General features: G+C 40.2%; 1 protein-coding gene and 2 pseudogenes across 1 annotated transcript; 1 reads left to right on the top strand and 2 right to left on the bottom strand.

Annotated features, from left to right (window-relative positions):
- The first annotated feature begins 8,841 nt into the window (after positions 1-8,841).
- On the top strand, positions 8,842-9,492 carry LOC114284181 (uncharacterized). The gene has a single exon (XM_082885675.1). The coding sequence runs from the start codon at positions 8,842-8,844 to the stop codon at positions 9,490-9,492; it is 651 nt and encodes a 216-aa protein (XP_082741801.1).
- A 30,908-nt stretch (positions 9,493-40,400) lies between these two features.
- On the bottom strand, positions 40,401-43,893 carry LOC145798186 (xanthohumol 4-O-methyltransferase pseudogene; annotated as a pseudogene).
- Positions 43,894-44,381: 488 nt separating this feature from the next.
- Positions 44,382-99,257, bottom strand: LOC114263742 (xanthohumol 4-O-methyltransferase-like; annotated as a pseudogene).
- Between the last annotated feature and the right edge of the window lie 28,430 nt (positions 99,258-127,687).

Here is a 127,687-nt window from a genome sequence, read left to right as displayed (position 1 = left end):
AGGTTCAAACAGCCTAAAACAAAGGTTCAAACAACCCAGCATAGCAGTAGGCCAAAAGGTTCAAGTGGAAGATATTCAAATTAGTAATGATGAAGTGAAAGATATTCAAATGAATACAACGGCTATAAACGGCTATAAATTCAAATGAATACAACAGCTATAAACGGCTATAAATTTAAATGAATACAACGACTATAAACGGCTACAAGTTTCATTATATATACCAAAGCCTCTAATGTAAACAAGTTACAAAAAAAAAAAAACCAGAAAATATTCTTTGATCTAAAATCACTCTTATCTATTCTTCGAAAAAATTTCTGAGTTCAATTTTTGTTTACATCGTCTCTCAGAAATTATACATTAAGTCGCATAGCTTTAACCCCATCTTTCCTGTGTGAGGTTTACAAAAAAATCAGAGCTTCATTTTTATATCTATCTTTGAGAGATAATTTTTGTAGCTTTCTGTGAAACCAAAAACACCTTCTTTTTAACCTTGTAAGAGTGTAGTACACTCAGTGTTCTTGACTTAGAAAGTTTGTGTAAAATCTGTGGAGGATTGCTCCATCTGTGAAAAGGTTGCTAGCACCCTGTGAAGCTAGAGTATAGTGGAAAATCTCAAGTGAAGCTTGATGAGTGGACGTAGGCCGAGTTGAAGCCAAACTACTATAAATTTGTTTACCTCTCTCTCCCTTATCTCTTTAATTTATTTAAATTGCCATAGCTATATTTCATATTTTTATTGTGCTAAAATCATTAATTGACATAGTTGTTAGAACACTTGTTTTAATTATTTTTATTTCATTAACTATATTTATCTATTGTACTGGTCATAATTTTTATTAGGTATTATTATTTTATTTGTAAAAACTTAATTCACCCTCCCTCTTAGGTTGTCTTTTACGTAACACATGACTTTCTCACTAAAATTTAATTTGCTAAAATCATATATATATATATATATATAGTATGATTTTGTTGAGCAAAACTAGAAATATAGATATACAAAAAGAGAGAGAGAGAGAGAGAGAGAGAGAGAGAGAGAGAGAGAGACGCCGATCTAGAAATTGAACTTCGTCGGTAGTATAAAACGCTAACCTTAGAGAGAAACATGATCAGTGAGAGAGAGCGTGGGGAGTGCAAAACTTGAACTTGAACTTGAACTTTGTCATCGTCTTCTTATCGTTGAACAGCTTAACTTGTTGTTGAACAGCACAGCCTACTCGTCATCTTTGATCAGATGAAAGAAATACTAAGGAGAGAGAGAGAGAGAAAGAGAGAGAGAGAGAGAGAGGGAGGGAGAGAGAGAGAGATATTTGAGGAGAGAACAGAACCTCAAATCTCTTTATAGTCGATGGTTGAACAGATCTGAGATGTCGGCAGTTTGACAATGAGGAAGAGGGAAAAGAGAATAGAGAGAGGGACAGAGAAAAGAAAAGTGAGGAGAGAGAGAGAGAGAGGATGAGAGGGTTTGATCTCTCCAAACGTCAGTACTTGAGCGACAGAGCTCTTCTATCTACACCGATTCAATGGGAAGAGCGTGAGACAAAAAATGATGTGAGCGAGCGAAAGCGAAGAGGCTGTGATGTGAGGTTAGGGTTTGGTTTTGGTTTTGGTTTGGAAACAATATATACGGGTATTTTAGTCGTTTCGCACAGCCTTGTCCTTATGGACATGATAAATTAGCACCAGACCTTTGGGCAAAGAAAATACTAGATTGGATTTTTTGCTCGAGTGTCATTTTGTTTATTATGTAATTTTTTGTAAATGTTATGTATTTTTGTGGAACATATTATACAATTTTTTGATAGAATGTAAGGTCCCGATGTGGGACATCGGGAATGGATGGGGAGTTCCTGAGCTATAAAAGTAAAAACATGGACCCTTATATAACATTGATGCCTTTTCCCAAGTGGTGAAATCCCTCGCAGAACTCCCTAATTAAGCGTGCTTAGGTTGGAGTAGTTCTGGGATGAGTGACCCACTGGGAAAAACAAATCCGTGCGAGTGTGGCCTAAAGCAGACAATATCGATGACATATGAAGGGTCGAGGCGTTACAAATGGTTTCAAAACCGACTCTCCGAAGTACCGAGTGTGGGCCCTTGGCTTCTCTCTGTGCATGTGGACAGGCATGTGAGCTGGCAAGCTACTACACGGGGATGTGCAACCCTAAGGGAGGTGGATTATAAGGTCCTAGTGTCCCACATCAGGGATAGAGGGAAGTTCCTGGGCTATAAAAGTAAAAACCTAGACCCTTATATAGCATCGAGGCCTTTTCCCGAGTAGTGAAATCCCTAGCAGAACTCCCTAATTAAGCGTGCTTAGGCTGGAGTAGTTCTGGGATGGGTGATCCACTGAGAAGAACAAATCCGTGTGGGTATGGCCCAAAGTTGACAATATTAATGACATGTGAAGGGTTGGGGTGTTACATAGAATTACCAGAATTTATGGTTCAAAAGTGGAGTTACACATTTTGATATTACGTATTTTGTGATTAAAAAATGTTCGAATAAAAAAAATATGTAACTTCAACTTACTTTTTGAATCATAAATTGTTTTAACTAATTCAAAAATTATATAACATCCAATACATATAAAAAATACTAAATTGGGTCAAAACGACATAGTTTCTAAATTGTCTTTATAAAAAATAGTAAAAATTACATGACATTTTTGAATTGTCTACATAAAAAGTAGTCAAAAGAATGTAATTTAATTATTCATTCTTGTTCTAACAGTAACCTACAATTAAAAAAGTAAAAGGACACTCGGTCTAATTGTCTAAATTTTAATTTGAGTAATGTTAGAGATCTCAAAAATTCTACCAAAAGTTCTATCAAATGTCTCACATGGGTATGAGAGCCACACAATGTGGCTCCTATGTGGGTCCCACACCCATATGTGACATTTGGTAAAATTTTTGGTTAAATTTTTGGGGTCTCTAATATTTTTGTTTTAATTTTGTTTGCCCAAATATCCAGGCTCTAAACACTTTATTCGAAAAGATAAGCAAAATGACCAAAATGTCCTTCCTTATATATATAGTCCCAAACTCTCTCTCTCTCTCTCTCTCTCTCTCTCCTCCGCCGGTCCCAAACTCTCTCTCACTCAGATCTCTGGCTCCCTCAACGTCACTCATCGTCGTCTCCCTCCTCTGTCGATCTCCTCACTGTCGATTTCTTCACCGCCGATCTACCTTCTTCACCGATCATCTCATCTTTGCCACTGCAACCACCATCGGCGGTGACAACCAAACCCCTTATTTCCCAACTGAGGGCAGCGATGGCGCACCACTAGAGTCCTTAAATCTGGTTTGTCATCGGTTGGTAGAAGTGGAGGTGAATGATCGAGATTCTGATCAGGATAGATAGAGGTGAGGTTTGAAATCCATAGGAGATTACAGATCAATCAAGAGTAGAAGTAGAGAGCTTTAATGGGGACAAAATAGCCTCTTCCTCTCTCTTTCTCTCTCTCTCTCTCTCTCTCTCTCACAGATCTAGAAGTAGAGAGCTCCGGTAATCCCTTTCTCTCTGAGTACATAGAGTGGTTGCGGAATGATTTGTTCTCTCTATATATATATATATATATGTATATATATCATCATATATGAGCTTTTTGTTGTTGTTGTTGTTGTTGATGATGATGATGATGATGATGAATCTATGGTGTGATGATGATAAATCTTTCTTCTTGTTGTTGTTCAGATCTATTCAAAATGGTTTAGATCTGTTCAAATATGTTCAAAAATGGCTCAAATCTGTTAAAAAAATAGTTCAAACCTGTTCAAATTTGTTCAAAATGGCTCATATCTAAATTTTAAATAGAATGGCATTTCACATAGATAGATTTTGAACAAATATAATTAAAATTTCAATAGATAAAATTTTGACAGATAGAATTCAGGAAAAAATGAACAGATAATAAAATTGAGATAGATAGATTTAAACAGATAAATGAAACAATTGAACAAATGTTAAAATTTAGACATATATTTGAATAGATAAGGGGAAAATTGAATAAATAGTTAAAAAAATTTAAATAGATAAATATAAAATTTGAATAGATATAACATAATTCAAACAGATAGATATAAAAATTTGAACAGATAGTCAACCGAAGTTAACAGATTAAAAAAAATCAACAGATAAATTAAGAGCTAAAATTAGAAACAAAATGTCTTCCAAAACTAGTAAAAAGATTTCTTACCAAACTATTTAATAAATTATGGACTTTTTACTAACAAAAAAAAAAAAAAATCTATTGAATCTAATATCCTATACCATTCTTACTTTAAACTTTTTCAACAATAAACCCAAAATAAAATGGGTTATAAATTGAATAATTTTATAATTTTATCTTTATTAATTTAAAAATTATTTAAAATTTTTATTTTGTAATTCAAATTTATTCTATACATAAATCTTACATCACATAAATTCAATCACAACTATCCAATCATTTTTCAGAAGAAATTTTAAAACTTAGAAAGTGTGTACCTAAAATTATTCTTATAAATTAGAATCAATAACCCTACAAATTTAAAAACAAATTATTAAAATTTGAATTGCGACAATCACATTTATGATTGATATGACTCATAATATATGAAATTTGTATTTGGTTCAAAAATTTGAGAAAGAATTTAAAAATAAAATAAAATAAAATAAGAGAAATGTGACTAAATATCTTTCACTTAATTTCATACATTTCTTTTTTCAAATTCTTCTCACAATTGATGAACCGAATACTTGGTTCATTTGGAAAGTGGGTTCACTTTTTGATTTTTTTGGCTATTTTAGCCTGGGGCTAAAAAGTCTCGTTTGGAAATGAGTTTTTGGTTTTTTTGACTTTTTGTGAAAGAAAGAGTGTAATGATTATAAATTAAATGTAATGTTTTGTTTTATTAGGCTAAAAAGCCTATTTTATTTATTTTTTTTGATTATTTTAGACAAACGAAGAAGAAGAAGAAGAAGAAGAAGAAGAAGAAAGGGATGCCCAAATGGACTTCCCAAACAAAGGCTAAATAGGCCCACATGCATCCATGGTACAAATGGCCGAGCATGTGATGAACGACGGGCCTGATTGGAATTTTCAATTTTATCTCCAAAGCATTGTTAATTCTGCCTCCATTAAAGATAATTATTGGGTGCCTCAAAAAAAAAAAAAAAAAAAAACAGAAAGAAAATTATTGGGATAATAATCAATAATGCAGAGAATGAGTATAATTACATGATCAATAGATTGCATCATTAAATTTGTGAGTAATGAAGTGAACTTCACTGAGTCACTTCAATAGTTTGTTTTTTTTTTTTTTTTTGGTGAATTACACTAACCGTTCCAATAGTTTGGGACCCGTGTCAATTAGGTTTTTGATTTTTCAATTATAACATATTTGACTTTGAATTTTGAATCTTATTTTAAATAAAGACAATTGAAGATATCATTACTTAATTTCAAGGGTAAAATCGTCAATTTAATAAAATATAAACTAATTTGACAAAAATAAATGTCAAAAAAATATTTTTAAATTTTAAAAAATTATTTCTACCAACCAAAGATAAAATTATATAAACTTGATATATCTTTTAGACATTTATTTATTTATTTATTTTACCAAATTAATTTTTATTATGTGTTTGGATTATGATCATTTAATGGGTGGGTGTTAGGATTTTAATGTGTAATCTATATATTTAATATATAATTTTTTTTTAGTTTTGAATTTTTTGATTTAATGGATTGGTTTAATAATGATATCAAAGTTGTAGGCATATTTGATTTTTGAAAAGATAGAAACTAATTTAAAGAAAATAAAAAAAACCATCCATTACATGATCATCATCTAAATACATAATAAAAATTAATTTGGTAAAAAAAAAATATATGTCTAAAAAATTTATCAATTTTACATAATTTTATCTTTAGTAGGTAAAAATAATTTTTAAAAATTCAAAAATATTTTTTTGACATTTATTTTTGTCAAGTTAGTTTATATTTCATCAAATTGACAATTTTTCCCTTAAAATTACGCAATGGTATCTGCAATTGTCCTTATTTGGAAGAAGATTTAAAATTTAGGGTCAAATGTGTAACAATTGAAAAGTCAGAGATTAAAGTGACACTAGTCCCAAATTATAGGGACCATTAGCATAATTTGCCTTTTTTTTTTTAAGAAAAAAAAATCGTGGACCATCATACCTTCTGCAGGTCCTGATTCTAGGATAATCTATTGACATTCAAATTTATTTCAAGTCAAAGGAAAAGATCCCCCATCAAGGTAATAATGGGTTCCAAACCCACTCCACAACAAGGGTTATAGAACTTTACGACAAGAGTACAGTATATTGTCTAAAAACTTATACACTCCTAAGTGACAAACCCAAACAACTTGCGTGTAAAAAGTCCAAAAAATCGTTGGACGACCACCCTCGGTGGTGAGTCACTTCTCAGCAGTTACTGGTCATACTTTACCTAAGTACAATATTAGTATTAAATTTCAATTATACTACAAATTCAAAAAAATTATTTAGAAATTATCTAAAGATGTCAATATGTCATTCAGATTCAATCTATATATGAATTTTACAACACATGCTTTTAATTTCCACTACGCATTATCATTCTTGACACAAATCTGGGACTCTTTGGGCCCCTAGATTTTCTGATAAAATTTGACAAAAACTCTCCTATGAAAGTCTCAAACCTCGGCTTCTTTAGTTCTTGTAAGTTGTATGCAACATTGGTACCTGACTTCCATTTAGCAACAAAACATGCACTACATACAGCAATAGATGGAACAATACTGCTTATCATGCTAACTTATAAGTATGCAATAAGGTCTCGTTTGGCATGTAACAGTTTTAGCGTAAAAGTTAAAAAATTATTAAAAATATTAAAAAGCCTATAACCTATACTAAAAAGTCAAAGATTCTATTTTCTCTCTATTTTTTGCACATCTTTTCGTAAAAAACCAAAAAATTATTCTAAACATACTAATTTTTTTTCATCTATATTTTAGCTAAAAAGTAAAAAAATTACTAAAATAGTTTGTTTCCAAACGAGGCCTAAGACCTATGTGCAATATTTTGAGGTGAATTGTAGGAGTTTCAAATTGTTCTTCCCTTATTTCTTCATTATGTAATATTCTCTTTGATACGGTTCGGTATCAATTCCCACAGCTATCCTATCTTTCAATTGATCTTAGAAATTTTCATTTAAAGAATAAACAGCAAAAACTAAAGCAGCAAAAACAAAGATAATTATATACTCAAGTATAAATCCCCAAATGGTAAGGCATCACTGACTTTCACAAGGATGAACTACATTAAGCACATAGTTTAAACATTACAAAATTCTTAAAAGAAAAAAAAGCAAAAAAAAAGAAAAAAAAAAAGAAACAGTATTACAAAAGCTTTAGAACAAGAAGCAGCTTACAAAAGGCACATATGTTCTAACATGTAAAACATGCTCAAACAGTGGACATGCTTTCACAGAATTCATAAATATACCCAAAAGCATATGCACAAGAAACGTGCTTGTAACTAGGACATTCATAAAAGCCAGTTTGGTAATCATATGTTTGTTTAGACGAACTGGATGAGGGGGGATTGTAATTTATCGGACTGTTAATCTTGGAATACATTATTTATGGACTATTTGGTTAGATTAGATTTATATTATATGTTTGTTTAGTCATGGGATTAGATGTCTGGATTGGACTATTTTTAGTGAATCCAATGTTTGGATAGACGGACTGGATAAGGGTAAATGTTTAAAAGATTATTTTACCATTGTAATTTATAATTTATATTTTTTTTATTTAATATATAATTTTAAATTTGTAATCTATAATTTATAATTTAACACCACTAAAAATTTTTAATTTATAAGGCCATAATTTTTAATTAAATTAAATTTATAATTTATATTTTTTATTTAATATATAATTTTAAATTAACAACACTAAATTTTTTTATTTAATATATAAATTTAATTTTTTAACAACACTAAAAAAATTTAATTTATAAGGCTATAATTTTTAATTTATTATTTTTAATTAAATTAAATTTATAATTTATATTTTTTATTTAATACAGAATTTCAAATTAACAACACTAAAAAAAGATATTAAATACAAGATTGTCAAAAATGTAATTTCATAAGGTAATCCCATGGAATGAGTGATCTCATGATTTCTATCTGCCCCCATGGGATACAATAATCCAACAAATATGAAACTAATAGTCCAGAGTAAAAATTGACTACCAAACAACAAATTATTAGTCCATCTGGACTAATAGTCCAATCCCATGCGCCAATCCTTCAAAACAAACACCACCAAAGCACCTTCACTGTCTTGCACTTCAGATTGTAGGAAAAATTTTGCCAGGAATAGATAACACCAACGTAAAATCTTTTTCATTTTCTCCCTTCACACCATATTGTTAAAATTAATGCCATATTTACATTAGATACATTGGATACATTGCATGCATTGGATACATTGAGTTTATACATTCTTTGTATTCATGTATTTTATATTTATTAAGTACATTGTCTAGATTATATTCAAGTACCTAGTTAATTGCAAGGTTGTTTAGGTTCATGGATCTTATTCATTAAACTTATGTATAACCTTTTCTATATAAAAGGATGTAAGCCTTTGAGCAAAGGATATGAATAATAAGAGAGAAAAATTCAATACAAAATAATAGTTCATTCTACAGAGAGTTTTATCAAAAGCTAACAGAAGTGGTATCAAAGCTTTGGTTGGGTCAAGAACAAGCTGGGCGTAGAGATCAGATACGGGAAAACAAGCCCCGAACAAGAACAAACTGACGTCCATGGCGAATCCCAACAACCAAAATGTATCTACTCCTATCTTTAATGGTGAAAATTTTGATTTTTGGTATATGAAAATGAGAACTATTTTTGTCTATATGGATCTTTGGGATCTTGTTGAAAATGGGTTCGAGGAATCTGAAGATGAAGGAGCTTTGACAAATCCCCAAAAGAACCAATTAAAAGAGCAAAGGAAGAAGGATTCAAAGGCTCTCTCTTTGATTCAACAAGGAGTTTCAGAAGCAATCTTTCCAAGAATTATGAATGCAACAAAAGCAAAGAAGGCATGGGATATTCTTCAGAAAGAGTATAGAGGCAACTTGAAGGTAAGAACCATCAAACTTCAATCATTGAAAAGAGATTTTGAAAATTTAAAGATGAATGACATGGAATTGTTGAAGGATTATTTTTCTAGAGTTATGGAACTTGTAAACCAAATGAAAATTTATGGGGATAATATTACTAATCAAAGAGTTGTTGAATTTTTTTTGATAAGTTTGCCGGAGAAATACAATCCTATTGTTGCTGTCATTGAAGAAACTAAAGATTTTGCTGATTTGAGTATTGAAGATTTGATGGGTTCAATTAAAACATTTAAGCAAATGTTGAGTAGGCAATCTGAAAAGTCAATTGAAAGTGCCTTTCAAGCTTAATGTTAGTACCTCTAATTCCCAAGGAAGAAGAAGAAGAAGAGGAAGAGGAAGAAATGCAACTGGAAGAGAAAGAAATGCAAGAGGAAGATAAAGGTCTAATTTTCAAAGAAAGGAAAATGAAGAGTCCACTCAACAAAAGTGTGGAATTTGCAACCGAAGCAATCATGTTGATAAAGATTGTTGGTTTCGAGAAAGCCAAAATGTTACAATTGCAACAAATTTGGGCATGTCAAGAAGGATTGCCAAGTCAAGAGCACTCAACAAGCTAATTTTTCCGAGGAGCAAGAAAATGAAGGGCACATGTTCTATGCTTGTCACAAGGCATCAAATCAAAACAAGGATGTATGGTTTCTCGATAGCGGATGTAGCAATCACATGACAGGAGATGAGAGCATTTTTGTGAAAATGGATGCTTCCTCCAGTTCTCAAGTAAAAATGGGAAATGGTACCTTAGTCCAAACAAAAGGAAAATGTACTATTGTTATAGAAACCAAGATGGGTACAAGATTCATTTCCGATGTTCTCCTAGTTCCAGACTTGGAGCAAAATTTTCTAAGTGTTGGACAACTAATGGAGCATGGATATCTTGTTCACTTTGAAGACGATTTTTGCAAAATTTTTGACAAAGGGGGGAAAAGCCAAGTTGTAGCAAAAATCAAGATGGAGAAGAATAGAAGTTTTCCTCTCATTTTTCGGTATAGCAAAAATGCGACTTTGAAGATGGATGTGATTGATAATTCATGGCTTTGGCATAGAAGATTTGGGCACTTGAATTTTCAAAGCCTGAAGCATCTACAACAAAAGAATATGGTTTTTGGGTTGCCAACCATTCATGAAGTGCAACATATTTGTGAAGGTTGTGCACTTGGAAAGCATCACCGGGAGTCATTTCCAAAGGAGAAAGCATGGAGAGCTAAAGCACCATTGGAGCTTGTCCATACCGATGTGTGCGGACCCATGGATACACCAACTCATGGAGGTAACAAGTACTTCATTATATTTGTTGATGATTTTTCTAGAATGACTTGGGTGTATTTCATGAGACAAAAGAGTGAAGTTTTCTCTATCTTCAAGAAATTTCAAAATTTTGTTGAAAGACAAAGTGGTTGTTTGATGAAAGTATTGAGAAGTGACAGAGGCGGACAATACAACTCAAATGAGTTTATGAAATTTTGTGAAGATATTGGAATGGAAAGGCAATTGACTGTTGGGTACACTCCACAACAAAATGGTGTGGCAGAAAGGAAGAATCGAACCATAGAGGAGATGTCCAAGCGTATGCTACAGGAGAAGGGGCTACCCAAACTTTTTGGGGTGAGGCCGTGTATATAGCAGTTTACTTGATGAATAGTGTAACACGTCCGCGAGGGACCCCGCTACAGTTCGGACTCGATTTGTGTCACGGTTCTTAATCTTGAACCAAAGAGTCCAAATCTGGCAAATCATTTTGAGAAACAGATTTTTTGAAAAGAAGTGCCAAACATGGACTGCTTTTCCAGATACAGAGTCGCCACCTAAATATTTTTATGGGGGAATTTAGGAAACCCTGACTCGGCGCCAAAGGCCACGTGTCCATCATCACCAAAGTTGCCTCGGCTTGGGAACTTGGGTACGATCGGGGAAGGTCAGCTCTGAGCACCCCCTCTCGCCCGATCCGAAGATCGGCCTCTACTAACCGTGATATCCGTTTTTGAAAACGTTATGTGTTCTTATTCTGGTTATTATCCTAGAATTACTATGTTGTGCGCACAGCAAACAAGTATAGACCAAATCGCCTAAATTGGAACAAAACATTTCATGCTTGTTTTGAAAATGGTTTGCTACTGGCAAGTAGGCTAAAATGTAGGTTTTGCCACCCTCGAGTGGGCTTTTAGAAAAGATGGTTTTGCCACTATCTAGTGGGCTTAAAACTCACAGTTTTAATGAATTATCCCAATTTAAGCAATTCGACCTTCATCCACAGGCATTCAAATAGTTTATCACGTAAGCATCTAGCCACATGGTAAGCATGCTGTCATGATAGCATTCACACGCATGCGGTATGCTAAAGCATAAAAGCTCACTTAGTACTCCAAGCCAAAACAGAAACCAGTTAGTAATCACATGCATGATCCTAGTTCATATTTGAAATGGCTAATGCAACACATGCAAAGATGCAATCTAAACAGATTCAGCTATCCTAAACATGACATGTGAAGTGCTGCAACTAACAAATACTCAACTTGGAATTGAAATACGAGTGCAGTTAGCATGATGTACCGAGCCTGGTGCATGCAAGACAAATGTATGAATGCACGCATGCATAGCATAAGGTATGCTAATTTAAATATGCCCTAGTCTACCATCATAAGCAGGTAAATAAAAGGGAAGAAAGACGTGGGGTTGGAAGACATGCACACACACACCCACACTTATTACAAATTTGCCCTTGCTCGGAGGGACCGAAAGAATAATACAGTCCGAATAACAAATCAACTATCCTAGCTAATTAATTATTACAGACCCTTAATTAATTAACAAAATAAATGCAGACAGAAGGTGGCCGCAGCCGTCGCCTTGGGATGCGCGAATGATGCATGCTTGACCCATATCGCCCGGAAACTCGCTGCCATAGCACTGTTGCCTCTGTTTTTCACTACCCTGCTCCTCTGAGGACTGCCAAAGTCTAAGGACATGCTCTCTGGATGTTGGGGAATACCACCGGCTGGAAGGGATGGCCACCGGCCATGGGAAATGGTCACCGGCCGCTGATGAAGTTATCGGCCATTGATGGATTGCCGGTCGGCACTGTATTTAACCGACCGGCCAAAGCTTCCTGCAGAACCTGCAATTGGCAGCAGCAGAGGGCAAACAGTGTATGGCATAGAATTTTTAGGCAAATGTATGCATGGACACGCTCCCTATCATGTAATGGACTCAAGGGAGCATGGTCCTCGACCCTTGGGCCACCAATCACGCATTTCGATGCATGATGGCCAAAGAGTCAAGTATGCATTTCAATGTCAAATGCAATGCACACAAAACATACAAGGGACCCAACCTCAATCATGGTTGGTCAAGAGGCGAGGCAATGCACAACAATGCTCATGCGACCTAAGCATGCAAGCAAACATACAAACATGCAATACAACTACATGGCACACACAATGCTAACAACATAACATGCACAACGCATTGAAACATGGCATACACAATGCAAGAATGGGCTTACACCAACATGAGAGAGCCTCAACCACACCCACATAGGAGGCCATCAGATGAAGACAAGACAACTCGAAATGCGTGCACGCGTGCATGCAAACCGAGGACCGACCCTCAGGCACCAAAATGCCACTCTAATGAGACATGGCAAAGACATGGAATATGATATGCAAACATGCAAAAATCAGTAGCAAAATGAGGGGTAAAACAGCCCCGAAACGAGGCGAAATGACACCCGATGCATGGAATTTCTCCTGAAATGCAAAACTAGGTACATGAAATGGCTTACAGCTATACAAAGCATGCATAATTGGTACGTGGAATGAAAAGAAAGAAGTAAGGCAGCCCCAAACTAAGCATTTTTACAGTTCAAAGCAAGGCCAAACAGTAAGCACAAGTGGGACTAAATTATCATACAAAAATGGCTCCGCAAGGGAGGCAATGAAGCAAGTGGTAGATGCAAAGCCCAAACGGAAAAAGACTCTTCTACAAAACTGAAGAGGGACCAAAAATATGACTACTTACAGTTTATGGAAACCCCCAAAACAATATACAGGCATGCTCAAAATGCCATTCAAGGTAGGGCCCAAAAGAGGTCAAAACACAAAGTATACAAAACATTCATCAAACAGCAAAAGACCCTTAATGAAACATGACAAGGGAATCAAAATATGGCCACTTTCAGTTCGGCCCAAGGTCCAAAAATAGAAGACAAATAGGCTAAAAAAACATGCAAAATGAGGCAAAAACATGGATTTCAAAGCAAGTAGCACATGGGGTATCTAAACGGTGATGAGCCCTTCTTAAATGTTGAAGAAGGGCTAAAAATAAGCCTATCTACAGTTTACATCATGCTCCAAAACAGATCACACATAGGCCAAAAATAACATGCAAGATTAGGGCCTAAAGGAGAGATAAAGAAGGAAGTGCAAGATGGGGACCTCAAATGACAAAATTCCCTTAATGAATCATGAAATAGAGCTTAAATAAAGGGTACTTTCAGTTTTGGTTGGATCTCAAAACAGTAAGCAAAATAGCTAGAAAAATGTTGCAAAATTAAGCTCAAAAAGGGAGAATTGATGTTTACCCTTGAAGACCAACCCTTGGTTGCTTCTTGGCTTGATAAGTGATGCCTCCTAGCTTCTGGAAAGCTCCCCAAGCTGCTGGAAATGGAAGTGGTAGTGTAGTGCTAGGTGGTGTAGTGTAAATAGGCCAAGAACAAGGGTCTTTGAACACTCTAACACACCCAAATGTAGAGAGAGAGGGAGATATAGAGAGAGAGGGTGATATATATGTTATATGTATGTATTAGGTCTAATTTTGCTGAACCAAAACAATGGAGGAGGATGGCTTTCTTTTATAGAGCAAGGAAATGGCATAAAGCTTCTCAAAGAAGCTATACAAAAGGGTCAAAGGGACCAAGCTTCTAAGAGAAGCTAATGCAAAGGTGCAAGCTTCTTGAGGACGCCAAGACAAGGGGTCAAAGCTTCCTCAAGAAGCTTTGAGCAAAGGGCGCAAAAAAAGAGGGTCAAAAGGGGTGCAAAGGGTGCAAAACAGCCACATACGTGCATGGGGAGCAGAGTCTGTGCATTCCAGCTGGCATAGCTGGCATCCATTCAATCTGTAGAATACTCCGGAAGGTCATCGGCTAGAAAACTTGGTCGGTCAGCCATCTTTTCTGGCCGGTCGGCAATCTATTTGGCCGGTCGGCCATCTATTTGGTCGGTCGGCCATTTGTTTTGGCCGGTCGGCAGGAAAAATCTGCTCTGCAGGTCCAACTTCAAACGGGCATAACGTCTTCATATGAACTCCTTTTCAGGTCATTCTTGTGTCAAAATTGAATCCCCGGAAGTAAGCTTTCCAATGGAATCAGCCTTGCATCAAAATTCCAACTGTAAAAAACGTTATGCTTGTTTTAGTGAAGGCTGCTCAGTTTCGGTCTAACCGGGATGATGCCCAACTTCAACCAATCATATCTCCGCCCTCCGGTCTCGGATTTAAGAGATTCTTGAATAAAAAATGAAGCCCCAGAAGTCTTCTTTCCAATGGTGGTGGCCTCATAGCTTAACTCAAAGTGTATAGACAAATAAGTTTGATTTAGCGAGGACTGCTCGTTCCTCTCTTAGCAATTCTTGCCTATCTTCTTCTCCAACTTGGCTTCTCCCCTCTTCTCCTCTTTTCTTCAACTTCAAACCCCTAAGCAAGGTGTTTTGAAAATTTTTTCAAATATTTCATCTCTCTTTCATTCATTTCCACTTTGTCCTTGCTCGGTTTATCGAAAAATGCATTTTTTGACAAAATGTGAGCCTCAGAATATCGTAGAAACTTTATTTCAAAAATGTTTTGAAAGAGGGGGTTTTAAGGTCTAAAAACCATTCAAAATAGCTTTGGTCCAAAATGGGGTGTGAAGTTGGGATTTGACCCTCTCATTGCCGAAGGAATTGAACCTTTTCCCTGCACACCTTTCATCATCGAGCAAACCATCAGTAGCGCCCAAGTCTTAAGGGCGGTCAAAAATGGGGTGTCTACAGTTGCCCCTCTTTGACAGAAATCGAAAGTCATAACAATGACGGGAGTGAATGTCAAAGCCCAGAGACGACCCATTTTTGACAAGGCCGAAGACTTGGACAAACAAACAAAATACAAATGAATGAATGGTTGTGCTCGCAGGCTGCCTACGTATCCCTTTGCAAGGAATCAAACCAGCGTAGTTCAGGGGCAGGATGCAAATGATATGAAAGAAGACTTTGATAATTGGACTTATACGCTACGCGAAGCCGGTTTGTATCCAAACAATGCAATGCACTAACAAGTACAAGTGAGGTGCGCAAGATAGCGCGATAGAATGCATGCAAAATGCAAGTAAGGTGCACAGAACAGTGCGACGCAATGCACTGACAAATGCTACAAGCATTTTCTATGCAAGATGAGAGAGAGCATGTAATGAAATGCACAAGATAGTGCGATGCACAAGAGAGCGCGAGTGTAAACTGCACAAGATAGTGCGATGCACAAAATAGCGCAAATGAAACAAAGTGATGCACAAAACAGTGCGATGCGCAAGAAAGTGCGAAAGTAAATTGCATGAAACAGTGCGATGCATAAGAAAGCGCGAGTGATTTGAAATGCACAAGACAGTGCGAGTGATTTGAAATGCACAAGAAAGTACGATTGAGGTGCGTAAAATAGCGCGAATGTAAACTGTACAAAACAGTGCGATGCGCAAAATAGCATGAATGTAAGCTGCACAAAACATTGTAATGCGCAAAATAGCGCGAATGATAAACTGCACAAAACAGTGCAATGCGCAAAATAGCGTGAATGATAAACTGCACAAAACAGTGCGATTAAGGTGCGCAAAATAGCGCGAATGATAAACTGCACAAAACAGTGCGATGCGCAAAATAGCACGAATGATTTAAAATGCACAAAATAGTGCGATACGCTAAACAGCGTGATTGATTTGAAATACACAAGAAAGTGCGATACGCTAAACAGCGCGATTGACTTTGAAATGCACAAGACGGTGCGATACGTTAAACAGCGCGATTGAAATGCACTAAACAGTGCGATACGCTAAACAGCGTGATTGAAATGCAATGCACAAAATAGTGCGATACGCTAAACAGCGCGATTGAAATGCACTAAACAGTGTGATACGCTAAACAGTGCGAGTGATTTGAAATGCACTAGACAGTGTGATACGCTAAACAGCACGATTGAAATGCAATGCACAAAATAGTGCGATACACTAAACAGCGCGATTGAAATGCACTAAACAGTGCGATACGCTAAACAGCGCGAGTGATTTGAAATGCACTAGACAGTGCGATACGCTAAACAGCGCGATTGAAATGCAATGCACAAAATAGTGCGAATGAGATACAACCACAAGATGCACAAGACAGTGCTAGTGAGATACAAAGTGTAAGTGCACAAGACAGTGCGAGCGAATGCATGTTCTATGCAAATGAGGTGCATTTTCTATGCAAGTATGGAAGAGTGCATTTTCTATGCAAAAGATACGAGCATTTTCTATGCAAGAAACAGGAGCATATTCTATGCAATATTGAAAGCAAATTCTATGCAGAATCGAAAGCAAGCATATTCTATGCATGAATCATAACGATGCGCGTCACGCATGTCACAGAAGTGTATATGAAAGTGCACATTCTATGCAATGGAAGGGCATCAAACATGTACTCTGGTGCCTTCGATTTACCTTTCGGAGGACTTTGTAACACACTCAGCTCAAAAAGGGCACACCCTGTTTATGTTGGCAAGAGATAACATCTGCTGCTGCTTTAATTGCCATTCTGACTTGAAGCAAGCTTACACTTGGGATCGAGATACACTCATACTCCAGAGAAATGGCGAGGTCTGGGAAGGTGCACCTGAAATGCAGTCTCGGATCTTGCCAAAGCTGGAACACCCTGAGATGCTCCAAATTTTCCTTTTTTTCTTTTGCTCTGCAGTCTGGAACCTACATAGCTTCAGATAGGTCCTTGTTCTACTGTTCACACTTATCGGGGGTGGACCCTGCAGTTTTATGAAAGAACAAATACTGTTTTGCACAAATGTGGAGAATGGCATAGCATTCTGAGCACAAGATTATTTTTTGGAAATTGAGAAATGAGTTCATAACCGGGTATTGAGCCGACGACTGGCCACAACCAAAACGACTCGACAAGGGAAAAACAAAGGTAAACAACCTAAACACATTGAGTAACACTCGAAGCGACTCAAAACAAGAATCGAGACAGACAAAATAAAACACAAGACTCAAATGTGCACATGGAGCCTGTTTCCCTGGGTATTGTTTCCCACCCTTTCTCACTTGTGATTCTCACATCGCTCGGCCCTCAGGCTCTGTTTTTTTGAAAAAATCCCTTTTCTCACTTTTTCTCTCAGCGCACATCTCTCTATTCTTTAATCTCTCATTTTTCATCCCTCCCCAGGGTGGTTGACGAATAAACAGGAAGTTGCGGGTTCTTGCCCCAAGCATTCTGCTAGATTCTCTTCTTCTGCTCACAACAGTGAACTTTCTCCCACAGAGGGGTTGCGATGCGGCTGTATGTGCAGTAGATCTGCAATTGACATTGGTTGACGATGCTCTTACTGGGGAGTTTGGATGTGATTAGATCTGTCCAAACAAAGGAGTGGAATATCTTAATCCGTTCCCGTTCGTGCTTCGCACTTGGCTTGATACCTCGTTGCGTGGAGGATGTGAGAGCCTTCTGCCCTTTTGCGGTCAGCTTCAGTGGTGCCTTTTTCTGGCAGGTAGAGTGCCCTTTCTGGCAGATGCATTGACAACGAGAGAAAGACAGGAAGCCTGACTCAACTGTGCCCTTAGTTCATTATTTTGACCATTTTTTGTTTTTGCTTTCTACTGAAACAATTTTGACCAATATGAGAGTCAGATTAACATACTTGTTCAATTTTTGATTTGAAAATCATGCAAGTTAGGTTATGAGCACTAAAAATTTTCCCTTTTTGGGTCCAAGAAATGGTCCAGTTTTGGAAAAGATGGAATAATTTTCGAGAGATCAGTCAACCTCAATAAAAATTCTCAAAAATTATTTTTGCAAACGGCCAATGCTCAACAAGCACGGAACCTACTCTTGAGATGCGTAACTTCAGATCCGAAGGAAAATTGCCCCTTGCTTGGAAAGAGCTGCATGGCAACGGAAAGTTGCCCCTTGTTTGAATGGCACCGCGGCACACTGTATGGCAATGGGAAGTTGCCCCTTGTTTGGATGGCATCACAGCGCATTGCAATCAGTCCTCAGAGTAACGATGACAACCGAACTCTCGGATACAGAGAAGGCAAAGATGATCAAAACCATTACATGGACACAGTTGATTTTGAAGTGTTTTACGACTGGACTTCGGAATGAAGTTGCATACGTATCCCAAAGATGAGAATCAAGCCTTACGTAGTTCGGGGTTAAGGTACACTTGGGTATTTAACCTCTCCTTTTGCGCTCTAACTTTTGCCAACGCCGCCCTTCCGGGTTTTCAACCTTGCGAGCTCTGTTCTTCTTTTCTTTTCAATTCTTTTCATTTTTTTTTCTTTTCTTTTCTTTCTTTTTATTTCTTTTTTGTTCTTCTTTTCTTCATTTCTTTTTTTGTTCTTTTCCTTTTTTTTCTTGCTCTAACTTTTGCCTGGGTCGCCCTTCTAGGTTTTCGGCCCAGCGAGCCTCTCAAAGGGTAAAAGTGTAACAAGTCCATGCCAAATGGTTTTAGGGTTTTGAAGCCATCCGTATCCAGGAGAGTGGCTGTTGTATTGATTTACTGAAGGATCCATCTTCGGCTCTTCGAGCATATCTGACATTTTTGCCCCTAGTTTGAGGAGGGGCTTCTGATCTAGCTTTACAAGCTTCCTTTGATATGATCTTCTTGATCTGACTTTGGTGCCTCTTGTTCGAGGGCTGCTTCAAAATGGCCACACAGGCCTCACGTTGTGGTTGACCGTCGAACATTCTGAACTCAGGTTCAAGGTTTGAAAGTGAGGGGTCGAATCTCGAGGCTGAGAGCGATCCTAAGCTGCACAATCTCAAGAGCGATCCCACACAAGTCTTCGCAGGACCGCGCAAAATATTTTTTGAAATTTTTTTAAGAAAGCGACAAATCGCTCGCGCCGAAGACAGTGTAGAACCAATCTGGATCAAGCCAGGGTCCTTCTCAGTACTCACATTAACAAGCATGATCTCAATCATTAAGGGCTTAGCACGCCTCTCTTTTTCTCAATTGATCAAGTTTTGCAAAACCTGAGGAATTCTTTCCTCTTCGTTTTTATCACAATGTTTCGAAAAAAGTTTTGAAAAACTTAGGTCATTACAATGACTTCAAGGCACAGAAAAGACACAGCTTCTAGTCAAATACTGCCATCTTATTTAGAATTTCTGGCATAACTGGCACATGGAAAAAGCAAACACAAGAGTGCGAAAATCATTGCTGTTTCATTCAGATCTGTTGGTGTAACTGGCTCCTCGGCCGAAACAGACTCCAAAGAAAGCAAAAAAAGACAAACACAAAACAAGCAAGTGATGTCCGAGGTAATACCCCCGAAATCACCCGACTCTAACAAAACAGGACTGACTCGACACAACAAGGCAGACCCGACTGACTCAGTATGAAAAGACTGACTCAATACAAAACAACAAAACTGACCCAATACCCAAGTCAGAAAGTACCAAAACTAGTGTTCGCACATCGCTCAGAATTGTGCGTGCCAAACGCCACATCTGAAGTAAACTGAACGCCGCCCGCAGGTGGTTCATCCCCCGATCGCACCGCATTATCCCCCAGGTTCACTGATCCAATGATGATAGACTTTGTTGAGTTGGTGCGATGATGACCTTATTGTCAATCAGATCTTGTATTTCGTGGCGAAGACGGAAACAACCATCAGTGACATGGCCGACTTGCTGATGAAAGGCACAGTACTTGGTCGGATCATGGGAGTGAGGAAGTCTATCTGGCAGTGGTCGCGGCTCCAAGGGTTTCAAATCCCCCTCTCTAATCAAGATCCTAAAGGCCGCTGATAGAGACATGTATAGTGGTGCGAACACCCTCTGGCCTCGAGGTGGGTATTTTGAGGTTTGTGGAGTTTTGCTGGATGCACCAGCAAAGGGATTGGCAGGCGTTGACTGGGTTTGCTGATCGTTTTCGAGCACAGGATTAGGGCTGAAAGGAACATTCCTCGTACAAAGGCCCTTCTCCTGGCTTGCCCCTTGATTCAGACTGCTCTCATTCTGAGTGGCGAAAGTGTCATCCACAGTTTTTGTAACAACTGCGAGGACTTGCTCTTTGTTCAGTCCCTCAGCTTTCAAAGCCTCAATATCCCATCGAAGGTGTTCATGCGGACCAATGCCTGCCCCTACCTTATTCTTACCACTTGCCTCCATTTTGCCAAGGGATTGGCCTTCTTCAAATGCAACCCGTCCCGAAGTTGGGGAGCCTTTAGATATGAACTCCCTGGTACGTGATGTGGTTGATGATGGGGCCAAAACCCCAAAGGCCAGATCTGCCACAGTTCTCTGAAGGTCTTCAATCATTTTCATCAGCTCAGAAGTAGTGGGTTCGTGGGTTTGAGATGATTGGGGTTCAGATGCACCCATCATGCATAAGTCCAGGCTCTCTGGGATAAACACATTAGGCCTGGGTAGATGGACTGGGGTGATGTACATGCTGGGGTCGTAAGGGACGGCCAGTGTGTGGATCAGATTGAGATGTGGGTGATGTAATTGGTCATTAGGGTCTGAAGGTGGAGCTATCGTCTGGTTGTCGATGAGATTTTGGACCTCATGACGAAGGCGGTAGCAACGGTCGGTGCCATGACTGTGCTGCTGATGGTACATACAGTACTTGGAGGGATTATGTCTGGCTGGAAGTGGGTTAGGCAGAGGTTGAGGATCGAGGGGTTTGAGATGCCTTCTTTCCATCAAGGCTTTTAGTGTGCTAGTCAAGCTCATATAGAGGGGAGTGAAAGTTCTGCCCTGAGCTCGGGCTGGGCCGGCTGTTTGTAGGCTTGGTTTGGCAAAAGGGTTGGCTGAGGCGACTACATTGATCTCAGTGGGTTTGGGAATGATGCTACTACCAGCATTGGTACTCCCTGCAAAAACCTTCCTCGTCGGTTCACTTGTTCTGGGAATGATCCCACTGTTGAACGCATTCTCGATCTGAACCCCCAGATCATGCAAACCTTTGAAAGTGAATAGCGGAGCGACTATCAACTTTTGCAACATATCATGCTCGAGGTTTCGCACCATCATCTGTACTTGATCCCTCTTAGAAGGGCGGCGATCTATCATCTGTGCTGCCTTTGCTCTCCACCTCGCAACAAATTCCACAAAAGGCTCTGTTGGGTTCTGGCGGGTTGCTTCAAGCTCGTGCATGGTCATTTCAACTTGAGTATTGTAGGAATACTGATCAACAAAGGCCTCAGCCAATTGTTCCCAGTCTTGCTTCACTTTATCTTCCAACTTAGCGTACCAAGTGGCTGCTACACCCGACAGGGTTCTTCCATACAAAGAGAGTTTCTGTGGCTTAGTCAGTCCCATCGGCTTTAAGACATCCCAAAAAAGTCGGATATGTACCATTGGATCTCCAGACCCGTCGAAACGGTCAATATATGGCATTTTGAATTTGTCTGGGAGCCGAACGGCAGCCTCGGCGTGCCCATCCTCAATGTCGGGAATGGAGTTAAGGCCCTGTGCCTTTTTGAATTGCTTCTCGAGGTCCGCAATCTTCACTGCAGTCGGATTGAGCTCATTAACATCAAGGGGATAAAGTCTCTCATTAGGCTGTACCAGGGGTCTGAGCACATGAGCTTGAGTCAACCTTTCTCGAGGATTCGGACACTGCAAATCTTCAACTGGCGGAAGTGGGTCAAAGGTTGGCTGGGGTCCCAAAGCTGGATGTGAGGCAGATGCCCCAGATGGACGCTGTATTTCAATACTGGTCTCAGCCTGCATGGCAGTTCCCTGATTTAATGCTGCTATCACGGCCACAAATTCTTCCGAACCCTGTGCCATCATGGTCTGCTGAGTCTGAACAAAGGTGATGTGGCTGGCGACTGACGGATCAGATGAACCGGCGAGCCCTGACTGGCCTTTCTTTGCCTTGCCTCAGTGAAAGAACACTGGTTACCCTTGAATTGAATTTCTGACCTAACAAAGTCTATCAACACTAGTCCAATGTACCCCGGGGATATCGGAGCCTTCTGAAGCTATAGTTCCAGGACTACCTAGCAAAAGAGAAAACAGACAGCATCTCAGCACAATTTTACTGGAACGGATTTGAGCATACTAGGATGACTGTACTCAATACTGATCACTGTTTCCCAAATATCTGCCTGTAAACTGACACCCTCGGGTAAAACTGATTCCCCAAATACTGATGCTGATGCCCACAGGCCTGATACCCAGACTTGCAAACTAGTATATACGTTCCTGTAGAGATACACTCTAAAAGCACATAGCAAGTAAGAGAGAGCCAAAACACCCCTATGTTGGGGTAGGGTTTCCTGTCCTATTTTGTTAGGAACTAGGGTTTCACTACACACACAGCGGTTCCAAACAACTTAGCATCGGGTAAACAACCTGTCCTAGTTTGGGATGGTCACTATGGATTCCGAATATGCACTAGGTTGAATGGTCAAAAGGGGTGCCCCGGTAAAACCGGGGTTTGTGTTCCCATACTGTCAGAGCCCATAACCGGTCAGCCTTATGGTCATGCCTTGACAAGACAAGCCTCCGGCAAACCGTTCAGGAATGGCAGATGGCAAACACGGTGTCCTAGGCGCACCAATGAACATGCAATGCGAAGAAACACATAAGTGAAATCAAAACAGGATATCACGAGTTCGAGTCAAGCTCGCTAAAATCCCCAGCAGAGTCGCCAGAAACTGTAACACGTCGGCGAGGGACCCCGCTACAGTTCGGACTCGATTTGTGTCACGGTTCTTAATCTTGAACCAAAGAGTCCAAATCTGGAAAATCGTTTTGAGAAACATATTTTTTGAAAAGAAGTGCCAAACATGGACTGCTTTGCCAGATACAGAGTCGCCACCTAAATATTTTTATGGGGGAATTTAGGAAACCCTGACTCGGCGCCAAAGCCCACGTGTCCGTCATCACCAAAGTTGCCTCGGCTCGGGAACTTGGGTACGATCGGGGAAGGTCAGCTATGAGCACCCCCTCTCGCCCGATCCGAAGATCGGCCTCTACTAACCGTGATATCCGTTTTTGAAAACGTTATGTGTTCTTATTCTGGTTATTATCCTAGAATTACTATGTTGTGCGCACAGCAAACAAGTATAGACCAAATCGCCTAAATTGGAACAAAACATTTCATGCTTGTTTTGAAAATGGTTTGCTACTGGCAATTAGGCTAAAATGTAGGTTTTGCCACCCTCGAGTGGGCTTTTAGAAAAGATGGTTTTGCCACTATCTAGTGGGCTTAAAACTCACAGTTTTAATGAATTATCCCAATTTAAGCAATTCGACCTTCATCCACAGGCATTCAAACAGTTTATCACGTAAGCATCTAGCCACATGGTAAGCATGCTGTCATGATAGCATTCACACGCATGCGGTATGCTAAAGCATAAAAGCTCACTTAGTACTCCAAGCCAAAACAGAAACCAGTTAGTAATCACATGCATGATCCTAGTTCATATTTGAAATGGCTAATGCAACACATGCAAAGATGCAATCTAAACAGATTCGGCTATCCTAAACATGACATGTGAAGTGCTGCAACTAACAAATACTCAACTTGGAATTGAAATACGAGTGCAGTTAGCATGATGTACCGAGCCTGGTGCATGCAAGACAAATGTATGAATGCACGCATGCATAGCATAAGGTATGCTAATTTAAATATGCCCTAGTCTACCATCATAAGCAGGTAAATAAAAGGGAAGAAAGACGTGGGGTTGGAAGACATGCACACACGCACCCACACTTATTACAAATTTGCCCTTGCTCGGAGGGACAGAAAGAATAATACAGTCCGAATAACAAATCAACTATCCTAGCTAATTAATTATTACAGACCCTTAATTAATTAACAAAATAAATGCAGACAGAAGGTGGCCGCAGCCGTCGCCTTGGGATGCGCGAATGATGCATGCTTGACCCATATCGCCCGGAAACTCGCTGCCATAGCACTGTTGCCTCTGTTTTTCACTACCCTGCTCCTCTGAGGACTGCCAAAGTCTAAGGACATGCTCTCTGGATGTTGGGGAATACCACCGGCTGGAAGGGATGGCCACCGGCCATGTGAAATGGTCACCGGCCGCTGATGAAGTTATCGGCCATTGATGGATTGCCGGTCGGCACTGTATTTAACCGACCGGCCAAAGCTTCCTGCAAAACCTGCAATTGGCAGCAGCAGAGGGCAAACAGTGTATGGCATAGAATTTTTAGGCAAATGTATGCATGGACACGCTCCCTATCATGTAATGGACTCAAGGGAGCATGGTCCTCGACCCTTGGGCCACCAATCACGCATTTCGATGCATGATGGCCAAAGAGTCAAGTATGCATTTCAATGTCAAATGCAATGCACACAAAACATACAAGGGACCCAACCTCAATCATGGTTGGTCAAGAGGCGAGGCAATGCACAACAATGCTCATGCGACCTAAGCATGCAAGCAAACATACAAACATGTAATACAACTACATGGCACACACAATGCTAACAACATAACATGCACAACGCATTGAAACATGGCATACACAATGCAAGAATGGGCTTACACCAACATGAGAGAGCCTCAACCACACCCACATAGGAGGCCATCAGATGAAGACAAGACAACTCGAAATGCGTGCACGCGTGCATGCAAACCGAGGACCGACCCTCAGGCACCAAAATGCCACTCTAATGAGACATGGCAAAGACATGGAATATGATATGCAAACATGCAAAAATCAGTAGCAAAATGAGGGGTAAAACAGCCCCGAAACGAGGCGAAATGACACCCGATGCATGGAATTTCTCCTGAAATGCAAAACTAGGTACATGAAATGGCTTACAGCTATACAAAGCATGCATAATTGGTACGTGGAATGAAAAGAAAGAAGTAAGGCAGCCCCAAACTAAGCATTTTTACAGTTCAAAGCAAGGCCAAACAGTAAGCACAAGTGGGACTAAATTATCATACAAAAATGGCTCCGCAAGGGAGGCAATGAAGCAAGTGGTAGATGCAAAGCCCAAACGGAAAAAGACTCTTCTACAACACTGAAGAGGGACCAAAAATATGACTACTTACAGTTTATGGAAACCCCCAAAACAATATACAGGCATGCTCAAAATGCCATTCAAGGTAGGGCCCAAAAGAGGTCAAAACACAAAGTATACAAAACATTCATCAAACAGACAAAGACCCTTAATGAAACATGACAAGGGAATCAAAATATGGCCACTTTCAGTTCGGCCCAAGGTCCAAAAATAGAAGAAAAATAGGCTAAAAAAACATGCAAAATGAGGCAAAAACATGGATTTCAAAGCAAGTAGCACATGGGGTATCTAAACGGTGATGAGCCCTTCTTAAATGTTGAAGAAGGGCTAAAAATAAGCCTATCTACAGTTTACATCATGCTCCAAAACAGATCACACATAGGCCAAAAATAACATGCAAGATTAGGGCCTAAAGGAGAGATAAAGAAGGAAGTGCAAGATGGGGACCTCAAATGACAAAATTCCCTTAATGAATCATGAAATAGAGCTTAAATAAAGGGTACTTTCAGTTTTGGTTGGAGCTCAAAACAGTAAGCAAAATAGCTAGAAAAATGTTGCAAAATTAAGCTCAAAAAGGGAGAATTGATGTTTACCCTTGAAGACCAACCCTTGGTTGCTTCTTGGCTTGAGAAGTGATGCCTCCTAGCTTCTGGAAAGCTCCCCAAGCTGCTGGAAATGGAAGTGGTAGTGTAGTGCTAGGTGGTGTAGTGTAAATAGGCCAAGAACAAGGGTCTTTGAACACTCTAACACACCCAAATGTAGAGAGAGAGGGAGATATAGAGAGAGAGGGTGATATATATGTTATATGTATGTATTAGGTCTAATTTTGCTGAACCAAAACAATGGAGGAGGATGGCTTTCTTTTATAGAGCAAGGAAATGGCATAAAGCTTCTCAAAGAAGCTATACAAAAGGGTCAAAGGGACCAAGCTTCTAAGAGAAGCTAATGCAAAGGTGCAAGCTTCTTGAGGACGCCAAGACAAGGGGTCAAAGCTTCCTCAAGAAGCTTTGAGCAAAGGGCGCAAAAAAAGAGGGTCAAAAGGGGTGCAAAGGGTGCAAAACAGCCACATACGTGCATGGGGAGCAGAGTCTGTGCATTCCAGCTGGCATAGCTGGCATCCATTCAATCTGTAGAATACTCCGGAAGGTCATCGGCTAGAAAACTTGGTCGGTCAGCCATCTTTTCTGGCCGGTCGGCAATCTATTTGGCCGGTCGGCCATCTATTTGGTCGGTCGGCCATTTGTTTTGGCCGGTCGGCAGGAAAAATCTGCTCTGCAGGTCCAACTTCAAACGGGCATAACGTCTTCATATGAACTCCTTTTCAGGTCATTCTTGTGTCAAAATTGAATCCCCGGAAGTAAGCTTTCCAATGGAATCAGCCTTGCATCAAAATTCCAACTGTAAAAAACGTTATGCTTGTTTTAGTGAAGGCTGCTCAGTTTCGGTCTAACCGGGATGATGCCCAACTTCAACCAATCATATCTCCGCCCTCCGGTCTCGGATTTAAGAGATTCTTGAATAAAAAATGAAGCCCCGGAAGTCTTCTTTCCAACGGTGGTGGCCTCATAGCTTAACGCAAAGTGTATAGACAAATAAGCTTGATTTAGCGAGGACTGCTCGTCCATCTCTTAGCAATTCTTGCCTATCTTCTTCTCCAACTTGGCTTCTCCCCTCTTCTCCTCTTTTCTTCAACTTCAAACCCCTAAGCAAGGTGTTTTGAAAGATTTTTCAAAGATTTCATCTCTCTTTCATTTATTTCCACTTTGTCCTTGCTCGGTTTATCGAAAAATGCATTTTTTGACAAAATGTGAGCCTCAGAACATCGTAGAAACTTTATTTCAAAAATGTTTTGAAAGAGGGGGTTTTAAGGTCTAAAAACAATTCAAAATAGCTTTGGTCCAAAATGGGGTGTGAAGTTGGGATTTGACCCTCTCATTGCCGAAGGAATTGAACCTTTTCCCTGCACACCTTTCATCATCGAGCAAACCATCAGTAGCGCCCAAGTCTTAAGTGCAGTCAAAAATGGGGTGTCTACAAATAGATGTCCTACAAAAGCTTTTAAGGACAAAACTCCATTTGAAGCTTGGAGTGGAAGGAAACCATCGATGAATCACCTGAAAGTGTTTGGTTGCATTTGTTATGCTCATGTTCCAAAAGAAGTAAGGCATAAGCTTGATGAAAATAGTACGAAATGCATCTTTGTGGGTTATAGCTCGAAATCCAAAGGCTATAAACTCTTCAGTTTGGATCAAAAGATGGTGATTATTTGTAGAGATGTGCTCTTCGATGAGAAGGTGTCTTTTGATTGGAAGGAAAAGAAAGTTCAAGATCAAAGCATTGCTTTCAATGAAGAATCGGAAAGTCCACAAGTTGAAGATGTTGTAAATCTTGAATCTCCACAAAGAGTGTCACTAATTGCTAGTTCTTCAAGTTCAAGTTCAAGTTCTTCATCTCCAAGTTCAACTCCAAGAAATATAAGGAGTCTTAGTGATGTGTATGCAAGATGCAATTTATGCATTGTTGAACCTGAAAATTTTGAAGAGGCAATTGGAGATGATGCATGGAAGAAATCTATGGAAGATGAAATTCATGTGATTGAGAAGAACAAGACTTGGGAGCTAGTGGAGAAACCGAAAGAAAAAGAAATAATTGGTGTGAGGTGGATTTTCAAAACAAAGTTCAATCCTGATGGCTCTATTCAAAAGAACAAAGCAAGACTTGTGGCAAAAGGGTATTCACAACAACCTAGAATTGATTTCCAAGGAACTTTTGCTCCTGTGGCTCGACTTGATACAATTAGAGCTATCATTGCTTTGCGGCTCAAAAGGGTTGGTTCTTGCACCAAGTTGATGTAAAATCAGAATTTTTGAATGGAAAATTAGAAGAATAGGTGTATGTTGATCAACCTCAAGGCTTTGTTTCCAAAGGCAAAGAAGATAAAGTGTACAAGTTGAAGAAGGTTTTATATGGCCTAAAGCAAGCACCCCAGGCATGGTATAGTGAAATTGATGCTTACTTTAATGAAAATGGTTTTCAAAGAAGCAAAAGTGAGCCAACTTTCAACATCAAGAGGCAAGGTACAACCGGTATTCTCATTGTTTCACTTTATGTTGATGATTTGGTTTTTACTGGTACTGATGAAAAATTGATTGAAGATTTTAAAAGGGAGATGATGAACAAATATGGAATGAGTGATTTAGGGATATTGCATTATTTTTTGGCCATTGAAATCTACCAAAACAATGGTGGTGTTTTTATTTTCCAAAAGAAGTATGCTCAAACACTTCTTGAGAAATTCAAAATGAAGAATTGCAAAGCAGTTGCTACTTCCTTGATTGTGAATGAATAGTTGTCAAAGGAAGATGGAAGCAAATAAGCTGAAGCATCTTTTTATAGAAGTTTGGTTGGAAGTTTGTTGTACTTAACTGCTACAAGACTGGACATCATGTGTGCTACAAGTTTATTGTCTCGGTTCATGCACAGTCCAAGCCAAATTCATTTTGGGGTTGCAAAAAGAGTGTTGAGATACATTCAAGGTACACTTGATTATGGAATTTTTATGAGAAATTTGTTGATGCAAAGTTACTTGGATTTTGTGATAGTGATTGGGCCGGATGTGTTGATGATATGAGAAGCACTTCTGGGTATGCATTTTCTCTTGGATTGGGCGTAATTTCATGGTCATCCAAGAAACAACAAACTGTGGCACAATCATCTGCTGAAGCCGAATATATTTTAGCATCATGGGCAACTACACAAGCAATTTGGTTAAGAAGAATTTTGGATGATTTTGGTAAGAAGCAAGGTGAAGCTACTCCAATTATGTGTGATAACAAGTCTGCTATTGCTATGGCAAAGAATCCCGTCTACCATTCTCGTACCAAACACATTGCTATCAAACAACATTTCATTAGAGAAGCTGTGGAAGATAATGAGATTCAAATCAAGTATTGCAAGACTGAAGATCAAGTTGTGGACATCTTCACTGAAGCTCCACCAAGGGACAAGTTTGAATTTTTTAGAGAAATGTTGGGTGTCACACAATATGGCATTAAGGGAGAGTGTTAAAATTAATGCCATATTTACATTAGATACATTGGATACATTGCATGCATTGGATACATTGAGTTCATACATTCTTTGTATTCATGTATTTTTATATTTATGTATTTTATATTTATTAAGTACATTGTCTAGATTATATTCATGTACCTAGTTAATTGCAAGGTTGTTTAGGTTCATGGATTTTATTCATTGAACTTATGTATAACCTTCTCTATATAAAAGGATGTAAGCTATAGGCAAAGGATATGAATAATAAGAGAGAAAAATTCAATACAAAATAATAGTTCATTCTAGAGAGAGTTTTATCAAAAGCTAACACATATAGCATAGCAATTTTCCTAATGACGGGTGGTTTACACATGTCTGCTTCTCTCTATCTCAAGAAAAAGAGATATTATGGGTCTAAGATTGACCTAGTACTTCTCAATCCAATAACAGTAGTCCCTCTCCATCTCAAAAATTCTGAATCCCATATCACAGCACTGACAAGTCTGAACAAGAAGTAAATATATAGCCACAACATTCTCCAAAATACAAAATGCTCTCCTCGGAGAGAATTTTAGGGTTTCAAGGCATTGGAGTTCCTATTAGCTTCTTAGCGTCAACATCAAATCGAATGTAAATGTTATCATAAAAAGGCATGACTAGCCATTTATAATGATTTCTTTATAGAAAATCTTTTAAGACAACTTAACCAAGACATAGGAATACCTTCCTCCCATAATGGTTTCTTTATGATGACAGAAGAATGCAATCCAGCTAATGAATGTAGCATAACTTTATGATTGGACTAGAATTTAATACCACCCGATGCAGTTATTTTAATTGGTTTCTAGCTAAAAATAAGATAACTCAATGTATATTATGTACTGTAACTTATTGTACAATTTGTTTAGAAAAATTGAATATGACAGATAAAGTAACACTAGAAAATAAAGAGGAGATGTGAGAAGATTATAGTCTAGAAAATAGAGAATTACAACTACGAATTAGAGAATTAGATATACAAGTCAAAGAACTTAAACTACAAATACATGAGACCGAAAAATAGAACTAACCTTGACATAGAAATTTTAACATTAGAAAATAAACAACTTAAACAATAGTTAGAACAATTTCAAAATAAATGCCCCTTAAAAGATAACTTGTTGAGGAACATATGCACTCTTTAGAATTAGTTGACCTAGTTGATTCTCAACCCTTTAGTCAATATTCCCAATCACAGTCTGACAAAGCATATTTACCATATAATTACCCTGTCATAGCCAAACCAAATTTAGTTGAGATATCTTGTGTAATCAAATTCGCAGAAAGAACTCTTAGTGTAAATGTCATGATAGATATAGGAGCTAGTAAATCATATATCGAACAACACATAGTTCCACCCGGATGGAGTTCACCTTTAGTTACCCAGCTTTAGTCAGCATAGCCGATGGTATTAGACAAACATATACTCATTGCATTAATAGAGCACAAACTAGTTTTCATCATATAGGATCTCAAACTCAACATATCAAATGGTTCACTTTACCCCAGTTTTGGATTGGCGATGCTCGGCAAAATCATCCTTTCATCTTAGGACTTAAGACTTAATTTTATACTCAGTCTACAAAGTGGCATGTTCATTAGCCATAATAGCATTAGTTTCTTCGAACGAACTGTGCACATACCCACATCTTATGCCCTTAGCACAATCACCAATGCATGTGAAGCTTGGTGGTACAATAGTATGATTCAGTTCCTGCTAGTCTTTTATTTCCTATTAGAAATATTTTTCATGAGTGTCACGACCCAAACCAGCCCCTATAGGTTTAGTATCGTAACCGGCTAGTAATCCTGGGATTACCAAAGGCCTTTGAACAGATTAAACAAAATATAGGGGCTAGCGAAAGAAAATACAAACATATAATTTCCATAGAGTTGTATAGACATACATGGGACTAAAAATTTAAAAACTTACATATATATAAGTGACGTCATATTCACGTCACCCGTACAGATACAGTCAAAGGGACTTATACATTCATACTCGACGTGTCATGACCCGAACCCGCCCCTATGGGTTAAGGACATAACCGGCTAGTAATCAAGGGATTACCTACGGCCTCAAACCAAACAAGGCATATCTCATCAGAGTAAAGGGGCCAAACAAAAGTAAATTTAAAACTTTTGTCCATAGAGCTGTGCTTACATGGCACATCATAACAGTCCATATATATGCCTATTAATAACTCACATCAAAGGGATAATAACACAAAGTTCTGTACATATAGGGTCATTCAAGTCTAAGTCAGTAAAACCCAAAGTTTATATACAAAAGTAATCCAATGTTTTCGCCGATATAACAAAACTATATCAAAAAAACAAATGGGGCGAAGACAAGTCTCGTGCGTGAGACGTTCGGGCTGACTGTTCAAAACCTTGACTGTTTCTCACATATTTCACCGAGGCTGGGTTTGGACATCCTTTGGCTCAGCTACATACACATGAATGAGTGTGAGCGAAAGTCCAATGAATAATATCAAATAAAGAAGGTACACAAATGAGATTCACATATATCAAACGGCCTTGGGCCCATTTAGTGTTCTATTTTGTGCATTATTTAGCACATTAGGCGATTCAAGCCCAAACATATCGAACAGCCTCTGGCCCACTACGTCTTTAACAGACAGCCTCAAGCCCAAATCATTGATGTCCAATGGCCTTTGGCCCAATCGTTCATGTCAAACGACCTTTGGCCCAATCATTCATATCAAACGGTGTCCAATGGCCTTTGGCCCAATCATTCATGTCAAATGGTGTCCGACGGCCTTTGGCCCAATCACTCATGTCAAACGCTATCCGAGGGCTAATCATTCATGTCAAACGGCCTTTGGCCTAATCATTCATGTCAAACGGCCTTTGGCCCAATCGATTGTATCCAACGGCCTTTGGCCCAACCATACGGCATAACAAATATTTGTCCACAATTCGATTTAACAAACTTATAAGACTAATATGGAAATAAGCATTTTGACAAGTAAGATACTTCAAATATCTTTACGAAGATATTACTCACAGTGTTCTACCGGTGGATTTGCCCTGGAGCTCGACCCTACGCATTACATAACACATATGGGTCATAATTGATTCAATCTATTCTTAATTCATTCATCCCTCTTAGGTTTCTTTCTTATTCTTTTAATTCATTCATAATGCTCAATGCATGCCTAAGAGTACTTAGAAGTGAAAGAGAACGGAAAATGAAACACATAACACCTTTACAAATTTTCTGAAACAGGGGTCCCCGCTCGAGCGTGGGTTCTGCAGCTCAAGTGGACCCTGATGGTCTGCAAAAATACTGGTTACCTCATTTCTACGCTCGAGCGTGAATTCGGACTCTCGAGCTGAATGTCACACTACATGGCTCCCCGCTCGAGCGGGGGTATTTTCTACGCTCAAGCGTGAATTCGGACGCTCGAGCTGAATGTCACACTACATGGCTCCCCGCTTGAGCGTGAATACCCCCGCTCGAGTGGACACCAAAGTCTGCAAAAGTTCTGGGAACTAACATTTCACGCTCGAGCGGCGTTTTCCCCGCTCGAGCGGACATGCCAATTTCTAGAAATTCCAGCAAACTGCTTGAAGCTCAAACTTGCATTCAAACCCATGTATCTTGCATATTATAACTCAAACTTCATATATACATTTACTAACATGATACAACACCAAATTCATCACATTATGAAGCTCAATTTCATGAATTAATTACATGCATGCTCCAAATTACACCAAACTTATTTCCAACATAACAATTTCATGTATTCAAAACTCATACTCTTGTGAATTGTATATGCATGTGAGATATAGCTCCTATTATGAATTTATATGATGTAAAGATGACCAAAAGCATGAACTTCAATCAAAATTCAACATGGATCATGTATTTCAAGCTTAAACATACAAATTCATGGCAATTTCTTACATGCATGTGTACATTGACTTCCAATTCATCAAAACCAACTCAATTTCATCATAATCAATTCCATTCATGTTCTTGATCACCATTCAACTTTGAATTCACAAAGTTACAAACTAAAATCCATGAATTTACTCACCTAGGAGCTTCAAACACCCAAATTCTAGCTAAATCCTTGAGTTTAGCTTCCAATTCTCAAGCCCTTAGTTCAATCTTCAATTTGAGCTCCCCCTCTCTCTCTAGAGAGCAAAATCTGATTTGAGCTCAAAACAAATGAATGAGAGTGTAAATTGGCCCTTTATAAAAGCTCCCTTAATCACATTTCATTAATACTAATTTAATTGAGCATTATATCATCAATTTAATCTATTTAATCTGATCCGAATCAATTTTCAACTAAATTTCACCATAGGCTCTAAAAATTACACTAATCACAATGGCGTAATCAATTTTGGCTTCTGTGGCCGATAAGGCCTTTAATTTAAATTCTAGAGCAGCTAAATCAAACAGATTTTCCTACGGTGGACAGATAGAACTTCAAAACCACATATATTTATATAAATGGCACTCAAAATCATATCAAACACATAATCACAATCATGATTAAGATTAATTAGCATAATATGGACCAGAGTTATCACACGACGACACCGCCACCGTTGGAGGTTTAGTGGCCACCATAAGCTCGGTGGAAGGGCTATGGAGGAGAAGAAAAAAAGTGAATAATTGTGGAAAGGAAGTAGGAAGAAAGAAGCATGAAGATAGAAGAGAAAAGTTTTTTGTTTGGCCAACTTTTGAAGCTTTGATGGCATGCAAAACGAGGTGGAACAAGGCGTATGAATGATGAAATCAAAACTAGGTCATGAGGTGAATCTAACAAAAGAAAAATACGAAATAGAGTTACGATGAAGGAGATACAAGTGCTTGAACATGCGAGTTTGAATATGAAAATTTTGTCCAAAGGGAGAAAAATATTATTTTTTGCCAACTTCGGGAGCTCAGATAGCATGCAAAAAAAGGTGGAACAAGGCTTATGAGGGTGGAACAAAACCTAGGCCATGAAGAGAATCAACGATGCAAAAATGAGGCGAAATGGAATTACGACGAAGGAGATACAAGTGCTTGAACATGCGTGTTTGAATCTCAAAATTTTGTTCAAAGAGAGAAAATTTTTATTTTTGGCCAACTTTCAAAGTTTTGACGACACTCAAAAAGAGGTGCAACAAGGCGTATGAGGGGTGGAATGAAAATTAGGCCATAAGGTGAATCCAATGACGCAAAAATGACGCGAAATAGAGTTACGACAAAGGAGATACAAATGTTTGAATATGTGTATTTGAATCTGAGAATTTTGCCTAGATTTCATTAGTTCAATCAAATGGATATGAATGGAGGGTTCACATTGAAACACAGAAGAAACTATAGGGTTTAATTTGTCAAAATTAAAACCCTGAGGTTTAAATTAAAAAACACGCGAAATCTTGACATTATTTTTTATAATTTGCCTTTTTTTTTTTTAATTATTCCACTAATTTGTAATTTCTCCTTAATAATTTGAGTGGTTAATACAACAAGTGTCCAGATAGCAAGAGGTTGCTACAATCGTGATTCCACTTCCTCCATGACTCACCACCCCATTTAAATGAAGAGTGAAAAACTATATTTAAGTACTACGTAATTTTATTAAATAAAGGACAAAATTACAAATTTAAAAAATAAGGTTCATATTTGGGAATTATCTATTTAATTAATTTTTTGACTTTTATAAAACAAATATACATAAAAAAAAAGAGAATAATATAATAATTTTTTAACTTTTTAACTAAAAATCAAAATCTCCAAACCGGCCTTAACATACTTAGGTTACGTTTGTCAAGACAAGTTAGGGAAAATGAGTATTTTAGATATTTAATTTTATAATAAGTACATATAAAATATCTAAAATACTAATTTTCAGTGAGTTTAAGACTAAAGTCTAAATTTTCGTTAATTTTACTTAGCAAAAATATGTAAATAGTTTATATTGAAAATAAATCAAAAAATTAAGGCACCTAGGCAGCAAGTAAGCCACATCACCATCTTTCCTTATATTTCCTTTTTCAAATACATGTTAAAATAACCTCAAATAAGAAAAAGAAAAAAAGAAAGCCTAAAAATGAAGAAATGAAGCATCACATGGTTCACAGACTGTCAACACAAGTGGTTAAATGATAATTTTGCCTCCTAAAACATGCCACGTCAGTAAGGACTTTGTTATTTGAGAAAAGGAGATTTTATTAGGATAGGGGCCATTTAGTCATTTTTTATTCAAACATCATTTCAAACACATTTTTCAATCAGCGCTACTACATAGCTTGAAATCCTTTCGGCTCGAATGGCTCGATTGCCCAAAACGGCGTCGTTTTGGGCATTTTTTTTCCTTCTCTTTTTCTTTCTCTTTTCACGATGAAGATGAAGATGAAGAAGAAGAAGAGGAAAGAGAAAAAGGGAAACTGGGGAACCTAGAGGATTTCGAGCCAAAAGGATCATCATTATCAACAACAACATCATCAGCAACAACCAACAATCGCAACACATCATCATCATCATCATCAACAACACATCATCATCATCATCTTCCTGTATTTGTGTTCATGCTTTGTTTTTTTTCTTTTCTTCTTCCATAACTCAGAACAGAGAGAGAGAGAGAGAGAGAGAGTGAGAGAGAGAGAGATACACACAGAGAGACATAGAGGTACATAGATCTATACAGATCTGTGTACACACACACAGATTTATTTGTGTATATACACAGAGGATGGCAGTGCCAGTGATGGCGCCGGTGATGGGTGCTCTCTCTCTTCCTCCTTCCTCTTCTCTTTTCCTCTCTTTTCTCTTTCTCATCTTCTCTTTTCTCTCTCTTCCTTCATCTGTTTCAGCCCTTTGTTTCAGCGATATAAAAGGGGGAGGGGAAAAAAATGCCCAAAACGACGTCATTTTGGGCAGTTAAGCCATTCGGGCCAAAAGGTTTTCAAGCTACGAAGGATTATTCTTTTTCAATACAGTAATCAACCAAACAATCCAACTCATCTTCTCAAACACAAAAACTAAAATAGCCAAATAGTCAAAAAGTCCAAAAAATAAGAGAAATTTAGCCAAAACCTATCTATTGAACCCTTATTTGGTGAAAATGACTGCCTAATTTATTTTGCTTCTTAATATGTTACTGTTATTATTTATATCAATTTCAATGGTCATAATTTTTTTTTTATTTTTTAGAATTTCATAGTCAACATAGATCTTATTTGATAGATCTTGATGATAGAATTTTAAAAATAGTAATTTTATTAAAAATTGACATCTATATCAAAAGTTATATTATTTTAAAGTTTAATATTTTGATAATAATGGTATGTGTTGGACTTTTTAAGGAAATTTTTTTTGTACATATTCTTAATGCATTAAAGTTTTATTATGAGGGGGTTTTGACCAAATCTCCCAAAAAATAATTCCTTCCCAAACACAACCTTAAAACTTTTACATAATGAATTGATTTAATTTAGCAATTTTTTTGGTGATTCGGACTCTGCTTTTGCAAAAAACAAAATACTTGTTTCTACTGTTGCACAAAGTTATGTTTGATTATTTTGATAGATCTTCGGGATGGTTCTCGATGAGTAGACTTCCAGAATATTCATTAAAATGTCTTTCAGCATGGATTTTATTTAGCAACATATATTTTAATGTTTAAATTTATAATATATATATATATTTTTTTGATCGGCAAAGAAAATCTTTATTGATGAAAGTATACAAGAAGGATACAGGACATCAATAAAGAGGAACTTGGAGCTGGCTGAAGCTCCAAGCTCCAAAATCAGCAACACACAAAAATGAACAGAAAAGACTCAAGCAGCCTACGAAACAACAAAATTGCAGTGAACATAAACACCAAAACTGAGCAAAACTCCTACAACAACTTCAGAAGAGGGGAAGATATCCTGTGCAAAAATAGAACCTCCAACAATTTGCTGATATGAGCTAGAGCACATAGATTGGACCACTGCTGATAAATCTGGACAGCAAGGAGATAAGATCTGGACCCCCAATATTGAACCACTGTTGATTCTATGCCAACAGATAGAGTAATGAAGCGGCACAACAACCTCCCTTACAACCAACTGACTACAACACAGCCAAGCAACTCTCCAATCTGCAGATAATCAGATATACTTCAGATTGTAGATCAGTCTTTAGACCAAGCAGAGTGCACGACATATAAACTTTAATGTTGCACCGATGCCAAGCTGGGTAGAAGTTACACAGACTACACCTCTGGCCTTAGTTCAGAATTCCACCCTACAGAACATCCTTCATAACCAAACCAGCTGAAAGTCTCATACAATCCAGCCACAATAACAGGCCAGAAGAGCAACCTACATGCATTCCAGAAGGTCACAGAAGCATACCTGGCAGACAGCCTACCACAAAGCAGGAGCCAAACACACACTGACATACCATTCACATAACACCCACAGACCCGCCCAAACACCTTCTAATTTGCCTCAAATTATAGATGAAGTCCTGCACTGAAAAGCAGAAATCTGGAAAGAAAGGTTTTACCCAAAAAGCAATCCGATGCTTGACTAACTCACAAAGATCTTCCAGATTTGGGGTGGTTGCTCTAAACACACACTCATTTCTGCACTTCCAAGTGGACCACATTACAACCATTGGAATTACTCCCCAAATCTTCCTTTCTAACTTCCTCAACTTCCCTCCTGCCCACCACCAGAGAAGGCTCTCCACCGAGCCAGGTATAACAGCTTGGAGATCCCACCATCTCAGCATTTCTGCCCAGATCTTCCACACAAAGGGGCACCAAATTAATACATGGTCCACTGATTCACTTCCACTGCCACAGAACACACACGTTGTAGAGGCACCCTGATCAAGCACACCCAGCCGCTGTAAAAACTCCATGGTCTTCACTCTCCTCTTCCATGCAAACCAACAAAAAACCTACACCTTGGGAGGGATGACCTTTAGCCATATCAGTTTTGTAATGCTCAAGGCATCACCTGCAGAAGCCACAGTAGACTTATACAGATCTGCTACAGTTAGGACTCCAGAAGAAGAAGCTAACCAGACCGACTGGTCAGGACAATCAGGACACAGGTCAGGAGCTTCAAGTAGTATATTTAGGAGCCTAGCCAGATCAAAGGAGGAGAGGACATGGAAACTACCACCTATGAAGGAGCTGATTCTGGAGTGGTGTGAAGATATTGTCGATGGAGAATCAGGGCAGGTTCTGGAACAGGAAAGATGTGTTTGGTTGAGTTGCTATGGTATCCCTCTTCATCTATGGAATAGTTCTAATGTAAGGAGGTTAGGAGAGGTATGGGGGCAGGTGTCATGCTTCGAAGGTGATATGTGCCAACCCTCTTCCTTTGTATGTGCCAAGGTGAAGGTGTCCACTAGAAGTATGGAACCTATAAATTCTGTTGTAAATTTGGAATGTAGAGGTGCGGTGTTTCCAGTGAGAGTTTGTGAAGAACAGGTGGTAATAGTGCAAACACTTAATCCTTCCTGCAGATGTAATGAGATTAAAGATGCACCTGAGATTGGAAGTTCAAACACATTGAAGGATCATAGTGTGGGTTGGAATTGCAGGGAAGGTGGAGGTAATGATGCTGACCAGGATGTAGAGGATGTTTCAGAGGCTGACCTGGAGGTCGGCCATGGTGTACCTCAGGAAATTAGGCCAGCTGGCTGTAGCAAGAGCGTGGAGGTGGATAGGGCGGTTGGTCAGAGGAGTGTAGGGGAAGCTATAGTTGTTTGACATGATGGGGAGAAGGTAATGTCGGCTGCGAACTGCAACAAAATGATGATGGAGGTGCGAAACCAGAGGATCGGCTTCACTGAGGAGACAGTTGTTAATCAGAGTGAGGAAATTCAAATGGGTAGGTCAGGATTTGTTCGAAGTCTAGGTGGATCGAGCCTAGAAGGGCCAGGTGTGAATATTGAGGTGTGCTTGGGCCAGATCAGTAAACTAGAGCAGGTGGGTGGGCCTTATAATTCCCAAGTTGGGCTGAGCCAGCAGGACCTAATTGCAAGGAACAAGCCTAAGGAGTTATAATATATATCTTACATATTTTCATACACATAATACATTTTACATATAATGCGATGGAAGCCCTTGTGTCACCGCCAACGTCAGCTAAAGATCCATTGCAATCAAAACCCATGTTTATCACAATCTTTGATCATGATCTTTATGTTTATGCTCTTGAGTTGGGTCCAAAAGACCATGTCTAGGATATAATTCCTAGTTATTATTAAGAAAAATAAGAGTAACAGCCTCATCTGGAAGTAGATTATTTTAGTAATATTTTAGTTTTTTAGCTAAAATATGAGTTAAAAAAATTAGTATGTTTGAAATTATGACTTTTTAATTTTACGAAAAAATGTGCAAAAAATACACAGAAAATGAAATTTTTAACTTTCTAGTATATATTGTTGACTTTTTAGTTTTCTTAATGACTTTTTGACTTTTAGGCTAAAATATTGAGTTGCCAAACCAGCCCTTAAGAGACCCATTTTAGTTACCTTGAATGAACTATTTGGCATATATATATATATATATATATATATTCTTACATGTAAATCATACAAATGGAAGTAGTTGTTTTCTCAACCACCATTAGACCAAGCAATGGAAGCTTGCTAAAACATATTAGAAGAGATAATAAGAAATAGTTTGGGCTGGAACACTTATTATTTAGGGACAATAATACTAGGGACACTAACAAAGATACCAGTAAATATAGCATGTCGGCTCTACAGCTTGTGTGAGGTCCATTTAATATTCTGCCTAATCTGTATGTTTGTTGGTACATTTGTTATTGTTCCTAACTCATTATTGAATTTGAAACACATTAGTTGCCAGTTATTGTGGATATGCCTCGATAATTGACTGTAAAGCTGGAATTTTGATGATGTTGTAGTGCATGAATCCTCCTTTATTTAGTATCTTTTTCCATTCAAGCTCAGTCCTCTCATCCCTACCTCCAAACAACGTAAGCATCACTAGGTCCATTCCCATGCCTATGTTGTCAAATAGGCCATTGCCACCAGGCTGCAAAACCGTATCAACTATAATAATCTTTCTAGTTTTCTCTGGTATTGCTTTTCTGCAGTTTCTTAATATCTTGACACAATTTTCATCACTCCAGTCATGTAAGATCAACTACATTCAAACAATTTTCTCATGCCAACTCATTTGTCATACATATATAACAATAGTTCATGAAATAAACCTAATAGTTACGCTTAGAATTGCAAACAAATCTAGTTAAGCAGGATTATATGTAACCTAGGTTTGTTTATTAATGAAACTCAAATTCGGCTAGAATATATGATTGAACATGCTTAAATAGGGGTGTAAATTTGGTCCGGCTCGGAATTGAGAGGTGATTTTGACTGGACTTCCAGGAATTTTGAGGTGACTGTTTCTTGTTTCCTGACGGAGGTTGAAATTCTTTATCCAGTCCATCATTATTTGAAGAGCCCAAGTTAAGGAAAGCTTTTGACTGAGCTACCTGTTATGTTTTTTGGGTTGTTGAAGAAGTGACGTCATTTGTCTGAACTGCATTACCTCCCCTAACTAGACCAACCACTTGACTTTGAGATTGTTTCTCAAGCTCCCAAATTATGTTTTCTGCCAGCCCCCCATTCCTTTCCATCAGTGTGGTCATCATTCTTACTCGACTTCTCTTTTTATTTCTTTTTGTTACTTCAGTTCTCTTTCATTTTTACGTTTTTTTTTATTAGAGAAGGGGGCTTTGTTAGCAGGCATTGCTGATCTTCGTCAATGCTACCAATTAGATCATGCCACTCAACAGCTTGCTAAAGAAACTATTCACTGCTTTTAGCCGAATAATTTGAATAAGCCGCTATTCCTACTCTTGGGCTTGAAATAATTTAAATGTCGGGCCTTGCGGGCTCTTGCCAAAATTTGGGTAGGCTGGCCTGGCCCAGCCAACGGGCCAGAAAATTAGGCCTAAGCCTAGGGCTATTTGGGTCTTGGGCAAGCCAGGCTTAGGCAAGGTTTGAACATTTGTTTGCCAAAATTTTATTTTTTCCACAAAAAATGACATTGGCCTCGGGCTAGGTTTTGAGTGGGACTTGAGTGAGCCAATGGGCCGGGCCACGGTTCAGGCCCACGAGCTTCAAAATGATAGCCTAGGCCCAGGTCTAGGATCCTGGGCTGGGCTTGGGCCTGGGCCTAACAGGGCCGGATCCACCCCGAGCCACGAGAGGCTTTCGGGCAGCCCACGAGCCACGGACCACTTTTACACTCCAACTTAAACTTGACTTTTTAAATATTAAACTCAAACACAGCTCAAACCTCCAATGAAAATAAAAAAATAGCATTATTGTATACATTATAACCCCTTTTCTGTAGGCTTGAAAAGACGAATTTCGGAGGTAGATACTTAGAGCGCTAGCTTCATACGATACATTTTCTATTTATGTCTGTTTTGTTGGGGATGAAGTGAAGAGTGAAAATCTATATTTAACTGTTACAGATTTTCATTAAATGAAAGGCTTAATTATAGATATGGGATATACTCAAGAATTTGCTGGTGCTTCAATTTTTTACTTTTTACATAAAACATTCATGTGTGTCAAGCTCATTGTTAATCGAATGAGCTGAAATTTAAATTCGAATTCATAATTCACGGCAATATATAAAGGTTTTAAGAATTAAATATTTATCCTAAAAAATATAAAAATTTGTTGCAAAAAATATTTAGAAAATCAATTCTTGTCATTGTTAAGGTCGTCATTAAAAGGTCGTTCCAAACAATTAAACAAAGAAAACTTTTAGCAACATAAATTTAAAAATGTCACTATTAAATACACTTTTAGGACAAAAACAACTTGGTGCCAAAATAATTTACATTTTGAGCTAAACTTTGATCCCAAAAGGATAGTAATTGATTATTAAATGTCCAATTTTATCGCTAAAAAACCAATAATGTCATTTTAACAACTAAAATATTTCGTTATTCAAAAAGTGATTTTATTCCTAAATTTTTTTTATCTCTATAACCTCATTTGGTGCCAAAATAACAAAAAAACTCAGTGACATAATGTTCCTATATAAGATTTTTTGAACCAATAAGTCATATTTAGTAAAATTGATAATATTATTAGTTTTTTTTTTTATAATTATTAAAACTAAGAACATTATTAATTTTGCATAATAATGTTTCAGATAATTATTTCACTAACTGATGAAAAAAAGAGAGAGCATGAGATCAAATGTTTTTACCCTTCTACTTATTGGTTTGATTCAACTATCGAATAAAATCGAGAACATTATTAGTTTTTTCATTTTTAAAGTTTTTTTTTTTGTTCCAATTTTGCATATTAATGTTCCATCATTATACTCCGTTATAGACACAAAATTTTCAGTTTTGTACACACACAAAAAAAATAGTTTGTTCAATTTTTTCAGAAAAAAAAACCATGATTTTTTCATTGCGCGCGCGCGCGAGCACACACACACACATTTTTAATTTTTTCAATTTGAAAGTTGATGCTTTAAAGTTTTGAAAATGAAAATAAATGTCAAATCATCATATTCCTTTCCTTTATAGATAATCATAAATGATGAGCAATCCTTGTTTGAAAGGCAATTCCGACTCTTAAAAATTGAATGTGACTTGAAGGTTCAAAAATCTTAGTTAGTACTTAATGGAGCATAAGTTCATAAATTAGAATTTGCGTGTAAATGTCCCTTACATTTATAATCCTATATTTCACATTGTGTTATTTTGGTCTTTACACTTTTATTTGACTTAATTTTGACCTTTGTTTTAAATTTTAGGTCAATTTAATACAATTGATAATATCATTAGTGATTTTTAAGTAAATTTATAATTTTACGCTTAAAATTTTGATACATGACACTTATGCTCATATTTTCTATAAAAAATACTAACGTTGTGTTTGGTTAGGAGATTTGAAAAGGGATTTAAAAAAGAAAAGAGAAAAATTAGGTGAAATGTCAATAAAAAATATTTACATTTCACTTAGTTTCACATAACTTTTCATTTTTCTTTCCAAATCTCTTTCCAAATCCCTCGACCAAACACAACGTAAGAGTTGTAATCAATTGGATTAAATTAACACAAAGTCACAATTCAAAGTCAAAATTGAACCAATTCAAATTACATGATTTAAAATAACACAAAGACAAAAATACAAAACTACCGTTGTAATTTGTCTAATTTATAATATATATATATATATATATGTATATATCTTACATATCTATTCATACGTATAGCACATTTTACATATTTAGATGCAATGGAAGCCCATGTGCCACCGCCAATGTCAACTAAAGATCCATTGCAATCAAAATTCATGTTTATCAGAGTCTTAGATTGTGATCTTTATGTTTTTGCTCTTGAATTGGTTCCAAAAGATTCAGTCTAGGATACATTTCCTAATTATTATTTAAAGAAACATAAGAGTAATCTAAATGCAAATAATTTTGCATTTAAGGGACCCTTTTTAGTTACCTCGAATGAACTATTTGGCATAGTGTATATATATATATTCTTACGTGTAAACCATACAAATGGAAGTACTTCTTCCCTCAACCCTTATTAGATTAATGATGGAAGCTTGCTAAAACATATTAGAAGAGATAATAGGATTTAGTTTGGGTTGGAACACTTATTATCTAGGGACAATAATACGAAGAATACTAACAAAGATGCCAGTAAATATAACATGTCGGTTCCACTGCTTGTGTGAGGTCCACTTAATATTTTGCCTAATATGTATGTTTGTTGGCACATTTGTTATTGTTCCTAACTCACTATTGTATTTGAAGCACATCAGTTGCTAGTTACGGTGGATATGCCTTGATAATTGACTGTAAAGCTGGAATTTGGATGATGTTGTAGCGCACAAATCCTCCTTCATTTAGTATCTTTTTCCATTCAAGCTCAGTCCTCTCCTTTCCACCTCTAACCAATGTGAGCATCATTAGGTCCATTGCCATGCCTGTGTTGTCAAATAGGTCATCACCACCAGGTTGCAAAATCGTATCAACTATAACAATCTTTCCAGTTTTCTCTGGTATTGCTTTTCTGCAGTTTCTCAATATTTGGACACAATCTTCATCACTCCAGTTGTGTAGGATCCACTACATTCAAACAATTTTCTCATGCCAACTCATTTGTCATACATATATAATAATAGTTCGTGAAATAAACCTAATAGTTATGCTTAGAATTGCAAACAAATGCAATTAAGTAGGATTATATATAAGCTTGGTTTGTTTATTAATCAAACTCGAATTCAATTAGAACATATGATTGAACATGCTCAAACTTGACTCTTTAAATGTTAAACTCAAACACAGATAAAACCTCCAATGAAAATAAAAAAAATTGCATTATTATATACATTATAACCCCTCTTCTGTAGACTCGACATGATGAATGTTGGAGATACTTAGAGCGCTAGCTCCATACGATACTTTTTCCATTTATGTTTGTTTTGTTGGGGATGAAATGAAGAGTGAAAATCTATATATATTTAACTGTTGCAGATTTTCATTAAATGAAAGGCTTAATTACAGACATGGAAAATACTCAACAACTTGCTGGTGCTTCAATTTTTTGCCTTTTGCATAAAACATTCAACTGTGTCAAGATCATTATTAATCGAATGAGCTGAAATTTAAATTCGAATTCATAATTCACGGCAATATATAAAGGTTTTAAGAATAAAATATTTGTCCTCAAAAGTATAAAAATTTGTTGCAAAAAATATTTAGGAATCAATTTTTGTCACAACCTAAACCTTCCCTTGAATTGCTCTCTTGCATCAATACACAACCTAAACTGTAACAACCCTCATACTGTTTACTGGTTAATGACTGAATGATTACCGTTAATCATTGATTACTGCGAAATGGAACTGATAACTGACTGAAATTGAAACTGAATTGACTGAGTATATGTTAGTTAATTGCATTCTATCTGTTTAATTGTCTGATTATCTGTTCACGTTTATATGTTTAAACTGCTAATTGAAGGCCTTACCGACGGCCGAATCCGAAACCAATTAGTGTTCTGTGACCCTCGTAATTTAGGTGATTTTATGGTATATTCATCTGAAAATTGATTAGGTATGATTAAATTAGATTAAATTAAGCTAATAAAAGTGTTGGACTTATTTACCGTTTTGCCACATGAGTGGCCCACTCAATACACTACTTGAGTCATCTTTGGTTCTCATTACACTCACATAACACATTTTCATCAGTCCTTGTGTTGCCTCTAACCGACCTAGAAGAGAGTTAGAGAGAGAGAGAATTGTTCTTGTTGTTTTAGCTTGAGAATCTTGAAGAATTGAAGGAGTTTTTGTACATTTGAGCTTCCCTATCCTAAATACAAGACTAAAGGTAGCTCCATTGTCTTCTTGTCCATGTTTTGAGTTGATTCTTGCATGGTTCATGTTAATTTGTAGAGCTAAGTCCTGATTTGGTTCATTAATGGTGGATTGAAGCTCAATCTTTGCATGCATGTTAGTATTGTTGGATTTTGAGTTGAGTTCATGGCAAAATGTTACATGCATGTTCATGTCTTGAGTGTAGTCCATGATTTCATCATGTTTTGAAAAGAATTGGCTCTTTAGAGCATCAAATCGAAGCTTTGAAATGGTTTGAATTCATGCATGTTTGCATGTTCATCGTGTGCTTGGAAAAAAAATGGTTTAAATTGAGTTTGAATTAAACGCCCTTGGGCTTTGATTTCTTAAAATTGAGCTTTGAAACATGATATTCTATGTGTTTATAAATGTTTTCCAGAAAATGGGCCCAAGAGGATTGGTTTTGATGCTTTTGAGCTTGGTTTTGAACCTGGAGCTCGAATCTGAGATTTCCAGATTTCAGTAGTCCGCTCGAGCGGGGGAAGTGCCGCTCGAGCGGGAAAATCGAGCTTCCAGCATCTTGCACTGTTTTACAGTCCGCTCGAGCGGAGGATTGGGCGCTCGAGCGGAGTCATGTCCCAAGCTCGAGCGGGCATCGAGAGGGGATTTCACCCATCCAGTACTTTTACAGTACGCTCGAGCGGGAAAGTTTACGCTCGAGCGTGTACCTTTGTTTGCCTGTACGCTCGAGCGGGGAAACCTGCGCTCGAGCGGGACTCTGTTTCTATGAAAATCCTGAAAATGTTTTCTAAGTGTATTTTTGCATCCTCATCCCATCCTAGGCATTCTTAGGCCTAGTTTAAGACATTTAGATGAGGATATCGTTGTAGAACACACCAAGGCAAATTAGGGATTAAGTTATGATATTTCCCAACTGTGTAGCTTAGTGTGTTCAACCTGTGAAACGTGTAGGGTTGGCAACTGGGGAGACACGCTCTAGCATACTGTGCCCCAGAACTCTGTGAGTAACAATTGTGTAAAGATATGTTCAACTGATATCTTTTGAATACTGAACTGAACTGTTTACTGAACTGGTATTATTTACTGAATGAATGTATGTCCTTTATTTCTGGACTGTACTGTGGCATCCTTAGTACTTACTGTTTACTGTTACTGTTACTGCGACAGAATTCTCTGTCGGTTCCCTCGTGGAACCACTACTGTTTACTGACTGATGGCCATCATTACTGTTCGGTCTTTCAAGACCTACTGTTACTGTTATGCTAATGGATGTACCACATATGACTGTTTACTGTACTGAACAACTGAAGTACTGATTGAATTGAACTGTTTTCATTACCGTAAGGACATTCATTCTAAACCTCTTTACGCATTATGTTATTCACTGGGCTTTAGCTCACTGCTCATATATATATGTAGGTGTACAGGCACCAGATCGGAGCTAGGAGCGTCAGGGTTACTCCAGTTTTGTCAAGCCAGCCTTTGCGCCTCACTGCGAGGTTCCGAGTTGCCATGCTATGGCTTGGGGGTGTTTTGGTTGTTTCCCCCACCTGTCTTCTGTACTGTTTTACTGTTCTGTATAGACCGAGTGTTACTGTACTGTTATACAGGGATTAGGTCCCTGTACTGTGTGACTGTAAATTTTGTATAGACCGTACTGTTTTGTACAGACGGAATGTTTTCTGTACTGTTATGTAGGGTTGAGTCCCTAGTTTGAATGGATGTGAATATTGTTCATACTGTTCTGTGCCATTTATGTATGAATGCATGGAAAATCTTTTGCATGCAGACTGTCACAGCTCATTGGACATTGTTTAATTACTGTATTGGCTTCCGCCAGGCCCTGTACTCTGTTTTACTGTATTTCTGTTAAGTAGGCCTTCGGTAATCTCGGATTACTGGCCGGTTACGGTGCTAAACCCATAGGGCCGGGTTTGGGTCGTGACATAAACCTTCCCTTGAATTACTCTCTTGAATCAATTTGTCAATTTTTGTTGCAAAAAATTACTCTCTTGCATCAATACACAACCTAAACCTTCCCTTGAAGCATCACAATATACAGAATAACTCAAACCTCTCTCCGGAATAATCAATACTAGAGCAGTGGTGAGTCTAACCTTGAGCTCTTGGAACGACTTTTCACAAGTTTCACTCCATACAAACTTGACTTCTTTTCTCGTCAACTTAGTCAAAGGTGAAGCAAGTCGAGAGATATCCTTTACAAACCGACGGTAATACCCGGCCAACCCCGAGAAACTACGAATCTCGAAAGCATTCTTAGGTTGTGCCCAATCTTGCACAGCCTCTATCTTGGATGAATCTATAGTCACCCCTTCCCTTGACACTACATGCCCTAGGAATTTAACCTCTTCCAGCCAAAAGTAACATTTCCTAAACTTAGCATACAGCTTATGGGCTCTAAGTAACTCAAGTACTACTCGTAAATGTTCCTCGTGTTCCTCCTCAGAAGGTGAATAAATCAAAATGTCATCCACAAAGACAACCACAAAATGATCTAAGAACTCACGAAAAATCCAATTCATTAGATCCATAAACACTGCAGGTGCATTGGTTAGCCCAAAAGACATCACAAGAAACTCGTAATGGCCATACCGTGTACGGAATGCCGTCTTCGAGATATCCTCCTCCCTTACCCTCAATTGATGATAACCCGATCTCAGGTCTAAGAGAAACAACAAGACCCTTTCAACTGATCAAATAGATCATCTATACGAGGCATTGGGTACTTATTTTTAACAGTCACCCGGTTCAACTTCTTGTAATCAATACAAAGCCGTAATGCTCCATCTTTCTTTTTAGCAAAAAGAGCCGGCGCTCCCCAAGGTGAAGTACTACGGCAATTAAAACCCTCATCTAACAATTCCTAGAGTTGAATCTTCAACTCACTCAATTCAGCAGGTGCAAATCTATATGGAGCCATAGAAACTAGTGAGGTGCCAGGCACTAAATCAATAGAGAACTCTATTTCTCGGTGAGATGGTAAACTAATAAAATCCTCGGGAAAGACATCTGGGTATTCACAAACTACTCTCGGCAACTCAACCTGAATCTCATCACACTCACTATTCAAAAAGCTAGCAAGAAAACAATTAAGTTCACTCCGCCCACGCAGATCATACACTGGTGATAAGACTTTATCCACCCGATTCCCCAAGAAATAAAAGCAATCACCGCTCGAGGTACATACAATAACTTTCTGGTAGTAGCAATCTATGTAATGCCCCGTATTTTGTCACATGGATAACATTACCAATATTCATTAATTAAGTCCATTTACAAATAATATTTCATCCTTGGATGAAATGATGAATAATTAAATATACGTATTCCTTCTCGTTATACGACAATGACATTTACATACAAATAAAAGTAATGTCCTAAGGCTTACAATAAAAGAGGGGATACTACTCTTTACAAAAAAATAACACTCAGCCAAACAACAAATAAAGTAGTACAATCCATCACTATATTATACTTATGAAATGGTAAAACCCATTGTTTGATCTTCAAATCTGAAAAGTATTCCCTGTACACATGTATAGGCAGGGGGTGAGCAAGCTCATCGAACAATCTCATATTAAAACATTAAAAGATATACGGGTACAAAAATACTCCTACATATATGTGAAATCATATCATGTCAAAACCAAATGATTCTATTACATAAACTCTTAAATCCAATTTATTTAATTAAACACAATTAGTTAACTTAAATAAATAATCATGCCTCAAATGTAACATGACATCCTTTTCAATTCTTTCAATTACCCATTTGTCAATTGAATCAAATAATTAAACAATTTACAATGACATCTAACAAAGCATTAAATACATTTTATATAGTCTTAGGAGATGAATGCATATGCCATGTCATGCTAAAATATTTTCTCATCTTTTAAAAATCTTATGCACAATGCTAATTTGAAAACACATTAATCCAACAATTTTAATAAAATTCCAAGGTGGTAAATACGACTCAGGTAATCCATAGGCTGGTGTCTGCAAGTAGACTATACAAGTACTACCAATTCATTTCCAGTTCATATATGCTACTCAATTCATGAGTTAAATTCATTATCTTTCAACAACCAAAATGAGACTACAACTTAATGATTTTCCAATTATGCAAAACTCACATGAACACTTCAAAGCTGCCATTCTACGGATATTTCGTCCGAAGGAATCAACATCCATTTATATATAAAATTTCGGGTCTTTCACCTAGGACACTTCGGTCAACTTGCTTTAAATGGAGTCCATCTCCTTTCTCCTTCCAAACAAATATACATATGCAATGTATTTATAAACATAATCACATATGGAGTACATCCCCTTTCTCCTCCCAATAAACATACATAGACAATGTATCTATAACATGGTCATATTCAATAACACCAACAATAGATTAGCATTAAATCGCCTAATCTTCATGTAATTTCTACAACAATCATAGCTATCCCCCACCGATAACCCAATGCAATTATTTCTAAAGAGATATTCAATATCAAAATAAATCGTTTATTCAAAACTTTCATAAGTGAGATAATACATATCCAAAATCACCATTTATAATCACAACCTTCCAATTTCACGTTTTCAATGTTAATCTCAATTTAGTCATTTCAAGACAAATTTATAACATATTATATATCAAAATTCCAAAGTTCCATCGTTTCTTATCCTTCCGAGAAATCCCTCATTTAAATGCAACATGGTAAATTTTCACCGATAGCCAAAATAGTTATCTTTAATATATTAATTAAAAGATAACAACATGGACATACAATCCAACATATAACCATAACCTGGAATCTCCCATGATTCCTAACATTTAGAAACAAATCATATTTCAGATTTTATCAAATATGAACAACTACACTAGTTTTCATATTACAATCACATCTGGTAATCTCTCAAGGTCTATTTCTAACCATGTCGGTTTTATTCCAATAGATACATTAAGCAAAATAATACCGTTAATGCCCAAGAAAACATCATTTTATTTCCAAACTCATTCTTCAAGCATTATTCAGCTATGACATCCTATCTTGATCAAAAGCCCCATAAGTTAAACAAAATTCCTTTATTTTCTTTAAAAATGTTCTTTTGGTCACAAACTGGTAAAAATTTCAAAACCGATCGAATCGAAATCCGTTTTTGTTCAAATTTAAAACATAGCTCTTTCATAACCTTACAAACATATTCCAAGTTTACACTTTTGTAATTTGGGTATCAACTCTTTATTTTTCTCAAAATTTCTCTTTTAAGCAAATAAATCACAAATTTCTCAAAAATTCTAATTAAATTATATACAACTCTAAGCTCTATATAATCAAGTAAAAGTACATAAAGAAGTGTACGAAAAATCCCTACTTAACAATTTACACAATATTCCTCACTATTAATTTATTTTTCTCAAAAATAAATTCCAAAACTCAAGGATGAGATAAATATTTAAACATTAATTTCTCAAAATAAATTATCTAGCCATAATATGATGTAGATACAGTCCATACAACTATTAAATTCTATTTTCGAATTCCTTTTTACAAAATTAACAACACAAAGTGATTTTTTCAAAATCAATCTCAAAATACCAACATTCTTAACATTTCAACAACATAATTTTTCTTCCAAAAATTACCAAACAAAAATCTAAAAATATATCTATATGCAATACCTCTTATAATGTTATATTTTTTCAAAATAACCCTAACATAGTTTTAATCTAAAAATATGAAGAAAGTCCTTACCTCAAATAATGAAGAAGAACATATCTAGAAGGCATATCTTGCCTGATCATGAATCCGAGATTATCATTGCGAAGATTACGACGAGCTCTCCAACTTTCATTAACAAAACTTTTGCAAAATCTCACTCTAAAGACTCCCACTCAAAGCTCAAAGGTTGAGCAACAATGGAGGAATAGGGAAAAAGAGAGAGAACGATAGAGAGGGCAAAGAGAGTTAAACTCTCTGCTCAATGCAATAGAAAACCAATGCAATATAATTGAAAAGAAGAATAAATGATGGCAAGAAGACAAAAGGGGGGGCCACCCACATGGGTGTGTTTCCCAAAGCTTGATTTTTCCCAAAAAAATATAATTTTTATAATAATACCTCAAAATTTTATAATATAAATTATAAAATGATATAATTTTTCTCACCACAAAATATAATATTTTTATCACTACGGAATATACACAATTTCATTATTTATAAAATATATAATTTTTCGCCATATAGTACACACTATAAAATCAACTATCAAATATTATTATAATCCTATATAATAAGTAATAACAACTCCTAAAGTGGTTACTACCAATCACCTAATAAAAAAAAGCCCAATCAGTTAAATATAAGTCATTAAACAAACTCAAATTAAATTAAATCTAAATCATGAGTCTCACCCATAAGTCAAACATGGTCCAATTATATACCAAAATAGTCCCAACAAATTTATCTCAAATCTTGGTCCGAACACCCAAAACTCAATTTCAAATTCTGCTATAAATTAAATTAAACACCAATCATTCCTTGAATTTTTATAAAATAAATACTCATCATTTAATTCTGAAATTGTTATCCAACATGCTAGACTCATATGGGAACAACATACTAAAATATCATAATTTTCTGAGATCAGTTACTATTTTTAAAAAAATACAAAACCAAACTGTTTTCGCACAGAGTTTTACACAGCACTCCAAATCTGAAAATTTGCTCAATTAAATTATGCACTGACTATTAAAAAAAAATTGGGTTATTACAATCTATAACAGCCCGGTATGATGATAACCAATCCATACCGAACAAGACATTAAAACTCGACATATCTAGCAACACAAAAGCAAATGGAAGTCGACGCCCGACAACTTCTATTTCACAATCACGACAACCCCGATCTAAATCAACCGTACCCCCAACAGGTGACTCCACTCTGAGTGGAGGCACTAACTGTGCCACTTCTAACCCCAATGCAGAAATAAATGTAGCAGATATAAATGAATGAGATGCACCTGTGTCTAGCAATACATTAGCCAAAGTATTGCACACAACAAAAATATCTCTCACAACTGAGGGTTCTAGCAATTGCTCTGGCACGGTAACAACATACATGCGCCCCTGTGGCCTCTGATTAACTTGCTCTCCTCTTGGAGCATAGGCCTAATGTACTGATTGAGCTGAAGCGGCTTCCTGATTAGCTCGCGAAGCTTGAGCTAAATGAACCTGCTGGTGGCTCTAAGTCTGCCTCGACCCTGATACGCCAGATGTGCCTCCCAACTGTGGGCAAGTTCTCTTCATGTGCCCTTGCTGACCACACTGGTAACAATTAAACCCTTGTCCCCTATTCTGGGACTAAGACTGACTCTGCGATCAGTTAGGTGGTGGTGGTGGCAACATCAACTGCCCTTCTCCTTTCTGTGGGCACGAAAAGGCTTTGTGACCCAGTTGGCCACACTTGAAACACGTGAAGCCACCCGATGTACTTCTTCCCGAACCCAAACTAGGCAAAGGAAAAGTGGATTTAGACTGCTGTGGTTGGGGCTGAGATGAAACGGTACCCCTGCTCTTCTTATTCTGCCTATAGTCTCCTTGAGACTCTTGGACCCTAGACTTTGAACTCCGAAGCCTCTCCTCCTCGGCTTGCATGGAAACCTCTATGTATGCCGCCGACTGTAGACGTCCCCAAACGCCCCAAGAGGAAGAGTCCCGTTCCGTTCGTATTAGGGCTCACTATAGCTCAAGACTCTCAAATTGTCACGGTTCTAAATCTGAACCAAAGAGTCCAAATCCGGCAAATCGTTTTGAGAAAACAGATTTTTGAAAGAAGTGCCAAACATGGACTGCTTTGCCAGATACAGAGTCGCCACCTAAATGTTTTATTTTGGGAAAATTTAGGAAACCCTGACTCGTTTGCCTAAGGCCACGTGTCCGTCATCACCAGAGTTGCCTCGGCTCGGGAACTTGGGGGTACGATTGGGGACGGTCACTTCGTGAGCACCCTCGCTCGCCCGATCAATGATCGGCCTCTACTAACCATGATATCAAGTTGTGAAAACATTATGTGCTCTTATTCCGGTTTATTAGCCTAGATTTACTATGTGATCCGCACAACATACAAGTATAGACTGGGTCGCGTGAATTGGAATAAAACATTTCATGTTTATTTATTTGAAAATGGTTTGATGGTGCTACCCACAAGTAGGCTAAGACGTAGATTTGCCACCCTCGGGTGGGCTTAGAAAACAAGATTTTGCCACTATCTAGTGGGCTTAAAACTCACAATCAATGCATTTATTCCAATTCAAATAATCCAACCTTCACCCACAGGCATTCAGGCAGATATATCACATAAGCAATTAGCCTCATGGTAAGCATGCTATCATGGCAGTCACTCACACACATGCAAGGATGCTAAAGCATAAACACTTACCGAGTACTCCAAGCCAAAACAGAAGCTAATTAGAAATCCATGCATGATCCTAATTATACAAAAATGCCTAATGCAACACATGCAAAAGTGCAACTATAGCAGGCTCGGCTATTCTAGACATGGCATATGAAATGCTACAGCTAACATGTATTCAACTTGAAATTGAAAATACAATGCAGTTAGTATGATGCGTCGAGCCCGGTGCATGCAAGACAGATGAAATGAATGCAAACATGCTATCATACTGTATGCTAATTGAAACATGTCCTAATCTAACCATTATAAGCGGGTAAATAAAAGGGAGAAAGACGTGGGGTTGGAAGACATACATCACACACACGCACATTTATTACAACATTGCCCTCGCGCAGAGGGTCCGAATAAATAATATACAGTCCCAAATGAATAATTACAGTCCAAATATGTACAAAACCCTAATTAATTAACAAATTAAATTAGGAAAGCAATAAATTGGCATGCAAGCCAGGGACTGCCTCAAATCTGCTCCGAATGATGAATGATGCATGCTCCGGTTGCCTTTGTCGGAAAATCTCTTGTGATGCCTCGGTTTGCCTCTGTTTGCAATTGTTCTTGGAATGCGTGCCAAGCTCCGGAAGGTTGCCAATTTTTGATTTGCTGCAACAGAGAGCAACAAAGGAGCATGGCAAAGTATTTTCACATATGTATGCATGACTACTCTCGGGGAGTGTAGTCTTCGATCCTCGTGCCACCAATCACGCATATCGATGCGTGATGGCCGAGGAGTCGATTTGCACGATTCAATATGAAATGAATGCACACATAAACACAACAAGACTGAGACTCCATCATGGATAATCCGGAGTGTCGGTGACTGGAAATTGAGACACGTTCCGTCACTCGAAGTACGAAACGTCCCTCGTTTCCCGTGCTCAGGCTAACTCCTATCCCAAACACAATGCAATATGCATGACATGCATGAATGCAACTAATATACAACCTAGCATGCACAATACTATGAGATGGCATACACAATGCACGATGTAACAAGGCATACACAATGCTCTAACATACAACCTAGCATACGCAATGCTATGAATCGAAATAGCATACGCAATGCATGATGGACTTACATCAACATGAGTGGACCTCATCCACACTCACATCAGTAGCCATGAGATGAAAATGAGACACTCGAAATGCGTGCACACATGCACGCAAACCGAGGACCAAGCCTAAGGCATCAAACGCCACTCTACCCAAAGCATGGCAAGGCATGGAACATGATATGAAAACTTGTGAATTTCAGCCCTGAAATATGATACAAAACAGCCCCAAAACATGGAAACATGGCACCCGATGCATGGAATGAACCCCGAAATTCGAAACTAGGCACATGGAATGACTTACAGCTATACAAAGCATGCATTATTTGATCATGAAGCATGAATACAGATGCAAGACAGTCCCAAAAAATGCATATTTCCAGTTTATAACAAGCCTAAAAAATGAACACAAATAGGGCTAATCTGTCATGCAAAAATGGCCCTAAAGGAGAGATTAAACACAAGGGACAGCAGTTGACCCCAAATGGCAAAGAGCCCTTCAACAAAGTTGAATAGGGGCTCAAAAAAAGGTACTTTACAGTTTACATCAAGCCACGAAAATAATCACAAATAAGGCCAAACTATCATGCAAGAAAAGGCCTAAAAGAGGGGTAAAGAGACAAGTGGTAGCTGCTGTTCTCAAACAGAGGAGAGCCCTTCAAAAAAGTTGAAGAGGGGCTCAAAAAAAGATATTTCTCAGTTTATGGAAAAGTCCAAAACAGCTCACAAATAAGCCTAAAATACTATGCAAAAATTGGCCTAAAAGAGAGATAAAGAGGCAAGTGATAGTAGGAGACCTCAAACAGCAAGAGGTCCTTGATCAAACATGAAAAGAAGCTCAAAATATGACTATTTACAGTTTGGGTCGGAGCCCAAAAATTCTAGCAAGTATGGTTTAGATACAAGGAAAAATAAGGCAAAAAAAGAGGAGAAGAAGACTTACCCTTGAAGACCAATGAACCAGCAGCTCTTGGACCAAATTTCTGAGCCTTTAACCTCGCCAAAACAGTCCTGAAGTGCTGGAATGAAGGATGGAGGCCTTGTGCTATGAGGTGTAGGGTAAATGGTGTAGGACTTAAGAGCTTTTGATGCTTAGGGTAGAGAGAGAGAGATTGAATGCAAGAGCTCAAAACCAATTTTTGTAACCCTCAAACAAGGAGCTGAGGGGCTGGTTTTATAGAGGAGAGGAGAGGAGAAAAGGGAGGAAAATGAAATTCAAATTTCCCCCCCAAAAGACCCCCCATCGGATACAGGATCTGGGGGAAAACAGAGGGTGCAGCTGTAAGAAACCAGGTGGGAGGGTCATGGCTGGCCAGGTTCAGAAGGTTTAGGGGGCCGGCCGGCCGACCAAGGGTCAAAAGGGTCAAGGACAATTGCTGGTTGGCCACCTCAAAAAGGTGGCCTCCCATGTGTGCACAACACAACTATGTAGTCAAAACTCAGAAAAAGTGAACCAGGAGAGAGAAAAGACCATTTTTAGGGGGGTTCAAAAGGGTCAGGCACAATTACTGGTCGGTGGCCTCCCAGGTGTGTACAACACAAATATGGGGTTTAGGGGTTCTAGAAAGTGGCCCCGGGGTGGTCAATATTGGCTTTTTAATGAGGAAAACGGGCGACGGAGAGTGATGAAGAAATAAAGTTGGCTTTTTGGAACAATTGGTGGCCTCCCACCCTCCTACAAGCTTCCTAACTATGAAAATAAGGTCTCCACCAAAAATGAACCAAAACGGATGCAAAACGGAGGTTCGGGGGACCGAAACGCGCGGCCCGGGGCCCCGAAAATGGGCTGTTAAGCACCGAAGGTGGCATTTGACCACAAAGTTGGTCTCTCAGGCCACAGTGTCCCCCAAAAGGGAGTAAATAAGGTGTATACCAAAAATCGGAGCAAACGGAGGTGGTTAGGTGGTCTCGAAACGAGGCACATGGTCGTCGGCTCCAAAAAATCGGAAACCGGGCTCCAAACGGGAAAAATGGCCTACGACCACGAAACGTAGCCTACGGCCACTGAGAGATGGTCTACGAGACCTCTCCCTCCCTTTGGGAAGAGAAAACAGAGAAAACAAAGCCTGGTTCGCAAACCGAGGCAAGGCACGAAGGAGTCCGGAAGTCCGGAGGCAAGGCTTGCAGCCGGGACTCTGAAACTTCTAAATGAGCGCAATATGCAATATCATCGAGCGTTCAATCAGTGACGTCTGAGTCTTAAGGTCGGTCAAAAATGGGGTGTCTATAGTTGCCCCTCTTTGACAGAACTCGGAAGTCATAAGTGACGGGAGTGAATGTCAAAGCCTAGAGACGACCCATTTTTGACAAGGCCGAAGACTTAGACAAACAGGCAAGACAAACAGATATGTGCCCGCAGGTACGGGCAAAATGCAACCGACAATGCAAGAAGCCGAAGGTATCTCAATGATCATGCAAATGCAGCAAGCTGTAATGAAGCACATATTCACAACTGATGCAACAATTTAAAGCAAGAATGCAAAGCAATAACCACATTTCATGCAGTTAAGAATACGGAGAATTATTCGATTCTCGCCACGTTTCACATGGAGAAGATACAATACCTGCGTGATTTGTCTGGTTGCACCAGCTTCGAATGAACCGTACATGCAATATCGTGCCTCATGCTGCTGGGGATCTCTCGCTTCTTCTTGATTGAGCCACAGGTACTACTTTTCTCCCTGACTATGGTCGCGGCTTTCCCTATTCTCCAACAGGGTGACAGACTAGGTTGGTTCAGTATCCAGAATTGAGGCGCATACACATGCTATCTCGATCTATGGGGCTGCCATACAGATTTCAAGCCGAGGATATACCTCTGGGTATTTAAACTAGACTTTAGTCTCGGAAATCCCGAACCTTTGCGTTCTACGCAAGAGCCATTCGAACTCTAGTTTCCACCGTCTCAGTTGATCTCCTAAGAACTCACTGCTAACACAGGCAGGTGGCTATACCAGATCACTAGAAGTCGTTCGGGCACGACAAACACCAAAGGAATTGCACCTTTAGAGGATTTAAGGTCTCCTAGACCCGGGAGTGCACAAGATAGTGTGAATAAAGATGCAGGATTTAAGGTCTCCTTAGACCGGAGGATTTAAGGTCTCCTAGACCAGACAGTAAAATAGATGCGATGTAATAGATGTGATGCAATAGATGCAAAAGGTGAACACACGCCAACCACGCTGGACTCGTGAGTGGAGGAAGAACAAAGAAAATCAATCAAGAGCGCGTTCCATGCAACTTAAAATAAATTCCAAACACCCTGAAATCGTGTGAGGAAGGGGAGGCTCTAAAAAAACAACTCGCCCAGTGCATCTACAACGCAACCTAGGATAAATTCCATATACGCTGAAATCATGTGAGGAACGGAGCACTCTAACCATGCTGAAAACGTGAGAAGAGGTCCGAAAACAATTACTTAAGTGCACACACAACGTAACCAGAGATAAGATCCAAACACGCTGAAATCGTATGAGGAACGGGACACTCAAACCACGCTGAAATCGTGAGAGGAGGTCCAAAAACAACCCGCCCAGCGTGTCTACAACGCAACCTGGGATAAATTTCAAACACGCTGAAATCGTGTGAGGAAGAGAATACTCTAACCATGCTGAAAACGTGAGAAGAGGTCCGAAAACAACCGCTTAAGTGCGCGCACAATGCAACCTGAGATAAAATCCAAACACGCTGAAATCGCATAAGGAACGGGACACTCAAACCACGCTGAAATCGTGAGAGGAGGTCCAAACAACAACCGCCCAAGTACGCGCACAACGCAACCTGAGATAAATTCCAAACACGCTGAAATCGCATAAGGAACGGGACACTCAAACCAAGGTGAAATTGTGAGAGGAGGTCCAAAGACAACCGCTCAAGTGCGCGCACAACGCAACCTGAGATAAAATCCAAACACGCTGAAATCGTATGAGGAGGCCTGAAAACAACAGCCCAGGTGCGTACACAATGCAACCTGAGATAAAATCCAAACACGTTAAAATTGCGTAAGGAACGAGACACTCAAACCACGCTGAAATTGTGAGAGGAGGTCCAAACAACAACCGCCCAAGTGCGCGCACAACGCAACCTGAGATAAATTCCAAACACGCTGAAATCGCATAATGAACGGGACACTCAAACCTCGCTGAAATCGTGAGAGAAGGTCCAAAGACAACCCGCCCAGCGCGTCTACAACGCAACCTGGGATAAATTTCAAACAAGCTAAAACCGTGTGAGGAAAAGAATACTCTAACCACACTGAAACCATGAGAAGAGGTAAACAACTCGGGAGCGTGTTCCACGCAACCTAAGTTGAGTCCCGGGGGACAACGATCCTAAACGCTGCTCAGCGTAAAAGGATAAACAATAAGAGATAACACAAGATACAAATAAATGCAATAAGTGTGATGATACGATACATGTTGCAAGCAATGCGGAGCGTGATGTTTAAGGAATGCAATAAACAAGCAAAGCGGCACTTTAGAAAGCACCTCATGGAGTGAGTGGCGGTAAACCGCTTTACTCAGAGAGAGCACTTCTGATCGCCATTCTGGCTTGAAACAGTGAAATAGTTAACACAGTATCCTGTTCACTTTGAACACACAGCTTGTATCTGCATACTGTTTATTCTGAACACATAGCTCATAACACAATATTCTACTTATTTTGGAACATACGGCTCACGCACGACACCGCTGATTCTGAACACACGGTCCGTTCTGAACACAGTATTTTGTTTATTCGGCACACAGCTCATACAAGACACTGCTCATTCTGAACATACAGGATGCAATGACGAAACTTGCCGAAGTTGAAACAATCTCGGATGCCCGACATTTTCCCTCTTTTCTTTTGCTTTGTAGCCCAGAACTTTCATAGCTTCAGATGGGTCCTGGTTTTACTGTTTTCACATGACCTAGGTTGAATCCCGCGGCTTTATGAAAGAACCAATCCTGATTTGCACAAATGTGGAGAACGACACGGCACTTTGAGCACAAAACGATTTTTGAAATTGAAATGAGAAAAGGGTTCTCAACCGGGTATTGGGCCTACAATTGACCACAGCCAAAACGACTCAACAATGGAAAACAAAGGTAGAACAACCTAAACACATCTATTGACACTTAAACGACTCAAAACAAGAATCGAGACAAACAAAACACACAAACACAACACTCAACTGTGTTACAAAGACAAGAGACCTCTTGGTGCACGAGGAGCCAGTTTCTCCGGGTATTATTTCCCACTCTTTTCTCATTTGTGATTCTCACATCACTCGGCCCTCAGGCTCTATTTTTCTGAAAAACCCCATTCCTCACTTTTTCTCTCAGTGCACACCTCTCTATTCTTCAATCTCTCATTTTTTTATCCCTCCCCTAGGTGGTTGATGGATAAATAGAAAGTTGCAGGCTCTTGCCCAACATAATCAGTTCGCGGCTATTTCCTCCAGTGACATCTGTCGATGTGCCGAATGAGGGAATGGAGTACCTTGATCCATTCCAATCTTGTGCTTCGCACTTGGCTTGATATCTCGCTGCTTGGAGGATGAGAGAGCTTTCAGCCCTTTTGTTGCCGCCCTCAATTGTGCCTTTTCTGGCAGGTAGAGTGCCCTTCTTGGCAAGTATGGCGCCTTTTCTGGCATGTATGTTGACAATGGGGAAAAGACAGAACACCTGACTCAACTGTGCCCCTAGTTCATCATTTTGACCATTTTTTTGTTTTTAGCTTTCTACTAAAACAATTTTAACCAAAATGAGAGTTAGATTAACACGCTTGTTCGATTTTCTGATTCAAAATCATGCAAGTTAGGTTATGAGCACTGAAAATTTTCCTTTTTTTTTTTTGTTTTTTTTGGGTCCAAGAAAAGGGTCCAGTTTTGGAAAAATGGAATAGTTTTCGAGAGAAGATCAGTCAACCTTAGTAAAAATTCTCAAAAACTATTCTTTTCAAACGACCACTGCTCAACAAGCATAGAACCTACTCTCGAGATGTACAACCTCAGATCCAAAGGAAAATTGCCCCTTGCTTGAGGGGAGTTGCATGGCAACGGACAGTCGCCCCTTGTTTGAATGGCACCGCAGCGCATTGAATCGCAACGGAAAGTTGTCCCTTGTTTGAACGGCACCACAGCGCATTGAATGGAAATGGAAAGTTGCCCCATGTCTGAACGGCACCACAGCGCATTGAATGGCAACGGAAAGTTGCCCCTTGTCTGAACGGCACCACAGCGCATTGAATGGCAATGGAAAGTTGCCCCATGTCTGAACGGCACCACAGCGCATTGAATGGCAACGGAAAGTTGCCCCTTGTCTGAATGGCACCACAGCGCATTGAATGGCAACGGAAAGTGGCCCCTTGTCTGAATGGCCCCGCAGCGCATTGTAGTCAGTCCTCAGAGTGACGAACACAACCAAATTCTCAGATACAGAGAAAGCAAAGATGATCAAAACCATTACATGGGCACAATCAATTTGAAGTGTTTTACGGCTGGACTTTAGAATGAAGTTGCCTACATATCCCAAACATGGGAATCAAGCCTTACGTAGTTCGGGTTAAGGTACACTCGGGTATTTAACCTCTCCTTTTGTGCTCTAACTTTTGCCAAGGCCGCCCTTCCGGGTTTTCAACCTTGCGAGCTATGTTCTTATTTTCTTTTTAATTCTTTTCATTTCTTTTCTACTTTGTTCATTCTTTTTCAGAATTTTTCATTTCTTTTTCTTCATTTCTTTTTTTGTTCTTTGCATTTTTGTTCTTCTTTTTTTTTTGTTCTTTTTCTTGCTCTAACTTTTGCATGGGTCGCCCTTCCGGGTTTTTGACCCAGCGAGCCTCTCAAGGGTAAAAGTGTAGCTTGGTCCATGTCAAATGGTTCTGAGATCTCGAATCCGTCTGAATCCAAGAGAGTGGCTGCTGTTCGCTGACGATGGAGGAGTCCATCCCATGGAGGCTGAATTTGCCCCTAGTGTTGTAGATCGGAGCTCAGTTTTTCTTTAGCAATACTTTCTTCTCTCTTCCCCTCTGGGATTTGGCATTCTTGCCGATCTTTGTTAGCTTGAGAAACATCCCAATTTTTTTGACTCTTCAAGCACATCTGACAGTTTTGCCCCTATTTTGAGGGCTTTTGATCTAGCTTCGCAAGCTTCCTTTGAAAACACTTGATCTTCTTGATCTGACTTTTCTTGCCCCTAGTTCAAGGGCTCTTCGAATCTGGCCACGCAGGCCTCACATTATGGTTGACCTTTGAACTTTCTAAGTCCGAGTTCGAGGTTTGAAAGCAAGGGGTCGAGTCTCGAGACTGAGAGCGATCCTAGGCTGCACAATCTCAAGAGCGATTCCACACAGGTCTTCGCAGGACCACGCAAAACATTTTTTTGAAATCTTTTAAGAAAGCGACTAGTCGCTTGCGTTGAAGACAATGTAGAACTAATCTGGATCAAGCCAGGATCCTTCCCAGTACTCACACTAACAAGCATGATTTCATTCATTAAGGGCTTAGCATGCCTCTCTTTCTCTCAACTGATCAAATTTTTGCAAAACCCGAGGAATTCCTTCCTCTTCGTTTTGACCACAGTGTTAAAAAAAAAAAGTTTTGAAAAAAACTTAGGTCGATGCAATAATTTCAAGGCACAAGAGAGCAGGTGGAATGCACTGCCGTTTTATTCAAATCCCGGCACAACTAGCACACGGCAGAAGCAAACACAAGAGTGTGAAAATCACTGCTATTTCAATCAGAATCTGTTGGCACAACTGGCTCCAAGGCAGAAACAGGCTCAAAAGAAAACGAAAAGACAAACACAAAACAAGCAAGTGATGTCCGAGGTAACACCCCCGAAATCACTCGACTCCAACAAAACAGGACTGACTCGATACACCAAGACAGACCCAAAACAAAAAGACTGACTCTATACAAAACAACAAGACTGACTCAATACCCAAGTTAGAAAGCACAAAAACTGGTGTTTGCATATTGCTTAGAACAGTGCGTGCCATTCCCACGTCTAGAGTTAATCGAGCGCCACCCGCAGCTGGTTCATCCCCTGATCACATCACATTATCCCCCAAGTTCACCGATCCAGTGCCGATAGACTTTGCTGAGCTCGGCGGGAGGATGACCCCATTGTCAAACAAATCCTGTACTTCGTGGCGAAGACGAAAGCAGTTGTCGGTAGTATGGCCAGTTTGCTGATGGTACGCGCAGTACTGGGTAGCATCATGTGTAGCCGGAAGAGGGTTCGGGAGAGGCCGAGGCTCAAGGGGTTTGAGATGGCCTTGTCCACTAAGGATTTGGAGAGCTTTGGACAAAGGCATATAGAGGGCATGGAAGACCCTCCGACCTCGAGGTTGGTACTTCAAGGTTTGTGGATTTTTGCTGGGCGCACCAGCAGAGGGATTAGCAGGTGCTGGCCTGGTTTGCTGATCTCTTCCGAGTGCAGGATTATAGCTGAAAGGAACGTTTCTGGTACAACAACCCTTCTTCCGGCTTGCCCCTTGATTCAAATTGCCCCCAACTTGAGTGGCGAAAATGTCGCCCACAGTTTTTGCAACAACTGCGAGCACTTGCTCTTTATTTAGTCCCTCGGCTTTCAAAGCCTCAACAGCCAACAGAAGATGTTCATGGGGATCCATGTCCGCCCCTACCTTGTTCTTTCTACTCGCCTCCACTTTGCCAAGGGATTGGCATTCCTCAAATACAGCCCGTTCCAAGACTGGGAAGCCTTTTGACATGAACTCCCTGGTATGTGATGTGGTTGATGACGGAGCCGATGTCCCGGAGGCCAAATCTGTCACAGTTCTCTGAAGATCTTCGATCATTCTCTTCAGCTCAGAAGTAGTGGGCTCATGGGTTTGAGATGATTGGGGTCCAGGTGCATCCATCATGCATAAGTCCATGCTTTCTGGAATGAACACCTCAGGCTTGGGTAGATGGGCTGGGGTGATGTATATGCTGGGGTCGAAGGTGGATGGCAGTGTATGAATGAGGTTGAGATGGGGAGGTGACGAATCAGTACTAACCTGAGGTCCTTTTGGTAGAGCTAGGGTCTCTTCCTCAATAAGATCCTGAATCTTATGACGGAGGCGGATGCAACGGTTCGTATCATGACCGTGTTGTTGATGATAAGCACAGTATTTAGCTGGGTCATATCTTGGTGGAAGAGGATTTGGAAAGGGGTTGGGGTTTTAGGAGTTCTAGGTGCCCTTCTTCTTGTAGCTTTTTCAAAGCTTGGGAGAGACTCATGTAAAGAGGATGGAATTTTCGGGCTTGGGGCCGAGTTGAAGTGGTTGGTTTTTGGTCATTGAGGGAAGTGGTGATAGTGTCTACTTCTGAGCATTTCGTAGCTGTGCTACCATCAGTAGTAGCATTAGAACTGCGAGCAACATTCCTCTTCGAAGGCTCATTATCTTCTGCAAAGATCCCTTGTCGGATGGCATCCTCGATTTGAACCCCCATTTCATGAAGGGCTGGAAAGGTAAACAGAGGTAGAACAACCATCTTTTGCAGCAACTTGCCATGCAGATTCCGAACAATCATCTTGATCTGATCTTTGTCGGAAGGCCTTGTAGTCATCATTGAGGCCTTTGCTCTCCATCTTGTCACGAACTCTGAGAAACCCTCCTTTGGCTCTTGGCGGGTGACTTCGAGATCACGAGTCGTGACCTCGATCTGTGTGTTGTAGGAGTACTGAGCAATAAAGGCCTCAGCCAGCCCTTCCCAGTTCTGTTTCACAGAGTTCTCCAATTTTGCATACCAGATTGCGGCTATCCCATATAGGGTTCGGCCGAATAGTGACAATTTCTGGGCTGTGGTCAAACCCATTGGCCTCAAGATATCAGAAAATAGTTGGAGGTGCACCATTGGGTCTTCAGAGCCATCAAATCGATCGATATGCGGCATTTTAAACCGCTCTGGCAAGGTCACCACTAAGTCGGTATAACCATCCTCTATATCAGGAATAGAGCGGGCCCCCTGAGACTTTTTGAACAATTTCTCAAGCTTGCTCACTTTCAATGCTGTGGGGTCCGTCTCAAACTTAAAGGGGGAGTCTGGCAGGTTAGTGGGTGTTTTAGACTGCTGGGGTAGCACCGGGGGCGGAGCTGGCCTGCCTGGAATGTCCGTATCATCCTGGACATGGGTTGCCTCCCCGAGTATGGGAACTCTTGGTGGGGGAGGAGCCTGGTGTGAAGTAGATACTCCAGTTTGCTGCTCTAACCTGGCAATTGTCTCTGCCTGTTGGGCTATGACCACGGCCTGTTGCTTGGTGAATTTCGCTTGACGGACAACATCTTGCTGCATGGCTTTCATACTATCCTAGAGTTGGCGCACCATCTCTCCAGACCCGACATATTGTCCTGATCTAACTGAGCAACTGGTATACCTGTGTCTGCAGTAGGCTCAGAAATCTCAACCTGGCTGTTCAAAGACCACTGAGCTGGTAGCTGCTGTACTAGTGGTCTGTGCCTGACCGACCTTTTCACTCTTCCTCTGGTAAAGGAACACTAATTGCCTTTGAACTGAATCTCTGACCCGACAAAGTCTATTAATCACAAGTTTGGTGTACCCGGGGGATATTGGAGCCCTCTGAAGCTATGGTTCCCAGACTACCTAGTAAAAGAGAAAACATGCAGCATCTCAGCCCGATTTCACGATAACCCACATGAGCAGAGCTGAATGATTGTGCCTCCTACAGAATTCTGCCCAAAATGCTGCTCGTAAACTGATACCCTCGGGTGAACTGAATCCCAAAGTACTGAACTGGTGCCCGTAGGCCTGATGCCCAAACTACTAAACTGGTGCCCGCAGGCCTGATGTCCAAACTTGTAGACTGATACATGCATTCCTATAGAGACGCACTCTAAAAGCACATAGCAGACAAGTGAGAGCCAAAACACCCCTATGTTGGGGTAGGGTTTCCCTGTCCTATTTTGTCAAGAGCTAGGGTTTCACTACGCACGCAGCGGTTTCAAACAACCTAAATCGGGTAAGCAACCTGTCCTAGCATGGAATGGTCACTATGGATTCCGAATATGCGCTAGGTCGAATGGTCAAAAAGGGTGCCCCAGTAAAACCGGGGTTTGTGTTCCCATATTGGCAGAGCCCATAACCGGTCAGCCTTACGGTCATGCCTTGACAAGACAAGCCTCCGGCAAACCATTTAGGAATAGCAGATGGCAAACACGGTGTCCTAGGCGCACCAATGCACATGCAATGCAAAGAAACACACAAGTGTAGTCAAAACAAGATATCATGAGTTCGAGTCAAGTTCTCTAAATCCCCAGCAGAGTCACCAGAAACTGTAGACGTCCCCGAATGCCCCGGAAGGAAGAGTCCTATTCCGTTCGTATTTGGGCTCACTACAGCTCAGGACTCTCAAATTGTCACGGTTCTAAATCTGAACCAAAGAGTCCAAATCCGGCAAATCGTTTTGAGAAAATAGATTTTTGAAAGAAGTGCCAAACATGGACTGCTTTGCCAGATACAGAGTCGCCACCTAAATTTTTTATTTTGGGGAAATTTAGGAAACCCTGACTCATTTGCCTATGGCCACGTGTCCGTCATCACCAAAGTTGTCTCGGCTCGGGAACTTGGGTACGATTGGGGAAGGTCACTTCGTGAGCACCACCGCTCGCCCGATCAAAGATCGGCCTCTACTAACCATGATATCAAGTTTTGAAAACATTATGTGCTCTTATTCCGATTTATTAGCCTAGATTTACTATGTGATGCGCACAACATACAAGTATAGACTGGGTCGCCTGGATTGGAATAAAACATTTCATGTTTGTTTATTTGACAATGGTTTGATGGTGCTACCCACAAGTAGGCTAAGACGTGGATTTGCCACCCTCGGATGGGCTTAGAAAACATGATTTTGCCACTATCTAATGGGCTTAAAACTCACAGTCAATGTATTTATTCCAATTCAAATAATCCAACCTTCACCCACAGGCATTCAGGCAGATATATCACATAAGCAATTAGCCTCATGGTAAGCATGCTATCATGGCAGTCACTCACACACATGCAAGGATGCTAAAGCATAAACACTTACCGAGTACTCCAAGCCAAAACAAAAGCTAATTAGAAATCCATGCATGATCCTAATTATAAAGAAATGCCTAATGCAACACATGCAAAAGTGCAACTATAGCAGACTCTGCTATTCTAGATATGGCATATGAAATGCTACCGCTAACATGTATTCAACTTGAAATTGAAAATACAATGCAGTTAGTATGATGCGTCGAGCCCGGTGCATGCAAGACAGATGTAATGAATGCAAACATGCTATCATACTGTATGCTAATTGAAACATATCTAACCATCATAAGGGGGTAAATAAAAGGGAGAAAGACGCGGGGTTGGAAGACATACATCACACACACGCACACTTATTACAACATTGCCCTCGCGCAGAGGGTCCGATTAAATAATATACAGTCCCAAATGAATAATTACAGTCCAAATATGTACAAAACCCTAATTAATTAACAAATTAAATTAGGAAAGCAATAAATTGGCATGCAAGCCAGGGACTGCCTCAAATCTGCTACGGATGATGAATGATGCATGCTCCGGTTGCCTTTGTTGGAAAATCCCTTGTGATGCCCCGGTTTGCCTCTGTTTGCAATTGTTCTTGGAATGCGTGCCAAGCTCCGGAAGGCTGCCGATTTCTGATTTGCTACAACAGAGAGCAACAAAGGGGCATGGCAAAGTATTTTCACATATGTATGCATGACTATTCTCGGGGAGTGTAGTCCTCGATCCTCGTGCCACCAATCATGCATATCGATGCATGATGGCCAAGGAGTCGATTTGCACGACTCAATATGAAATGAATGCACACATAAACACAACAAGACTGAGACTTCATCATGGATAATCCAGAGTGTCGGTGACTGGGAATTGAGACACGTTCCGTCACTCGAAGTACGAAACGTCCCTCGTTTCCCATGCTTGGGCTAACTCCTATCCCAAACACAATGCAATATGCATGACATGCATGAATGCAACTAATATACAACCTAGCATGCACAATGCTATGAGATGGCATACATAATGCACGATGTAACAAGGCATACACAATGCTCTAACATACAACCTAGCATACACAATGCTATGAATCGAAATAGCATACGCAATGCATGATGGACTTACATCAACATGAGTGGACCTCAGCCACACTCACATCAGTAGCCATGAGATGAAAATGAGACACTCGAAATGCGTGCACACATGCACGCAAATCGAGGACCAAGCCTAAGGCATCAAATGCCACTCTACCCAAAGCATGGCAAGGCATGGAACATGATATGCAAACATGCGAATTTCAGTGCTGAAATATGATACAAAACAGTCCCGAAACATGGAAACATGGCACCCAATGCATGAAATGAACCCCGAAATTCGAAACTAGGCACATGGAATGACTTACAGCTATACAAAGCATGCATTATTTGATCATGAAGCATGAAGACAGATGCAAGAAAGTCCCAAAACATGCATATTTCCAGTTTATAACAAGCCTCAAAAATGAACACAAATAGGGCTAATCTATCATGCAAAAATGGCCCTAAAGAAGAGATTAAACACAAGGGACAGAAGCTGACCCCAAATGGAAAAGAGCCCTTCAACAAAGTTTAAGAGGGGCTCAAAACAAGGCACTTTATAGTTTACATCAAGCCACGAAAATAATCACAAATAAGGCCAAACTATCATGCAAGAAAAGGCCTAAAAGAGGGGTAAAGAGACAAGTGGTATCTTCTGTACTCAAACAGATGAGAGACCTTCAACAAAGTTGAAGAGGGGCTCAAGAAAAGATATTTCTCAGTTTATGGAAAAGTCCAAAACAGCTCACAAATAAGCCTAAAATACTATGCAAAAATTGGCCTAAAAGAGAGATAAAGATGCAAGTGATAGTAGGAGACCTCAAACAGCAAGAGGTCCTTGATCAAACATGAAAATAAGCTCAAAATATGACTCTTTACAGTTTGGGTCGGAGCCCAAAAATGCTATCAAGTACGGCTTAGATACAAGGCAAAATAAGGCAAGAAAAGAGGAGGAGAAGACTTACCCTTGAAGACCAATGAACCAGCAGCTCTTGGACCAAATTTCTGAGCCTTTAACCTCTCCAAAACAATCCTGAAGTGCTGGAATGAAGGATGGAGGCCTTGTGCTATGAGGTGTAGGGTAAATGGTGTAGGACTTAAGAGGTTTTGATGCTTGGGGTAGAGAGAGAGAGAGAGATTGAATGTAAGAGCTCAAAACCAATTTTTGTAACCCTCAAACAAGGAGCTGAGGGGCTGGTTTTATAGAGGAGAGGAGAGGAGAAAAGGGAGGAAAATGAAATTCACAAGTGTAGGTTGTGCAACTACTGAAAACAGAGCTACAGACTCAACAGACTCATTCAAATGTAAGTCAAACTCATTAAGAGTACCCAATATTTCCCATTCTCGGATGGCGATAGAAGCTACACTGCTAACTGGCTTTCTACTCAAAGCATCGGCCACAACATTTGCCTTCTCGGGATGGTAATGTGACTCAAAATCATAATCCTCTGTGAATTCTATCCATCTCCTCTGCCTCAAATTCAAGTCTTTCTGTGTAAACAGATACTTCAGACTCTTATGACCAGAGAACACCTTAAATTTCTCGCCATACAGATAGTGCCTCCCAATCTTCAAGGCAAATATCACTGCTGCTAACTCTAGGTCATGGGTAGGATAATTCTTCTCATGTGTTTTCAACTGCCGTGAGCCATAGGCTACCACCTTTCTCTCTTGCATCAATACACAACCTAAACCTTCCCTTGAAGCATCACAATATACAGAATAACTCAAACCCCTCTCCGGAATAATCACTACTAGAGCAGTGGTGAGTCTAACCCTGAGCTCTTGGAACGACTTTTCACAAGTCTCACTCCACACAAACTTGACTTCTTTTCTCGTCAACTTAGTCAAAGGTGAAGCAAGTCTAGAGAAATCCTTTATAAATCGGCGGTAATACCCAGCCAACCCGGAGAAACTACGAATCTCGAAAGCATTCTTAGGTTGTGCCCAATCTTGCACTGCCTCTATCTTGGATGAATCTATAGTCACCCCTTCCCTTGACACTACATGCCCTAGGAATTTAACCTCTTCTAGCCAAAAGTAACATTTCCCAAACTTAGCATACAGTTTATGGGCTTTAAGCAACTCAAGCACTACTCGTAAATGTTCCTCGTGTTCCTGCTCAGAAGGTGAATAAATCAAAATGTCGTCCACAAGACAACCACAAAACGATCTAAGAACTCATGAAAAATCCAACTCATTAGATCCATAAACACTGCAGGTGCATTGGTTAGCCCAAAAGGCATCACAAGAAACTCGTAACGGCCATACCGCGTACGGAATGCCGTCTTCGGGATATCCTCCTCCCTTACCCTCAACTGATGATAACCCAATCTCAGGTCTATCGTAGAGAAACAACAAGACCGTTTCAACTGATCAAACAGATAATCTATATGAGGCATTGGGTACTTATTTTTAACAGTAACCCAGTTCAACTTCCTGTAATCAATACAAAGCTGTAATGCTCCATCTTTCTTTTTAGTAAAAAGAGTCGGCGCTCCCCATGGTGAAGTACTACGGCGAATAAAACTCTTATCTAACAATTCCTAGAGTTGAATCTTCAACTCACCCAATTCAGCAGGTGAAAATTTATATGGAGCCATAGAAACCGGTGTCGTGCCTGGCACTAAATCAATAGAGAACTCGATTTCTCGATGAGACGGTAAACTAACAAGATCCTCGAGAAAGACATCTGGGTATTCACAAACTACTCTCGGTAACTCAACCCGAATCTCTTCACACTCACTACTTAGAAAGCTAGCAAGAAGACAACTATGTTCACTCCGCCCACACGGATCATACACCGGTGATAAGACTTTATCAACCCGGTTCCCCAAGAAATAAAAGCAATCACTGCTCGAGGTACATACAATAACTTTCTGGTGGTAGCAATCTATAATAGCCCGGTATGACGATAACCAATCCATACCCAATTAGACATCAAAACTCGACATATCTAGCAACACAAAAGCAAACGGAAGTCGACGCCCGACAACTTCTATTTCACAATCACGACAACCCCGGTCTAAATCAACTGTACCCCCAACAGGTGACTCCACTCTGAGTGGAGGCACTTACTAATCTGGCTCTAATCCCAATGCAGAAATAAATGTAGCAGATATAAAGGAATGAGACGCATCCGTGTCTATTAATACATTAGCCAAAGTATTGCACACAACAAAAATACCTCTCATAACTGAGGGTCCTGTCAATTGCTCCGGCACGGTAACAGCATACACGCGCCCCTGTGGCCCCTGATTAACTTGCTCTCCTCTCGGAGCATAGGCCTGATGTACTGACTGAGACGAAGCGGCTCCCTGATTAGCTCGTGAAGCCTGAGCTAAATGAACCTGCTGGTGGCTCTGAGTCTGCCTCGACCCTGATGCGCTAGATGCGCCTCCCAACTGTGGGCAAGTCTTCTTCATGTGCCCTGGCTGACCACACTGGTAACAATTAAACCCTTGTCCCCTATTCTGGGATTGAGACTGACTCTGCGATCGGTTAGGTGGTGGTGGTGGCAACATCAACTACCCTTTTCCCTTCTGTGGGCACGAAAAGGCTTTGTGACCTGGCTGGCCACACTTGAAACACGTGAAGCCACCCGATGTACTTCTTCCCGACCCCAAACTAGGCAATGGAAAAGTGGATTTAGATTGCTGTGGTTGGGGCTAGGATGAAAAGGTACCCCTGCTCTTCTTATTCTGCGTATAGTCTCTTTGAGACTCTTGGCCCCAGGACCTCTAACTTCGAAGCCTCTCCTCCTCAGTTTGCACGGAAACCTCTACGTATGGCGCCGACTCTACAAGACAGTCACAGTTTCGAATCATGTTCCCAACAATCTTAAAGAAAATTTTGGTTTTCAACTTTTTCTCGAATTCAATGCAACGGTGCTCTTCCGTTGCCACCAACTCTGGTGCAAACCTAGATAGACTAGAGAAGACTGCCTCGTACTCGGCCACGGTTATATCGAGTTGTTTGAGGTCCTTGAACTCTTGCCTCAATCTCTCCCTAGCACCGGGAGGTAAATACTTCTCTTGGAAAGCAACTACAAAGGCTTCCCATGTTGGTTCCACTCTACTCTCGGCATACTTCCACCACTAACCCGCATCCTCTTTAAGATAGTAACTCGCTAGTGTCACTCCCAACTCGCTATCATCAATGTGAAGCATCTCAAATGTCTTCACAGTTTGTTCGAGCCATTCATCCGCTTTCTTAGGCTCGAGGTCACCATGGAACTCATCTGGTTTAGCCCGCAAAAACTCCCTAGTAAGGAAACTTGCTCTTGCCTCTAAGTTGTTCTTTGGGGGGTCTTGGTTCTCCGCCCTTAACAAGTTCATAGCCCATGCTGTTTCTCTAGCTAGGGCCCCAATTGGGGTTTGACCCACTGTTGACCGCCCTGAACTCACTCCGCGAGCCCCCACTTTCGGAGAGGGCGCGAACTGTAGTTCTAGCTACTATAGTTCAGACTCCTGTCATGGTTCTAAATCTAATCTCACAAAGTGCAATGTAAGACTGATAAATCACCAAAGAGTCCAAATCTGGCAAATTGTTTTGGAAAATCGATTTTAATCAAAAAGCGCCAAACATGGACTGCTTTGCCAGATTTCAGAGTTGCCACCTAAATATTTTATTTTGGGAAATTTAGGAAACTCTGACTCGTGTCTAAGGCTACGTGTCCGTCATCACCAAAGTTGCCTCGGCTCGAGAACTTGGGTACGAGGGCGAAGGTCATGAAATGAGCACCCCTGCTCGCCCGATCAAAGATCGGCCTCTACTAACATGATATGTTGTTTTTGAAAATACATGTGTTCTTATCCCAATTATTAGCTAACATTACTACGTGATGCGCACAACACACAAGTATAGACTCAATCGCAAGAATTGGAACAAAACATCTCGTGTTTGTTTTTGAAAATGGTTTGGAAGTGCTACTCGCAAGTAGGCTAAAGCGCGGATTTGCCACCCTCAAGTGGGCTTAGAAAACAACATGATTTTGCCACTCCACAAAGTGGGCTTAAAATGCACATTTTGATGAATTCTTCCAATTCAAGCAATGAAGCCTTCATCTATAGGCATTCATGTAGTTAAACACTTAAGCAGTTAACCTCATAGCAAGGATGCTATCATGGCAGTCACTTACACACATGTAAGGATGCTAAAGTATAAACACTTACAGTGTACTCTGAACCAAAACAGAAGCTAGTTAGAAATCATGCGTGATCCTAACTATGTTAAGATGCGTAATGCAACACATGCAAAAATGCAACTAAGTAGGCTCAACTATCTAAGATGGCATGTGGATGCAACACTCGATAACATGCTGTTAAACACGTATTCAAGGAAGTGTATTGAAATACAATGCAATTTGAATGATGCGCCGAGCCCGGTGCATGCAAGTCAAATGAATGATGCAAACATGCAAAGTATAAGGTATGCTAATTGAAATATGCCCTAAACTAACCATCAAAAGCGGATAAGTAAAAGGGAGAAAGACGTGGGGTTTGGAAGACGTGCACACACGCACGCACCCTTATTACAATATTTTCCCTCTCGATGGAGGGCCCGAATAAGAAGAAAGCTAACTAGCTACGCTAATTAAGCTAACTATTACAAATCAACTAATTAACTAACTTAGTTAATTAATTATTACAAGCCGAATTGAATCAACTAACTATTCTAATTTAATTAAGTACAAACCAAATTAATTAATTAAACACTTAAGTAATTAATTACAAAATAATTAAGCTAATGAACTAGTTTAGCTAAGCAATTTAAACAAATGGCCTCGGGAAGCGAGGGGGATATGTATGCTCGGTCGGCTTCGCTCGAAAATCCACTACCATGCCTCATGTTGCCTCTATTTGCACTCTTTTGGTCTTCTGAAAATTGTGCCAACTTCCAGGTTGCTTTTGACCCATCTCAGGAACATGCTGAGGAATGATCGGCCAGAGATGGTGGCCATCGGCCAGAGTTAATGGCCATCGGCCACTTCTAATAGCCAATCGGCAGCCTTGGTGGTCGGTCAGCAGCTTTGATAGCCGGTCGGCCACTACTTCCTGCAATTTCTCCTTTTGCTGCAACAGAGCACAAACAGAGGCATGGCAGTATATTTGCAAGAAAATGTGTGTGCAACCACACTCCTTATCATGTCTCAAGCTCAAAGGAGTGTAGTGCTCGGCTCTCAAGCCACCACTCACACATCCCGATCCATGATGCCCAAAAAGTCAAGCTTGCACAATGTTGATGAATGCACAAATAACACATAGGACTCGAGAGGCCTCCACCCTATCATGCACAATCAAGGGGGACGTCGACAAAGAAATGAGGTGCATTTCATCACTTCAAGTATGGAACGCCCCTCGTTTCTCATGCCTGGATTAACATTCAATCCAAACACAATGCAATGCAACACACATGCAAACAACATGCTAGAACACTTAAGCATTAAACACTAGTGAAGGATACAACACTAGGACCATGCAACACAATGCTCAATGGACTAAACCAACTCCAAATAGACCTTATGCAAGCCAAAACAATTGCCAAAATAATCTGAAATGATAGCATGAATGGCAAGAGAATGATGCTCATCCATTGGCCCACAAACAAGGCATAAAGGTGCAACTCTTAAGTGTACCTAAAGAGTGAAAAACATGGAAGTGTGGCAACACTATATGCTCTGAAATAACATGCCAAATGATGCCAAAACATGCAAATACCTCAAGCCAAGCATGCAAGATACCTCAAAACTCAAAGCTAGTCAAGGCTATTGCACTACAAGCATGCATAACAAGCATCATACGACCAAGAAGCCTCAAAATAAAGCTAAAGCATGTTATAACATGAGTAAAAACTTGGTGAAGTGGAGCCAAAACATGTTAGAATAATGGGCCAAAACACCAAGTATGCTAGGCAAGTGAGCAAGGTTTACACTACAAGTGTAAGAAGCATGCAAGAGGTGGCTCTACCAACCAAAATCAGAGTTGCAACACGCCAAAATAACACCAAAAACATGCTGAGATAGAACCAAAATAGGCTAGCATGATGGATCAAAGTATTAAGCACATAAGGCTAAATGGCAAGATTACACTACAAGTGTAAAAAGCATGCAAGAACTGACTCAACCAAGCCAAAACAGAGTTATACCATGCTGAAATAAGGCCAAGAATAGGCTGAGAACAAGCCAACACACGCTAGAAACACATGCTCAATAATTAGGCCAACAAGGCAAGCAAACAAGACAAGAGGAGAGGGGACAACCCCCTCTCATTTTGGACCTCAAACCATATTTCTACCATGAAAAATCTACTGGATTTCAGTGGTTAAAAGGCCAAATAAAGATTGCCTCAAAGGCCTTAAAAGATGGCACCAAGCTCAAGCCGATAAGGCACACAAGAGGGTAGAACACCCTCAACACCAAAGAGGCATTAAACAACCATTTTAAGAACTTAAAAACACAGATTTTTGTAGTTGAAAGCTAAACCAAAAGAAGCATGCAAAGATGGCTAAACACTTAAGCAAAAAACAAAGCTTAAAGAGGGTAACTACTCACCCACGAAGAACAACATCAAAACCAGCAACTTCTGAGGCAAAAACCAAGCCAAAATCACTCAAATGCAACCTCCAAGAACCTCAGCTCAAGAGTGAAGGTGTTTAACTAGGTTCTTTAGTGCAAAAGTGTGAAGAAAATTCACTTTAAGGGACAAACTAGTACATATATATATATATATATAGAGAGAGAGAGAGAGAGAGAAATATATATAGAGAGAGAGAGGGATATGTTTTGCTGTAATCAAATTTTCAGCACCTCTGAAAGGGGAGAGGAGCCTCCCCTTATATAGAATCACAAGCCTCAAGCTTGTTTGACAAGCTAGAACTTGTTACAATCCCTCCATACACGTGTATAGAGGATGCTATCTGTGCCCAACAGCTGGCACAGCTGGCACCAAAATATCTGCAAAAGCAAAAAAAAAGGCCTCGGCCAAAAATCATGGCCGACCAGCCATTAAAGGGGCCGACCGGCCATCAGTGATGCCGACTGGCCACCACTGATGGCCGATGGAAAGAGGGCATGGCCGATGGGCACAGGGCCTGGCCGATGGGTTGTAGGGCTGGCCAGCAGGCCACCCCCTTCCCTCTGAAACAAAGCCACAAGTTCTTGGTCCACAACCAAGCACAAAACAGACAAGTTGAGAGGCTCCAAGGCAAGGCGCACAGTCGAGACCTTGAAGAACTCAAAACGAACACGAGCATGGATGATCATCGAGTGTTCAAACGATGACGTCCAAGTCTCGAGGACAGTCAAAAATGGGGTGTCTACAACCACTTGGTCCGCTTGTTCAGCCATATTAGCTTGGCCAGACTCTTCCTCTTGCACCGGAACCCCATGGACCGGTACCTCATGCACACCCCGGCGAGGCCTACCACGTCTCCCGCCTCTACCACCACGGTTTTGATCTATTCCTGACATCCTATAAAGGACAATAGAAATAATTTAGCACACTAACACATACGTGCCCGTAGTTTACCTCACACGTCTAATCACTACAATTCTATATATTTCACTACTATATAGACATTTCAATTTCATTCCACATAAGCACTTAGTCATGTAAACACATACGGATTATTCTTTCATGATGAAATTTGTCCCATGAAAAACCAAGAATTCTTAGTAGAACGAGTACTGATTAAGTACCCTTCTAAAAAGACCTCCAGGAATTTAACAGGCGTAAACAACATCCCAAAAGTCCAACCCCATACCTACATAGCCACATAAGCATGTTATCACATAATCACAAAATGCATAACACCTTCCTATCATGCAATCTACCATGCAACATGAACCCATCATGGTTAAACAACCACTTCCCACGAGCTCCAAGTATTCAAACCCGGTAGCTCTGATACCAAGTTGTAACGCCCCCATTTTCATGCCCAAATGGTTATACAATAATCATGGCTCTTTAAAGTAAAACGGATAATAAATCCTCATACTTGCATTACATAATGTAAATAGTCTCCATGCGATAATACAATTAGGCCACAATAATTAATTAAACAACAAATACCCCCAAGGGTTTACAAGTTTTCGAGGCTTGAGCCTGGTTACACAGAATGGTTATTCAAACCCACACATATAAAGCCCTTGGCTTGCAATCAGAGTCACAGCAAATGAGCACATTATGCTCTCGGCACACACTTCCACGCTTTCAGTTAGGCAGAATCACCACATCTTTTCCTGCACAAAAATCTCGTAGGGTGAGCATAAAGCTCAGTGGAGAATTCTTAACAAAGTATATACATTTTACACAAGTCTCAAGAGATGGAATGCTTATGCCATGCCATGCCTTTTTGGGAAGTAAATCACACCTTCATCTTTTGAAAACCAACATACTCAATGATGTCGTTCCATTGCAACTGCTTAACATTTATAAAATTTTATTCGAGGGGCGGTAAATACAACTCTGGTAATCCCTAGGTCAATGTCTGCAAATAGACTATACAAGTACTACCAATCTGTCATTTTTACCAGTATCAACTGGAGGGCTCGACACCCATAATCTGTCATTTTTACCAGTATCAACTGGAGCGCTCGACATCCATAATCTGTCATTTTTACCAGTATTAACTGGAAGGCTCGACACCTATTCTCTACACTACCTTTCAAGACTTACCACTGTATTTACCCCAAAGCCATTTCATGAAAACTTATTTCTCAACATTCTTTTCTCAATGCAAGTTTTCAAATCAATTTTCAAAGTTCAAAGTAATCAAATGATTTGATATGCTAATGCAACAATAATCAATACAATGCAACAATTCTTCCATTTCCAGTTCTTTCACACAATACTACTATTGTGATCAAAATTCCCATTTCTCTTTTCAATGCAATTTCACAAGATGAATAAATACTTTTATTTCAATTCATCCAAGGGATAACATAATTTCCACATTTCAAACATTCCCAACAACTTAGTCATTTCAAGACTACATCAACACCTTTAAACAACAATTTCCAAAACTTCAACAATTATCTTGTTCAATGGAAAATCATCATTTATATGTAATAAATAAACAATTTTCAAACATCATTTATTTTAGCACCCAAAATAAATATAACTACATATTCCAAAGATCTTCAACATCTTTCTCAAAAATCCCAAATTTCTAGGTTTTCTCACCAAAACCATTCATCTTCAAATATTTGAGAAGATCTCACCAAAAAATCTTTCTTTTATCAACATAGTTCAAAAAAACCCCCAATTTCTATCTCAAGGGATCAAATAGTAAACCTATTTTCAAAATCATTCTTTTTCTTGAATCAACAATTAATTTTCAAAACTAAACAAAGGATGATTTTGAAAATCATCTTGATCTTGCAAAAACATATATATAACTCAAAGAAAAAATCCCTGCCTCAAGTTTAAAGAAGAAAAGAGTTGAAACCCCCCAAATCAATGACGATGAAAGTCGATCTCCACCGCACACAACGAAGCCCTCGAGAAGTTACACAACTTTGATGAATGGACTATGGGCAAAATCCCAATGGATTTAGAGAAATCAAAGAGAGAAGATGGTTTCTAGAGAGAGAGGCTCTAGATCTGGATCTTGGAGACTTTTAGAGAGAGAGAGAGGATTGCGAAAAGTGATCTGAAATGTCACTTTCGCGAGCTGATAAAGCGCAGTCCGCTCGAGCAGAGAGTTTGAGGCTCGAGCGTCATACATATAAATTTCACCCGCTCGAGCGCAATAAAGTCTGCTCGAGTGCCAAGACACAACAGCAAGGCACTACCCACTCGAGCGCAATGAGACCCGCTTGAGCGTAGAATACACTCGTCCAGTATTTTACAGACTACAGACAGTCACTCGAGCGCCATAGGGGCCGCTCGAGCTCAGACCCGCTCGAGCATAATAAATGCCGCTCGAGCGTGAAAAACACTTTTGCAACATTTCTTTTAGATGCACAAAGTACTGAGTGATTGCAAACCCTGCTCGAGCGCAAGAAGGCCCGTTCAAGCGGAAGAGTCAAATTCTGGGCAACAAGGGCTTGGAAAAACAAGCAACCAACCTGTTCCAAACACACAACTACAACCCAATAACCAACATTAAGGGGAAGACAAAGGAAGCAAGACATGAACCACCATCGAAACCATACAAACTCGAGTCCGGAACACCACAAGAGACGGGTCAAAACCAGGGTCGCCATACAATACATTCCATGCCATCATTGAAGACCTTGTTGAGCTCTGGATCAACCAATGTAAAGTCCCACAACTCACTCCCATGGGCCATGTGGAATGCATTACCACCCTCTTGTATAGATCTGGAGAGGAATTTATATAGTGCAGTTAGCAATGGATGGTATTGCAATAAGGAAAGCAAAGGGGCCAGGCTTAGTTATTGTGGGTCGCATAAAAGTCATTTAGAGCAGTGGTTGAGGCTGTAGAGAGTATCTTCTTCTGAATCCGAATCTGATTGGGGATTTGTGGCGTCCTATGAAGGACAAATACTTCAAATAGGAAGACGTATCCGTATCGTATCTGTATCGGATACCGATACTCTTTGGATACTTACGGATACGTATCAGATACTTATTAAAGTATCGGATACTTCTTAATTAATTTTTCCTTAATTTTAAAGTATCAGATACTTAGTTCTGAAGTATCGGATGCTCCAAGTCACATATTATCGGATACTTCTTAATTAATTTTAACGTATCAAGTGTTCCAAGTCTCATATTACTCCTTTTACGAAATTAGAATTGTATGATTTCTTGCAAAACATCATAATATAATATAATTGCGAGGATAAATAGAATATTTTTACAATACTTTGCTTAGTTTTTTTTTATAAAAATAACATAAAAAGCTAAAGTAATAGAATTCATCAAATTGACATATCTTCATCGTATCATGCATGTCCCCTATAACTACGTAGAAATAAGGATTAATAAGATAATATAACAATAGTAAAATTAAATATCAATAAATAAATAAGCAAATAAACTTGCATAAAATATTTTTGACTAGTGCAAAAGGAAAAAGCATTGGGTCAAGTTGTGGATTGCTTTGATATTATAATATCAACATATTAGACTTGATATTAAAATGAAATATTTGCAAGACATATTGAAAATTTAAAAACTAAACTAGCTACTGCCTTAAATTAATACATAATTATTAAAGATTAGTATTTTGCATCATAAAGTTACTGTGGTTTCTCAACATCCTTGAGCTTATGTGTAACTCACTACTAATAATTTATTTATTTTTTATTTTTTACAAACGTATCTTAGCCGTACCCGTATCCTACTTTTTTAGGTTTAGTTGTATCGCCGTATCCGTACCGTATCGTATCCATACCTCGTATCCGTATCCGTGCTTTCTAGGTGGCGTCGAAAAGTTTTTTGTGGACTAAGAATCTCATGAGGCGGGAGAGGTGAGCGATGTCTAGAGATTGTGAGAAGGCAACGTCGTTGGCGATTTGGCATAAGGTGATGGGGAACTTACAATAGCAAAGTTCATGGACAAAATGTTTAAAAGCATATTCCATCTATAATTTGATTAAGGGCCCGGTTTCATTTATTTATTTTTAAGATTTAGATAAAGCAATCCCTTTTATGTTTTTCTTTGGGGTTTAGATTAAGTTCCTAATTTATTATAATAAAACTCATCGTTTTGCGTCTTGAATTAAATCTCTAATTTATTGAAACAAGAAGTTGAACCATATACGTTTTGTATTTTTGTTTAGAGATAATTGTTGAAAAGTCCAACTAAAGGAGGGTATAAGATTAGATCTAGTGAATATTTTTTTGTTTGTGAAAGGCCCACCCTTTTCGAAATAGTTTGTTGAGATGTCCTTTTTATTGTTTTCAAGTACATTTTATTTTAATTTTACCCATTAATTTATCTGTTAACTTTTTCTATCAGTTGATTTTTGTTAACTATCTATTCAAGTTCTTTTCCTATCTATTCAAAACTAATCCTAATCTGTTCAATTTTTTTTCCTATTTGTTCAATTTTTTTTACCCTATCTGTTTAATTTTTTAATCTTTTCGATTCAAATTTCCTTTATCTGTTTAAATATTTTTTCAAATAAATACAAAATTTTCATATCTATTGAAATTCTCACTTTTAACTTATATGTTCAAATTCCCATTTTTAACTTATCTTTTCAATCTCATTTTGAACAAATCATATTTTCTATTCAATTTTTTCACTTATTCATTCAAATATTTTTATCTATTCAAATCTTGAACATGTTCAAATCCTGTTATCTATTTATCTGCGATTTTTTTACAGATCTGTTTATCTGACATTTTTTTTATAAAAATTTTGTTGTAATATGCTTCTTCATCATCATCATCAACAACAACAACAAAAATAAATAAGTAAATAAATCTAAGACTTGAAAAAAAAGAAAGAAAAGGGGGGGGGAGAGAGAGAGAGAGAGAGAGAGAGAGCTCTCTGTTGAAATTTACTAAACATATTTTCCTTATCTATTGAATTCTTGTTCAATTCGGGTACTCTGTCTTTAATCCAATGCAACCATCTCTTAAAAATTTAAATAAAAAACAATCGAACCAGAACGAATACACAAGCAATCACAACAACAAATATATATATATATATATATATATATATCTAAGAATTGAAAATATGACTTTCTCACCAAAATTCAATTTGCTGAAATCATATATGTATATATATATATTATGATTTTTTTGAGCAAACTAGAAACATATAAGAGAGAGAGAGAGAGAGAGAGAGAGAGGGAGATGCTAATTTGGAAAATGAACTTCACCGGTGCTGCAAAACCCTAACCCTTGAGAGAAAGATGAGGAGCAAGAAAGAGAGAGTGGGGAGTGCGAAACTTCAACTTGAACTTAAACTTTGTCGTCGTCTTCTCGTTGTTGAATAGCTTAACCCGTTGGTGAACAACACCGCCCACTCACCATCTTTGATCGAATGAGAAAGAGTGCTAAGGAGGGAAGGAGGAAGGGAGGGAGAGAGAGAGAGAGAGAGAGCGAGAGAAAGAGATCTAAGAAGGGAACAAAACCTCAAATCTCTTCATAGTCGATAGTTGAACAGATCTGATACACCAGCAATTTGATGATGAGAAAGAGAGAAAAGAGAACAGAGAGAGAGAGAGAGTAAGAGAGAGAGAAAGAAGACGGGCGAGGTTGATCTCCCCAAACGCTAATACTTGAGCGACGGAGCTCTTCTATCTACACCGCTGTAATAGGAAGAGCGCGAGACAGAAAATGATGTGTGTAAGAGAGCAAAGAGGTAGTGATGTGAGGTTAGGGTTTGGTTTTGGGTATTTCAGTCATTTCTCATAGCCTTGGTGTTGTGGACATGATGAATTAGCGTCGGACCTTTGGGCAAAGAAAATACTAGATTGGATTTTCACCCGAGTGTCGTTTTATTTATTATGTAATTTTTTGTACATGTTATGTACTTTTGTGGCAAATATTATATAGTTAATTACCTAAACGTTTTTGTGGCAAATGTTATTTACTTTTTGTACATGTTATATATTATACATGTTATGTCCTTTTATTTAAACATTTTTGCCTTTCTACTTATTGGTTTGATTCAACTATCCAATAAAACCGAGAACATTATCAGTTTTTTTTCCAATTTTAAAACTAAGAACATGGCTTCTACTCCGTTTTCCATTCTCTCTCTCTCTCTCTCCCCTCTATGTGTGTGTGTGTGTCTGTGTGTGTGTAGAGTTCATTGATATCTGTTTCTTTATTGTTGCTATTGTCGAATGCTTGTCTTCCTTTTAAAGCCATCAAGAACATTTTCCTTTTTTTAGAACACATACATAGTAAAATAATTTATTATTCTTTTTTAAATATACAAAATCTTATCATACTGTCCCAGTTGATATATGTCTTTTGATGAGCATAGGTAAGCCCATGGCCCAAGAAGGCCCAACCCACCTTTGTCCTAAGCTCCCTGGATAGTCGCATGGTTAAAGCCAAATAGCAATGAGAAGTCGATGCCAGCCCAGGTCCTGTAGCATTTAGACATCTGTCAGATAGGGAGTCAGCCACGTGGCGAACAATGATCCTACAGAGTTATTGAACCCACACATCAGGCATTAAATGAGGCTGTCATGCATTAAATGTAACAAGACATCTCACACTGGAGCAAGAAAACACTGCCATGACCGATGGCAACTAGACTATAGACTTTCGGCCAACGAGACAGCTCGAATGGACTAGGAAATGATGAGTGAGGGGTATTGTAGACACCCCATTTTTGACCTCCCTTATGACTTGGCCGTCACCGCTTGCGCACCCAATAATGAATTTGTATATGCTTGTCAAGTGCTTGAAGTCCTCAGCAGCATGCCACAGTTTTGAGCCTTCCATTCCTATACACCTTTTGCCTTGTTTTGGACCAAAGCCACAGTTTTTCAAGCCTAAAAATCCTAGGACCTGCAGGCCCACTAGTGTGGGTTACCGACCACCAATGTGCGCTACCGGCCACTTGTGTGTTTTTGTGAATTGTAGACACCCCATTTTTTATCGTCCTCAAGACTTAGACGTCATCGTTTGAACATTCGATGATCATCCATGCTCATGTTCGTTTTGAGTTTCTGAAGGTCTCAGCTGCGTGCCTTGCTTTGGAGCCTCTCAACTTGTCTGTTTTGTGCTTGGTTGTGGACCAAGAGCTTGTAGTTTTGTTTATGAGGGAAGGGGGTGGCTTATTGGCCAGCCCTACAACCCATTGGCCAGGCCTCATGCCTATCGACTTTTGTCTTTTTCCATCGGCCATCTGTGGTGGCTGGTTGGCACCCTTTTTAGCCAGTCGGCCATGTTTGTTGGCCGAGGCCTTTTTATTTGCTTTTGCAGATATTTTTGTGCCAGCTGTGACAGCTAGTAAGCACAGATTTCATCCTCCATACACGTGTATGGAGGGATTGAACCAAGCCTTTAGCTTGTCCAACAAGCTTAGGACTTGAATTTCTATAAGAAATAAGGCCCCTCTCCCTTTCCAGAGGTTCTAAAAATTGGGGATACAAAACATATATCTCTCTACATATATTTCCCCCCCCCTCTCTCTCTCTATATATATATTGCTTAAAAGTGTGTTTTGTCTTCACTTTTGCACCACAACACCTAGTAAAGCACCATTGCTTGGTTGCTGAGGTACTAGAGGACCTTGTTTGGACTCTCAAAGTTTGTTTTCTTTGGCTCAGAAGTGCTGGTTTGCTGTGGTTCTTCAAGGGTGAGTTGTTACCCCTTTTAAGCCTTGTTTTGCTTAAGTGTTTGGCCCCTTTTGCATACTGTTTTAGGCCTTGCTTTCAACTAAAAAAGGTTTTGATTTTAAGTGCTTAACGTGTTTGTTTAAGACTTCCTTGGTGTTGTGGGTGGTCTACCCCTTCTTGTGCCTTGTTTGGCTTTGTTTTGTACCATCCTTTTAAGCCATTGGGACCACCTCTTTTTGACCTTCTCACCACTAAAACTTAGAGAAATTTCAGTGGTGGAAAGTGTGTTTTGAGGTCGCAATTAGGAAGGGGTCATCCCTTCTCCTTGGGTCTTGGTTGCTTATCTTATCAGTCTCATGTTTGAGCATGTTTATCTAGCATATCTGGGCTCTATCTCAGCCTATTTTTGACCTTATTTCTGTATGACATGCCTCTATTTTGGCTTAGTTTAGGTCACCCTTGCATGCTATATACACTTGTAGTGTAATCCTTGTAAACTAGCCTTACATGCTTGTGTTGATAGCTCATCTTTCTAGCATATTTTGGTCCTATCTCAGCAAGTTTTTGGCCACGTTTTAGCATGCACTAGGTCTAATTTAAGTGTTTTGGGTCATGCATGCCTTGCTTTGTATAGCCATGGTGCATTCTTGTTCACTAGCTTTGAGTTTTCAAGTCACTAGCATGCATTGCTTGGGCTATTTGCATGATTTAGCATCATTTGGTATGTGATTTCAGTGTGTGTAGTGTGGTCACACACTCACATCTTTCACTCATTCAGTGCTTTGGAGGGTTGGTTCTTTATGCCTTAAGTATGAGCCATTGTGCATGTCATCTTGCCTAAGCTTTTGGGTTGCCATATCAATGTGTTTTGGGTGTTATTTTTTCATGATATAACTCTGATTTTTGTTGGTGAAGCCATCTCATGCTTGGTTTTGGTAGGTATAGTGTAATCCTCCTTATTGGCCTTGCATATTCTATGCTTCATGCCCTTCATGCTAGCTTGTTTTGGCTTTGCTCCATGCATGTTCTAGCATCATTTTGACCTGCCTTGGGACTGTTTTGAGTCACCTTGGCCCTTTAGGGCTTGTTTGATATGGCCATGGTATAAGTCCCTTTGCTAGCCTTAAGCTTTGAGCCTCTTAGCATGTTATAGTTGTGTTATGTGCATGATTTGGCATCATTCCTTACATGATTTCAGAGCTTATTTCATTGCCGCACTCTCACATTTTCCACTCCTTCAATGTGTTTGAGAGTTGTTGTCTTCATGCCTTGTTTATGAACCGATATGTATGCATGCTTGTATTTATTCTTGGACTTCATTTTCAGCATGTTTTGGCCATTGTCTTGGCATGCATGAAGCTTGTTTGAGATTGGTTTAGTCCATCGAGTGTTGCATTACATAGCCCTTGCCATGATCATGCTATTCGCATGTTGTTGCATTGCATTATGATAGCACGTTGTGCGTTGCATTGTGTTAGGGTTGGACGTCAATCCAAAAACGAGGAATGTCGCACGTTTCATACTCAAAGTGATGAAACGTGCCTCATTTCTTAGTCATTGACACCTTTGATCATGTATGATAAGGTGGAGGTTCATCGAGTCTTATGTGGTATTTGTGTGCATTCATTGACATTGATTTGTGCAACTCGGCCTCTTTGGCCATCACGCATTGAGATGCGTGATTGATGGCTCAAGAGCCGAGCACTACACTCCTTTGAGCTTTAGACATGATAAGGAGTGTGGTTGCACGCACATTTTCTTGTAAATGCACTTCCATGCCTCTGTTAGTGCTCTGTTGTAGCAAAAGGAGAATCTATAGGAAGCAGTGGCCGACCGGCCATCAGAGCTGCCGATCGACCACTTAGTCTGCCGATCGACTATCAAAGTTGGCCGATAGCCACAAACTCTGGCCGATGGCCATTCCTCTTGGCCGATTATCCCTCAACGTGTTCATAAGGTGGCTCAGAAGTACCTTGGAAGTTGGCACAATTTTCAGAAGTCCAAAAGAGTGCAAAGAAAGGCAACATGAGTCACGGTAGTGGATTTCCGAGCGGAGCCGACCGAGCATGCATACACCCTTCCCCGCGAGGCCATTTTTACCGCTTTACTAGCTAGTTGTAGTTGATTACTTGTCTTGTAATTAATTAGTTTAATCTGTGTTGTAACATTCTAATTAGCTTAGTATAGCTAGTTTCAATTCGGTTTGTAATTAATTAGCTTATCATAGCTAGTTAGTTGATTCATTCGGACCCTTCGTTGAGGGGGTGAACTGTTGTAATAAGTGTGCATGTGTGTGATGCATGTCTTCTAACCCCCACTTTTTTCTCCCTTTTATTTACCCGCTTTTAGTGGTTAGTCTTAGGGCATGTTTCAATTAGCATACTTATGCTTTGCATGTTTGCATTCATTTATCTGTCTTGTATGCACCGGGCTCGGCGCATCATTCAAACTGCATTGTATTTCAATTCCTATTTGAATACATGTATCAAGTGTAGCATTCATACGCCATCTTAGATAGCCGAGCCCCTTTTAGTTGCATTTTTACATGCGTCGCGTTAGGCATCTTGTATAGTTAGGATCATGCATGATTTCTAATTAGCTTTTGTTTTGGCTCGGAGTACTAGGTAAGCTTTTATGCTTTAGCATCCTTGCATGTGTGTAAGTGATTGCCATGATTAGCATGCTTGCCATCAGGCTAACTGCTTAAATGTTTAATTGCATGAATGCCTGTGGATGAAGGCTTCATTGCTTGAATTGGAACAATTCATCAAAATGTGCGTCTTAAGCCCACTTTGTGGAGTGGCAAAATCATGTTTTAAGCCCACTTGAGGGTGGCAAATCCGCGTCTTAGCCTACTTGCGAGCAGCACCTTCAGACCATTTTCGAAAACAAACATGAGATGTTTTGTTCCAAATCGAGCGATGTAGTCTATACTTGTATGTTGTGCGCATCACATAGTAAGGTTAGCTAATAAACCAGAATAAGAACGCATGTGTTTTCAAAAACGACATATCATGTTAGTAGAGGACGATCTTTGATCGAGCGAGTGAGGGTGCTCATTTCAGGACCTTCCTCTTTCGTACCCAAGTTCCTGAGCTAAGGCAACTTTGGTGATGACAGACACGTGGCCTTAGGCATGAGTCAGGGTTTCCTAAATTTTCCCCCAAAAAAAATATTTAAGTGGCGACTCTGAAATCTGGCAAAGCAGTCCATGTTTGGCGCTTTTTGATTCAAAATTGATTTTTCAAAACCAATTGCCGGATTTGGACTCTTTGGTGATTTATCAGTCTTACATTGCACTTTGTGAGATTAGATTCAGAACCGTGACATGAGTCCGAACTGTAGTAGCTAGAACTTACAATTCGCGCCCTCGCGCGCGGAGTGAAGTTTCGGGCGGTCCACAAAAATATTAATGCTAGTTGTGCCAACTGTTTCCACAGGTGCATGCATCTGCCCACACGTGTATGTATGGATATTTCTGAGGGAGTTTCATGTTTTTCTATAAATAGAAGACCTCCCCTTCCATTTTTTAGGATTGGAAATTTTGGAGCAAAAATATTTCTCTCTCGACAATTCTCTCTCTCTCTCTTTCAAATTCTTAAGCCTTTGCCTATACACTCTAAACCAAACCTTGTGGTATTTGAGCTGAGGTATTTTTTACCTTACTTTGAGCTCTTGAGGGTGTGTAAGTGTTGGTTTGTCACTTGGAAAGGGTTCTCCTCTTCAAGAGGTATAAGTCTTGGCTTATTTTTATTCACCCAAAAAAAGTCTTGGCTTATTTCTTTGATTTATTTGCTATTTTTCCTACTATTTTGGGGCTTTTATACTCTGTGTTTTTGGGCCGAAACTTGTGGTTTAAGGCCATTAAGGGTGGAGGGGTGGATCACCCTTCTTTGCACCTCACTTCTTAAGCCCTTTACCCTTGTGTTTCTCACATTTTTGTCAACTTTTTTTGAGCTTTTTAATACTGAATCTTAAAGGTTTTTCAAAGGCTAAAACCATGTTTTGAAGTCTCAAAAATTAAGGGGGGAGCCTCCCCTCCTTGTGCTTATTTACTAGCTTTTGCTCCATGTTGTAGCTTACTCTTTTAGCTCTTTTGCCTTCAATTCCAGCACTATTTTTAGGTGTTTTATAACTTTTTTAGTGTGCTTGTTCCATTTATTCCTTGTATTGCATGCTTGTAGTGTAATGGTCCTCATAGGTTTGGAGGTTTAGACCTTAGCCACCAACCTATTTGAGTTGATAGCATTTATTTCTTGCTTTCCATACTTGTGATCATCTCTAATCCCTTCTGCAACCTCACTCATTTCTTGGCTTTTTCTTTGTTTTGAAATTTGTTTGAAACCAAGTGTTTGTTTAAGCATGAGATTAAGGTATTGTGCTTAATGGTTTAATCCCTTTGGGGGTTCATTACCAATGGCATGGTGTCTCTCTTATGCCCAAAACAACTCTTTGTTTGATATTTCTTTCTGGTAAAGGACTTAAAGATCATTATTGGACTTAATGAACTAAGGAATGGTTGGTAATTAAAATAAAGTAATAAAATTGGGACTAAAAATGATGCAAGATAATAAGCAATTTGGTATTCAATCGGACGTTAATTGAACACATGGAAACTTGAGGCATTTCATACTTGCTAGTGATGAAATGGTTCAAGTTTCCAAGGTCAACCACTTTCCTTGATCAATCCATGATATGGAGGAGGTTTGAGAGTCTTTTATTGTGTATTTATTAAAATTGTACACCTTGGTTCATAGGCCATCATGTAATGAAATTGCATCGATTGATGGCTTGCGAATTGAGCTTGCCACTCCTTTGAGCTGTTTGATGATAAGGAGGGGTAAGGTCTACAAACATCCCTTGAGGATGCCGGATTTGTGCTCTGTATACTTTTTGTTGCAGCAGGAGGAACCAAGCTTCAGTGGCCAGCCAACCACTTCTTGCGGACGGTAGGCCACTTCTTTTGGACAACATGCTACTGTTTGTGGCCGGCGGGCCACTACTTCTGGCATGGCAGCCACTTTTTCAAACTGAGTAGCAACTTCTTAGAATAGAACAAAGCGGAGGCTGAGGTGAAAAGATGTTCTAACTGTGCAACAGAGGCATTCTGGCAGCAGAATAGTGGGCTTTTTTGGTAGAAATCCGCACATACGTGAGCATTTCTCACTTCTCGAGACTTATTAGTTAGCTTAGTTACTTCTTTCATGTTGTACTCATGTTGTAATTAATTAGTTAATTCTAATTTGTAATTAATTAATTAGTGTAATTAATTAGTTAGTTCCATAGAATAGTTAATTAATTAATTGGTTTTGTAATAACTAGCTAGCATAGTTAGTTTATTCGGTTTGTAATAGTTAGTTAATTTGTAGTAATTAGCTTAGCTAGTTAAGTTTATTCGGACCCTCTTGCGCGGGGGTACAATTATAATAATGTGTATGTGTTCCAGCCTCACGTATTTTTCCCTTTTATTTACCTACTTATGATGGTTAGTTTAGGGCATCATGTTTCGTTTAGCATCTCTCATGCCTTGCATCCATTATCTTGCATGCATTGAGCTTGGCGCATTATTCTAACTTGCATTGTTAGTTAATACATTCTTTGAATGCGTGCTTAGACCGCATGCTATCAAATTGATTCATATGCCATATTAGTAGCCAAGCCTAGTAATTGCATATCGTATGTTTTGCAATAGTCACATTGCATAGTTAGGATCATGCCTTTTTATAACTCTGTCATCTTTTTGGGTTTGAAGTACTAGGTGAGTGTAGACGTGCCCGAACGTCTCAAGCTTCACGCGTGAAATGGCGCGAAAATCCGTTTTGTTCATTGAGCTACTACAGTTCGGACTCAATATCACGGTTCTGAATCTAATCTCGCAAAGTGCAATGCAAGACCGATAAATCACCAAAGAGTCCAAATCTGGCAAATCGTTTTGGAAAACTGATTTTTATAAAGAAGTGCCAAACATGGACTGCTTTGCCAGATACAGAGTTGCCACCTAAATATTTTTGTTTTGGGAAATTTAGGAAACCCTGACTCGTTCCTCAGGCCACGTGTCCGTCATCACCAAAGTTGCCTCAGCTCGGGAACTTGCGTACGAGAGGGGAAGGTCATGCAATGAGCACCCCCGCTTGCCCGATCTAAAGATCAGCCTTTACTAACATGATATTTTGTTTTTGAAAATACATACATTCTTATTCCGGTTATTAGTTAGAATTACTATGTGATGCACACAACACACAAGTATGGACTAGATCGCCTAAATTGGAACAAAATATCTCATGTTTGTTTGAAAACGGTTTGAAGGTGCTACTCGCAAGTAGGCTAAGACATAGATTTGCCACCCTCAAGTGGGCTTAGAAAAACATGATTTTGCCACTCTCACGTGGGCTTAAAACTCGCATTTCGATGAATTGTTCCAATTCAAGTAATCCAGCCTTCACCTATAGGCATTTAGACAGTTAAACACATAAGCAGTTAGCCTCATGGCAAGCATGCTGTCATGTTAACACTCACACTCATGCAAGATGCTAAAGCATAAATGCTTACCTAGTACTCCGAGCCAAAACAACAACTAGTTAGAAATCATACATGATCGTAGTTTATGTTAAGATGGCTAATGCAACACATGCAAAATGCAACTAAAAATAGGCTCGGCTATTCTAAAATGGCATATGAGATGCAACTTGATAATCATGCATTCAAGTAGGAATTGAAATACAATGCAGTTCGTATGATGCCCCAAGCCCGGTGCATGCAATACAGATGAATGGATGCAAACATACGAGCATATGAATGCTAATTGAAACATGACCTAGAACTAACCATCGTAAGTGGTTAACTAAAAGGGAGAAAGATGTGGGGTTGGAAGACATTCACACACTCACGCACACTTATTACACAATTGTGCCCTCTCGACGGAGGGTCCGAATAAATAATATAAACCAACTAATTAATCAACTACCCTAGCTAATTAATTATTACAAAACTCTTAACTAATTAAGAAAATTAATTAAGTTACAAAACAGTTAAAGTGGCCTCAAGCGGAGGGACAAATGCATGCTCGATCGGCTTCGCTTGGAAATCTATTGCCATGCCCCATGTTGCCTCTGTTTGTACACTTATTCACCTCTGAAAACTGTGAAAATCTCTGTGATGCTTCTGAACCGCCTCATGGATACTATGAGAGGCCATCGGCCAAAAGATATGGCCATCGGCCAGATAACAATGGCCATCGGCCAAATTTATGATATCGGCCAAAAATTGTTAGCCGATCGGCACTGCAGATTGCCGATCAGCCATCTCTTCCTGCAGACTGCTCCTTTTACTGTAACAGAGGACAAACAAGGGCATGGCAATACATTTGCAAGAAAATGTTGTGCACCTACACCCCTTATCATGTTTGAGACTCAAAGGAGTGTAGTGTTCGACCCTCAAGCCATCAATCACGTATTTCGATGCATGATGGCCAAAGAGGCCGAATTGCACAAATTAATATGGAATGACTGCACAAAAACACATGAATGCCTCACACTCTATCATGTTGGATCAAGAGTGTCGGCGATCGAGGATTGAGGCATGTTTCGTCACTTCAAGTACGAAACGTCCCTCGGTCCTTGTGTTTGGTTTGACACCCCAAAACAAACACAATGCGATGTATGCAACATGCAAAAGCTATGCAATGCAACATAAGCATGCCAAATGCAATATAACTCAAACATGCACACAAGGCTAAGGTAACAAGCATGCCAAATGCAATGCAACCTAAACAAGCATGCAAAATGTAACCTAAACATACAAACATGCATGGCATGCAAAGATGGACAAGCATGCAACAACATGAAAACTAGCAAGCATGCAACAACATGCAAAAATGGACTTAAACCAAAATGGGTAGGCCTCAGCCATGCCCAAATTAGTGGCCAAAATGTAATGAAAATGAAGACAAAAGCACATACAAACATGCATACACTTCGGTTCACAAACAAGGCATGAAGATACAAACTCTTAAGAGCACTTAAAGAGTGAAAAGTGTGGACATGTGACAAGCATCATATGCTCTGAAATCATGCATGGGATGGTGCCAAACCATCCAAACTACACAAGTATGGCATGCAAGAGGCTCAAAACTTGAAGCTAGTAAAAGGGACTTGCACTAAGGCTATGCAAAACATGAAGCAAGTGGCAAGTACAACCCAAAACAGTCCCAGATCATGCCAAAATGAGTCTAAAACAAGCACGGAGCAAAGCCAAAACAAGCCAACCTGAAGGGCATTAGTCATGATACATACAAGGCCAATAAGGGGTATTACACAGCACCTATTAAGACCAAACAGGGCATGACTTAACCAATGAAAAATAGAGTTATGTCATGTCAAAATAAGCCCCAAAACCCACTTGAGATGGCATCCCAAAGGCCTAAGCATGGAGGCATGTACAATGATCCATTCATGAGGCATAAAACACCAACTCTTCAAAGCATCAAAAGGGTGACAAATGCAAGTGTATGATTACACTACATAGACTGAAATCACATATGGAATGATGCCAAATCATGAAAATGGTCTAAGCAATGCATGCTAATGACTTGGACACTCATAGCCAACAAGTTAGATTGAACCAAGGCTATACAAAACAGTGCATGCATGACTAAAACAACAAGAAACAGAGCTCAAGCATGGTAAAATATGACTAAAACTTCTTTGAGTTGAGCTAAGATATGCAAGAATGATGGTCCAAATACATGATGTATGTTAAGTCAAATGAGAGGATTGCAAGACAAGTGCATAGTGCATGTAAGAGGATACCAAACCAACTTTAGAAAGAGGTATAGCATGACAAAATAACACCAAATACTTGCTAAAATGAGGCCAAAACATGCTAAGCAAACATGCTACTATTATGAGCCACTAATACAAGCATATGAGACACAAGGAGAGGGAGGGGGTGTCTCTCTCCTATTCAAGACTCCAAAACCACCTTTCCACCACTGAAAATCCTTTGGATTTCAGTGGTAGAAAGGTTGTGAAAAGGTAGTTCCAAAGCTCAAAAAGAAAGGCACAAAGCAAGGCCAAGCAAGGCCTAAGAGGGGGTAAACTACTCCCAACACAAAAGTCACCTCAAACAATCATCATAAGCATGCAAAATTAGAACTTGTTACAATTTAGAGTTAAACTTAAAACAATATGCAAGTAAGTCTAAAAGCTTAAGCAAAAATTGGGGATTAAAAGGTAGTTGACTCACCCTTGAAGAACACCTTCAGGAACACAACTCCAGCACCTTTCTCTGAACAAAACCAGTCCAAGAACACTCAAACCAACTCCCTAGTACCTCAGCAACAAAAGAATGGTGTTCTGGTAGGTGTTTGTGTGCAGTAGTATAAAGAAACCATACTTTTGGGTATAAACAAAGGTAAAACAAGAGAGAGAGGTAAAATATATATAGAGAGAGAGATATAGAACTTGTGTATCAAAATTCTAGAACCTCTGGAAAGGGAGGGAAGGATACCTTTTTATAGAATTTCAATTCTCAAGCTTGTTCAACAAGCTTGAGTCTTGAAACAAATCCCTCTATGCACGTGTATGGAGGATCAGAATTGTGCCCACCAGCTGTCACAACTGACACAAAATATCTGCAAAAAGTAGGTGGAAAGGTCTCAGCTCAAAAATATGGTCGATCGACCAAAAAAAGTGCCGATCGACCAAAAAGAGTGCCGATCGGCCAACACTTATGGCCAATGACAAGAAAACAAGGCCGATGGGATCATGCCTTGGCCGATGGGTTGTAGGGATGGCCAAAAAGCCACCCTCTTCCCTCAGAAGCAAAAACACAAGTCCTTGGTCCACAACCAAGCACAAAAACAAATAAGTTGAGAGATCCTAAGGCAAGGCGCGCAGTCGAGACCTTTGGGAACTCAAAACAAACACGAGCAATAGATGATCATCGAGTGTTCAAACGATGACATCCAAGTCTTGAGGATGGTCAAAAATGGGGTGTCTACAGTGAGCTTTTATTTTCTTTAGCATATTGCATGAGTGTGGTTATTGCCATGTCAAAGCATGTTCACCATGAGGGTAAGTGCTTAAGTGATAAACTGTTTAAATGCTTGTGGATAAAGGCTTGTTGTTTGAATTAAGACAGTTTGATTAATATACATTTGAGCCCACTTTTCAAGTGGCACATTCACAAACTCTTTTCAAAAACAAACATGAAATCAAATGTTCCAATTTTTGCAAATTAGTCTATACTTGTGTGCGTCACATAGTTGCCTAATAAATTAGAACAAGAGCATATAATATAAATAAGATTCATATCATGATTAGTAGAGGCCGATCTTTGATCAGGCGAGCGGGGGTGCTCAATTCATGACCTTCCCCTCTCATACCTAAGTTCTCAAGCCGAGACAATCTTGGTGTTGACGGACACGTGGCCATTGGCATGAGTCTCGGGTTTTCTAAATTTTCCAACAAAAAATATTTAAGTGGCGACTCTGTATCTAGCAAAGCAGTCCATTTCTGGCATTTTGATTCAAAATCGATTTTCCAAAAGATTTGCTGGATTTGGACTCTTTTGTTTTTTCTATTTCACATTGCATTTATGGAATCAGATTCAGAACCACGAGAGTCCAAACTGTAGGGCTTATCGTCTTCCGAAAAGAGCACGAAAAGTCGAGCTACAGTTTCTGGCGACTCTGTTGGGAATTTAGAGAACTTGACTCGAACTTCATGATATGAAATTTTATCTACACTTATATGTTTCTTTGCATTTGCATTTGTATTGGTGTGCTTAATTCATTGTGTTTGCCATTTGCTATTCTTGGATGGTTTGCCGAAGGCTTGCTTAAAAGCTTGCCAAAAGGCTAACCGGTCGTGGGCTCTGCCATGATGGGAATACAACCCTTGGATCTGGACTATCGTTGTACCATTTGATCCTCTTTTCACTTCTCAGTGTTAGGTGCATGAGGTATATTTGGTAGTCTTGCTAAGGTACCCTTTTTGACCATTTGGCCCATTTGTATATAGAAAAGCCATAGAGATTTTCCAAACTAGGACAGGATGCTACCCGAATGCAGGATTGCATAAAAACTGCTTGATTGACTAGTGAAACCCTGGTTCCTCACGAAACTAGGACAGGGCAACCCTACCACCTCATAGGTATGCTTTAGTTTTTTTTTAACTGGTATGTGCTTTATAGTGAACCATTACAGGAATGTGCATAGCAGTTGCAAATTTGGTATCTATTTTGGGGGCAGAATTCAGTGTGGAGTACAGTCCTATAACTTTAATCATGTCTGTGTTGATAACATCTTAGCTGAGATGCTGTGCGATTTCTGATTACTAATCTTTTTGCTTTATTTCTTTTGCTAGGTAGTTTAAAACCATAGCTTCAGAAAGTTCGGATATCCCCCAAGTACTCTGGACCTGAGTCAGAAGACTTTGTAAAGTCGGGGATCTTGTTCGAGGACAACTTGTGCTTACCTCACTCTTACTGGTTACAAGATGGAGAAGAATCAGGCAGAATTCACCAATTCAGTTTTTACAGCAGTCGCCCCTCAATTCACCTAACAGTCATCTACTTCTAGCCTAGGACGAGATCAATCGCTTATTCCAATGACACTGTATCCCCTATTCAGTACGGAAGAACTGATACATCATCGGTAGCAGACAGTTGAGACCCTACAACAAGATGCTACCCGCCAGGCCGAGGTTATAACTAGGCTATAACACCAGCAACCCCAGCCGGCTGTGGCCTCTGTATCCCATGCACCTGCTGTAAGTATCCCAGCACTCGGAGCCATCACTCATACTACCAATGTCCAAGAAAACCAATGTAGCCAATCCCAACATAAGCCTCTAAAACCCCTGTTTATCAAACCGAGGCTCCGTTTGAGTTTGAGGTTGACCCAACTATACTCAAGGTCAATAAACTAGAAAAGTTATTCAAGAGGGTATAAGGGGTTAACTCTATCCCGGACATAGAGGACGGGTATACTAATTCTGCAGTTACATTGCCAGATCGGTTTAAAATGTCGCACATCGATCGATTCGACGGCTTCGGAGATCCAATGGCTCACTTGCATCTGTTTTATGATATCTTACAGCCGATGGGCTTGACTAGACTACAGAAGCTGTCTCTCTTTGGCCACACCATGTCTAGTATAGCAGCCATTTGGTATGCTAAGTTGGAAGACTCTGTCAAACAGAATTGGGAGGAGATGGTCAAGGCCTTCATTGCTCAATATTCGTACAATACTTAAATTGAGGTCACAACTCGTGATCTCGAGGCAACACGCCAAGAGCCGAAGGAAGGCATCTTTGAATTTGTGACCAGATGGAGAGCTAAAGCCTCGATGATGACTACAAGGCCTTCCGAGAAGGATCAGATCAGGATGGTTGTCTGGAATCTACATGACAACTTGCTGTGAAAGATGATTGTCCTACCTTTGTGCACATTTGCAGAACTCCATGAAATGGGAGTGCAAACTGAAGACACCATGAAAGAGGGGTTTATTACAGATGAGAAAGAGCTGAAAAAAAGGCTGTTTGTTTTTAGTTCCAACGTTGTTAGTGGTAGCACAGCTGGGAGGCCATCAGATATAAGCATTGTTACCACAACCAAGACTGTCGACCCCTTTGCCAACGTGAGCTCACAAACACTGTCCAACCCGGCCCGATCCCAGAAGAATTTCAACCAACTTTACATGACCCTGTCTCAAGACATGAAAGTGCTAGTCAAGAAAGGGCACCTCAAACCCTTAGAACCTCGTCCATTTCCTGATCCTCTTCCACCCAAACACAATCTTGCAAAATACTGTGCGTTTCACTAACAGCATGGTCATGACACCGACTAGTGCCTTTGATTGCGTCATGAGATTCAGGATCTCATTGACAACATGGTGATCACTCCACCTCCAAAACCAAACATAACCACAAATCCACTCCTAGCCCATAACCAAGTCCTCCCACCATGAAATCTCAACCTGATCCATACACTGGCCACCCCTTATGACCCCAGCGTATATATTACTCCCTTTCACCTACCAAAACCGACATTGTTTATTCTAGAAAACGCAGATCTATGCATGATGGATGCATCCAACCCTCAACCCAAGCCTGTGGTGATGAGACTTACACTGGAAGTGGAGTCAACCTTGTAGGAAGGTACTGGTTCGTTGCCAGAGTGTCCTGAGGACTTACATGATAGGGTATATGATCAAAGGTTGCTATATTGTGTCAACTGGTCAAATCAAGCCTGAATTGGTGTTACCAACCTTGGTAGACATCAATGTGGTCAGGGAAGATGGCCCGAGCCAGGGGTTAGATGATTTGGCAGAACTCGAGGAAGATTTGGACAACCTACAGTTCTTTGATGAGCAAGATCAGGGAGATACGCAGATCGGGTGGTTCGACCTGAATGGATCAACTGACAACAGTGGATGGCTGAGTGATGAGCCAGACAAGAAAGAAAAGCTAGAATAAAACCCGAAGGAAAGGGAGTAGAGATAGCTCTAGTAGCCGGAAGGGTTGATGAGAAAGAAAAGCTGCATGAGGGCTCTAGTGTAGAAAACCCAGCCCAGAAAGTGGACGCTATGAGCACTGTGGATACCAACCAGGAAGCTGCACTGAGGCAGTTTAAACCAGAACGGATTGAAGACAACCAGGAAACTATAAATTCAAAACACCCTATAGGGGATACCTATGATGTGAAGGTGATACAAGCAGAGATAGCTATGGTGGTGCAGTGGCAACAACTTGTGGCAAATCAAAGTTGGTTCCTTTGATATGCGCGTATGCTTTCACAATCTCAGCCATGGAAGCCCCAGTGCCACCACCAACATCGACTAGAGATCCAATGCAATCAAACCCATGTTTATATTCGGATATCAAAGCCTTGATCGTGATCTTAGCAATACATTCCATGCCATCATTAAAGACCTTGTTGAGCTCAGGATCGATCGATGCAAAGTCCCATAACTCACCCTCATGGCCCATGTGGAATGCATTACCACCCTCTTGTATAGATCTGGAGAGGAATTTATATGGTGTAGTTAGCAATGGATGGTATTACAATAAGCAAAGCAAAGGGGCCAGGGTTAGTTGTTGTGGGTTGCGTAAAAGCCATTTAGAGCAGTGGTTGAGGCTGTAGAGAGTCTCTTCTTTTGAATCCGAATCTGATTGGGGATTTGTGGCGTCGAAAAGTTTTTTGTGGACTAAGAACCTCATGAGGCGGGAGAGGTGAGCGATGTCTAGCGATGGTGAGGAGGCAACGTCGTTGGCGATTTGGGATAAGGTGATGGGGCAGCCGCGTGCTTGGATGATGTATGCTATACCAAGATCCAAAGCACACTTCAAAGCAATTTAGTCCACAAAATGATACATGCATTGCCATATTTTTGCTTGGCCTCGTAACATGGCTTCTGCTTCGTTCGCCATTCTCTCTCTATCTCTGTGTGTGTGTGTAGAGTTCACTGATATCTGTTTCTCTGTTGCTGCTATTGCCAAATGCATGGCTTCCTTTTAAAGCCATCAACACGTTTTTCTTTTTTTTTTTGGTCCAAAAAAATTAGGGTATGGTAATTGTTAACGTGTTTGAGTTGGAGATTGACTTTAAGAAATGAACATTGCTATATAAGTCTAAAAATTAGACTCAATTTTTAAGATTATAGATGTGACAATCAATTATGATATTTAGGGTAATATACTCTCTCATATTTTCTTAATCATTAACCAATTATATCACTTACACATTATTAAATTTAGAAAAAAAATTTACAAAATAGATTTGTATATCATTTTCCTTATAAAATTTGTTTGTGTGTGGGTTTTCGTGAAGGAAAGCAACGTTGGGTTGGGTGATGGTGCTAAGAAATTTTAAAACTCGTCAATCTATTCACAAATTTTATTCACTTTCAATTTATGAAAATTTCAATCATAAAAGACTTATATCAAGTGGGATTGATACAGTCTGATTAGATTTTGTATATTTAAAAAAATTTAAAATTATTTTGCTTATGGCTCCGTTCGATAAGTTAGTTGGAGCTAATTTAACACACTAAAAAATGAAATAGATTAAAAACTAAACAAGATAAATTGTCATATCCAAACTATAATCATTTTACTTTTTTTCCTCACAAAATTACAACCCAAAAAAAATAAAAAAATCAGAAGTTCTTTCCAAACGAAACTTTTTGAGTAAGGTTAAATTAGTTAAAAAATCAAAAAATCGAACTAAAAAAGTTCTTAATTGTTATTTTTGCTATTGTTGGGGGGTTTGTACAAAGTAGCCGTAAAAATCAAAATTTGTTATTTTGTCAAACTATGTGCCAAATTTGGCACAAAGTTTGGTAATGTTATAATTCGTTGGGGAGTAGTACAAAGTAGTAGGAAAAATCAGAATTTGTTATTTTGCCAAACCATGTGTTGAATTTGGCATAAAGTTTAGTAATACTATAATTCGTTGGGAGGTCGTACATAGTCGCAAAAAAAAAAAAAAAAAAAAAAAAAATCAGAATTTATTATTTTGCCAAACCATGCGCCAAATTTAACACAAAGTTTGGCAAACTTCTGTCCTTAAACCATGTGAACTTGTTGTTCTCTTCTCATGTTTTGATGAGGCAAAAAAATTCACATTTTATTGGCATGTGAACATTCCCTAGTCTCTTCTTAATCATTCTTGCCACATTGATAGGAAAATTTGGGAACCTACAAGAGCAAAGTTCATGGACAAAATGTTTAAAAGCATATTCCATCTATAATTTGATTAAGGGCACCGTTTAATTTATTTTAGGGTAAATTATAATTTAACCCTCTGTGGTTTACCTAAAAAACACGGAGCCCCCTATAGTTTCATTTGTAACACTGAAACCCCCTATACTTCATACGAAAGTGCAATTTTCGACGAAACTGTTTGTTTAAACAGAACATGTGTTACACAACCATGAATGGTGAGTGGAATAGTTTTTACCGCCCAAAGACATATGACAAATGACCAAAACACCCTTATTGCCATATATATACACAGAATGGCGTAGTGCAATAGAGCATGGATTACACTCTTGGTGAAACGTTAACATCTGTATTCCCAAACAAAATTCAGTGTTTGAGCATGGGTTTCATTTACCTCAAGCATTAACATCCCTTGAGCATGGGTTTCATTTACCTCAAGCATTAACATTCTTTTGTTTGATTCATTTACCTCAAGTTCTCTCTCTTTCTCATTGTATAAATATACAACAACATCACCTTTTATTCTCCTCTTATCTCACCACCATCACCTTCCATGTAAAATCACAACCAACCAACATCACCACCATCATATTCCATGCAAAACCATCACTCAAAACTACCACCACAACTTCTCTCTCTAAAAGTTATCCACGGCCAACTTCTTATTCCACTCAAAATCACCACCACAACTTCTCTCTCTAAAAATTATCCAAACCCACTTTTCTTCTTATAATTCAAATTAACAAACCCAACCCATGAAATCAAACAGTTAATATGTGTAAACATTTAGATTTGTGAAATAGCATTGATGGGATTCATACCAACCAAACCCACTTTTTCTTCCCGTTTTCGACATTTCTCCGGCCCATCTTTCGGACTCCATAACTTTCTCGATTCTTAAAGATTTTATCCCATTCTTTCACCAATTTCCTCACCTTGCTTTATACTTCATCCTACATTACCTTGTTTTCTCACTTCTTCCTGAAATGGGTGGTTTTGGCATACTGAAATTTATCCGAAAACTAACTTCACACATTTCAAAGAAACATCTCCAAATCTATTTCTTTCTTTTTCATCATCCACTCTCTTCTATTGTTTCATCTATAGCACTTTGTAAAGGCTGGTTTTTGGTTTTGATGGAGCTGGGCAATGGTGGTGATGATGGTGGTCACGGTAAGAGAGAAGATATATATATATATATAAAGAGAGAGAAAGAAAGAAAGAGAAGTCAAAGCTTGGGTTCACCATTTATCCTTCTCCTCAGGTGTCTACATGTTAACTTATCAATGCTTGATTCTTCAGTTTCTCATACAAATGTCATATGGAGTTGTTATGGTAGTCATGATTTTAGTGACGTCTGTCATAGCATTATTATTTGTTTTCATCGACATAAAACTAGAATAATACTAGTTAACATGAAGTTGAAAATTATTGTTCTTTTTAATTGAGTTTCAGTGAAATATCAGCACCTTTGCTACCTGTGGTTGATATAAAAAATTAAAAAAAAAAAGCACTTTTGCTACCTATTAAAGATGGCATGAATTTTGCTCAATATGTGCATCAAAGGTGTGACTAGAAACATTGTCATTCTAGCTATGGTTTTGTTGATTTAGGTGCAGCTAACTTTGTTCATTGCATGTCTCTACTGCAATTGTGGAGCCTTATAACAGTGTTCTTTCTATGCACTCTCTCCCTGAGCACACAGATGTGGCTGTGCTTTTGGAGAATGAAGCCGTTTACGAAAGCATACCATGACTAACTATCTATACCTGAGATCACAAATTCAGTGTTTGAGCCTTCAAGCATGATGGCGAAATACGATCCGAGGCATGGGAAATATATGGCTTGTTGTTTGATGTACAGTAGAGATGTTGTTCCAAAGGATGTTATTGCAACTGTTGCCACTATCAAGACCAAACGGACTGTACAGTTTGTTGACTGGTGGTTTATAATGACATTAAGAAGAAAATTAGAGAAATAAATAGGGGTAATTTAGACATTTTAACAATTTTTGTTACGTCCGTCCAAAATTGCACTTTGGTATGAAGTATAGGGGGTTTAAATGTTACAAATGAAACTATAGGGGGGCTCTATATTTTTTGGGTAAACCACAGGGGGTTAAGTTATAATTTACCCTTTATTTTATTATTATTATTTTCAAATATTTAGATAAAGCAATCCCTTTTTATGTTTTTCTTGAGGGTTTACACTAAATTCCTAATTTATTATAATAAAACTCGTTGGTTTGCATCTTGAATTAAATCTCTAATTTATTGAAACAAGAAGTTGAACTGTGTACGTTATGTATTTTTGTTTAGAGATAATTGTTGAAAAGTCCAATCTAAGGAGGGTTTGACATTAGGTTCAGTGAATATTTTTTTGTTTGTGAAACGTCCACCCTTTTCGAAATAGTTTGCTTTAGATGTCATTTTTTGTTTTGTTTTGTTTGTTTGTTTTTTTTTTTTGTTTTCAAGGACATTTTATTTTCAATTTTGATCATTAATTTATCTGTTGAATTTTTTTATTGGTTGATTTTTGTTAAATATCTATTCAAATTTTTTTCATATCTGTTCAAAATTTTTCCTATCTGTTCAATTTTTTTTTACCTTATCTGTTTAATTTTTTAATGTTTTCAATTCAAATTTCCTTTATCTATTTAAATATTTTTCCAAATAAATTCAAATTTTTCATGTTTATTGAAATTGTCATTTTTAACTTATCTTTTCAATCTCATTTTGAACAAATCATATTTTCTATTCAATTTTTTCACTTATCCATTCAAATATTTTTATCTATTTAATTTTTTTTATCTGTTCAAATCCTATTATCTATTTATCTGCCATTTTTTAATAGATCTATGTATCTGACATTTTTTTTAATTTTTTTTTTGTTGCAATATGCTTCATCATCATCATCATCAACAACAACAACAGTAGCAACAACAACAACAATAAAAACAACAAAAAATAAATAAATCCAAGTCATTAAAAAAAAGAAAAAAAAAGAGAGAGCACTCTGTTGAAATTTACTAAACATATTTTCCTTATCTACTAAATTCTTGTTGTGTTCCGGTACTCTGAAAGCACTAGTGAACATGTTCTCTGTCTTTAATCCAAGGCAACCATCTCTTGAAAATTTAAATCAAGAACAATCAAACCAGAACAAATACACAAGCAATCACAACAACAAATATATATATATATATATATAAGAGTTGAAAACATGATTTTTTCATTAAAATTTAATTTGCTAAAATCATATATATATATATATAGTGTGATTTTTTTTGAGCAAAACAAGAAACATATATATGAGAGAGAGGGAGAGATTACCGGAGTGAGAGAGAGAAAGAGGGAGATGCCGATCTGGAAATTGAACTTTGTCAGTGGTGCAAAACCTTAATCCTAGAGAGAAAGATGAGAAGTGAGAGAGAGAGACAGAGAGAGAAAGGGAGAGAGAGTGTGTGTGTGTGAGGAGTACGAAACATGAACTTGAACTTAAACTTTGCTGTTGTCTTCTCGTTGTTGAATAGCTCAACCAATTGTTGAACAACGCCTCCCACTCGTCATTTTTGATCGGATGAGAAAAAGTGCTAAGGAGGGAGGGAGGGAGGGAGGGAGGGAGAAAGAGACTGATGGTTTGACGATGAGAAAGAGGGAAAACAGAATAGAGAGAGAGAGAGAGAGAGAGAGAGAGAAGACGGGAGGGTTTGATCTCCCGAAACGCTAATACTTGAGCGACAGAGCTCTTCTATCTGCACTGCTGCCATGGGAAGAGCACGATACAAAAAAATGATATGAGAGAGATAGAGCGAAGAGGCAGTGATGTGAGGTTAGGGTTTGGTTTTAGTTTGGAAACCATATATATGGGTATTTTAGTCATTTCACATAGCCTTGTCCTTATGGACCTAATAAATTAGCACTCGACCTTTGGGCAAAGAAAATACTAGATTGATTTTTTTTGCCCGAGTGCCCTTTTGTTTATTATGTAATTTTTTTGTACATGTTACGTATTTTTGTGGCAAATAGTATAGCGTTAATTACTTAAAAGTCCTATTTACAAATGTTATGGTAGTTCAGGTTCTATCTAAGATTTTTTTAACTAATAAGTAAAACTGAAAATATTATTAGTTTTTCTTAATTTTTACAACAAAGAACATTATCAATTTTGCATATTAATGTTCCAGATAATTGTTTTACTAACTGATGAAAAAAACAGAGCATGAGATTAAACGTTTTTGCCCTTCTACTTATTGGCTTGATTCAACTATCCAATAAAATCGAGAAAATTATCATTTTTTCAGTTTTAAAATTGAGAACATAGCTTTTGCTTCGTTCGCTATTCTCTGTGTGTGTGTGTGTGTGTGTAGAGTTCGCTGATATATGTTTCTTTATTGCTGCTACTGCCAAATGCATGGCTTTTTTTTAAATTTTTTTTATAAGAACACATACACAAAAAATAATTTATTTATTTTTTTAAATATAAAAAATCTTATCAGACTGTCGCAATTGATATATTTCTTTTATGAATGAAATTTTCAAAGGTTGAAAGTGAATAAAATTTGTGAATAGATTAACGTGTTTGAGCTGGAGATTGACTTTACAAAATTTGTTTGTGTATGGGTTTTGGTGAAGGAAAGCAACGTTGGGTGGTGGTGCTAAGAATTTTAAAACCCATTAATCTATTCACAAATTTTATTCACTTTCAACTTATGAAAATTTCAATCATAAAAGACTTACATCAAATGGGATGGATACAGTCTGATTAGATTTTGTATATTTAAAAAAATTTAAAATTATTTTTCTTATGACTTCGTTTGAGAAGTTAGTTTGAGCTAATTTAACCCACTAAAATATAAAATAGACCAAAAAAAGAATAATATAAAATGTCACATTCAAAGTATAATCATTTCACTTTTTTTCTCACAAAATTACAAAAAAAATCAAAAGTTCTTTCCAAACGGAGCTTTTTGAGTTTGGCTAAAATAGTCAAAAAAATTAAAAATTTGGACTAAAAAAGTTCTTAATTGGTATTCTTGTTATTGTTGGGGGTTGGTACATAGTAGCGATAAAAATCAAAATTTATTAATTTGTCAAACTATGTGCCAAATTTGGCACAAAATTTGGTAATGTTATAACTCGTTGGGGGAGTAGTACAGAGTAGTAGGAAAAATTAGAATTTATCATTTTGCCAAATGTAAACACCCCATTTTTGACCGACTTTAAAACTCAGACGTCATCGATTGAGCGCTCGGTGACAGTGCATGTTGTGCTCGTTTTGAGTTTCCGGAGTTTTAGCTCAGTGTCTTGCCTCCGGGCCTTTGAACTCTTTGTGTTTCGGCTCGGTTTGTGGACCAAGCCCTGTTGACCTTCCCTGGAGGGAGAGAGAGGTCTGGGAGACCACTTTTTGTGGTCGTGGACCACTTGATTCTAGTCGTAGGCTACTTTTCCCTTTTGGAGACTAGTTTCTGGTTTTCAGAGCCTTCAGCCGCGCGCCTTGTCTCGGGACCGCTTAACGTTCTTCGTTTGGCTTGGTTTTCGAACCATGCCTTGTTGACTTGGCCTAGAGGGCCACTGTGGTCTGGGAGACCACTTTTGGTGCTCGTAGACTAGTTTTCGAGGTCTCCCGGCTGCGCGCCTTGCCTCCCAGGCTCTTGTCTTGCATCCTTTTTGGTTTGTTTTTGCTACAAACCTTGTTTTCCTTGTTTGGAAGGTGGTATAGAGGTGGGAGACCAGTTCTCCCCCTTGGAGACCACTTTTCTTCCCGCTAGCCAATTTTTTGGTTGGCCAACTGGTCTCCTTGGTCTTTGGACCACCTTTTCTGGTCGGCCACCACATCATTGCCTTGCTTTCATGCTGTAGACCATCTCCTCCCTTGGCCGACCACTTTCTTTCTTGGGAGACCACTTGTGGTGGTCGGCCGACCACTACAAGTAGCTGGCCGACCACTTGCTTTTCATCACCTTTTTGGAGATATTTCTAGGCCAGCTGTTACAGCTGGAAGGCACAGAAGCCATTCTCCATACGCGTGTATGGAGGGATGGCTTTAGGCCAAAAGCTTGTCCAACAAGCTTGTTTCTTGTTCTCTGTAAGAGAGAACCTCCCCCTCCTCCTCCAGGTTCAGTTTTTGGTGCTTGAGAGTTATACATACATCTTTGTATCTATCCTGCATCTTCTCTTCATTTTTGTGTTCAAAAGTACATTTTCATCATACTATTGCACACAAACACACACTCAAACACCATAATTTTGTTCCTGAGGCTTCTTGAGGTTGGTTTTGGTGCTTTTGGACTGGTTTTGATCCAAGAAAGCTGCTGGAGTTGTAGCTTCAAATTGGTTCTTCAAGGGTGAGTCAACTAGCCCTTTAAACCCTTGTTTGGATTAAGCTTTTGAATCTATTTGCATGCTTATTTTGGCTTAACTTTAAACTGAAAAAAGTTCTAATTTTTCATGCTTGTGATGTTTGTTTAAGGTCACTTTTGCATTGGGGGTGGTCTACCCCCTCTTAGGCCTTGTTCGGCTTTGTTCGGCCTTGTTCTTGTGCCATCTTCTTAAGCTATTGGGATCACGTTTTTTTGGCCTTCTCACCATTGAAACTTAGAGGAATTTTAGTGGTGGAAATTGTGTTTTGAGGTCCCAAATAGGAGAGGGACATCCCCTCTCCTTGTGTCTTATTTGCTTGCTTTGAATGCCTCATGTTTGAGCATGTTTATTCAGCTTGTGTTGGCCACATCTCAGCCTATTTTAGGCCTTATTTTGACATGGCATACCACTGTTTTTACTTGGTTTTGTCATCCCTTGCACGCTCTTTGCACTTGTAGTGCAATTCCATTAACTAGCCTAATGTGTACCATGCTTTAGACCATCATTCTAGCATGATTTTGGCTTAACTTCAAGAAGGTTTTGTCCATGTTTTACCATGCTTAAGCTTTGATTTGTGTTGTCTTGGTCATGCATGCCGTGCTTTACATAGCTATAGTGCATTTTAGCTTGTTAGCTTTGTGTATTGAATCCACTAGCATGCATTTCTTGGCCTATTTGAATGATTTGGCAACATTTGTTATGAGATTTCAGTGCATGTTTCATGGTCATACACTCACATCCTTCACTCTTTCCATGCTTTCGAGTGTTTGTGTTTTATGCCTTAACATAAGCCATTGTGTATGCCTTCATACCTAAGCTTGCGAGCTATCATTTTAGTGTGTTTTTGAGGTTATTTTGCCATGATATAACTCTGATTTTTGTTGGCGAAGCCATCTCATGCTTGGTCTTGGTAGGTGTAGTGTGATCCTCTCTTTTGGCCTTGCATATTCCATGCTTCATGCCCTTCAAGCTAGCTTGTTTTGGCTTCTTTCCATACATGTTTTAGCATCATTTTGACATGTTGTAGGACTATTTTGAGTTTCCTTGACTATATGCTTCATGTTTTGCATAGCTGTATTGCAATTGGCCTTGCTAGCCTTGTGTTTTGATGCCTCTTGCATGCTATCTTTGAGCTATTTGGATGATTTGGAAACATTTAATACTTGATTTCAGAGCATGTAACATTGTCATATTCTCATGCATATCACTCTTTAATTGTGGTTCAAGTGTTATGCATTGTTGTCTTGTTTGTGGCCTAGCATGTATGCCATCTTGCCTATGTCCGTGAGCTCTCATCTCAGCATGTTTTGGTCTTTTTTTAGACGTACTTGAGCTCTCTTTGTGGTTGGTTCATGCGTTTGTGCCATGTATTGCATGCCCCCTTTGTAGTCCTCTTTGCTAGCTTTAATGCTTAAGGACCTCTGCATGCTATACTTGTGTTGTTTGAATGATTTAGCATCATTTCATACCTTATTTTAGTGCACTTAGTATTGTTATACTTCCATGCTTGTCACTCTTTGAGCACTCTTGAGAGTTGTGCTCTTATGCCTAGTTGATGGGCCATTGCATTGAGCATGTTTGTCTTGATCTTCATGCTTTAGTTTCATCATTATGGCCACTAATTTGGGCATGACTGAGGTCTGTCCACATTCGGTTTAAGTCCATTTAGCATGTTTATTTGCATGTTGCTTGCATGCTTACGTTACATTGCAGTGAGTATGCCATGTTGTTCTTAGCATTTAGCATTGAGTATGCCATGTTATTACATTGCATTGTGTATGCTTATGATACATTGCATTGATGTTGTTCTTAGCATTGTGTATGCCATATCGTTTGCATGCTTATGTCACATTGCATTGAGTATGCCATGTTGTTGTTTGCATTATGTATGCCATCTTACATCGCATTGTGTATGCTATGTTGTTGTTTGCATTATATATGCTATTTTGTTGCTTTGCATTGTGTATGCATGCCGTTAGCATTGGTAGTTTGATCATGTTGCATTGCATGTTGTTGCATGCTTGTCCCTTGCATGATTGTTTGCATGCTAATATTGCATTACATTGAGTTGCATGCATTACATTGTGTTTGCATGTTTGTTGTTGCCTGCATTGTGTTTGGATTGGGTGTTAGTCCAAACACAAGAAACGAGGGACGTTTCATACTTGCAGTGATGAAACGTGCCTCAATTCTTGGTCGCCGACACTCTTGACCATACATGATAAGGTCCAAGGCATTTATGTGTTTATTTGTGCATTCATTTTATATTGAATTGTGCAATTTGGCTTCTCAGCCATCATGCATCGAGATGCATGATTGGTGACCCGAGGGTCGAGAACCACACTCCCTTGAACTTATGAAATGATAAGGAGGGTGGTTGTGCACACATATCTTGCAAATACATTGCCATCCCCTTTCTTGCTCTTTGTTGCAGCAAACTGGAGTAGTGCAGTAACAACTGGTCGGCCAACCAGAAAAACTAGCCGGTTGACCACTTTTTTTGGTTTGTAGCAATGGAAAGTGGTTGGCCAGTGGCTGGTAACACCCCTAGGTGGTTGGCCATGCTCCTACAGGTTCCCATGGTGGAGTTGAAGCTTTCTGGAGCTTGGTGCAAGGTTCTGAGAACAATTGAAAACAGTGGCAAATTGGGGCATCGCGACGGATTTCCGAACGAGGCGACCGAGCATGCATGCACTCCTCATCCCGAGGACCTCTGTTTACTATTTTCATTAGCTAGTTTATGCTTTGGTTTTGTACTTGAGTAGTTAATGCATTTAGCTGCTTATTTGGGTTGTAATAACTAGTTAGTGAACTTGTCAGTTGATTAGCTTGTTTTGTAATAATTAGTTAGCTTGTTAGTTAATTAGTTCTGTTTTGTAATAATTAGTTTAATTAGCTTAGATTAGCTAGTTAGCTTCTTATTTGGACCCTCCGGCGAGAGGGCCAATTGTTGTAATAAGCGTGCGTGTGTGTGATGCATGTCTTCCAACCCCCATTTCTTTCTTCCTTTTACTTACCTACTTTCAGTGGTTAGTTTCAGGGCATATTTTGTTTACCATACCTTATGCTTCGCATGCGTGCATCCATTCATCGGTCTTGCATGCACCAGGCTCGGCGCATCATACTAACTGCATTGTATTTCAATACATTTACTTGAATACGTGTTCAACAACATGTTATCAAGTTGTATTCACACGACATCTTAGAATAGCCAAGCCTATCTTAGTTGCATTTTTGCATGTGTTGTATTAGCCATCTTAACATAAACTAGGATCATGCATGATTTCTAACTAGTTCTCTGTTTTGGGTCGGAGTACACTGTGAGTGTTTACGCGTTAGCACCCTTGCATGTATGTAAGTGACTGCCATAATAGCATGCTTGCCATGAGGCTAACTGCTTAAGTGTTTAACTGCCTGAATGCCTGTGGGTGAAGGTTGGATTGATTGAATTGGAACAATTCATCAAAATATGTTTTCTAAGCCCACTTGAGGGTAGCAAAATCCAAGACTTAGCCTACTTGCAAGTAGAACCTCTAAACCGTTTTCAAACAAACGAACATGAAATGTTTTTTTTCCAACTTAGGTGATCTAGTCTATACTTGTATGTTGTGCGCATCACATAGTAATGCTAGGTTAATAACCGGAACAAGAACACGTGTGTTTTCAAAAACAGCATATCATGTTAGTAAAGGCCGATCTTTGATCGGGCGTGCGGGGGTGCTCATTGCATGACTTTCCCCTCTCGTACCTAAATTCCCGAGCCGAGGCAACTTTGGTGATGAAGGACACGTGGCCTTTGGCACGAGTCAGGGTTTCCTAAATTTCCCAAAAATAAAACATTTAGGTGGCGACTCTGTATCTGGCAAAGCAGTCCATGTTTGGCCCTTCTTTATTAAAATCGATTTTCCAAAACGAATTGTCGGATTTGGACTCTTTGGTGATTTATCGATCTCAAATCGCACTTTGTGAGATTAAATTCAGAACCGTGACACGAGTCCGAACTGTAGTAGCTAAGAACAAACGAATTCGCGCCCTCGCGTGTAGAGCCAGGAGTTCTCAGGCGGTCTACAGTTTCTGGCGACTCTGTTGGGGATCTAGAGAACTTGACTCGAACCCATGATATCTTGTTTTGTTCACACTTATGTGTCTCTTTGCAGTGCATTTGCATTGGTGCGCCTAAGACACCGTGTTCACCGTCTGCTATTCCTGAACGGTTTGCCAGAGTCTACGTGCCATAAGGTTGACCGGTTACGGGCTCTGCCACGATGGGAACACAAACCTTGGTTTTCACCGAGGCACCCTTTTTGACCATCCGACCTAGTTGCATATCGGAATCCATAGTGACCATTCCAAGTTAGGGCAGGTTGCTTACTAGATTGTAGGTTGTTTGAAACCGCTGTATGCGTAGTGAAACCCTAGTTCTTAACGAAAACAAGACAAGGAAACCCTACCCCTCCATAAGGGTGTTTTGACTCTCATTTACTTGCTATATGCTTTTAGAGTGTGCCTCTACAAGAATGCATGTATCAGTTTGCAAGTCTGGGTATCAGGCCTGAGGGCATCAGTATTCAGAGAATCAGATTTACCTGACGATATCAGATTTGGGGCAATGATTTGGGCAACAGCGATCAGTGTTAAGAATAGTGTGTTCAGCTTACGAATGTCAACTGTGTGTTGTGTTTATTTAAACCGTTATGCTACCCGTTTTTCTGCTTATTGTTTCCTTATTATGTTTTATTTATCCTTTTGCAAGGTAGTTTAGCACAATTGCATCTGACCAGGCAGATATTCCCCAAGCACTCTGGGTTAGAGGTCGCAGACTTCATCGATCTGAGGATCTGATAAACGGACAACCACTGTTCCATTCTTTACCCCCGGTTACTAGACAGAGGTTAGTTAGGCGCAGTCAATCAGTACAGTGGTTACTAGATCAATGGTCTTTATCTACCCTACCAGTGAATAGTCAGGTTGAGATTTCAGTTTCTACTGCAGAGACAGATATACCAGTTGTTCAGATAGATCAGTACATTATAGCAGGCATGGAAGAGACGATGCGTCAGCTCCAGGAGAGTATGCAAGCCATGTAGCAGGATGCTGCCCGCCAAGCAGAGTTTGCCGCACGCCAGGTTGAGGTTATGGCCCAATAGGCAGAGCTGATTGCCAGACTTCAGCAACAGCAATAACCAAAGCAAGCCGGAGCATCTGCTTTGTACTCACCTCCTTCCCTACCTAGGGTTCCAACACCTGGGGAGACTGCCAATGTCCGAGAAAATACTGACGTTCCAATGGGGCCAGCTCCCCCCCTAATCCTACCCTAGCTGTCCAAAGTGCCCACCAATCTAGTGGATACACCGTTTGAGTTCGAGGTGGATCCAACAGCGCTAAAAGTGAGCAAGCTAGAAAAGCTTTTCAAGAAGGCTCAAGGCGTGAAATCCATTCCGGATATAGAGGATAGATACATCGACTCGGCCGTGACGCTGCCGGACCGGTTTAAGATGCCGCACATAGACCGTTTTGACGGTTTGCAGACCCCATGGTACACCTACGGTTGTTTTCAGATATCCTAAGGCCGATGGGCCTCTCCAGATTGCAGAAGCTTTCCCTTTTCGACTGGACCTTGTCGGGTGTTGCGGCTATTTGGTATCCAAAACTGGAGGACTCTGTTAAGAGAAACTGGGAGGAGATGGCTGAGGCCTTTGTGATCTTAAGACAACCAGGCAGGAGCCAAAGGAGAGCTTCTCTGACTTTGTAACCCGTTGGAGAGCTAAAGCCTCGATGATGACCATCAGGCCGGTTGACAAAGATCAAATACGGATGGTTGTGCACAACCTCCAGCCCAAGCTTATGCAAAAGATGATCATTCTACCCCTTCTTACCTTTGCGAATCTACATGAGATTGGGGTGCAAATCGAGGACGCCATGAAACAGGGTCTGATTGACCATGACAGAAAGCAGCCCAAGAGGGCATTCAACCACAGTACAAATGCAGGCACGAGTAGTGCTGCAGCTGCCAGGACTTCAGATGTGGGCATGGTCACCACCACCACCCCGAAAACCCTTGCACCTACACCCTTCACCGGTGCGTCCGGAAGTAGTTTGCAAACAGCTAGATATGCACCTCAAGGCCAAAGAACCTTTACCCCGTTATATATGTCTCTGTCCAAGGTTTTGGGGGTTTTGATCAAGAAAGGGCACTTGAAGCCCCTAGAGAAGCTGCCATTACCAGACAAGCTTTCCCCTTCCCATAACCTAGCAAAGTATTGTGCCTATCACCAACAGCATGGTCATGAAATCGACCAGTGCTTTAGATTACGTTATGAGATTCAGGATCTCATCGACAACAAAGTGATCGTGTCTCCGGAGAAACTGAATGTCACAACCAATCCACTTCCACCACATAATCAAGCTCCACCTCCCAAACTCATCAACCTCATCCAAACTTCGGTCATTCCATATGACCCGTGCATATATATCACCGCTTCCCACCTACCCAAGCCGGAGGTATTCATCCCAGACTGCACGGATTTGTGCATGTTGGATATCTTCCAAACCCAACCCGAATCAATGGTGGTGACTATCGAAGATAGAACATGAATCACTGTGAGGGAAAATGGGAATGATTAGTCAGAGCCTGAGGGGTCTACAAGTTTTTAGTATAACCTGAGTGGTTACATCACATCAACGGGCCAGATTAAGCCGAGGCTAGAGTTGCTGGTTGGGATAGAGGTCTATGTGGTTAGGGAGGATGGACCCAGTCAGGGATTAGATGACTTGGCAGAGTTGGAGGAAGATATCACGAATCTACAATTCTTCAATGAACAGGATCCAGGAGACGTGACTGTCAACTGGTTTGATTTAAATGAGTCAACAGAAGCTACTGGGTGGCTCAGCGACCAGCCGGATATCGTTGAACAACCTTAGCTGGAACAAGGATCGCCCGAAACGGGGACATCAATAGTGGCTAGAATGGCCGAGAATCAGGAGCAACTGCCGGAGAGCACCGGTGTAAAGAATTTTGCTCAGAATACGAACAGTTTGAGTACGAAAGATGCTGAACAGCAGACTGCACTGAAGCAGTTTGAGCGGGAAAAGATCGAAGATCTAGAAAGGGCTAGAAATGCCAAAGCCCCTGTGGGGACAGAATGTGCTGTGAGCACAAGAACAGAATGTGTTGTGCGCAACGAAGTAGTTGTAACAAAACTTGATAGCTGTCTGTCGATGGCCGACGATATGTGGTTGGAAGATGATGACCTATGTCTTGCCCACACTGACGAAGATTGGGGGCAGAGCCAACCGGATGATACCTGGTATATCGGAGAGGTGGACCACATGACCAGGAGTGGGCGGTATTTTAAGCCCCCACATTTGGATCAACTAGAGGCGTCCGGAAAGGACAAAGAGGCGGAGAAGCAGAAAGAAAAACTGCTCGAGGAGGAGGCTGTGGTGAAACAGCTTAAGAAAATCCAAGCAGACATCTCCATCTGGGGCCTGCTTATGGCCTCAAAAGTACACAGACAAATGGACAGGGCTAAACTTTCAATCGACACCACGCCTGAACAGTTGGTAGGGTTGGTCTTTCTGGGAGAAGTTTCCCCGACATTGACTTTCACTGACAAGGAACTGCCGCCAGAGGGCTCAAACCATAACAAACCACTCTACATCTCTGTCGAGTATAGAGAGAAGTGGGTACTGGTGGTTCTTGTTGACACATGATCCGCTATCAATATGTGCCCGTCGAGGACGGCATATGTTCTCGGGTTGAAGCCCGCAGATTTTGTGCCAACTGCCCAGGTGATATAGGCATACGATAACACCAGCAAAGAGGTGATGGGGACTGTACAGATTCGGACTCAGGTTGGTCCAGGACAACATGACATTGACTTTCATGTCTTGGACATTCCCGCAACCTTTAATACACTCCTAGGGCGGTCGTGGCTACACCAGGTGAAGGTGGTCTCTTCCACCCTGCACCAGATGTTGAAGTACCCCCATGGGAAGGGGATGGCCATCCTTTTTGGAAATTCTTCAATCCATCCGCCGCCAGAGGTTTCTACACCAGTTCTGGAGATTGAACATGGCACGAAGGATGTGTTTGTGTCAGGATTTACCCTAGCCGAGGCCCGGGTTGTACAGAACATTCTAGCTATTGATGAGGGGCTATACGTCAGCGCACAATCAGTTTACCTTATGAACAAGCTCAAGCACATCCCCGGGATGGGATTAGGGAGAAGTGTCCGGAAAGGTGTTGTAGCATCGGCCGAAGTGCCGCATAATTCACATACCTTTGGTTTAGGTTATCTGCCTACCAAGGAGGACTGGGTGAGGAAAGGGAAAGAAATGGCCAAAAAGGCCAGAGCAAAGCAGGCCGGGAAGCATTATGAGTTGATACACCGACCTATCCATGGTACCCTGAACGGACGCTTTGTCCGGGAGGGAGAGGACTTCTTGTTTTCTGGCTTCCCGGAGCAATGGTTGAATGTAGAGAGGCGGCGCCTGCCGGGATTCGAGATTTTCTTTGACTTGCAATTGTCTGGGGATAATGTTGCTGAAGAGCAGACAGACCCACCAGCTGAGACTGAGTAGTGCAAGGAGGAGGATTCTGAGAGCACAGAGATTGAAATGGGGGTAGCACTAGCTTGTCTACTCTTAGATCCTCAGATCGTACAAGAGTGCTTGGGGGATGACTTCTCAGGGTCTATGATTGGGAATGAATCGGCTGTGAGCCCATCTTCAAACATTCTGGATGCATCCATTGCACCCTCCCTCATCGGGAAATACGAGGAGAGCTTCTTATCGAGTAGCACCGGGTCAGGTAGTGAGCCGAAATCTGATTCCACTGAGTCTGTGGAGTCGGAATCAAGTTCCAGCTCGTCTGATTCTAAGTCCGGTATTCTTGGGGGTGACAACCTGGATGCCACAGTCCTGTCTAGGTCATCTTTTTCTTTGAGTCTATTGTAACAGAGGAATCAGGCGACTTAGAAGTGATTAATGAGAATGGAATGGCTGTAGCTTCCGAGTACTTTTCTATGCCCTTAATTTATTACATTAATTAGGATTTTCAAAATTTTGATGAAAATGACGAGGACGAAATTCCTCCGGTTTTGCAATATTTACTTGATCATGAGCAGGAGAGGTTTGTTAAACCCTTGGTTGATGAAATCACCACAATTATTGTTGGTACGGAGAAGGACCTGCGGCTGGTCCAGATCGGGTCCACGCTGTCTTCGGAGGAGCGCGAGCGCTTAGTCGCTTTGTTAAAAGATTTCAAAGATGTTTTCTCGGGGTTCTACGAAGACATGCCTGGAATCGATCCTGAGATTGTATAGCACCGGATCCCTCTTGACCCAGAGGCTCGACCTGTTAAGCCGAAACTTCGAAGGATCCGCCCGGACTGGGTTCTTAAGATCAAAGAAGAGGTCACCAAGCTAATTGATGCAGGGTTCCTGTTGGTATTTAAATACCCAACTTGGTTGGCCAATATAGTTCCAGTGCCGAAAAAGGACGGCAGAATTCAGGTATGTGTGGACTTCAAGGATGTGAAGAAAGCCAGTTCGAAGGACGACTTTCCTCTCCCGCATATCGACGAATTAGTGGACTTCACTGCTGGGCATGCGTTGCTCTCATTCATGGATGGCTTTTCAGGCTGCAATCAGATATTGATGGCACCCGAAGACTGGGAGAAGACTGCTTTCACCACCCCGTGGGGATCCTATTGTTATAGGGTGATGCCGTTTGGGTTGAAGAATGCTGGAGCTACGTATCAACGGGCTGCAACCACAATTTTGCATGACATGATCCATAAAGAGGTTGAGGTGTACGTGGACGACATGATTGTCAAGTCCAAGGAAAGAGAGGGCCGCTACACCGCCTTACAGAAATTCTTCCAAAGGATCAGACAGTATCGGCTGTGGCTGAATCCTCAGAAATGTACCTTTGGTGTTACAGCAGGGAAAATGTTGGGGTTCTTGATCACACAGAGAGGTATCGAAGTCGATCATTCCAAAATCAAGGCCATCTTAGAAATGCCACCACCGAGGACTGAAAATGAGGTGCGAGGCTTTCTTGGTAAAGTGCAATTTATAAGACGGTTTGTTGCAAAATTAACCTTGACTTGTGAACCACTCTTTGGCCTCCTAAAGAAAGAAAAGAAGTTCTAATGGGACAACCGATGCCAAGTTGCTTTCGAGCAGATCAACCAATATTTACAGAACTCACATGTGCTGTCACCGCCTGAGCCGGGGAAACCGTTGATTCTGTATCTTTCAGTGACTGAAATTACAATGGGCTGCATGCTTGCACAGGAGTCTGAGGTCAAAGTGGAGAAAACTATTTACTATCTGAGCAAGAAAATGCTGGATTATGAGACCCGCTACACTCCGCTAGAGAAGGCTTGTTTGGCCTTGGTATGGGCTACCAGGAAGTTGCGGCACTACCTGTTAGCTCACTCTGTAATACTAGTTTCGAGATTAGATCTCATCAAATATCTTTTCGAGAAACCGGCACTTATGGATAGGCTGGCCCGTTGGTTACTTCTGCTTTCTGATCCATAAGTGCCGGTTTCTCGAAAAGATATTTGATGCGCAAGTCAGTGAAAGGGAGAGCGGTAGCAGAGTTCCTAGCCGATCACCCAGTTGAAGGGGATGAAGTAGTTGAGTACCTATTCCCAGACGAGGCCATTCTGCATGTCGAAGAAGAAACCTTGGCGATGTACTTTGACGGAGCGTCAAACCAATATGGGTATGGGATAGGGGTTTTGCTGATAGCACCCGACAATTCTCGTATTCCTCTAGCATTCAAACTCCGGTTTAGAGTGTTGGACAGCGAGGTAGAATATGAGGCATGTATTGTTGGACTAGAAGCCGTCCTAGAACTAGGTATAAAACGGTTGGATGTCATTGGGGACTCGAACCTTGTTGTATCTCAAGCTACAGGAGATTGGAAAATTAAAGAAGAAAAGCTGAAAATCTATCACCAGGCCTTGGATGTTCTGATTCCTCAGTTTGAGAAACTGAATTTCGCTCATCTGTTAAGAGAGAACAACAGGTTCGCTGATTCATTAGCAACTCTATCTTCTACGATAAACATCCCTTTTGGAGTCCGGATGCGACCGATTATCATCGAACAGAAATTCGTGCTGGCCTACGAGCTGATTGCTGCCATATATGAAGTACAAGATAAGAATCCCTGGTATTACGATGTCTGAAACATCTTGGAAAAGGAAGCGTATCCACCAGGGGCAAATGCCAAAGACAAGAGGGCAATTCAAAGACTGGCTGCTCAGTTCATCGTCTGCGGGGGTAAACTGTACAAGAGGGGTCATCTCGGGATGCATAAGCTGTGTGTTGATGCTGAAGAATCCAAGCACCTGATGGAGGCCATCCATGGAGGAGAGTGCGAAGCACACATGAACGGGGTAATGGTAGCTCGGAAGATCCTTAGGCAGGGTTATTACTGGTCCACCATGGAGAAGGATTGTATTGGCTTTGTCCGGCGATGCCACAAATGTCAGATCCATGCAAACCGCATGAACATTCTGCCGTTGAAGTTGTACAACATGACTTCGCCATGGCCGTTTTCAGTCTGGGGGATTGATGTAATTAGGGCTGTCACTCCAAAGGGGTCCAATGGGAATGGGTACATTTTGGTTGCGATAGACTACTTCACGAAGTGGGTTGGGGCCCAATCTTATGCGGTATTGAAGGTATCACATGTTGCTAAGTTCATCAGGAACAACATCATCTGTCGCTACGGGGTCCCGAATGAGATTGTTTTGGATAACGGTTCCCTCTTCAAGAAGGAGGTGATCGACTTATTGGAGAAGTACAACGTGGCTTTTCATAAGTTGTCTACATATCGGCCGCAGACCAACGGAGCAGTTGAAGCCGCCAACAAGAACATCAAACACATTCTGCAGAAGATGGTGGAAACCTACCGAGACTGGCCAGACAAGCTGCCATTTGCTCTGTGGGGCTACCGGACTTCAATTCGAACTTCTACTGGGGCAACTCCGTATTTCTTGGTTTATGGGATGGAGGCTGTTCTACCTATCGAAGTTGAGGTTCTGTCATTTCGGGTATTGGCTGAGTGTCAGATAGCTGAGGCAGATCGGCAGCAAAGTAGGTTTAAAGAACTTATGCTCTTTGATGAAAGAAGGCTAAAAGCACTGTATCACGTTCAGGGTTATCAACGAAGAATTGCCAGGACTTTCAACAAGAAAGTTAAGTCCAGGAATTTGAAAGAGGGGGATCATGTGCTCAAAGACAACCGAGCTCCCATTCACGACCCTAGGGGCGAGTTCAGACCCAATTGGACTGGCCCTTACATCATCAAGTCTATCTGGTCGGGCGGAGCTGTCGTTCTGATGGACCTAGATGGCCTACAGTTCTCCCAGCCAATCAACATGGACAAGTTGAAGAAATAATATCCCTGAGTGGCTTGCTAGGCCGAAAACCCGAAAGGGCAACCTAGGCAAAAGTTAGAGCATGAAAAATTTGAAATTATAAAAACTAAGCTCGCAAGGTTGAAAACCCATAAAGGGTGTCCTTGGCAAAAGTTAGAGCGCAAAAGGAGAGGGTTAATACATGAGTGAACCTGAGTCGAATTACGTAAGGCTTGATTCCCATCTTTGGAATACTTAGGCAACTTCATTCTGAAGTCCAGCCATAAACACTTCCCCGATCAACTTTGTCTGTGTGATCATGTTGGTCATCTTTGTCTATTCTACATTCGAGAGCTCGGTTGTGATCTCCAATGCAGTGCTATTCAGACTAGGGGCAACTTTCTAGTTGATGGAATCCAGGGTTGTACATCTCAGTGATAGATCTCGGGTGTGTCTTGTTTTAATCCATATTGAAAATGGTTTTGAAAAGTTTTAATAAAAGTTGATTTTGCTCAAATTAATCTTTTTACAACTTAGACCATTTTTGGACCAAATGGAAAATTTTCAGTACCCACAACCTTCGATTACATTGATTTCAGTACAGAGTTCTCTTACTCTTGAATACCAATTGAAGTTACTTTTTTTTATTACATTCATAAAGAAAACTTGAAAGTACTGATAAAGCAATAAATTCGGGGCATGGATAAGTCAGGTGTTCCTACACCCCCTCCCAGAGCTGGTCGAAGCCTCTGATACCAAAGTGGGCCCAACTTGTGCCTCCTTATCAAGCCAAGCTGTGCACTCATCAGGGAGGGTGTAACTGAGAGTGGGAGCGGGGGCCAGAAGCTCTCTATTCCTCCATACTGTTGCATACCAAGCTAACTAAGCACCTTAGATTGGAAATGCAGCAGGGTACTCTATCCCTTCTTCCGGGCAGGTCTGATCATGTCCGAACTAGTGCTGAAATCGGAACGAAAAGTAAAATACACAATGTGTCAGGCTGATCAACTGAATCTCAAGCTTCCGGGACATGCTGTAACTCATCGCCGGTAGATTGAGCCAAGGACAGCGCCAAGAAATGCAGTCTGTGGACAAACTGCACATTCATTCGCACCACTAACCCTCATCAAGGGCATCGACTAGACGTCGCCGGAAGAAATAGCCACGAGCTGAATATGCTGGGCATGAGTCCACAACCTTTAACTTATCCATCAACCATATCTAGGGTGGCATAAAAAATGAGAGATTAAAGAATAGAGAGGTGTATATAGAGAGAAAAGTGAGAAAAGGGTTTTGAGAGAAAAACCGAGCCTGAGGGCTGAGTGATGTGAGAAATATATGTGAGATAGGGTAGGAAACATTACCTGTAGCAGTAGTGGACTCCCTGCGAATCTAATCGTCTCTCGGCAATGAAAAACATTTAAACCCATCAATTTCTCAGCTAGTGTAATGGCGATACAGCTCTTGCCCTCTTTTAAGCCTTGGGCAACTTCAACCAAACATACGCTAGACCCTCCGGAGCCTGAGGCAAGCAAGAAATGAGATAGCATGCACAAGCAAAGTGCATGTCGCCGAAAACCTTGCCAGTGATGATCGCCGCGGTCACCGGCATCAGAAAACTGATGAACTAAGCTGGGGATGTCCAACTCTTCATCGCGGATTAAAGACCGAGCGTCATGCATAGTGAGCCTGCACATCCGTCCTAAGGCTTGGATGTGGCCAAAGCAGAATTGTGGCAAAATCTCTTCCTCGCGTTCGGACTCCATCAGAGCTTGGAAATCTTCGAAAGTGGGACATATCTCTTGTCCGCCAAAGCTAAAGACGTATGTTACTGGATTCCAAAACCTTTGCCGCGGCACGAAGAAACTGAAGACGCAGCAGGGTGCAACTCAGCGTGAATAGTGCATTTATGCCGAAGCCCCAGAAATTCACCTTTTCCGAGCTATCCAAGGTAGCAATCCAATTTGTGAGATTTTGGACAAGGAATGCCTTCATTTTGGTGCAAAACTGAGTTAGAATGAGGGAACCACGAAGCGGAAACCTTTATAGAGGATAAGGCACTGTTTGGAGGACAAGTGTCAGAAAACTGGAGGTCCCCAGGCCAAGTGGTCGGCCGACTACTTTTTCTGGTCGGCCAGCCAGTTTTTTTGGTCAGCCAGCTACTTTTCTGGCCTGCAGAACAAGAAAGTGGTCGGCCAGCCATTTTTGGTGGTCGGCCATGAACAAAAGGTGGTTTACAGCAATTTTCTTGTCTCCAGAAGAGGATCCCTAGCTTTCCTATGTGTTGAGAGTCCTGAAGGTCTGAGTTTACCTCTGTTTCAGATGCGTTCTGTTGCTTATTTTGTCCAAGATGCATTTACTTATCGAGTTGTTAAGTTTTGCTTATCGAGTTGTTACTCTTCGCTTGTCGAGTTGTAAACTTGTTAAAGTCTTGTTGTTGCTTATTGAGTTGAGTTGTTTAGTTTATTGCGTTGGTTCACTACCTGACTTGGCAATACACGATGTTCAATTTCCATTCAATCTCATTTTTGTGAAAAATGATGTGATGCGATGCTTAGAATACAAATACAACACTTTTTGAACAAGAAACTGTTTTCATTCCATCATGGTTTTTTTTTACAACTTTTTTACAACAGGGTACAAGTTTTAAAGAAAAATAAAACTGCCTAAGCTGTACAATGTGCTACAACTACATGTAAAAAGAAAAATAAAGCAGGAACATCTGCATCAGTGCTATCAAGCTCAAGACCGAGAGGCTCTCTTCACCCTCTTCGGCTGAGCAGCCTCTGCACCACCGCCGTTAGCACCCCCATCTGAATCGGAGTCACCATCCTTAGAATCTTCCTCGGCGTCACCTCCGTCCTTAGAACCAGAACCAGAGTCATCATCCCTGCCTGCAGATGTCTCTGACTATGGATGTGATGACTCCTTCTCCTCGCTGGACTCCTCGTCATATCTAACAGGTGCTCTACGCCTCCCTCGACTGTGAGTCGAGAACCCTCTCCCAGCTGCTCGAGAAGGCCTAGATGGCCCGGGCTATACAGGTGCAACCTGAAAAGACAGTTTGAATGCATTAGCCAAAGTATGTATATCGGATGCAAGGATGATGCATAGAATGAGTGCATGCAGATATAGTGTGTGAATGTGTTGTGACAGATGTGCCCTACAGATGCAATGAATAAGTATGGTGAAATGTTCAGTTTTTGGTATGTCATCAGAAGTATGATAAATACAAGGAAATTGGAAAATACCAGATATAGTAGAAGTGCAACAGCGTCTCCCTCCTCAAGACCATGCTCTCGAGGGAGGCCACCACCCTAAGTAACCCCTCAGTATACTCTTTGTAAGGCTACAGATGCAAGTTCAATTCATCAGTGAATGAATGAATGTCTAAATATCTGAATGATAAATGAAAACTGTGGAGCATACCAGTAGTGAGTTAGGGTCACTGACATATCGATGATCGGGCAATGGAGGCTCCAGTGGAATCTAGTAAGACACCCCCTACTGCCAGCCTGTCAGCTCGGTCAGAAGATCTGGCCACCCAGTATACTGGCAAGTCGAGGGCATCCCTTTAGCCCTACCCCTCGATGTGCTAGCCCTGCTAATAGAAGGGATATCTGTAGCTCGAGCGCGACTCGATGACGGAACGTCAGCAGCTCTCCTCGTAGGAGTACAGACACCTGTCAGTGGGGGCATCAAGTATGTATGGCGGTATGTCGTGTACTCCCCCTCGTCCAGGAAAAGAACTACATCAGTACCCAATATAAGGTCATCTGTCTCTTGAAGAGTGAGACGCTCTGTGGACCGCATGTCTAGTGTAGGCGCTGAAGGGGTCTCCTGAGCGGGATTACCCATCGTCTGGCGCATGAAGCGCTCCCCAAGAAACCAGGCCCTGTTGACTGGTCTCTCAAACAAAATCCTGTATCGGGAGGCGCCCCATGCCCCAGTGAACTAGAACCGAGAATACCTGGGCATCGCCAGCCAAGGCTGCCAAGTGATCTACGGATAGCAAGTGTATAAGCTGATTAGATGTCATAAATATGCAAGATGAATCAAAGCTGAGAGTATGAAGAATTGAGAGTTCTGATTTACCTCGGTCGCCGGCACTGTGTCAAAGAACTGCCTAAGGTATGACAGCGTCTCCCGGGGCCTGGGCTGGCACCGACACTCAAATCTGCATGAATAAGGGATCTCGAGAGATGCCACGACCTCCAGTTCAGGGGCGAACGTCGGGAAGTAGGCGTAAACCCACAACTGTGAAAGACAAGACAGTGGTTATCAGAATACAGAATAATCAGAAAATATAGAATGCTGAGTGCAGAATGTTGTGTACAGTGTGCAGTGTACAGGTAATAAAAAGCAGAAAATGTAGAATGCTGAGTGTAGAATGATGTGTGCAGTGCATAGTGTACAGATAATGAAAAGTAGAAATATAAATCAAGAGGGCAGAATGTACCTCTCAGGCTCTCCAGTAGCCATCTACTATGGTCCGCCGCTCTCGGGAGGTTGTGCTCATGTAGCTGTAAAGGGTAGTGAGGCCAGCACCGCCCCAATCGAAGTGCCGGACTCATGATAGGTCTTCCAGAGCACTGAGAAGATAAAGCCTAACTATGTTCTCTCTGTCGGAGAACAGTGTGGTCCCAATGAGGAACATAAAAAATCCCCGGGCATACAGCTGTATGGCCTGAAAAGTCTCAGGCGCAGTCCTCCTGTACTGCTCGGTGAACCAGGTGTACCTGACCCTACCTGATGATCTGTCGATCGGCGGATGGGCTCCAAGCAGGTAAGTCCAAGCCGTCTCCCACTCACCCATATCAGTATCATATGGGATCGGCCGGCCTGCCACGTCGAGGCCCGTCAACATAGAGAAGTCATACGGGGTCATCGTCATCTCCCTGGTTGCAGAAAAATAGAAGGAGTTGGTGGTGTTCCACCATCTCTCTACAAGTGCACCCAGAAGCATCCTGCTCGCTGGATGACGGGACAACCCCATACAAAATGGACCAAACCCTGCCTCATCCATAATATGTCGAACGGCATCCGGGAGCTCTATGTACCACTCCCTCGCAATAATCGATCCATAACCCCGTGTGAAACGGGAAGATACCTATGGGTAGAATGAACAGATGTAATTAGTTTTAAAATAAACCGAATGCTGTGTTATGAATTGCGTGCTCAAATTGAACAGTGTGCTATGTTATGAGCTGTGTGCCAAATAAATCGAATGTTGTGTTATGAACTGCATGTTCAGATTGAACAGTGTGCTATTTTATGAGTTGTGTTCCAAATAAACTGAATATTGCGTTATGAACTTTGTGTTTAGATTGAGCAAAACACTGCGTTATGAACTGTGTGTTCAGATTGAGCAAAATACTGCGTTATGAACTGCGTGTTCAGATTGAGCAAAACTCTGCATTATGAACTGTGTGTTCAGATTGTGCAAATACTGCGTTATGAACTGTGTGTTCAGATTGAGCAAACACTGCGTTATGGACTACGTGTTCATATTGAGCAAAACTTTGTGTTATGAACTGTGTGTTCAGATTGAGCAAATACTGTGCTATGAACTATGTGTTCAGATCGAGCAAATACTGCGTTATGGACTATGTGTTCTGATTGAGCAGAATACTGTGTTATGAGTTGTGTGCCTAAATGAGCTGTTTGTCCAAAATGAGCCGTGTGCCCAAAAAAGCTGTATGCCCAAATGAATAAAGTGTTGTGTTATGAGCTGTGTGCCCAATGAACAAAATATTGTGTTGTGAGCTGTATGCCAAATGAACAAAGTGTTACATTGTTGAGCTACGTGCTAAATGAACAAAATGTTGTATTGTGAGATGTGTGCCAAGTCAGCATTGTGCTATGTGTAGGCTGTGTGCCAGATGAACAAAATGTTGTGTATGTAAACATGTTTAGAGTGAGCAGATAAAGTACATAGCGAAAGCATGAAATGTGCAAGAAATGCAACCTACTTCGCAGAGAACGTAGAAATGAAGTACGTGCCTCTTGCGCATGATGAGATAGCTGAAACTCTAGCTCCTGTAGCAGCAAGTCTACGGGTTCCCGTCGCGCGAAGTCCGTGAAATGGTGGAAGGTACTCGGAGGAAAAATATGCTCTTGCAGGTGGTATGTCTCCGGGTCGAACAGCCAAATTCTCGGAGGTAGTGGCATAACGTCCGGCTCGTTCTCTACTCTCGGGAAGCCTCCGCCGTATGGAATATCGTCAGCCATCTGAAAAAAGAAAATGAGCAAAAATGAGCGAAATGAGCCAAAATTGCAAAAAGTCAACAAAAGTCAACTCCCGAGAAGAGAAAAAGTCAACAAAAGTCAACGCCCGAGAAAAGGTGCTAAACTTCTAGACAAACATACCTCAAGTGGTGAAAATGGAGAAAGAAGCTCCGAAAACAAATTCTAATCGGTTCAAAACGAAGAGAATCAAAAGTTTTCGTGAAAAAACTTCGTGTGGGGCGTTGGAAAACATGTATAAAGTGCAGATCTGAGAGAGAAAAGGGTCTAGGAGCAAAGGAGAATGTGTTTCGGCCTTGCGTTTGTGAGCAAAAGTGATTTGGATGTGTATACTTAAAGATCTGGCCATCAAAAGACCAATTTGTCCCTGTTTTGCTAAACTGGTCGGCCAGGCAGTTCTTCTGGTCGACCGACAACTTAAGTGGTCAACAAGTGCTTGGCCACTAGCCTAGGTGGTCGGCCATCCCTCCTGGGTGGTCTCCAAGGCTCCATTGTTCTCCCTGTGTGTTTTGGTGATGATTAGAGTCCTCGGCTCTCGAGAAAGTGCAAGAAAAGTACACTTTTCGGCTCAAAATCGTCCTCGCGGGAACTTCAATTCAAGTCTTCGATGCGTAGCTCATCATTACTCATCAAGAGCAAGGTGTATCCTTTTTGAGTATGTTATGACCCCTCCGAGAGGTAAATCGGAGGTTCCGGTTAATTTGGTCTTGTTAAGGCTTGTATTTCTTTAATCGGCATTTTGTTTCAAACATGCAATTTAAGTGGCACACTTTTCTCGCATTGTTATGCACATCTTGTTGCTTTGTTATACATACCACTCATTGCATTGTTATGCATACCACTTGCGCGCATTGTTACGCGTGCTTCTCCTGCATTGTTATGCACTCCACCCGCGTTGTCACTCATACTTAGGTTGCATTGTCATGCACCTCCCCACCCGTATTGTCATGCACCACTCGCATTGTTATGCACTTTTCGCATGTGTTGTTATGCACGTTTACGTCGCATTGTTATGCACCCACACTTTGCTTGCGTTATCACGCACTTTTCACTTGCATTGCTATGCATGTTTCCATCGGCATCATATGTGCACACATTTATATTGCATCTTGATGTAACGTTGAACATGTGCTACTATTATACTGTACCTGTTAAGTCTTTTTCTTTTGCAGGCACGATATTGTATGTACGGTTCATTGAAGCTGGCGCATCCAGACGATATTGTATGTACTCCACATGAGACGCAGTGAGAATTATAATTTTCTTACATCCTTTCTGCATGTAATGTAGTTTGGCTCGTCTTGCTTGCATGGCATTCGCTTAATCTGTTGCATTTATTGTGTATAATTGCTTCATTACAGCTTTCTTTTCATGATCATAAGTTATGTTCGGCTTTGTGCATGTCATTTGCATCTTACCCCAGCCTGCGGGCGCATCTCTTTGTTTTCTTGCCTGCTTATCTAAGTCTTCGGTCTTGTCAAAAATGGGTCATCTCTAGGCACTCCCGTCACTTCTTTACTTCCGAGTTCTATCAAAGAGGGGCAACTGTAGACACCCCATTTTTGACCGACCTTAAGACTCAGACGTCATCGATTGAGCGCTCGGTCATAGTGCATGTTGTGCTCGTTTTGAGTTTCCGGAGTTTCGGCTGAGTGCCTTGCCTCCGGGCCTCTGAACTTTTTGTGTTTCGGCTCGGTTTGTGGACCAAGCCCTGTTGACCTTCCCTTGAGGGAGAGAGAGGTCTGGGAGACAACTTTTTGTGGTCATAGATCACTTGTTTCTGGTCGTAGACCAATTTTCCCTTTTGGAGACTAGTTTCCGATTTTCGGAGCCTTCGGCCACGCGCCTTCTCTCGGGAACGCTTAACGTTTTCCGTTTGGCTTGGTTTTCGAACCATACCTTATTGACTTGGCCTAGAGGGCCACTGTGGTCTGGGAGACCACTTTTGTGGTCGTAGACTAGTTTTCGAGGTCTCCCGGCTACGCGCCTTGCCTCCCGGACTCTTGTCTTGCATCCTTTTTGGTTTATTTTTGATACAAACCTTGTTTTCCTTGTTTGGAAGGTGGTATAGAGGTGGGAGACCAGTTCTCCCCTTGGAGACCACTTTTCTTCCCGCCAGCCAGTTTGCTGGTCAGCCAATTGGTCTCTTTAGTCTTTGGACCACCTTTTCT

This window comes from Camellia sinensis, chromosome 8 (assembly GCF_055761805.1).
Source record: "Camellia sinensis isolate YWXY chromosome 8, ASM5576180v1, whole genome shotgun sequence".
Taxonomy (NCBI): Eukaryota; Viridiplantae; Streptophyta; class Magnoliopsida; order Ericales; family Theaceae; genus Camellia; species Camellia sinensis.
This window is presented reverse-complemented; position numbering and strand designations above follow the sequence as displayed.

Excerpts from the sequence above, each read along its gene's own strand:
- LOC114284181 (XM_082885675.1), top strand. The coding sequence starts at position 8,842 with ATGGCGAATCCCAACAACCAAAATGTATCTACTCCTATCTTTAATGGT.